Source organism: Peromyscus maniculatus, chromosome 9, assembly GCF_049852395.1.
Source record: "Peromyscus maniculatus bairdii isolate BWxNUB_F1_BW_parent chromosome 9, HU_Pman_BW_mat_3.1, whole genome shotgun sequence".
Lineage (NCBI taxonomy): Eukaryota > Metazoa > Chordata > Mammalia > Rodentia > Cricetidae > Peromyscus > Peromyscus maniculatus.
In genome coordinates this window covers 5,522,902-5,657,659 of record NC_134860.1, presented here as the reverse complement: position 1 = coordinate 5,657,659, position 134,758 = coordinate 5,522,902, and the positions used below count along the sequence as shown (strand labels likewise).

At 42.2% G+C, this 134,758-nt stretch overlaps 3 protein-coding genes across 7 annotated transcripts in view; all 3 read right to left on the bottom strand.

Moving 5' to 3' along the window:
* Nucleotides 1-17,101: 17,101 nt before the first annotated feature.
* On the bottom strand, nucleotides 17,102-79,711 carry LOC143267221 (disks large homolog 5-like). Of its 5 annotated transcripts, none has more exons than XM_076544223.1 (7): nucleotides 78,889-79,711; nucleotides 24,921-25,083; nucleotides 23,562-23,690; nucleotides 22,719-22,902; nucleotides 18,862-18,977; nucleotides 17,816-17,912; nucleotides 17,102-17,654 (listed from the first exon to the last, which is right to left on the bottom strand). In XM_076544223.1, the coding sequence occupies exons 2-6, from the start codon at nucleotides 25,025-25,027 to the stop codon at nucleotides 17,825-17,827; spliced, it is 624 nt and encodes a 207-aa protein (XP_076400338.1). In that variant the 5' UTR covers nucleotides 25,028-25,083; nucleotides 78,889-79,711; the 3' UTR covers nucleotides 17,102-17,654; nucleotides 17,816-17,824. The 5 variants fall into 5 exon arrangements, with proteins under 5 accessions (XP_076400338.1, XP_076400336.1, XP_076400339.1 ...); XM_076544221.1 differs by lacking the exon at nucleotides 78,889-79,711 and adding an exon at nucleotides 28,370-31,099; XM_076544224.1 differs by lacking the exon at nucleotides 78,889-79,711 and adding an exon at nucleotides 28,854-30,746.
* Nucleotides 72,525-91,023, bottom strand: LOC143267222 (disks large homolog 5-like). Its single transcript, XM_076544226.1, has 3 exons — nucleotides 89,002-91,023; nucleotides 79,705-79,836; nucleotides 72,525-79,072 (listed from the first exon to the last, which is right to left on the bottom strand). The coding sequence occupies exons 1-3, from the start codon at nucleotides 89,067-89,069 to the stop codon at nucleotides 78,934-78,936; spliced, it is 339 nt and encodes a 112-aa protein (XP_076400341.1). The 5' UTR covers nucleotides 89,070-91,023; the 3' UTR covers nucleotides 72,525-78,933.
* Nucleotides 91,024-121,231: 30,208 nt separating this feature from the next.
* Nucleotides 121,232-134,758, bottom strand: part of Eaf1 (ELL associated factor 1) — a 16,014-nt gene continuing 2,487 nt past the window's right edge. Inside the window, exons 2-6 of the mRNA XM_006981529.4 lie at nucleotides 134,078-134,172; nucleotides 131,689-131,825; nucleotides 129,027-129,217; nucleotides 126,650-126,886; nucleotides 121,232-124,427 (exon numbers count right to left, since the gene is read on the bottom strand). Coding sequence (XP_006981591.1) covers nucleotides 124,381-124,427; nucleotides 126,650-126,886; nucleotides 129,027-129,217; nucleotides 131,689-131,825; nucleotides 134,078-134,172 — 707 coding nt within the window. The 3' untranslated portion in view covers nucleotides 121,232-124,380. The remainder of the gene's footprint in view (nucleotides 124,428-126,649; nucleotides 126,887-129,026; nucleotides 129,218-131,688; nucleotides 131,826-134,077; nucleotides 134,173-134,758) is intronic.

The following is a 134,758-nucleotide window of genomic DNA, read 5'->3' as shown; positions in this document are numbered from 1 at the left end:
GGGCTGCTTACAACAGTAGGGTTGAGGGACAGGTTCTTTACTGAACCATGGGCACCTCACCAGTGTTTACACCATTGAAGAATATGTATGTTCTCACCCCCAACAACCACTACATGGCTATAAATCCTCAGGTGAGGCTTCACGAAGCCCTCCCTCATAAGCTAAGATATTGACAGTGGCGGTCCTGTGTGGATCTGTTGTATGTTTGACTCATTTCCTTGACCTGAATTAGCTAAACTGTTTCTAGTATCAGCTTAATGATCATAGTAGAGGAGAAGGGATTCCCTTTTAAAACTCAGATTTTTTTTAATTCTGTGTGGCACAGCATCTGGATACAATTGACAAGAGACAGGCTCCTTGTCCTTGGGATCATCAAGCCCCAATGGCTATGGAGCTGCACTAAAAACCACCTGCTTTTTGTGGTGCGATGAACAGCTGCTTGGCTGTTCCTATTGGTTCTAGTGTTGGGATAATGTCTCCTGCTTTCATTTTGAACTTCCTGGAGTGGCTTGAGACACAATTGATCATCTTCCCTTGCACAGGGTGAGCACCTGGGTATTACCAGGTTTAGCCTGGCCAACATGAAGGAGAGTGTGTTGGAGCTGGCCTCCTTTGAGAAGATAACTAACCATTTCTTTGATGCTGCTTTCTTTGGGAAGAAAGACTGAGTATGTGGTAGGTTTTCAGTGTAGACGACCTATAGCTTAAAGAATGAATGGATTATTTGTCTCCAGAGTCCAACTAAGGCATCCTGCCCTCGCTCTCTCCATTCTTTCAGCTCCTTTCAATGGAGACAGTTTTTGAGTTGCAAAAAGAAAATATGGACCCTGAGCCAGTGAAGTCCTTTTAGTCCTTGAAGCTGTACTTGGCCACATAGACTAACAGCCTGCATGTTGTCCAGGATTGACAGAAGGTAGACAGTGGAAGAGCCTCCAGGTGTAGCAGTGGGGTAATCTGTGGTCCTGCCTCCTTGTGAGGTACTGAACATCATTTTAAAAGCCACATAGCCCAGAAAATGGGGAGATAAAGTTGGAAGATGGAGAGAGAGAGAGAGAGCGAAGGTAAAGGAAAATCCAGGCCTTGTGATGGACACCTTTTATCCCAGAATTCAGGAGGCAGAGGCATGCAGATTTCCAGAAGCTCAGGGCAGCCTCCTCTACATAGCAAATTCCAGGTCAGACAAGTCTACGCAGTGAGACCCTGTCTTCAAAACTACAGCAAAATGAAGTGAAAGAAAAGTGAGGAGGGTTAGAATGGAAGAAGCCCATGCACAAGCTAGAGTATACATGTCAGACACCAGGACAGAATCCTAGCATCCACCAACACCTTTGCAGCCTGGGTACAGCCTCTGTCTGCCACGCTACTTAGAAAGGTCCCCTGTCTCTCTGTGTGGAGCATTCTAGCCCAATGTTACATCTCACTATGTGGGGGGTTAGTTTGTCACTTTGCCTCTCTGTTCTGGAGTTGTCCTTGGCATCAAACTAGAATGCATGTACATCCTGCTTCCTTCCTATAGGATCAGAGTCCTAGCATAGAGCCTTAGACTCTTGAACTGCACCTGGGGGTTGGTTGCCCACACCTTTAATCCCAGAACTCTTGAGGCATAGGCAGAAAGATCTCTAAGTTCTTGGCAAGCCTGGTTTTCAGAGGTAGTTGCAGGGCAGCCAGGACTACATAGAGAAATTCTGTCTCTCTAAACCAAAAATAACAAAAAAGAAATGAAGAAAAAAGTAGAAAGAAAGACAGAGAGACAGGCAGAAATAAAAAAGAAAGTGAAGAGACAGAGAAAGAAAAAATGAAAGAAGAAAGGAAGGAAGAAATGAAGGAAGGAAGGAAGAGAGAGAAAGAAAGAAAGAAAGGAAGGAAGGAAGAAAGAAAGAAAAAGGAAAAGAAAAAGAAAAAGAAAAAGAAAGAGTTGACTTCAGCCAGGAGTGGAGGACAACCCCAGCCCTTCTGGAAGTCAGTGGAAGCCTGCCTTCCAGTGTTCTGGTAAGGACACGGCTGCCCCTGGCCCTGAACTTCCAGCCCCATTGGCATCTTTTCTTCTGGGCACTAAGCTAAGGAGGCAGGTGGCAAAGTCACCATCTCCTGATCATGTGCAGAGATCCTGCTGCCTAAGCACACTCTCAAGGCCTGTCTATCTCCTGATCTTTACTCCTGTTGCAGAGAAGTGGCTTGACTACTGGTGACCTGCTGGTCTGAGGCAGGCACCGTCAATCCAGAGACAGTGCTCCTTGGCCATCCCCCTAAGGTATATACATGGGAAGGAAAATGATGAGCCAAGTTCAGCCAGGAGGTACATGGTAGGGCTGGACCTCAGATTCCAAATCTTCAATCCTGGTTCAGTCATGTTTCCTCTACTCTGTAAATCCAGCTCCCTGACCTCTGTTCAGGATGGTTGCAGGCATTTCCAAGTACACCATTATCATAAATCCAATGAATATAGGAACTGGGCTCTTCAAGCTATTGCATAACAATAACATAGACCCCAAACCACACAGAAGGCCCCTGATATTAATTCAGGTGAATTCTACATTATTTTTGTCACATATTTTATGGCAGGAGGTCACCATTCCTGTCCTTGGCTCCTTGTCCTGTCATCTGCTGAATGAAAGAACTTTGTATCCTTTGGACAGATGTATGCTTGACCTTTAAATGGTGCAGAAGGTCAGACAAAGGCCATGCCCTCCTCAGGAGCTCCTGGGAATGTTAACTAGGAGTCTGCTTGTAACCATACCTGCAGGAGCTCAGGAGGGTTGTTCAGCCTGGTCAGTATCCATTCCACCTCATTCTGTATCTGCAGAAGAGTCTAACCTGAGCCTGCTCCTCCCTCTGTCTAGGCCCAGAGAGGCCAGGACACAGTCCTGGTTTCCCACTCCTCAGTTAGGCTGGATTTGCCACTGATGAACTCATGTAAACATATTACTGTTATTTATTTGTTCTGTCTGAGAGACATACAGTGTTAGTTGATATTTTACTTTGAAACCAGAAACTTTAGAACCAAGAAAACCAGCTTCAAAGCATTCCTGGAAAAGCACCTAGGATGTGAGGTCCAGGGAGGGATGGCTAGTCCCTGCCTAGGCACTGTCTATTTGCCTTTAACTGCCTTAAAAGCAAAGGAAATAGAAACTTGTAGTTTCCTAGTAAACTGAGTCCCTTTTAAAGGGCTCTGTAGGCTGTGGCTCCCAGTTGAAGACTGTACACCATCTTTAGCACTCTTGAAGATGAAGAGGAGTGGTTCCTGTAAAGTCTTTTATGGTCAGAGGTCTTGGGCAGGATCTCTTACTTAGAGCAACACATTACTTGACTACTCCTAGTCCTATAACAAATCTGGGCATTGGAAAGTATACTAAGGTACTCCTCAGGAGTATAAGTGTCTGAACTCCATTCTAATTTGAACTCTAAATGAAAGGAGTTGGGGTATCATCTGTGGTTCAATAGTATTTAATTGCTCGTGTTGATGAATAGAGGGATACTGAGGAAGGAATGAGACATTCTTGGACACTGTTTGGATTGTATAGCTAAGTTCCCCACTTGGGATGTACTATGGCCCTTCTAATGAAACTAAGAGAACTCTGGCTTTGAAAAAAGGAGTTACTGAATAGATTCTGCTGTTTCAAGAGAGGCTTCTGGAAAGTGAACCTGGGCTTCTGATCAGTCAAGGGAAAACGAATTAGCAAAGTGGCAAAATCTATTCCTGATGACATCAGCAGTCCCTTCTCTGGACATACTATTGTATCCTGGAGAGCTCTTGGCATCCCCTGGGATCTCACAGCTGGCTTAGAGCATTCCTTCAGTGTCTATAGGGTACATCATTAGACATGCAGTCAAGACTGAGGAGTCTACTTGGGAGACAGAGTGGAGAATGTCTGGAGACCAGAGAAGGGGAGAAGGAAGCTGGCCTTCAGTCTCAGAGTAAAACAGGGAAAAATGGTTCTGTAGAAGGCACAGTGAGTGGTGGGCAGGAGATGGGGAGCTTCCTGGAGGAGGTGGGTTTTAGGTGACCCTTTCAGGGGGCAGAGGAGCTGGAGCACAATACCTGAGTGCTTATGCATTGTGCCATTTTTCTCCTGGCTACTGAAAAAACAGGCAGGCTCGGGGCTCTGGACCAAGTTGCATCCTGTGCCTCTGTGAATATGCCTGAAGTGGTGGTCTTTGTTCTCCTGAAGAATGTGTAGGGACACAGAGGAAATCCCTGACTGCTTACATAACCACATCTGTACAGAGTGACTGGAGAGCTAAGATCCAGAGTAGTGATCTCAGCCTGGCCCAATATGTTTGGGTTGTCACTTGGTTCCAGACATGATCTTTCTGTTTTGAGCCTCAGGGTGGTTTGTCCATCCTCTATGCCTTGTCACTATGCAAGTTCACTTGTGTTCATCTACCCACAGAGACTGCAATGGAGCCATCATCCCACCCAACCCTCCTCACCAAGAAACAGGTGAAAAAGGAAATGGAGAGGCTGATCAAAGTGGTCTATGCTAGAAGAATTTGGTTCTGATTCTTGTGTTGGGGGCCAGGTTTGTGGGCAGAAATGTGGGAAGAAGGGATGAAGTGTCACTACCTATTGTCCTGGATCTAGCTCTATGAAGCACCCTCTCTGGCATTATTGAGAAGGGGCCTTTATGAAAAGTTCAAGGATAAGAGGCTTCAGGTTTGTGTAGTCCTTGATTAGGGGGATTCTGCAGCAAAGTGGCCACCTGATCCTGGCTCCAGGTCAGATGAGGGACAATATAGAGACCTCGGACGATTAGGCAGGGATTCCAGTCAGGTCTTCTGGGCTCCAGGACCCTCACCTTGATGCTAAATTCAGGGGAATTGGAGCATGAATTCACTTTCTTCCACATTTTAGTGTGAATATTTTTGGTGCTGAGAATGAAAACAGGCCCTTCCATGTTCTCTATTACAGAGCCATACCTCCGATCTGATTTGACAGTTCTTTTCTGTTCCTTTTTGAAAATTTCTTTTCTCTTTCTTATTTTTACAAAATTTTATTCTGTATATCAGCACATGTGGAGGTCAGAAGACAACTTTGTTCAGTCTCATTTTTTTTCACTCCACATTTAAGAAAATTCTGGGGATTGAACTTATGTGTCCAGATGTGTGCAACAAGTCTTTACCTGCTGAGCCATTTCATTTTACCTGCTGAGCCATTTCATAAGCCCCTGTCATTCATTTGAATATTATTTTAATTTTTGTTTTTTCCTTTTTTTAATATTTTTTCATTTTTTATGTATTTGTGTGTTTTTCCTGCAGGTATGTTTGATCTATGCATGTGTTCCTGGTGCCTGAGGAGGCTGGAAGAGTGTGTTTGAACCACAGTATGGTGGCTGGGACTTAAACCCTCATCCTCTGCAGTAGAAGCCAGTGCTCTTAACTGTTGATCCAATCTCCAACTTACTTTTTCTTTGTTTGCTTGTTTGTTTTTGGAGATAGTGTCTTACTATGTAGCTGTGGCTGTCCTGGAACTCGCTGTATAGACCAAGTAAGCCTCAAACTCACAGACATCTACCTGCCTCTGCCTTCTGAGTGCTGGGATCAAAGGCATGGGCCACCATGTCCTCCTTCTGACTCGTCTATTTAAAGTGCTTACTGTACAGTGACTCTATGCTAGCATTGAGCATGAGCACTAGACAACAAATCAAACCTCACACTGCTTCCATCTCCCTGGAAGACAGACAGCAAGCAAAATGAAACACGCCCAGCTTATATAGATGCTCCCATTTCAGAAGGGCTAAAGATGCTCAGATCAGCTCCGGCCAACAATGACACCAGTGCTAGGATACTTCAGCATTGTCATAGCCGCAGTTATGGGGCTCAAGACAATTCTAGAATAAGAGAAGGTCTTGGGATGAGGTAAGAATTGACCAAGACTTTATACAGAGCAGTGATGACCAGAATGTGTTTTCCTAAAGCATGAATACAGACTTCCAGCTCTGGATGATTCCCAAGGCTAGATGAGTAGAACTTGAGACTTGGATATTCTGGTCTAGATCCATTTCTGCTGGGCCACTGGATTGAGTGTCAAACTTGAAAATTCATTTGTCTACCAAGTAGTATATTAAAGTTGTCTGAATGAGTTGTAAGACAGTGAAGGAGATCTGGGTAATTTTGTTAATTTTGTTGTGGTTTAAACTGTGGTGTGTGTGTGTGTGTGTGTGTGTGTGTGTGTGTGTGTGTGTGTGTGTGTGTTATTTGTGTGATATGTGTTTGTGTGTGATATGTGTGCATATGTGTTTTCGTGAGTGTGAGCATGGGTGTTGTGGTCAGTGGATGGCCTCAGGTGTTACTTCTTACCTTCTACCAAGAGACTGGGCCACCTTGGAATGTATTTTTAGTCTGTATAGGGAGAGGTGTGAGCATGCCATTGCTTGCATGTGGAGATCAAAGGAGAGCTTTGGGAGTCTATCCTCTCCTTCCAACATTATACAAGTTCCAAGGAACAAAGTTAGGTCATCAGGCTTCATGGCAAGTTCTTTTACCAGCTGAACCATCTAAGTTGGTTCTCTTTACTGTGTTTGCCACTGTGTGTGCCTGGAAAAGTGGGCTGTGTTTCTATTGGTTCTCTTGTCTCTGTCTCCCAGCTCACCATAGGAGCACTAGGATTAGAGATACAACAGCTTCCATGCTCAGCTTTACATGGGTTCTGGATTTCAAATGTAGGATTCATGCTTGTGTGGAAAGCACTTTAACCAGTGAGCCATTTACCCAGTCTGGCTTGTTTTCTCCTCTGCTCTTTCTCCTTCTCCTCCTCCTCCCCCTCCTCCTCCTCGACCTCCTACACCTCTTCCACCTCCTTCTCCTACACCTCCTCCTCCTCCTTCACCTACTCCTCCATCACCTCCTCCTCTATCACCTCTCCTCCTGCTTTTCCTTTACCTCCTCCTCTTCATTCTCATTCTCCTCATCTCCTTCCTCCTCCTCTTCCTCGTCCTCCTCCTCCTCCTCCTCTTGTACAGTTTTTCAAGACACAGTTTCTCTGTGTTGCCCTGGCTGTAATGGAAATTGCTCTATAGATTAAGATAGCCTCCAATTCACAGAGATCTTCCTGCCTCTGCCTCCTGAGTACCGAGATCAAAAGCGTGCACAACCACTGCACAGATAAACAAAATAAACAAAATTTATTTTGTTGTTTAAAAATTTTATTTTTATGTGTATTGGCTTTCTGCCTGCGGTATGGGATGGTCTGTATGTCAAATTACTCTGATTGGTCAATAAATAAAACACGGATTGGCCACTGGCTAGGCAGGAAGTATAGGCAGGACTAACAGAGGAGAAAAGAAGGAACAGGAAGGTAGAAGGTGTCACTGCCAGCCACTGCCATGACAAGCAGCATGTGAAGATGCTGGCAAGCCAATAGCCACTTGGCAAGGTATAGATTTATGGGAATGGATTAATTTAAGCTATAAGAACAGTTAGCAAGAAGCCTGCCATGGCCATACAGTTTGTATGCAATATAAGTCTCTGTGTTTACTTGGTTGGGTCTGAGCGGCTGTGGGACTGGCGGGTGACAAAGATTTGTCTTGTCTGTGGGCAAGGCAGGAAAACTCTAGCTACATGCCTGCTTATATATCTGTGTGGAAGTGTCAGATGTCCAGGAACTGGAATTAAAGACAGTATTGATCTCCAATGTGGGAGATGGGGATTGAATTAAATAAGCTGCATATTATCTTCCGGTAGTAATTTCTGTAGGCTCCATACTAGGAAGTTGTTTATTTTTTTATTAAATTTTCTATTCATTTTACATACCAACCACAGATTACGCCTATCCTCCATCCTCCTACGCCACAGCCTTACCCCAACAACTCACCTCCCATTCCCACCTCCTCCAAGGCAAAGTCTCCCATGGAGAGTCAGTAGAGCCAGGTACATTCAGTTGAGTCAGGTCTAAAACCCTCCTCCCTGCACCAAGGCTGCAAAATTGTCCCACCATAGGAACTGGGCTCCAAAGAGCCCATTTGTGCACCAGGGATGGATCCTGAGTGCACTGCCTGGGATCCCACCAGACAGTTCAAGCTAAACGACTGTCTCTCATATCCAGAGAGCCTAGTCCAGTAGCATGTGGGCTCCACAGTTATTGGGCCACAGTTCATGTGTCTCCACTAGTAATTCATATAAAAGTTGACATAGAGTTAAGTATTTGTTATGAGTACAGGTCAAGGTCATCTTTTAACTTTACTTGAAAACGCCAGTTCAGTGAGATCAGAGTCAGCCAGTTACCTAAGCAAAATACATCCATGGCAAAAACAGTCCCAGATGGCAAACGTAGCTTACAGCTTTCTATAAACAAGCCCAGTTCCTTATAGTATTCATTCCAAAAGCTATTATCAAATATTCATTCTTGAGTAGTCATGAAACTATTAAAAACAGTTTCAAATATTAGAGGAAGTAATTGCTCACTTTAGTGAAGAGACTTTCATGGCTTAGGGGCAATAATATGACAAGAGGTAGAATAAAGGATTCAGTTATATTCTGTGGCATATGGCATTATAAATATTGACTTAAGATCTTCCTTCCCTATCTAGACAAAGGCTGAATGGCAGTACCACCCCTTCAGTTCACAAAGCACTTGGACTACCATCTTCCTAACACTCCCCTGTAAGTCCTGTTTGAAGCAGCGTGGCCTCCTCTTGGATGCTGATTCTGATTTTAGTCAAGGATGAATCAAAGACATTCGTGTGTATACTAATTTCCACATATACAATTTTACATCACTTTACTGACACAATATTAATTTCATTAGATAGACAACACAGATTGTTTATACTCTGCCTTGTCTCAGTTACTATATGCATATCCTGTGCCTAAAAACTAAAAATATTAATATTATGATACTGTTAACACATTTATCCCTGAGAAATGAGAATTCAAAATTCAAAGCCATGGCTTTGAACCCCAAGTATCAATATGAACACATGAACTATTTTATCTTCTTTGTATATAGAAAAATCTCTAATGTAATAACATTGTAAGACTTTAAAATGTCCAAGTCCAAATGTCAGATGTCAATTATAGGTTTAAATATTTGAATAATTTTATTGTTGGTCTTGTGAATTTTGAATAAGTTCACCAACTACAATTACAGGACTTCTCATAAAACAGCAAAGCATCTACCCTATGGACTTGAGTTATACCAGCAATGTGATCCCTATCCCCATTCAGCTGCCAGTGCTCAGGACATATGACGGACATGTAAGACTTCATCGATAGAGTATGCAGTCACAAAACTTAAACCATGAGGAACTACATACCAAATAGTTTGAGTTCTCCCACATCTCAGATGAACTGTCATGGACAAAGGAGACAGAAGGGAAATGTGTGGGTTCTGAGTATTATGAAAACAAAAACAGTAACTTCAAGAACAGGAAAGTGACTCAGGATTTAGAGTTTGATGACAGAAGACAGTGATGTGTGGTGATACATTATGTACCCTAATAAAATTTGCCTGAAGGTCAGAGAACAGAACAAGCCATAGACTAAAAAGCAAGGCAATGGTGACACACACTTTCAATCCTAGCATTCAGGGTGCAGAGCTCCATCTGGATCCCTGAGAGTTCAAAGCCACGCTGGACTACATGAGATTGATTCAGTCTAGGAGAGAAACAGAGCTAGACAGTAGTGGCACACACCTTTAATGCCAGTACTTGAGAATCACACACCTTTAATCCCAGCGCTAGGAAGGAAGTAATATGGCTGGGCACAGAAGGTATATAAGGCATGAGGAGACAGGCACTAGACCCTTTTCAGCTAGAGGCTATTCAGCTGGAGAACCTTTCAAGCTAAGTACTCAAAGGCTTTCAGTCAGAGGATTCCTGGAGATAGGATCTCGCCTGCCATTTGGCCTGAGGATTCAGCAGTAGATTCGTGCAACAGATATTAAGTGAGTATAAGACTCAGCAAAGTGGTTGCTACTGATGAGAGACAGAACATTGCCATTGGATGGGGTACCTGAGGGGCTTCTGAGGAACCAGAAAGTCCTCTGTTAAATCTTCATTTTGATTGTGAGACATCCATACATCCTGAGTCCCAAAATCCTGCATTTGTTTGGGTGTTTTAGCTGTTTGCTTTTAAAATACAGTAGGGGCTGGGGCGGGGGAGAGGATATGGCTTAAGTAAGAAAGAAACTGGTTGTACAAGTCTGATGAGTTCAACCCTAGAATTCACCTAAAAGTCAGAACAGTGGCAGACATCTGTGATTGCTTCACTCCTGGCAGAGAACTGGAAATTGCCTGGAAGCTGGAAGATCAGCTGGACTAGAATACACAGTACATCCCAGAAACAAGAGAGACCTCTCTTAAAAGGTAGAAGGAGAGAGCCAACTCCTGAATGATGTCCTTTGACATGCACAGTGTCCTGGTTAGGGTTCTGTTGCTTCAATGAAGAACCATGACTAAAGCAAATTGAGAAAGAACGTGTTAATCTGACCTAGACTTCCACATCACTGTTTACAGCTGAAGGAAGTCAGGACCAGAACTCAAACAGGACAAGATCCTGGAGGCAGGAGCTGATGCAGAGCCCATGGAGGGTGCTGCTTGCTGGCTCACTCACAACAGCTTGTTCACCCTACTTTCTTAAACAGCCCAGGACCAACAGACCAGGGGTGACCCCACTCACAATGGGCTGGTCCGTCGCGTGTTAAACAATACTTAGGAAAATGCTCTACAGGCTTTCTTACACCCTGATCATATGGAAAATTTGAGAAATATGGCTACCTCCTCTTGGAATCCTAGCTTTTGTCATGTTGTCATAAAATTGGACCTCACAAAATATAAGCTGTGGGATGTAAGTGCCTACCTAACCCCCCCCCACAGACACAACCCAACACATACAGTGTTCTAATTTGCTTTTCTAAATCTTCTATTGGAAAATGTTAATACAAAAAATCACCCATTTCTGTGGAACTTAATAATCTGACATAAGTGTTCTATTGTGGGTCATAGGATACTAAAAGTGGAAAAAGAAGGAAAATCCAGAGATAATTTTAAAGAGGGAAAATTAGGGAAGCATGCCATATTAGAGAAACATGTTATATCACACTAACAAAATACCATAATAGAGTTACATAAGCAGTGAAGTGTGGTTGTCAGAATAGATATTGCAACAGATTGCAGTGTCCAGGAACTTTGTACAGTGGAGACAAAAAGAGGATACAGGCTGGCAGGAGAAGAATGGACCATCAGAGAATGTCCTGAGAATATGGCAAGTTCTAGACAGATTTTTATTGTTATAATAAAAGTAAAAATCCAATTTAAGAAAGTGATGAGTTTATTCACCTCACAAGTTACAGTCTATCATCAATGGAAACCTAGGCAAGATCTCAAGACAGGGGCTTGAAACCAGAAGAAAACTGCTTACTAGTCGGCTCAGCTACCTTTTCTCTATGGCCCAGGCTCACTTGCCTAAGGATGGCACTACCTACAGAGGGCTGAGCTCTCCTCCATCAATTAGCAATCAAGAAAATGCCCAGAAGCATGCCTGCAAGCCAGTCTGATTGTGTCAGTTCCTCAACTATGTCTCAAGTAGACAGCCGAGAAGAGTCATAACAGCAAGCCAGAAAACAAAAAATATAAACTTCAGATTATTGCAAAGAAAATTGACCCTCCATGAATAGGATTTTATGTCCAAAGTGAAATTTCAATTGTAGGGAGAATAATTTAATAGAATTTATGAAGAAACAATGAAACAATATTTAAAATAATGAGTCATAATAAGCCCAAGCCATAAAGGAAAAGTTAGTAAATTTGACTATTAGAGCCCCTTTTAGAAGCTCCAGGGTGGACATAGGGAGGGGCTGTTGGCTGACACTTACTAGAGTAACAGAGTTATAAACTGAAGCTCTCTATGTTAGAAAGGGGATTTATTTTAGAATGACTTTCAGGCCATGGTTCGGCCAACACAATGGTAGCTTGCTATGATGGAAAGTCCAATAATCCAGTAGATGCTTAGTTCACAAGACTGGATGACTATACTGGTATGCAGTGTATGCTGGAATCTTAAAGAAGTTTTGGTGGAGGAGTTCTTATCAGAAACCCTACCACTTACTACAGAGACCAGGTCCCAAATACAAGCCTGAATCATCAACTGCATGTCAGAGCTTATGTTCTAGAGAAATGGAGGAGTCCATTCTGCTTGATGATTTGGGGAGGCAGCATCCCATTTTCAGAGCCCTGGATGTTGAAAGCTTCTAAAGCAGCACCAGGCACATTGTCTATTGTCATTATTCTTGATGGCACACACTGCAGTGCCCACACTCAAGATGCTAGTGTCAGTGGTGAGCTCTGCAATATGATTTGGCTCTGGAGTACGATTTATTACCTGTTACTTCTGTCTTCAAACCCTGCCTCTTTGACCCTCAATAAACTTCAAATCCTAATAATCCATTTTTGCTTTGAAAACAATGGATTATTTGTACTTGTTGTATATAGTGAAGACCCCACAGAAGTCTTCGCTAGGCCGTATTGTTGAAGAGAGAGTTTTAGGCTTTTTTTTGTTTTTTGTTTTTCTCTTTTGTCTTTCCTTTTGCGGCTACATGGAGTGAGCAAGAAGTGGTCTGGAGGATTTCAAGTCCAAATTCATGTGGCCTGAGGAACCCCACTCTTTCTGACAGGTCCAGTATGTTTGCTGTGAGAGGCCTTTACCCGTTCTCTTCAAAGAGACCCATTTGTCCCTCTTGGACCCCTTTCCACCACAGTCACCACCACACATATCATACTTATTTCAATGTCTATTCTCCAATTGTATAGAAAGACCAGAGACTTGTCACTGGGTTTCTAGCTCATCCCCTACTACCCAGGAAACGACAGACAGGTATTTATTCCTATTTCAGCCATCCATGGCCATAAAAAGGCCAATAAAAATCATCATAACCATGGGATCTATAGCTGACTCAGATGTACCTTTTGATTATTGTCACTCCTTCCTTTCACTCTCTAAGGGATCCATTTGTTCATGAATATTAGTAAAGAGCAGAATACTACTCTGATGACTATTCTTAGTTGTCAACATGAATACATCTGATATTAACTAAAACCAAAACATACAGGGCACACCTTTGGGAGATTTCTGCTTAATTTCTGCTTAACCTACTAGAAGTAGGAAGATCTACTTCTAGTCTGGATCTTTGACATAGGAAATCACAACTTTAATTCTGACGTTTAATCAGATATAGTCTGGAACACTTTTCCTGTAAGCCTAAAGAAGGACATGGAGGAAGGAAGTTTTTACTCTTTCTCTACTTGTTCTCTCCTTGTTAGCACATCCATTCCTTCACTGGCATTAGAGCCTATTCCTTTAAGATTCCAGCACACACTGCATACCAGTAGAGACATCCAGTCTTGTGAACTAAGCATCTACTGGATTATTGGACTTTCCATTATAGCCAGCTATCATTGTATTGGCTGAACCATAGCCTGAAAGTCATTCTAAAATAAATTCCCTTTGTAATAGAGAGAGCTTCAGTTAGTAACTTCTTTTACTCTAGCGAGCCCTGACTAATACACCAGGCATGTAGAGAAGACATTCTAGAGTAGTTTGTGTCTCAGCTATGTCACAAATTCCCAGTGGCCACCTTCCCTTAACCATTCTTCAGGTGGTGCTTTGGTGTCAGCCTTCTTGGTTCTTAAAACATCTCAGCAACAAGAGTAAAATAGCAAATGTCCCAAATCTCTCAATTGGAATGCATAGTAATATAATAAAATGAGTGTATCAGATGGAAAGATTCTAGGGTAAGTGATAAATAGAAAGCCTTAGGAATAGAAAGTCTTAGCTTTATTGGTCCATGACCATGTACCTACACTTTTATTAAGATCATAGGACAATTTCTCAGAGGTTTGTTCTCTCCTTCAATCATGTGAGTCCTAGGAAAGGAACTCAGGTCTGTAGGCCTAGGAGCAGTTACCTTTGCCCACTGAGCCGTCTCTCCAGCTGATCACATCATCCATGGAATTGATGAGCTTTGCATCTGTATTGATGTTGTGTGTGTATATATGCCTTTTATTCATAAAGAATAGATCATTTCTATGCTTGATTGACAGCACCAGTTTGTTATCCCACAGGATTACTTCCTCCACACATTAACTCTCTGATTCTCTGTCAGTCTCAGAAGGTAGATCCGGTCCAGGGGAGCTTCCCAAAAATAAAGCTCTATCTGGAAGAAGCCCTTCCTCTGTACACAGTGCGATCATCTGTGGTTGAAGAGCACCATCAACCATCCCTCTCCTTTCCTAGCCTTGTACAGACATGCTCCACATGACAGGCATGTCACTCTGGCTGGTCTGAAGCTTACTCCCAACACTTACCTGGAGCATCCAGAGGCACCATTAACCACAACTCCACCACCAGGAATGTCTTATCAATTCTGCATTTCATCAGATGGCCCTAATATGCATTGTCATCCAGGATGAGATGTGAGAGGTCTGCTCTAACCCTGATAATATGTGATGCTCGAGCAGGATCTTGAACCCACCAATGCCTTGAATGAATGCCTAGCATCCTAAGACAATTACAATGCCTACATCATATGCTTGTCTCTACAGGTCTCCTGAAATGGTTGGAGCTGATTCATTCAAACTAACACAGCATACATAAGTAAATGGACAAAAGTCAAGTGCAGGGTCTGGTGAGATGGCTGGTGCATTTTGAGTATTTTCTCTCCCAAAGGACCAACAGAGCAGCTAAAAATCCTCTTTAACTCCAGGTCCACATGGAATCTGATGGCTTCTTCTGGCCACTGGTGGAATTGCATGAACATGGTGTACAGCCCTGTGGCAGGCAAAACAACCATAGATATAAATAAAAGAAATAAATCTTTTTAAAAAATTGCACCAATTCACAGTTAAGGACAAAAGCACCAAAAAAAATAATGTCCCAACATATCTTGTAATTCATTATGTTTGCAGTCTGGTTATCATTGATACTATATTCCAAGGAAACCATGGGCAGATAGCTCTGGTTTTCCTAATTTCTTTTTTTATTTTAAATATTTTATTATTCTCTGTTGGTTTCACATCATGCTTCCCAATCCAACTTTTCCCCTTATCCATTCTTTCACACCTGAGCTCTGCCTTTAAAACATCCCCCCCCCCCAAAAAAAAACAACTAAAAAGAAAACTGAAAACTCAAATTTTAAAAAGAAACAAAGTCTCAGCAAGGAAGATTTAGTGTGACCCTGTGAGTCACACAAAATACCCTTTAGTACATACATCTTTTCTTTAAGTGTTTCAGGCCTCTCTGGCTTCTCTACACTATAGATGATGGACCTTCACTTGTGGTCCTACTCTTGGATATCCTAATGATGTCTTGTGTCATAGAGATCCTGAAGCTTTAGATCTTCAGAAACTGGGCCCTTTACCTGCTTCAACAGTCCATGGATAAAGAAGAAGTTAGGGTGGGATAATTCATAGCCATGGTTCTGGGCTGGGGTTACCTGGAATGATCCGACTGCCAGGTTTCCTTCATCTTCCACACCCAGGCAAGCTCTCCAACACTGTCCCACCTAGCTCACCCCATGCAATGGGCAGAATGGAGAGAGGCGAATTGTCCTTTCCTCATGCACTCAACTCTGACTTACCCACACTCAGAACAAAGGAACAGCTCTAGTGTTTTGTGAGATGATGTGCCAAGTCCACAAACCCAATTGCTGCAGCTGCTGAGAGGCTGACCCAGCTCCTCTGTTCTCAAGCCCCAGATTCCCACTCTTCCACCAGCTGTAGGTGGCATTTGCTCAGGTGAGGCGGGCATCTTTCCCTTACCCTTGCCAACACAACACAGAAGAGGGTGGACTGAGTTCTTCTGCTCTCAGAGCCTCAGGGCCAGATCACTGACACCACAAACAACAGGGTCAGCTCTACTGTGCTGCTCAGTCCAGGTGCAGAACCCACTCTCCGCAGTTCTGCAGTGGGTGAGGGGCAGGTCCAGTTCTCATTAGCGCTAAGGCCAGCGATGAGTAGGGTTAACTCTTTGAATCCCTATCCTGTCTTCAGCAGTAAAAGGAGCCAGTCACATCAACATAGACCAAGTCTATGGCAGGGCAATGGACCAGACAAGGCCTTTGACAGCAGCCTACGCCTGGAGGACACCAGGGTCCCTGGTGGCAGCACAGGCCACTCAGATCTATATGGCCCCAAAGAGAACACAGGCCCTAGAAACTACCATGGTCCTAGGTGACAGCCCAGACCCCTCCCTACATCTGTGTTAGCCTTGGTGGCTGTACATGCCATAGATATGAACACAGATCCTGGTTGTGTTTTCAACATGCATACAGATATGTTCCCAAGTTGTAGCACAGGCCTGGATGCCACCATGGCTCTGCTTGGCAATGAAGGTCACACAGATTGGCAGGGACCCAGCAGTACCACATCCCATGGTGGTAGCTCAGATTCTAGGCACTGTCTTTGATGGCAACAGGGGCCTGAGATATCAACACCGACCCTGGCTACAGCAGGGCCATGGATCCAGACATGCCCCTCAGTTACAGCCCTGGTCCTGATGTCATTATGGTCCTAGGTGGCGGTACAGGCTTCTAAGACACATCTGTCCACTTGGGGGCATATCCCTTTGACAACAACATGGTCATAGGTGGTGGCCAAGACTGTAGGTGGCTGCCAGGCCCTCACTGGCAGAGGATGCATGGGTATCAACACAGACTCCAACAGTTTGTCAGGGCCATGGACAGGATATGGCCCTTGGCAGCAGACCAGGCATGGATATTATCATGGCCCCAGGTGGCAAGCAGGCTATGGATTTCTTTCATAATCCTTTAGTAAATGTTTTCATTTCCTGAGAGGCTTTACAGAAATACTGTTGTTTTTCTAATTCATGTGGTTCACATGATCACATCCTGAAATGGGTATACAAAATGCTATAGCTAGGGTGGATAAATATATGACAACAAGGATACAGTATGGATACTTTTTCCATTATGCAATGGGAATCCACGGAGTTGACAACACCATCTGCATCCAAAGACCTGTGTAGCCCTAGCTTCCTGAGAACCCACTATTGTAGCTTAAGCTGGGCACACAAGTGATCTGATGTTACAAGAGATTCTGGGGCTTACTAGAGTGAGACATCACACCTGACCAAAGAAATTGCTTCTAAGTCAGAAAAGTTCAAAATCACTTTATTATTAATAAAAACTCAGTAATATTACTCAATATGAGCTTAAAGAAATTAGTCAATAAACAGTGAATATCTTAGTAAAATACCTAAATAACAACAAGAACAAAAGTAAGAACAAATAAATAGCAAAAGCTCAAACCATAACAAAGAAAACCAAAAAAACCCAAAGCAAACAAAACCCAACCAAAACCAAACAAAAAAATTAAGGTCACAAGCATTCTTTTGGTGCACATTTTGCAGCAGAGACCTACAGTCTGTGGCTGGCCTTGGAAACATGGTAGGAAGGCAGACAGCGATTGTAAAAAGCGTTTTAAAAACTAGTATAGCCATGCCTCCTTTGGGTTTGTAGGTCAAGTTCTCACAGAGACTAAGAATGAGACCTTTCTAGAGCATTCGTTGTACCCCTTGGGAAGCTTTTGAGTTCACAGCTCTAAAGGAGTGTCTTCTGAGGAGGAGGCCTTGATCGGAGAGTATAGCAGGTCATAGGTTCAAGGCATCTGTGGTTTCTTTGGCCTCTTCAGTTCTCCCAAGATCTGCTATATGAGAAGGAAAGGCATTCAGACACAGAAGGAGTCTGACTGGGCCACAGGCTAGAAAAAAATCAAGACCTATTCACACTGGAAGCCAAGGTCAAGAGCCCCCAGTCTCCCACCAATGCCATGTTTGCTGAGGGTGGATGCATTGGTGGCTCACTTGCCTGTGAGACTTAGTGCTCCTGCTGCAGCAGCTCTGTCTGCAGGAGGCTCTCATCCTGGGCTGTGGCCTGTTCAAACTCATATTGGTGATGGTCTAACCTAGAGGAGGAAGGCAGTTAGGGATCAGGCCTGGTGGAGACCTGCTATGTCAGCTTTTCAGCCTGAACCAGCTCTAGTCAGCTGGAGAGTCCAGCATTACCTTTCATCTGAGGTCATTTCCTGCATTTCCTAAGGGAGGAGGGTCAGAATGGACCTCGACCAGGATTTGATTCTCAGCTTTTAAAATCTACCAGAAGATGAACTGAGAACTACACTGTGCTGGGCATGATAATCAGGACTTTTCTCCAGTTGTCTAGATAAATTATTTTGACAGAAAAAAAAATAAAGTAGCAATGTCTGAGTAAGAGTAGAGGGCATATCTACATGAATCTGATTAGATACAGGCAATGAATGTGAGCAACCTGAGAAACTGAATGTAGACACTCTAGGGGAGCCTACAAAAGAAAAGCAGTGAAGGATCTGATTATTGTTAAAGAACAGAAACTGGCCTCGGTTCAACTCCTCAAATCCTAAATCTTCTTATAATAGAAAAATCTTTTCACAGGAAACAGATTCACACTGCAGAGAGCCTGTAATCTGCAGGAGTGTGCTGCTTGTAGATCTACCCAAAGGCAGGAACTTCTCTCTAAAGGTGATGTTCTGGAAGGAAAATAAAGTGGCAGGAGCACACACTGTCCTCCACAACTAACCATCCTCCTGCTAGGTTGAGGACTACCATAGGGAGATTTGTGTGGAGAAACAGGGGACACTGAGAAGATTCCAGAGAGCTCAGATGGGAGTAAGGGGTAGACACTCCCCAGAAACACTAAGGATCAAACATAGTGTTTCCTGGAGAGGTTCTTGTTGGCCAGGCCAATACAATATCCTGAGGCATTCTTTCTCTTGCTGTGGCTTGGAGCTATTCAGATGGTGGAAATCCCAAAAAGACAGAGATCCAGGGACAGGTGACATACATGGTTTTAACTTCTCTCCCAGCTTGGGCTCTTACCTCATCTCAGAGACACTGAAGTGATGTTGCAGCTTTTCTGCCAAGTCCTCTTGCTGGGTGACCAGCTCCTTCTGCTTCAGCAGGTCCTTCGGTCTTTCATCCAGGCTCTCTTGCTCCTGTTCTTTAGAAGATTGTGTTCTCAGTGGAGGCTTGCTCATTCATATGCACACACATGATTTCATGAATACACACAAGTACATGTATGCACACATACAAGCACACTATAATGCAGTAACATGTTTAGCTTCACAGTTAATACTAACATAAGGAGCAACCACCAGGGATACTAATGAAAACAAGGTAAACCTGTTGGAAGAGAGAAGCCAGTGAACGTGGGAGAGAGGCAGTTCAGTCAGTGAAGAGCCTATTTGCAACCTAATGCAGAGACAGGTGGCCTCAGGGGTCCTCGTCCGTTAACTAACCCTGCTTAGGAAGTTCCCCAGGCTGTGCAGTATAGGAATGTTCCCCAGCAAAGGACTACTGGATGGTTGTGGACAACCCCACTGGTCTTATTCACTGTTTCCCAGTTCCCCCAATGTGAGCAACTTCCTTCAAAAAGGGCTCCCTGTGCTACAGGTTGCCTAACTTTGGACCAAAAGCAAAGAATCTCAGGAAACTAGAAAATGTCCATAACCAGCATCCAAAAGAAACAGTTCCTTCCTTTGAGGTGATTGTGCCAGGGATGTGTTTGAGTAACAAATGGCTGACTAAGTCAGTGCCAAATGATTTTATGTATTATTTTGTGCTGAACAATATTCCATGAAAGAGCCTGACCACATTGTACTGTTTCACTCTTTGAATGATGGGCATCATGAAGCTACACTCAGGAAAGCTGATAAATCCCTGAGATCCCCTAGTTTCTCTGTGGACACTGACTTCATGTTCTGGCATCACTGGGTCACCTGGGAATGCAGTTCAACTTTCTGAAGACTTGTGTGTAGCTTCTTACTGTGCTATACCATTTTACAGTACCAGCAATGTCTGAGGGTCCTCATTTCTCCAAACACTCCATGAGGCTGATTTTAACTCAGAATGAACAACTTTGGAGAAAAGCAGTTACTGAGTGCTGCAGACACAGCATATGGCGTGTCCAATACCCTCGGGAATCTAAGTGGGGTGCACTGAGACAGCCCCATTCTCATACCACATCCTGGCTAGCGAACTTCCGCTGGACTGAGATGCAGCTTGAAGCACACTGCAAGTCAGAATCTCTCAACGACTAACATCCAGCCTAAGTTCCAAGGCCAAGGTTAACTGAGCCAAAGTTAGGGAAAGGGGAAAAGCAAGTGGTAGCAGACAATGTGGATGAGGACAAAACAGGATACAGAGAAGACACAGCAAGCCACCTGACCATTGAGTGTGCAGTCACCATTCACCCAGAGCAGAGAAGAGACACAAACCCTCACCCAGCCTATCCTGCCTCTCAGATACCTTGATTTGCCACAGTGGTCTCCTCCTAACTTCCATGTACTACATTCCTTTGGTTTGCTCCAAGGATTTCTTTTCAGATATATATTTTTGTCTCTACAAATACCTGAAAATCGCTGAGTTATAGTAGCTTTTGTGTCCCTTTGTTCTAGTGAGCTAGGAGGACATGGAGAAAGATGGGCAGCAGCATACAATATTTGATGGATGCCAAGTGAAGGGTCACAGTACTTTTTCAGAAAAGTTGGTTCCATCATCATTAAAAATGTGTAAATGAACATACGAATATAGATAAACACACACACACACACGAAGTTACAAATCCACACATACAAACACACTTGCACATATAAGCAACTGAACTTGCAAACACACTCAAATATTTACCCCTATACATACAGGGAACATAGGCACATACACACATACACACTCAACCACACATGGTCACATATACACACCCAAAGGAGCACCTCTGTGCAAGCAATAGACAGTATTCACACACAAACACACATATAGAAGTTCACAAACACATAGAGAGATGCACATAAAATCACAACACACAATATACAACAACCCCAACACACACACACACACACACACACACACACACACACACACACACACTTCCTGAACCTAGAATGGTCAGTGAGAGATGACTGTTGCCTTGCAGCACCTTTTCTGATGTATATAGAGGTAGCGGGTCCTCTATGCTGTCTACAAGGCTCTTAGACTCAGCAAGGCACTGCTACCCCGGCCTGCACTTACTTTTCCTTGAATACATTTTATCCATCACAAAACCCCCTGACTCCACATTATCCAAGTTAACCCATCATAGTCTCTTCACTCCACTTATCCTGGCTCCTCCACAAACGACCTTGATAACCCAAGAAAAAGAAAGTGACACATGGTCAACACCAGGAAGTTTTCAACAGAAGACACTGCATATGATATGAATGCAGTGCAATGTCAGTCAGAAGGAGGCCAGTGACATCACCTGCAGGGCTTTTCAGGAACCCAGCACTCTGCACAACCATGAGAGGAAATCTGTTCTGAGACACAGCCATGCACATGATATAGTCAGCAACACAATGTCAGCAAGGAGATGCACTGTGGGAGTCTCGGTTGAGAAACCAGAGACAAACCAGACATTTCCTGTGGTCTTAGCTCTGTGCAGTGAAAGCAAAGAAGCCTGCTATTTATTGTTTAAAAAAAGCTGTAGTGTTTGATTTTGTTATTTATTAAAAAACACATTGGTATCAAAACAATAAAAGTAAATAAACAAAAGAGAAAGCAAATATATCTTTCCTCTTTCTGTGTATATTTAAACTTGTAACATTGGATAAGACAAAATAAGAGAGAAGTTCTACCTTGGAGGACAGGAGATCTAAAGAGAACTGGGAGCCAGATTAGCCCAAACAGAGAATTTCAGGTTCAATGAAAACCTGGGCTCTAAGGGAATAAGGGAGTGAGCAACAGATGACAACATGGGATTTCATTTTGTAGCCTCTGAACCTACAAACCGATTTACACATTTACACAGGCCTGCATAGATAACACACAGACCACAGAAATAGGAAGTGAGCAGAAAACAATGGTGAGGGCATCATGCTGTAGGAACAGTTGAATTAAAAATATGCACATCAGGTGTTTCAAGTGAGACCCACAACACTGCTATCCATCCTTTGGAGACTAAAAATTCCTAGGAGAGCACAAAAGTTCTTCATGCTATGTTGAGTTGATAGGAGAAAATGTTTTCTTGAAGCTTCAAATCTGTCACCCCAACCCTCAGCCTGTCAAAGGCCTTCCACATCTATGGTCAACCAGTCAGTTCCAGACTGGAAGCTCCAGGATGGGAGAACTGTCCAGCACCATGCCTAGAAAAAAGGGCTGAAAAGGGGTTACTCAGGCATCTGTCACTATGAACAAAGAGCTTGGCAAAAGGAAGAGAACACATTGGGATGCAGGAATTAAGGAGAAGACCACATGCCACACAAAACATTGACAATGAGAACCACTCACTTGGCACTGACAATGAGCTCTAGTCCTTGCAGGCTGCTTCCTATCTGTGATCTCACATGACCCTTGCAAAGCAAATGAGCCACAGGCCACTAACATCATCAATGAAAGCTTTGTGCTGTTCCCTAAGGAGCTCCCTGCATAGCAGACCTCTGATCATAATGACATGTAGGTGGATGATATGTGACTGAATCAGTTCTCAATGAACTGCAGCTTCTAGCACAGCAGGAGGTTTCCCTTGCCAATTATCCAGATTCTTGCAGGAGGCTAACTCTCTAGAACGACTCGGGAATGATCACAGAAATCAACAGTTGGATGGTATGTAGGTGGGGGTCTGGATGAGTGTGGATGGTATATGAGTGTCTCTATGTTTATGGTTGGACAGGTGGGCACCTGGCCCTGCTGCCTCAGCCTACCTGCTGCTGCTCAGCAGAAGGGTCACAGATGACCTCATGAGCCTCCTTCAAGAGCCTCTTCAGCTCCTCACAGGACTCTTGGATCTCAATCTGCTCCTCCCACAGCAATCTGTTCTTCAGTCTTAAAACATGTATATTTTCCTTCAGCTCAGTGCAATCTCGGAGGACCTGGCCATGGAGGTAACTGAACAAACACCAAAACATGGTGAGACCCAGCCAGCCTCCTTTGCCATTCCTACCCCCAAGTACTACCCATGCTGAAAAGTCCCAGACCCCCAGAAAGCCCAAGAATGGAGTTCTCAGTAGCCAAGCAGCATCACTCAGATGCAAGCCAAACCCAGAGAGTAACAAAATTGCAAAAAGATTCAAAATACTTCTGAAATTCCTGATGCCAAAAGGGATCCTATGCCTCTGAGAACAGGGTACAGCCCACACCTGTGCTTAACTGTTCATGACATTGGGAAAGCATCAGCAGGTTGAGGGCAAACACTGTCAGAAGGATAGAAAAAGCCCCAACCAGAATCAATTCTGTCCTTGTCTCCCATGGAAACAGGCTCTGGGAAGCCCTGGTCAGAGCCACAGAAGTACTAGGATACCTGACACTCCCTTCATGGTTCAAACCATTTGTTTTTTATCAAGGGTTTGCTGAAGCTGGCAGGACATAGCTTGGAGGAGAACAGTGTCTTTTCACACTTAGCAAAACTGAGTCCAAGAGGCACAAGGCCAAGGACCACATGTCAGGCTGCTTGCTAAGAGGCAGATAGGCAAGAACCAGAGCTATCACATTGAGTCAAAGAGAAACATGGCAGAATCAGTCTCTCCCAAGTTAAATCAGGCACATACCTGTAGGATACATTCTCTTCAATCAGATGTTTGATCTTGTTCACACCGTCACTTATTTCCATTGGCATTTTCTGTAAGTCCAGCATCACCTGCTTATGCTCCTTTTTCATGATTTCAAAAGAATTCAGCCTGTGGTAGGGCATGGCCCCAGGAGAAAAGGACCCCATGAACACAGGCCACAAGGATCATATGGAATCAGGCTATGCTCTGGACTCCTCAGTGCCATGGAAGACACAGCCTGGCACTTATACAATAGGTCCTCCTGGTGCTTATTAAACTTCCTATCATGTCCCCAGGCCAGAAGAAGAAGGAGTTATCCACGACTATATGAGCACCCTCAGTGGACTTGGAGCTATAGATGATCTCTCTAAGGAGACCCCAGGAGTCTCTGCCACATACTGGTGCCACCGGAAACCTATGGTGACATTTTCCTGTCTTTACAACAGGGACTCTCATGCCTAGCTGCCTATATGCTACACAGAGGACCAGAGCATACATTGAGCATTTCAAGGGAGGAGTCCCAACTTCAGGAAGGCATTATACACTTCACAAGGGATTCCAATGTTCCACCAAAGTAAGAAGAGTGGCCAAGACGTGAGCTTGTCAAAGTGAAGCTTCCTGGTGTCATCACTGGCATCCCCTGGAAAATGTGAAAATGGCAAATCCTCGGGCCCTGCCACAGACTCTAAACTCCCAGGAGTAACACACACACACACACACACACACACACACACACACACACACACCACATAAAAATAATAATTCTCATGAAATACAGAGAGTTTGCACTGTCTCAGAGTATAAGGAGGAGCCAAGAATAGTTTTAGGCCTTTACTTCCCACATACAAAAACATTCCACATATAGTCAGGATACCCAGGAAATGCAAAGAGTTAGAACAGCCTCAGAGTATAAGGAGGAGGACAAAAGAGAAGCAATGATAAGCACCAGGCCTTCCAGACACAAACTGAGATGGATGAATGGGACCAGGCCCCTCCAGGATTTTTAAGCACACAATCATCCGCTCATCAAGTACAAAGACTCATAACAAACTCACAGGACCTAGCATCTCCCACAAGCCAACACCTGCCAAGGCCTCTTGAAATGCATGTTGAGAGCTCACACACTACTGTCCCTATCCCAAAACTGTGATACAGGCCATAGGCTCTGCTTTTCATTTGAATGAATAAGAATAGCCTGTGTCCCAATCTCATACCTACCAAGGTTCCAAATTCTGTGCACTCAGGAAAATTTGTTAAGCACCAGGACACCCTGGAGCTTCAGCCTCCTGTTCCTCAGGAAAGCTTAGGTAGACACTGTGGGGTCAAGATGGTCAGCAGAGAACTGCACATAATGACTACCTGTTCTGCAAATCCTTGTCTATATAAGTGCCCAGGATTCCATGCAGTTCATTGTGCTCGTATGTTGTACTCTGTAGCTGAAGGGTTAGTTTCTCCAACTTTGTCATCTGCTTCTCCTGGTCTATGGAGGTGGAGCCTTGGGTTGGTGTCTTCCTGGTAGTCCCTGCAGGAAGACAAAGCAAAGTGATCTTGTATACTTGAATATACATAGGGCCAGGAGAATCCATGCTAGTTCCAAGAGGAAGTACGAGGAAGAGGAAATGTTAGGTACCCATTGAGCGCGCCAAAGAGTAGGCCACCTATCCTCAAATAGGTACCCATGAGCTAAGTATCTGTCCTCAACCATGATGGATAGGCATGTGCCTTTCTCTCTAATGCAGTTCCCTGGACCTGGAAGATATAAGATAGCCCAGCCATATAGATTTGGAGGACAGTGTCAGCTCATATATGATGTGGTGTAGGTAAGTCCTATTGTCCCTAGAGCTTAGCAGTACCAAGTCCTCATCCCATGTATCCAGGACAAAGTATGGGAATGACTGAAAGTTTTCTGCTTGGCCAGGGGAGTTTCCCTCCCTTCTTATTGGCATCAGATTCCCATGGAAACTGATGGAATCCACTAGGATGAAGTGCAGCAACACCCTACCCAGAGAAGGACACCTAATTAGTCACCACTTTGTTCCTGCTGGCCCTTCCTTTCCACTCAGAATGAGATTAAGTATGTCCCAGAAAAGTGCTGCAGGCTTGAAAATCCATGGCTCTTCCAAACTAACTACCAGAAATCGTTTAATCTGGGTCTGCTCTTAGGGAACCCAGGGAAGCAGGATAAGTCCATTGCTTCCCAGAAATACACAGATGCTAAGCCCCACTCCTGTAAGGCCCAGCTCAAGCTCTACCTCCTCCAGAAAGTTCCCAAGCCCTGCTCAGGACTCACAGTGCCCTCCCAGAACCATTTATTACTCCATGTTTTACACTGAGACTGAAGCCCAGCTTCCTTCTGCCTCTCTCTGGTCTTCCCATGTTCTCTATTCTCCCTCCCAAGCAGCCTTCTCAGTCTTGTTGACATGTCTATGGGCAGTGGAAGAATACCCCACAGTCACCTGGTGTTCCCACAACAATGGTGACATCAAGAGAATGCCAAGGACTCCCCAGAATTCAATAGGTAGTCATGAGAAGGAACTATTGGGTTCACCAGCAGTAGCCCTCACCTACCTACAAATTACATCATCTGCAATTCACTGGAAGCCATACTGCCCTTCACAGGAGACTTCAAAAAACCCAAGGGATGACCTTTATCACCTCCTCATTACAAACACAGGGATCTCTCTCTGTTTCATTAGAATATATTCACTAGTTTATGTACAGGAAGTTGAAGACTCTCTTCCAAACATATCCCAGGAAATGGGTCATCCAACTCATGAAAACTCTAGTCAATAACATAAGAAAAAAAGTTTTCTAGGTAATTAAGTAAGGATGGTAGGAAGGAAAATTCAGTCCCCTGAGGCCAACAAGCACATTGTGGAGGATCCACAAAGCTGTTAGTATGGTGGAAGATACTCAGTGTCTTGTCAGAACAAAGATAAGTCCTGTAGTTGATGAAAATTACTCTTGAACTTCAGCAAAATTCATTCCTTCCATCATAAGATACCAATAGTGTGGTAAACTAATGGCATTTCATTCTGGAGATACTAAGAACCAGAATTCCCTGTGGGAACACTCAACACAAGAGCAAAGGATGTGCCATTCCTACATTTAAGTTTAAAGAAAGATGAACGGCTAGTGAGAGGCCCCACAGATATGCAAAGGCATTTTCAGAAAATGAGTGATGTGAGGCAAACTATGTCTTTTCAGATGTTATTTCACATGGACAAATCATGCTAGACAATGTGAGTTATCTCAGTAATACCCAATTCTAGAAGTCAAAGCACAGCACCTTCCCTATACACTTCCTCTTATCAGTTAATCCTTACACACTGAAGAATGAACAGAAAGTGACTGACAGAAGAAACTTTTCCGAGACAGGTTCTGAAAACTCAGACTTGAGTCTCCTTCTCTGTGGGTATCAGTTTCCCATCTCTCTATCGGGAGGTGGCTGGATCAGAAATCAGCTGGTTTCCTCTGTCTCCCTGCACAAGAGAACCCAGTGGACAACCTCTTAAGTCTTACAGCGGTACAGGATGCTCTTTCGCTGCAGAGCCCTCAGCCATGTACTTTCAGAAGCCAGGAGGGAATTGCTACTGTTATAATCACTTTGGTAGTATAGGGATGCCCAAGTCCCTTGCTCTGTGATTCAGAGTTCATGTTAATGGAAAAGCCATGCAGGGGCAAAACATAGTCAACAGATTCACAAAGTCATCCTCACTAACAGTCCAGGACACCCAGGGCTGGCAGGAAAAGGACAGTCTCAGTCCAGGTCCACTGAATCTAACAGCTCTTAGGTTGAACTGGAGACCTGTGTGCCATCAACAGCTGGAAATTCAGAAACCTTAGAGGTCATTGGAAGACAGAACCACTTGGGGGCTCCTGCCATACTAGTGACTGTGATGTCAAGTATGAGAACCTCAGGGTTTTCCAGGGTACTCTCCTTTCCCTATTATCACTGGCACATAACTAAAGGACTCTCGTGGCTGTGAAACACAGTCATGGTACAGAAATCTCATTAATTCCTCTGTGCCCCCTTCCAAGAAGTTCCAAGTTGTTCAGTCCTCGCTCTGGAAAGCTGAGTCCCAACACATCCAGAAAGCTCCCCAGCCCCTTCCCAAAACTCACTGCCTCTTCCCCAGGACCATTTTCTCCATGTTTTCCAAGGAGACCCAGGGCCAGCTTCCTTCTGCCTCACTCTGGTCTCTACATGCTGTCCATTCCCTCTACCAAACAGACCTCTGAGTCTGGAAAGCATGTCTAGGGGCCAAGCTTGTGGCCAATGAACAAATGATCTCAAGGCAGTCAGTGTTGCTACAACACTAGTGACATCACTGGGATTCCAAGAGCTGTCCAGGATACAACAGAATGTCCAGCAAAGGGTCTGCTGATGTCATGGGGCACAGCCTTTGCCTCCTTGCTAATTAGTTCTCCATGAACTGACCAGAAGCTGTTGTTTCCTTTCCCAGAGTCTCTCATGTGACTCAGCACCTCCTCCTTGAAAACCTAGAGATTTCTCTCTCTGCTTCATAAGAATTTTTCCAGTAATTCACCCATGTGGAACTGAAGTCTCACTTTACAAACTCTGCCTAAAATTGGCACTTACCCTCCTCATATCCATACCCAATAATATCAAAAATAAATCATGCCAAGGAATTTGGTCATGATCATTGAGGAGGAGGGTTGTATTCTCTGAAGTGATTAAGCACCTGAGGAAGGCTATGGTTAAGGGAAGGTGACTATTGGGAATTTGTAAGTGAGCTGACACTGTAATGAGACCCTAGCTGCTCTAGAATGTCCTTTCTACATACCTGGTTTCTTAGCCAGCATTCTCCAGAAGTAATACAATGATTCTTTATGGAAATGGTATTTGTTAGAATGGCTTGCAGGCAGTGCTCTATCTTATCCAACAATATCTGGCTGTGAATGGAAAGGCCAAGAATCCAGGAGATGACCACTCCACAACACTGGATGTCTCAGCTGGTCTGCAGTATATGCTGTAATCTTAAAGAAGTAGGCTTTAATGCCAGTCAAGGAATGGATGTGCTAACAAGGCCAGTCAAGGAATGGTTGTGCTAACAAGGCAAGAGCAAGCAGAGAAAGAGTAAGAGCCTCATTCTTCCAAGTCCTTCCAACAAAATGAATTGCCCAAATTACTTCTGGATTAAAGATCTGAATTAAAGGTGTGTGTAGCAGGAATCTTCAAAGTTCTTATTCTTAAAATCAAACCTGGAGCCAGGTATTGGGGTGAACACTAGAAGATCAGAGAAGCAGAACAAGCCACAGCTACCTCACCTTGCCAGTTCCTCAGCTGATCCTGTTTCCTTCAGACTGGAAGCCTCTGTGTCCTCATCCAAATGGATTTCAGCTGAACTGCTGCTCAAAAGCCTAAAACTTAACAAGCCAAATGCTTCTATTTCCTTGTTTTCACGTCTTATATACCTTTCTGCTTTCTGCCATCACCCCCTGGGAATAAAGGCTCATTTTCTGGGATTAAAGGCATGAGTCACCATGCTTGGCTGTATCCTTGAGCACACAGAGATCCAGACGGATTTCTGTTTCTGGAATGCTAGAATTAAAGGTGTGTGCTACCACTGCCTATCCTCTATGTTTAATATTATGGCTGTTCCATTCTCTGACCCTCGACAAGTTTATTAGCATGCACAATATTTTGGGGTACACAATGCTAGCACATTTCCCTTTTTTGTCTAAAATTAAAAAAAGCTTATAACTAATACAAGAAAAATTATATCCAAAAAGGATATACGATATACACTGTCAAGATTACATTAACAATGTCTAGTCCATTAACATTTGACAAAAAAATTCCATTAATATATTAACAATGTCCAGTCCAGTAACATTTGATAAACTCAGACAAAAAATTCATTACTTATCCTATTTAAAACAAGGAAATTTTTTAAAATTAGATTCCATAATCTCACTTTTTAACTTATCATATCTATATTCTCTCTCTTTTTCTTTTCATAATAGATTCAGTAATCTACCTTTTGTCATTTTTATATCTTCCCCTTTTTTGTTTTAGTGCAGATTTAATGATCTACCCATTTATTCTATTATTTATTTATCATTTTTCTCAGAGTATATTCGATAATCTACCTCATATATCTATTCTCTTTTTTTATTTCTTTCTGTTTTCAAACAAAAACTCTGAATCTAATCTCCTTCTCCAGCTTTTTTCTTAACCATTAACAATTAACAACTTGTAACCAACCATTGTAAACAATAACAATATCCAAAACTCATTAAATGACCAAAAACCTCCCATCCCACCTCTTGAGAATGTGGGCATCGTTTTCTTAAAATTACTTCCTGCTTTCTGGGGATGAAGACATCTTTAGGGGATCCTGAAAAGATAATTTTTGGGTTAATTGTCAAGTCCTTTATCATTTGTCCAGTTGCTGCACATTGAGAAAGTGCAGGGCTTGTTTCAAGTCCTTGTTCAAGTAGTCTGTCAGGCTGGATCATCTCAGCTCGCCATCTCAAAATTGTCCTGAGTAGTCTGTAGTCCAAAGTCAATATTTTGGTGGTGTTAATCAGCTTAATGGCTTTACAATTTACAGTCCATGTGGAATCATCTTTGTGGGGTCCCGTCATCCTTTTGAAGATTTCAAATTTGCTCCTCCAGAACACATCTTGCTCACTCCATGCATTCTCAGAAAGGAAAAAAACCCTGTTTAAATTGGAAGACCCAGGTCATGGTTCCCTGCAGACATTTTATTGTGTGCCTCCTCTGTGGTTTGGAGCAATCACAGTCTCATAAATGTCTGTCTCTCGGGACCATGAACTTTCTTCCCTAGAAGAGAAAAATCTTCACAGCAATTTCTCCCCAACATTTGTCTTGCCAAACTTTTCCAAATTGACCTTTGTTGATGCTTTCTTGTAACACGATGTTTCAGGCAATTATCTCCGAACAAGCAGTAGTAAACCCTTTGTCCCAGGTAGTAGCATCACCAACACAAAGAGATGTAGCAACTTGGGGCAGAAGCAGCTGCCTCCATGGTCCCACTGCCACTGTTTGTGTCTGGGCCCTGGCCTTAGCTTCTCCTTAGCAAACCTCCTAGGCCGGCCCCAAACTCGGGATCCTCCTGCCTCTGCCTCCTTCTGTAAATCCAACCAGTGTGCCACCACAACTGGCAATGTGTAGCTTGTGCCTGACCTGGGGCTCACATGGCCACAGGTAAGTAGCTTTTTTGTGAATTTCTACCCATGAATGTTGGGTGCCAGATGTAGCAGGAATCTTCAAAGTTCTTCTTAATAAAATCAAACCTGGAGCTACGTATTGGGGTGAATGCTGGGAGACAGAGAAGCAGACCAAGCCACAGCCTCCAGTATGACCTCATCCCTCAAAGATCCAAATATAATTAGATATTCATACTTCAAAATAAGCACACATCTCCCACAGGTGTGCCCTCTATTCTTTGTTGTTTCTTAATCCAGAAACAGTCACGTTGACAACCAAAAATAGCCATCACAGTCTTATTCCCCTCTTCACTAATATTCATGAGAATAAGGCTCACTTCGAGTGTAAAAGGAAGGAGTGACAATAATTGTAGGGAGCCGCTATTCAAAGATGGCGCTGGCTTCCTGGTAGCCTAGCTGTAAACAACTCCATATTTGGCTATGATGCACGAGTATGGTAATTGGCCTTATGTCCTCAGCCTATCCCGTGGCTCCCCGTGTTCGCCTTCTGGCGGGACCCAATCACAGTACGGCACGTTTGCCTGATTCCCTATATAAGCAGCTGCATTTTAGTCCTGGGGCCCCTCACCTCCCGCTCTCCCTTAATCAAGAGGTGCTCCAATAAAGTGTGTTCTGAGAAGGATCCTCGCATGGTGGTCGTTCTTCCTCGCTGGCCGAGGAGCGTGCCGCAAATAATCATGATGACTTTTAGTGGCCTTTTTTCGGTCATGGATTGCTATAATAGAATGAAATACCAGTCTTTGCTTTTGTGGGTAGGAGGGGATTAGCTAGAAACCCAAAGCAATCTGGTCTCTCTCTATAATTGTAGATTTGAAATTCAAATAATTATGTTATGGGTGGTAGTAACTGTGGTGGAAAAGGGTCCAAGAGATAGAAAATGGGTTCTCTTTAAAGAAAGGAGAAGAAAGGAAACAGACTGTACCTGTCAAAAAGAATGTGGTGTCAGGAAGAGCCACATGAATTTGGAATTGAGCTCCTCCAGAACACATCTTGCTCATTCCATGCATTCTCAGAAAGGAAAAACGCCTGTTTAAATTGGAAGACCAAGGAAAGCCTTTTATGGGGTCTTCATTGTAAACAGCAGCTAGAAGCCTCCTTTTGCTTTAACAGCAAAAAATGGTTTATTAAGATTTGAAGTTTCCCAAACAGATCAAGCTAATCAACTGTCTCACTTATCCAGAGGGCCTGATCCAGCTGGGGGCTCCTCAGCTATTGGTTCATAGTTCATGTGTTTCCATTCGTTTGCCTATTTGTCCCCGTGCTTTTTCCAATCTTGGTCTCAACAATTTTCGCCTATACAAACCCTCCTCTTTCCACCAATTGAACTCCTGGAGCTCCACTTGTGGCCTGGCCGTGGATCTCTGCATTCGGTTCCCTCAGTCATTGGATGAGGTTTCCAGGACAACAATTAGGGTGTTTGGCCATCCTATCACCAGAGTAGGACAGTTCTGGCTTTCTCTCGACCATTGCCAATAGTCTATTGTGGAGGTATCTTTGTGGATTTTACCAGGACCTAGCCTCAGTGCATGAGCTGGCTGTTTGGAACCTGGGGCTTATACAGGGACACTTGGCTCACTCAGCCTGGGAGGAGGGGACTAGACCTGCCTGGACTGAATCTACCAGGTTGAACTCAATCCCCAGGGGAGTCTTTGCCCTGAAGGAGATGGGAATGGAGGGTGGGCTGGGGAGAAGGTGTGAGTGGGGAGAACAAGGGAATCTGTGCCTGATATGTAAAATTAAATTAAATTATAAAATAAAATTTAAAAAAAGATTTGAAGTTTCGGGGTTGGGGATTTAGCTCAGTGGTAGATTTAGCTCAGTGGTAGAGCACTTGGCTAGCAAGTGCAAGGCCCTCAGTTTGGTCTTCAGCTCTGAAAAAGAAAGACAAAAAAGGCTTGAAGTCTCTCTGATGGTCAAAGAGGCAGGATTGGAGACAGCAGCAATAGGAAACAAATCATAGTCCAGAGTTAAATAATTGTACAGAGCTCACCACTGACATTAGCTTGATGAGTGTGGGCACTGCAGTGTGTGTCACCAAGAATAATGACAATAGACAATGTGCCTGGTGCTGCTTTAGAAGCTTTCAACATCCATGGTTCTTGAAATGGGATACAGCCTTCCCCAAATCATCAAGCAGAATGGACTCCTCCATTTCTCGAGAACCTAAGCTCTGACAAGCAGTTGATGATTCAGGCTTGTATTTAGGACCTAGCTTCTGTAGTAAAGGGTAGGGTTTCTGATAAGAACTCCTCCACCAAAACACTGGAAGGATGGCCAAAGGTGCTATCAGTCAACAGCCCATCCCCATGTCCATCTGAAGCCTCCAGAAGAGGCTTCAATAGTCAAATTTACCAACTTTTGTTTTCTGGCTTGGGTTTATTGTCACTCATTATTTTACTGATTATTTCATTCTGACATAAATCCTTTAAAATTATTCTTCCTACAGATGAAATTTCACTATTGATATATAATCCTACTCATGGAGGGACATTTTTCTTTGCAGTAAGCTGAGGTTTATATTTTCTCCTCTGGCTTACTGTGATGGCTAATCTTGGCTGTCTACTTGACACATAGTTGAGGATTTGACTCCATCACACTGGCTTGCAGGCATGCTTCTTTGGCATTTTCTTGTTGTTAACCAATAGGGGATGGTTCAGCCCTCTGTATGTACTGCCATTCCTAGGCAGGTGACCCTGGGCCTCAGAAGAAAGTTAGCCAAGCAGAGCAGTAAACAGCATTCTCTGTGGTTTCAAGCCCCTCCCTTGGGATCTTGCCTTGGCTTCCCTTGATGAGGATCTGCAAACTGTGAGGTGAATAAATTCTTCACTTTCCCAGATTGGCTCTTTGGACTTTTATCACAACAATAGAAAGCTGACTAGAACACTTGCTGCATTCTCAGGGCATGCTGTCATAGCCATCCTTCTCCTTCCAGACTGTAGCCCCTTTTTTCAACAATTACAAACTTCTGGATGCTGCAATCTGTTGCAGTATTTACTCTAACAATCACACCCACTACTGACACATCTCAAAGTATTTTTTATTTTTATCTCATATGTCATGCTTCTCTCTAATATGACATGTTTCCCTACTTTACTCTTTACAATTATCTCTGGATGTCCCTGCCTGTTCCACTTTAAAAATTATCCTTTGCTCAATAATAGAACATTTACGGCCACCTTATTAAGTTCCACAGAAATGGGTGATATACTGTATTCACATTTTCTAATTCAATATCTATTGCATTAGTATTATTAATTTAGCAAAACTGATCGTATTTATTACCTACTTATCCCCAAAACCTTTAAAACCTCCATTCATTTAAGTCTTTAGGTTCTTTCAGATCATCAGCGATGAAGGTCTTGCATATATTTAGGATTGCTCTTGGGTACCTCATAGCACTTTTTATTAATAGCATGCTTTTAAAGTGTGCTTATATAAAATGTCTTGTTTTCATAGTGTCCCATAAGTTTGGGTATGTTGTATCTTCATTTTTGTTGACCTCTAGGAAGTCTTAAATTTCTTTATTTCTTCCTAAACCATTGGTGATTCCATTGAGCATTATTTATTTTCCAATAATTGTTGGTTTTCTGTACTTTTTGTTGTTGTTTCAATCTAACTTTAAACCATAGTGGTCTGATAGAACACAGGAGGCTATTCCAATTGTTTTGTATCTGTTCAGATTTGCTTTGTGGCCAAGTATGTGGTCAATTTTAGAGAAGGTTCCATGGGGTGCTGAGAAGAATGTATATTCTTTTTTGTTAGGATGGAATGTTCTGTAGATATCTATTAAATCCATTTGAGTCATGACTTCAGTTAAGTCCTTTATTTCTCTGTTAAGTTTTGATTTGGGAGATCTGTCCAGTGGTGAAATTGGGTTGTGGAGGTCTCCCACTATTAATATGTGGGGTTTTATATGTGGTTTAAGCTTTAGTAATGTTTCTTTTACGTATGTGGGTGCCCTTGTAATTGGGGAGTAAATGTTCAGAATTAAAACTTGATCTTGGTAGATCTTTCCTGTGATGAGGATGTAAAGCCCTTCTTGATCTCTTTTGATTGATATTAATTTGAAGTCTATTTTGCTGGATATCAGGATGGCTACACTTGCTTGTTTCTTAAGACTTTTTGACTGGAAAGTCTTTTCCCAGCCTTTTATTCTTAGGTAGTGTCTATCTTTGAATTTGAGATGTGTTTCTTGTATGCAACAGAAAGATGGGTCCTGCTTTTTTATCCATTCTGTAAGCCTATGTCTTTTTATAGGTGAATTAAGTCCGTTGATATTAAGGGATATTAACGACCAGTGATTGTTCATCCCTGTTATTTTTTGGTGGTAGTGTGTGTGTACTTCTATTGTTTGGGGTTTACTGCTGTGGCTTTATCTACTGCCTGTGTTTTTGAGTGTGTATCTGACTTCCTTAGGTTGGAATTTTCCCTGTAGTGCTTGCTGGAAGGCTGGATTTGTGGATAAGTATTGTTTAAATCTGGCTTTGTCTTGGGATGTCCAGTTCACTCCGTCCATGATGATTGAATGTTTTGCTGAGTATATTAGTCTGGGCTGACATCCATGGTCTCTTAGTGTCTGTATTACATCTGTCCAGGTCCTTTTGGCTTTCAAAGTCTCCATTGAGAAATCAGGTTTTATTCTGATGGTTTTGCCTTTATAAGTCACTTGGCCTTTTTCCTTAGCTGCTCTTAATATTCTTTATTCTGTATGTTTAGATGTTTAATTATTATGTGGTGAGGGGACTTTTGGGGTCTAGTCTGTTTGGTGTTATATAGGCTTCTTGTATCTTCATAGGCATTTCCTTCTTTAAGTTGGGAAAGGTTTCTTCTATGATCTTGTTGAATATATTTTCTGTGCCTTTGAGGTGGTATTCTTCTCCTTCTTCTTTCTCTATTATTCTTAGGTTTGGTGTTTTCATGGTGTCCCAAATTTCTTGGACATTTTGGTTCATGGCTTTGTTGGCTTTAGTGTTTTCTTTGACCCATGAATCTATTTCTTCTACCATATCTTCAATGCCATAGATACTCTCTTCCATCTCTTGCATTCTCTTGGTTATACTTGCATCTGATGTACCTGATCGTTTACTCAGATTTTCTATTTCGAGCATTCCCTCTGTTTGTGTCTTCTTCATTTTTTCTATTTCCCGTTTCAGGCCTTGGACTATTTCCTTCATCTGTTTCATTGCTTTTTCATGATTTTCTTCCAGGGCTTTATTGTTTTCTTCTACTTTATTTGTCCTTTCCTCTAGTTTTTTATAGCATTCTTCCCATTTTTTTTGTCTTTTCCTCTATATAAGCCTCTACCTTCTTCATGATGTTATTCATAAGGCTGTTTTCTTCTGCTTCTTCCAATTTTTTGATGTTCAGGTTTGGGTGTTGGAGGCGGGCTAGGTTCTGGTGATGCTGTATTGCTCTTCATTTTGGTGTATGTACTTCAGCCTTGATGTCTGCCCATCTCCTTGTGGTTCGTTCTTGGTCTTATCAGCGCACATGGTCCAGATAAAGCTGACAGATTCAGGAAGTCTCTCTTTCTTATCCAGATGGGAATTCTCTTGTCCAGATGGGAAGTCCAGGGCAGGATGGGAGCTCTTGTACAGATGGGAAGTCTGGGGCAGGATGGGAGGTAGGGGCCAGTCTCTAAGTCTCAGGAAGTGGCTGGAGTCTCGGGCAGATGGGCAAAGGGGCAGGGGGTGGATTGCAGTGTAGGCTGGGGGTCTTGGAGACGGGGAGCCTTCCTGGTAGGGCTAGAAGGGAACGTGCCCATGGCCAGAACCCAGAGCCAAGTTGGTAAGGTCTTTCCAGAACTTGGAAACAACCTAGTTGCCCTTCAACTGAATGGATAAATAAAATGTGTTACACATACACAATGGAATACTACTCGGCAGAGAAAAACAATGACATCATGAGGTTGGAAGGCAAATGGATGGATCTAGAAAAAATCATCCTGAATGAGGTGACCCAGACTCAGAAAGACAAACATGGTATGTACTCAGTCATAAGAGGATACTAGATGTGGAACAAGGATGACTGGATTGCTACTCACATCACCAGGGAGGCTACCTGGAAAACAGGACCCAAGTCAAGACATTGAGATCGCCCAATGATGGAGAAATGGATGAGATGTACATGAACAACCTGGACATGAGTGGGGGTAATGAAGGGTGAGTTTGGAGGGAAAGAGAGCATGGGGGAGCGGGAAATCCCAGCTAGATCAAGAACAGAGAGGGAGAACAAGGAATAGGAGACCATGGTAAATGAAGACCACATGAGAATAGGAAGAAGCAAAGTGATAGAGAGGCCAACAGGAATCCACAAAGATACCTACCCCCACAATAGACTGCTGGCAATGGTCGAGAGACAGCCCGAACTGACCTACTCTGGTGATGGGATGGCCAAACACCCTAATTGTCGTGCTAGAAACCCCATCCAGTGACTGAAGGATCTGGATGCATAGAGCCATGGCTAGGCCCCAGGTTGAGCTCTGGGAGTCTAATTAGCGAGAAAGAGGAGGTTTTATATGAGCAAGAATTGTTGAAACCAAGGTTGGATAAAGCACAGGGACAAATAGCCAAAGGAATGGAAACACATGAACTATGCACCAGTGGCTGAGGGACCCCCAACTGGATCAGGCCCTCTGAATGGGTGAGACAGTTGACTGGCTTGATCTGTTTGGGAGGCATCCAGGCAGTGGAACTGGGTCATGTGCTCGTTGCATGAGTTGGCTGTTTGACACCTGGGGCTTCTGCAGTGTCCCTTGGCTCAGCCTGGGAGGATGGGCCTGGACCTACCTGGACTGAGTCTACCAGGTTGATCTCAGTCCTTGGGGGAGGCTTTGACCTGCAGGAGGTGGGAATGGGGGAAAGCTGGGGGGAAGGAGAGAGGGGCAGGAGGGGAGAGAACAAGGGAATCCGTGGCTGATATGTATAACTGAATTGTATTGTAAAATAAAATAAAATAAAAAGTCTTGTTATACATTTTGAAGCCTGTTGTGAGTGGAACTGTTTCCCTGATTTCTTTGTCAGTATGGTTGTGATTAGTATACAGGAAGGCCACTGAATTTTGTGTATTAATTTTTCTATCTCTCACTTTTATGAATCTATCTATCAGGCATAACAGATTTCTGATAAATTTTTAGTTTTAATTTTTTAGAATCATATCATCTGCAAATAAGGACATTTTGACTTCTCCTTTTCCCATTGGATCACCTTTATCTCCTTCAGTTGTCTTATTGTTCTTGCTAAGAGTTAAAGTTCTATACTGAATAGGAGTAGAGGGCGGGAACATCATTTTCTTCTTCCTGCTTTTCTGGAATTGCTATGAGTTTTTTTTCTATTTAGCATCATGTTGCTGTGGGCTTGTGGTACAATGACTTTATTGTGTTGAATTATATCCTCTATATCCCCAGATTCTCCAGGATTTTATCGTTGATAAAAGTTGGATTTTTTTAAATGTTTTTTTCTTTTAGTACTCAGTAGAGAAAAACAATGACATCATGAGGTTTGCAGGTAAATGGATGGGTCTAGAAAAAGTCATCCTGAGTGAGGTAACCCAGACTCAGAAAGACAAATATGGTATGTACTCACTCATAGGAAGATGCTAGATGTGGAACAAGGATGACTGGACTGCTAATCACATCACCAGTGAGACTACCTGGAAAACGGGACCCCAAGAAAGACACAGAGAAATGGATGAGATCTACATGAACAGCCTGGACATGAGTGGAAGCAATGAAGGGCGAGGGTCGAGGGAAAGAGAGCGGGAGATCCTAGCTGGATCAAGAAAAGAGAGGGAGAACAAGGAATAGGAGACCATGGTAAATGAAGACCACATGAGAAAAGGAAGAAACAAAGAGCTAAAGAGGCCCACAGAAATCCACAAAGATACCCCCACAAAAGACTGCTGGCAATGGTCGAGAGACAGCCGGGACTGACCTACTCTGGTGATGGGATGGCCAAACACCCTAATAGCTATGCCATAAACTCCATCCAAGGACTGAGGAATCTGGATGCAGACATCCATGGCTAGGCCCCGGGTGGAGCATTGGGAGTCTAATTAGTGAAAAAGAGGAGGGTTTATGTGAGCGAGAATTGTTGAAACCAAGGATGGATAAAGCACAGGGACAAATAACCAAATGAATGGAAACACATGAACTGTGGACCAAATCCTGAGGGGCCCCCAACTGGATCAGGTCCTCTGAATGGATGGGACAGTTGATTGGCTTGATCTGTTTAGGAGGCATCTAGGTAGTGGTACCAGGTCCTGGGCTCATTGCATGGGTTAGCTGTTTGAAACCTGGGACTTATGCAGGGATGCTTGGCTCAATCTGGGAGGAGGGGACTGGACCTGCCTGGACTGAGTCTATCAGGTTGATCCCAGTCCTCAGGGGAGGCCTTGATCTGGAGGAGGTGGGAATGGGAGGTGTGCTGGGTGGAAGGGGAGGGGGGCTGGAGGGGAGAGAACGAGGGAATCTGTGGCTATTATGTAGAACCAAATAGTATTGTAAAATAAATAATAATAATAATAATAAATTTGTTATTTTATAATTTAATTTTACATATCAGCCACGGATTCCCCTGTCCTCCCCCACTCCTTGCCCCTGCCTTCCCCCCAGTCCACCCCCAACTCACATCTCCTCCAGGGCAATGAATCCCCTGGGGATTCAGCTCAACCTGGTAGATTGAGTCCAGGCAGGTCCATTCCCCTCTTCCCAGGCTAAGAGAAGTGTCCCTGCATAAGCCCCAGTTTCCAAGCAGCCAGCTCATGCACTAAGGACAGGTTCAGGTCCCACTGCCTAGATGCCTCCCAAACAGTTCAAGCTAATCAACTGTCTCACTTATCCAGAGGGCCTGATCCAGATGGGGACTCCTCAGCTATTGGTTCATAGTTCATGTGTTTCCATTCGTTTGGCTGTTTGTCCCTGTGCTTTTTCCAATCTTGGTCTCAACAATTCTTGCTCATACAATCCCTCCTCTTTCTCATGAAATGGACTCCTGGAGCTCCACCTAGGGCCTGGCCATGGATCTCTGCATCTGCTTCCATCAGTCATTGATTGAGATTTCTAGCATGACAGTTAGGGTATTTGGCCATCCTGTCACCAGACTAAGTCAGTTTGGGCTTTCTCTTGACCAATGCCAGTAGTCTATTGTGGAGGTATCTTTGTGGATTTCTGGGGACCTCTCTATCACTTTGCTTCTTCCTGTTCCCATGTGTTCTTCAAATATCACGGTTTTTTATTCCTTGTTCTCCCTCCCTGTTCTTGATCTAGCTGGGATCTCCTGCTCCCCCAAGCTCTCTTTCCCTTGACCCTTGCCCTTCATTACCCCCACTCACGTCCTGGTTCTCATGTAGATCTCATCCATTTCTCTGTCCTTTTTTAAAATTTATCTACACAGATGTTCATGTTGTTTTTGTCCTTTATTAATTTTATGTGGTGGGATAAATAGGTTGATTTGTGTATGTTGAATTATCCTTGTAGGTTTGAGGTGAAGGAACTTGACCATGTGGATAATTTTTTTGATGTGATTCTGAAATTGATTTGCAAATATTTTATTGAGAATTTGTGTGTATATGTTCATCAGGGTAATAGGCTTATAATTCTATCTATCTATCCATTTACTACCCATCTATCCATCTATCTATCTATCTATCTATCTATCTATCTATCTATCTATCTATCTATCTACCTACCTATCTGTTTCCTCCTCTCAATACCAGGATTTCCCTGGCTTAAAAATGAATTTGGATGAGCTCCTTCTTTTTCCATTTTATGGAATAATTTCTGGAGTGTTAGTTTTTCTTTAAATGTCTCTTCAAATTTGACACTGAATTTGTCCTTCTCTGGGCTTCTTTTAGTTGGGAGATGTTTAATTACAGCTTCTAGACCACTAATTTTTATAGGGTTAAAATGTTCATGTAATCTTGATATAATTTGGGTGGATTACAGACATCTAAAAATTTATCAGTTCTTTGAAAAGATTTTTTTTCCAGTTTGGTGAAGAATAATTTTTTAAATAATTAAATTCCTTTCATGTCTCCTTTTGCCTCCTTTGTTTTATTATTTTCATCCTCCTCTTCCTTTTGCTTAATTTGGCTAAAGGTGTGCCCATCTTGTTAATGTCTTCAAAGAACTGAATCTTTGTTTCACTGTATCTTTATGTTTTTGTTTTTATTTCATTGATTTCAGTCATATTTAATGGGACATCTGTATCACACCCTTTCCACAAGGCTCAAAGACCATCATGGAAGATGAGGCAGAAAGAACATAGGAGCCAGAGGTCAGGGAGGTTTAGAGCAAACAGTGTCTTCTGACCATGACAGGACCACTGCACTCATGACTCAGAGCTGCTGTAGTCATTGTCCAATGCCTGTCAACATTCAAGCATAGAGTGAGAAAGGTCCTTGAGCCCCTACTCCTAACTGATGAACTTTGGACAAATAATGGCTTCCAGCAAATTGGGTCAGTTTTCTTTAAGAGTCTGGGTCTGGCCAGGCAGTGGTGGCACACGCCTTTAATCCCAGCACTAGGGTGGCAGAAGCAGGTGGATCTCTGTTAGTTCATGGACACCCTGGGCTACAGAGTGAGTTCCAGTAAAGGCACAAAGCTACACAGAAAAACCCTGTCTCAAAACAAACAAACAAACAAACTATGCTGATATTTTATTTGTACTGAATTGTGATTTTATTTGTATGTTAATAAAGTTCCCTGGGGGTCAGAGGTAATAGTAAGCCATAGCAGAGCTGGGTATTCATGGTGCATGCCTTTATCCCAGCACTTGGTAGGCAGAGCTAGGTAGATCTCTGTGTGGCCAAGGATACAGCCAGCATTGGAGACACATGCCTTTAATCTCACTACAAGCCATAGAAGACCTGGAGGTCTGTACAGACAGGCAGTGACGAGGCAGTCATGTGGTTGGGTTTACAAACAATGAAAAGGCAGAACAGAAAGTCTATATAATGACAAACACACAGGAAGTAGGTCTCCCTTGGCTGAAGAGGACCCCTAAAACAGGAAGGGTAAGGATCTTAGCTCTGATCTCTTGTGCTTTTATCTTTACATTGGCTCTGTGTTTCTTATTTAATAAGATGGTTGGTTACATCTACAACAAGCACACAAAAACTAACAAAAAAGAGTCTGCCCCTAGGTTTGATAAACAGTAACATAATGAAGATGTAAATTGGACATCATAGATATAGAGGCAGACTTGGGATGACAACAAAATGGGTGGAATTGGGTGGTGAATGTTTTCAAAATGCATCCTATGCATCTCTCAAAGATTAAGTAAAATTATAATGAAGAATATTCATTAAATTATTACAGTAAAATGTATTATTATATAGGGAGATTTTATTGTATAACTTTAGTGAATTTTGATAACCACAATGTGTCTGTCAACTTGGGGTTCACTCACAGAGCATTATCTGTTCTGCCACTAATAGTGTTTTGTTTTAAATGGCAGCCTATAACATGGGAAAAGGTTTTTTTTAACAACTACATATCCAATAGAAGGCTAATATAAAAATTATATATAAAACAAAAAAACCGTGTATATCAAGAAAATAAATAACACAGTTAAAAACTAGGTATAGATCTAAACAGAAGTTTCACTAGTAGAAATTATAGTTTCTTGGAAACACTTTAAAATGTGCAGTATCCTTAGTCTTTAGGGCCATGTAAATCAAAACTATTTTGAGATTTCATGTTACATGAATCAGAATAGATAAGATTAATAAAACAAATGAGAGGTAATGTTGGCAAGAATGGGGAGTAATGGAAACACTCATCCATTGCTGGTGGAAATGCAAACTTGTATGGCCACTATGAAAAGAGTTGTGGCTGTTCCTTGGGAAGCTGGGAATTGGTCAAGACCCAGCTATACCTCTCTTGCCATACACCCAAATGATGCTTCTCCTAAAACAAAGACACTCACTTGCTCGACCATGTTCATTGTTGCTCTAGTTATAATAGCCAGAAATTGGAGATATACTAGGTATTCATGAACAGATGAATGCTCAAAGAAAATGAGGTACAGTTACAGAAATGGGCTATTACTCGGCAGTTAAAAAAGAAAAAGGGGCCAGGTGGTGGTGGCACACACCTTTAATCCCAGACTTGGAGGCAGAAGCAGGCGGATATCTGTGAGTTCAAGGTCAGCCTGGTCTACAAAGTGAGCTCCAGGTAAAAGTTCCAAAGCTACACAGAGAAACCCTGTCTTGAAGAAAAAAAAAAGACAAAGGTTTGGCCTAGAGAGGTGGTTCAGAGGTTAAGAGCACTGACTGCTCTTCCAGAGGTCCAGAGTTCAATTCCCAGCAACCACATGGTGGCTCACAACCATCTATAATGAGATCTGGTGCTCTCTTCTGGTATGCAGACATACATACAAACAGAACGATGTATACATAATAAATAAATACACAAATCTTTTTTTAAAAAAAAAAGAAAAAGGAAATCATGAAATTTACAGGTAAATGGATGGAGCTAAAAAAATCATCCTGATTGAGATACCTCAGAACTAGAAAGACAAATATGGTATGTTTAAATTTATATACAGATATTAGCTATTGAGTCAAAGATAAGTAAGCTACAATTTGTATAACCACAGGTTAGGTATAGAGTAAGGGACTAGGGGGGAGGTACAGATCTCCATATAGAGGGAATAGAATAGATTGTTGTGGATGGATGAGGGATCGATGAGGAACAGATGGTCAAATGAGGAGGGAGAGAGAAGGGGCAAATAAATATAGGTAGGGAGAGGTAAAAGTAAGGGCAATTTGAGGGATCTTATGGAAACCTAATAGAGTAGAAACACTCTAAAACATATACATATATGAAGGGGATCTAGTTGAAATACCTCTCCCCCAAAAAAAGAAAGCTGGGTGGTGGTGGTGCATGCCTTTAATGCCAGCACTCAGGTGGCAGTGGCAGGTGGATCTCTGAGATCAAGGCCAGCCTAAGCCACAGAGTGAGTTCCATGAGAGACTCCAAAGCTATTTTTTGGAAATAGGAGATATCCTATTTCCAAAAAAAGGAAGGAGGGAAGGAATGGAGGGAGGAAGGAAGGAAGGAAGGAAGGAAGGAAGGAAGGAAGGAAGGAAGGAAGGATGAAAGAAAGAAAGAAAGAAAGAAAGAAAGAAAGAAAGAAAGAAAGAAAGAAAGAAAGAAAGAAAGAAAGAAAGAAAGAAAGAAAGAAAGAAAGAAAGAAAGAAAGAAAGAAAGACTCCCCCCCAAAAAAAAACCACAAATAAACAAAATCAAAACAAACAGAAACCAGAGTGTAGGATACAGAGCCCCAAATGGATATCTCTTGTTACCAAATGAAGCTTGCAGTACTGGCAATGGGTTACATCTAGTCAAGTTGTAGGTGAAAGGTGTCCAAGGGTGATCCCAAACAACCCAAGGTATTGCAAGGCTATTGGTTGCTCTCCATAAACTGACAGCAAGGTGCTGTTCCTGAAGATGATAATGACACAACTCTTTGACCATGGAGAAGTCAAGCTGGTGTCTCCCTAGAGCCCTCACCACTTATGGACTAGATTTCATGGTGCTGGAAGGTACTCAGCTCACTAAAACAGGAGAAAGGTAAACACCAACCCAGCTGCAATACCAAGATATGCTGAGGCAGTAGTGGAATAAAGTGTGTGGGAGAAACCAACCAATATCTGACTTGATTAAAGGCCATTCCATGAGATGGAACCCATACCCAGCACTGTGTGGGTGGACAAGACCTGAGACTAGACAGGCCAGGGACCACAGTGAAAACCAAATACTACTGTTGTGCTTAAGGAGCCTAGCAATAAAATGACTCCTAACAATATTCTGCAGTACTCAGAGATAATGCCTTTCTCAGCCCTCATCAGAGCAGCTTCCTCCTGCAGCAGATGGGAACAAATACAGAGACCCTCAGTAGATTATAGGCAGAGAATAAGAGATCTTGGAACAATCAACCCTAAACAGAACATATCCACTCCAATTCCTCCCCTCAGGACTTAGGGAACCCTGTGTAAGAGGAAGTAAATATAGTGCCACAGAATACCGCAGATGGCAAGACCATGGTCCATCTACTGAGGGGAAGCACAGATATGGAGTGGGGCCAGACTAACCCCGAGAAAACCTGCACTGCATGTGTTGCATGCAGCGGAGCTGGAGAGGGAGAAATGCCCCATCTATTTGGAGCACAGAATATCACCTGAGTATCAGATGCTGGGCATTGGGCTGTAGGAATTTGATATTTAAAACTGGGTTTTGGTAATGTTCCCATCTGAATATTTCTGTGCTCCATTCTTCTATCATGGAATAAGAAAATACCTAATTTTTTTTTTTGTTTATTTGACCAGACCCAATTAAGATACTTTTTTTCCTAAGGGACCTTGGACTTTAGAAATGTTTTAAGTTTTAAAGTGTGTGGAGTTTTAAAAGTGTACACTGCATTTTATATTATGATATTAACACAAAAATTTGGATAACAAGAAATAAATGATTATGGCATTCAGGTGATGTGTGTGTGTGTGTGTGTGTGTGTGTGTGTGTGTGTCATGCTGACAAGGAATGTCGAGTCCTAGTTAACTTCATCTGCCCACTTGAAACAGCCCAGCAACAATGGCGATGAGAATCTCAATCTAGAGCCTACATGGATCAGACTGCCCTTTGGCATGTCTGTGTGGGACGTCTTGATTTCCACTGACTTAGGGTAGCCTAGTCCATTGTGGGCTGTGTAAGGAAGCTAGCTGAGCAAGCCACCAAACAGCATTCCTCCATGGTTCCTGCTTCAGTCCATGCTTTTGTTCCTGCCCTGACTTCTCTCAATGATGGACTGTAAACTGAAATAAACTCATTTCCTAAAAACAAACAAACAAAAAACAAAACAGTGTTTTGTTTTCATGTGCCTTTCTCATTCATATATATTTCATTTATTCGTCAACTGAATGCGTCATTGAGTGCATTATTACAGTAGCAGGACCTCTGTTATTTGCTAAGACCCTTTTTTTTTAAATGGTGTATTTACCACAACTGGGAAACACACTACCTGATTTTCACTCAGAGCCCATAGCTTACTAAGAATCCAATCTGGGTGAAGTTTGTGGATCTGATAAATCTTTTCTTTTAATATTTTAAAATTTTTCTTTATTAAGAAATTTTCTACTCATACTACATACCACCCACAGATCCCATCTCCTCCCTCCTCCCATGCCCCCAAACCTCCCACCAAATCCACCCCACAGCCCCACAGCCCCCAAATCAAGGTCTCCGAAGGGAGTCAGCAGAGCCAGGCACACTGAGCCTAGGCAGGTCCAAGCCCCTCCCCACTGCACTAATGCTGCACAAGGCATTACACCACAGGCACCGGGCTCCCAAAAGCCTGCCCATGCACCAGGGACAGATTCCGAACCCCTGCCTTGGTGACCCCAAACAGTTCGAGCCAAACAACCATCTTCCATATCCAGAGGGCCTACTCCAGTCCTATGGGAGCTCAACAGCCACTAGTCTACAGTTTAGGGGCTTACACTAGTGTGGCTGGTCATCTCTGCATGTCCTCCTATCATGTCCTCGAAGTCCCATGCCAGCAAAAAAAATCCCTCCCCTCTCTCATCAACTGGATTCCTGGAGCTCAGCCTGGCACTTGGCCATGGATCTCTGCATCTGCCTCCATCAGTCACTGGACACAGGCTCTATGATGGCGGTTAGGGTATTCACTGGACCGGTCACCAGAGTAGCCCAGTCCAGGCACCCTCTAGATCGCTGCCAGCTCTCCCAGGTGGGGTCATCCTTGTGGATTCCTGAGAGCCTCCCCAGCACCTTGCCTCTTCCTATTCCCAGGATGTCCTCATCTATCATGCCATACTAGTGATTGTGATGTCAAGTATGAGAACCTCAGGGTTTCCAGGGTACTTTCCTTTCCCTATTATCACTGGCACATAACTAAAGGACTCCAGTGGCTGGGAAACACAGTCATGGTACAGAAATCTCATTAATTCCTCTGTGCCTCCTTCCAAGAAGTTCCAAGCTTTGTAGCCCTCTCTCTTGAAAGCTGAATCCCACCACATCCAGAAAGCTCCCAAGCCCCTTCCCAAAACTCACTGCCTCTTCCCCAGGACCATTTTCTCCATGTCTTCCAGGGAGACCTAGGACCAGCTTCCTTCTGCCTCACTCTGTTCTCTCCATGCTGTCCATTCCCTTTGCCAAACAGACCTCTGAGTCTGGAAAGCATGTCTAGAGGCCAAGCTTGTGGTCACTGAACAATTGACCTCAAGGCAGTCAGTGTTGCTACAACACTACTGACATCACTGGGGATTCCAAGAGCTGTCCAGGATACAATAGAATGCACAGTAAAGGGTCTGCTGATGTCGTGGGGCACAGCCTTTGCCTCCTTGCTAATTAGTTCTCCATGAACTGACCAGAAGCTGTGGTTTAATCTCCAGGAGTCTCTCTTGTGACACAGGGGAAGTCATTCAGTACCTCTTGGATCCAAACATAGTGATTTCTCTCTGCTTCATAAGAATGTTTTCAGGAATTCACCCATATGGAATTGAAGCCTCACTTTATAAACACTGCCTAAAATTGGCACTTACACTCTTCACATCCAAACCCAATAACATGAAAAATAAAGCATGACAAAGAATTTGGTCATGATTATTGAGGAGGAGGGTAGAGTTCTCTTAAGTGAGCAAGCACCTGGGGAAGGCTATGATTAAGGGAAGTTTACTATTGGGAATTTGTAAGTGAGCTGGGACTGTTATGAGACCCTAACTGCTCTAGAATATCCTCTCTACAAGCCTGGTGTCTTAGCCAGCATTCTCCAGAAGTAATACAATTATTCTCTATGGAAAGGGTATTTGTTAGAATGGTTTACAGGCTGTGCTCTATCTAATCCAACAATATCTGGCTATGAATGGAAAGTCCAAGAATCCAGTAGATGTGCACTCCACAAGTCTGGATGTCTCAGCTGGTCTGCAGTATGTGCAGAATCTTAAAGAAGTAGGCTTTAATGCCAGTTAAGGAATGGTTGTGCTAACAAGGCCAGAGCAAGCAGAGAAAGAGTAAGAGCTTCATTCTTCCAAGGCCTTCCAACAAAAGGAGTTGTCCAGATTTCATCTGGATTAAATATCTGAATTAAAGCTGTAACTTCCTCCTTCAAAGATCCAAACTAGAATTAGGTCTTCATACTTCAAATAAAGCAGAGATTGCCCACAGGTGTGCCCTCTGGTTTTTGTTTTTTGTTAATCCAGATACATTTGCGTTGACAACCAAGAATAGCCATCACAGTCTTATCCCCCACTTCACTAATACTCATAAGAAAAAGGCTCACTTAGAGTGTGAAAGGAAGGAGTAACAATAATCAAAATCACATGTGAGTCATCTGTAGAACTCATAGTCATGATGACTTTTAGTGGCCTTTTTTTGGACATGGATGGCTATTATAGGATGAGATACCAGTCTTTGCTTTCATGGGTAGGAGGGGATTAGATAGAAACACAAATAAAAAACAATCTGGATACAGACCCAGTGGCAGCTGACAGGGACATACAGGCCGAGCAGTGGAGACAAGCAGACGCAGGTAGGCCTTTGGCAGCAGGCCGAAGAGGTAGACAGGCCCAGGGACGGAGACAAGCAGATGCAGCTTGGAACAGGGACGCCCCGAACCCCAACACCAGGGGAAGAAGCTATCTCTGTGGGTCGGAACCAGAACAAATCTGAACACTCCGTCTGAGGACAACCCAGGGCCCAACTGCTGATCCTGTGAAACCCAACAACTTGGAGGTGTTGGTGAGACTACCCTGCTCAGCTGAAACCCATCTGGGAGAGGATTCAGATGCCTACAGTTTGAAGTCTGAAGAAACAAGATCAGCTGAGGAGTTGACAAATGAACAAAACGTGACCTGGGAACACAGAAGAAGGCGCTACCCAGCCACCAAACCAGATCACCAGAATCATAAGTATATAATTCACCGACTGAAATCAGCTGTCCCTGAAGAAACAGCCCAATAGCACCAATTTAACCAAGAACCCCTACTAAACAAAGACTAAAAATTAGAACAAGAGAGGCACTCTCAGACACAGACACCACCTGCACCGCACAGAGGAAGAGATGAGTAGACGCCAGTGCAAAAATACAGGCAACAACATAAAGACCTATATGGCAACATCAGAACCTAGTGATTCTACACCTGCAAGACCTAAATATACCATGACAGAAGAAACAGAAGAAATCAACCCTAAAAATGACTTTAAGAAGATGATAGAGGCCCTTAAAGAAGAAATAAAACATTCCCTCAAAGAGGAAATAAAAACTTTCCTTAAAGAGGAAATGAAAAACTCCCTTAAAGAGGAAATAAAAACTTCCCTTAAAGAGGAAAGAAAAACTCCATTAAAGAGGAAATAAAAAACTCCCTTAAAGAAATGGAAGAAAAAACAAACAAAAAATGGGAAGAAATCAAATCAAGCCAAGAAAAAGCAATTAAACAGATGAAATAAACATTCCAAGATCTGAAAAATGAATTTGAGACAATAAAGAAAACACATGCTGAGGGAATGCTGGAAATAGACATCCTGACTAAACGAACAGGAACTACAGAAACAAGCATAACCAACCGATTGCAAGAGATGGAACAGAGAATCTCTGACACTGAAGACACGATAGAGAAAATAGATTCGTCAGTCAAAGAAAACAATAAAGACAAAAAAGTCCTAACACAAAACGTCCAGGAAATTTGGGACACCATGAAAAAACCAAACCTATGAATAATAGGGATAGAAGAAGGAGAAGAATACCAACTCAAAGGCACAGAAAATATATTCAACAAAATCATAGAAGAAAACTTTCCTAACCTAAAGAAAGAAATACCTATGAAGATACAAGAAGCTTACAGAACACCGTATAGGCTGGATCCAAAAAAAAAGTCCCCTCACCACATAATAATCAAAACACTAAACACACGGAACAAAGAAAAAATATTAAGAGCCACAAAGGAAAAAGACCAAGTAACATATAAAGGCAAACCCATCAGAATAACACCAGACTACTCAATAGAGACTATGAAAGGTAGAAGATCATGGACAAATCTCATGCAGACACTAAGAGACCACGGATGCCAACCCACACTATTATACCCAGCAAAACTCTCAATCACCATAGGCGGAGTAAACAAAATATTCCAGGATAAAACCAGATTTAATCAATACCTGTCCACAAACCCAGCCCTACAGAAAGCACTAGAAGGGAAAATTCACCCCAAAGAAGCTAAACACATCCATGAAAAATCAAGCAATAGATAATCCCACACCAACATACACCACAGAAGGACAACACAACACAACCACAAAAAATAACAGGAATTAACAATCACTGGTCATTAATATCCATCACTATCAATGGTCTCAACTCACCTATAAAAAGACACAGGCTAACAGAATGGATAAGAAAACAGAACCCATCTATCTGCTATATACAAGAAATACACCTTAACTTCAAAGACAGACACTACCTCCGAGTAAAGGGCTGGGAAAAGGCTTTCCAAGCAAATGGACCTAAGAAACAAGCTGGTGTAGCCATCCTAATATCTAGAGAAAAAGGAAGTTTCAAAAGAGAAGAAGTCTTGTGGCAATGCCTCAGTGGCCCAGGTAACTAACAGAACTCGGAAATCCACAACGGAGACTAAGGCAGCAGAAATGAAACACATAGATGTACATACAGGAAATAATAAAGAAAAAGTCAGTAAAGCCAAGAAGAACAAAAGAAAGGTGGATGCTGAAGCCCATTCGTCAGATGAGCCTGTGAACAAGGAACCAGTGACAAAAAAGAAAAAGAAGATGGAAAGCAAATCCAAAAATAGTACCGAGGTGCCAAAGGATGACAGCAAGATGAAGGAGACTAAGGGGGACAAAAAAAAGCAAATACTTCCATTAAAAAACGTGCAAAGAAGAAACCTCAAAAAGGTAAATCAAGTAAGAAAGGCAGCAGACCTGCTCAGGAGACGCAGAAGGAGATGGCTCCGGCAGAGCCTCCTTCCATGGAGCTGGCTCAGGAGGAGGTCTCTTCCGGTCCTGCGCTCACTCAGGTGGTGGTCACCCCTACAGGCGCTACTCAGCCCGGGCTTCCTTCTCCCATGGATATTGCTCAGACTGGGCCTGCTCAGATGGAGCTGCCTTCTCCCCTGGAGCCTCCTCAGAGGGAGCCGCCTCCTCCCCTGGAGCCTGCTCAGAGGGAGCTGCCTTCTCCCCTGGAGCTTCCTCAGAGGGAGCTGCCTCCTCCCACGGAGCCTCCAAAGACAGAGCAGCCTCCTCCCATGGAGCCTGATCAGATGGAGCCTCCTCCTCCCATGGAGCCTGATCAGATGGAGCCCACTCCTCCCATGGAGCCTGATCAGATGGAGCCCACTCCTCCCATGGAGCCTGATCAGATGGAGCCGCCTCCTCCCATGGAGTCTCAGCGGGGACATTGTCAGAAGAAGCTGCTTTGTCTTTTGGACCATGCTCAGGTGGAGGTTGCTCAGACAGGGCCTCCTCACATGGGATCTGTTCAGAAGGAGCCTCCTGCTGTCATGGAGCCACCTCTTCAAGTGAAACCAGTCACCAAAAGGTCTTCTCCCCGAAAAGAGAGTACCAAGGAGAAGTCAGGCATGTGGAATGAGGTGATGCGGCAGGAGCAAGTCCTTATTGAAGTTGGCTTAGTGCCTGTTAGAGATAGCCAGCTTCTGAAGGGAAGCAGGCGCGCACAGGATCTTCCAAAGGGAAACTCTAGAAGAGACGAGACACCCAAAGGACCAAGAAATTGGCTGTGATGGGGAAGGAAATAAAATGGCCCCTCTCAAGAAAGTGGGAACAGAGGAAGCTGGCAAGAGTCTAGCTACGCTTGCTGCTCCCAAGGAATCTACCAGTGTCTTATCCTCGGAACAAAACTCAAATGGGTCAGGTGGTGAAACGTTACATGCTAAGTGTCAGACTGGTTCAGCTGGACTTTGTGAAATGGAAGTGAACACTGAGCAGAACCCAGACAGTGTCCCTGTGAAAGCCTCAGCACCCGAACCGGCGTCACCATCGCCTCCTGTCCCATCACCAACCGTAACGGCCTCGCCTCCTATCACTTTGGCTGAAAACGAGTCACCGGACATTGATGAAGACGAAGGCATCCACAGCCATGATGGAAGTGACCTGAGTGATAATATGTCCAAGGGAAGTGATGATTCTGGGCTGCATGGGGCTCGGCCAGTGCCACAAGAAGCAAGTTCAAAAAGTGGGAAGGAGGGGTTGGCAGTTAAAATAACCGAGGGAGAGTTTGTTTGTATTTTCTGTGATCGGTCTTTCAGAAAGGAAAAGGATTACAGCAAGCACCTCAATCGCCATCTGGTTAATGTATACTTCCTTGAAAAAGCAGCCGAGGGGCAGGAGTAGTGAACCAGCCGGTGGAGGGCGGCTCGTCACAGTTTGTAAGCAATGCCTCACTTTTAGTTTAAGGCAGTAGACACACACAAGCTCACTTTAATTAGTGTCCAGTGCTGATTTTTTTTTCTTTTTTTTTTTTTTTCCCAAGACAGGGTTTCTCTGTGTAGCTTTGCGCCTTTCCTGGAACTCACTTGGTAGCCCAGGCTGGCCTCGAACTCACAGAGATCCGCCTGGCTCTGCCTCCCGAGTGCTGGGATTAAAGGTGTGCGCCACCACCAGCCGGCAACCAGTGCTGATTTTTAAGTGACATTATTTCCTTAGGACTGTATGTGTTACCTAGTGACTTGCAAAAGCTTAGCAAATCCTAGGGAGTTAATGTAAGAAAACAGATACTTAATCTGTTAGCTTGTGCAGTGCAGTGAAGAAAGGCGGGATGGTAGGTGACGTTCTCCGGGGTGTCTACCTGTGTGGAACCGGTTGGGTGTTCTGCGCTTTTCACTTCACTTGCTATTTTTAGTTCCTTGTTTAGGCTGATAAAAATTGGCGTAGCAAATTACTTGAAGAATTTGCCTGCTTTAAATAAGTAAAGTTAGCACTTTAAGGTTTCTTTAGAGATGAGAAAAGACATTTAAATTGAAGAAAAATTCTTTCAACAGTGGACATTGTATCTGTCCAGGTAATTGCTTCCTGACTTATGGTCCATATTTTGTGCTTTTTTGTTAATCATTATGAAAAGTGATTTTTGGTGGGTTTTTAATTTTTTTTTTATTTTGGTGCTTTACTGGCTTAAGATGTCGCACATGGTTTTTTGTTTTTCTTTTTTAACCTATGCAGTTAATTCCCCCCCCCTAGAGATAGCATTGTGTTTAACAGTAATACTTTATACATATATGCATGTTATTTTTTTTTCTTTTTGGGGGTTACTTTTAGGCTTGTTTGCAAAAGGGCCATTTTTCTTTGCTGCAGTTGTCTTTTTTGCAGAACAATAGTGTGTGCAAGTTTATGAGCAATGGAACATGCAGGTTCAATCCATTGTTTTTATTTTTTTAATCTTAACCCCTTGATCTATGCCAGAAGCAGTTTCATGTAAGTTATTTTGATGGTGGGCATATGTGTAATTCTATAGCTCTCCGGGTCTGGTTTTTGCAGTAAGCCACTAGATCCCATATTGAACACAATTTAATCTCAGTATCAGCCATTAGAGTTTTTTTACTTTGCTGTTTCTAGCTTATTTCTTACAGAGTGAGGAGTCATTCTTTGAAGAGTTTCTTTTTTCAATAGATGGTTGATATTGGGATGGTTACTCAAATCAAGTGATGAGTGATGAACTCCAAGTCATCCTTGGAAATAGCAAATCTGTAGCCCAACATAATTATCCTTTAAACTAGAGAATATCACTTGTGAGAAAGCCATCATGGTCACATGGCTGATCTAGAGTGGAGTGCTGAGTTCTGGCAAACAGCTGCATCTTTCTTCCAGTGAGTACCTGAACAGGGCTGATGTGAATTATGTACAGTCCAGATTTTAAGAATCATACTTTCTCAGGGATCTCCACAAACTAGTGGGTGTCCTCGTTGCCCCTGTGAGACAGCCTCTGTATGGGAGAGGCCTCACGTGACTTTGTCCCTGGTGTTCCTCTGGGGACACCTGTGTGAGAAACTGCATGCTCCAGAACCAGCTCTCGTGTCCTTTGGCCAATGCCGGAGTGTGAAATAGTCCAATGTGGGATTTTTCTTACTGGTAGTAAACAAAGGATGATCCCAAACGGGAATCGTGACATTTTTTTTTTTTTTGATGGTCATGTTCTGTTTTGAAATAACCTCTGTGTATTTCATTTATTTTCTTTTACCTGGCGATCTCTGAGCAGGCTTCAGATTTTGACAGTTGATGAAAGATACGACAAGCATTAATGTGTGGGTGAAAAGTTTGGTGAAATTCTGAGTGAAGTTTTAGTTAAAGTTTGTTGAACTTGGCATTGACTGGGAGGCCAAAGATTTAAAAAGCAGATTCTCTCAAGACACAAGTTGTGTGATAATAGTGTGTTTTGTGTGTGTGAATGAGAATTTGTAAACGTTGAATTCTAGGCTCCGACGATCATTGTCAGTGCAGATCAAGCTGCAAGTATTTATGTTTTAAAACTTAAATTATAAAGCTAATTACGTCTTTCTAACAACTAGTTTTAATGTTTATGAGCATATTTTACCTACATTACCTTTTCAGGATGTTGAGAAAGATGCATCACAAGCACAGGCTGGAGGCTGGGGGCCAGATGGTTTTGAGGAAGAGGTCTTGGTGGACTCTTTCATAGAGCAAAGGGAAGCAATGCCTTCTGGGAATTGAGCTAAGTTTTAAGCTAGTCTTTAAGATTAGAAGTCAAAAACAAAAATATTAAGGAAATGAAAACCTAATTGATCTTTGAAGCATTGTTATGTGGAATTGAGTGGGACTTTTGAGGCCTTTCTTCCAGAAAACAAGGACTTGGTTGTCAGGCCTATATTAGGCCTAAACCTTGGTGCCATGTATTTGTACTTAAATCATTTCAATGGAAAGTGTCTTAGTGATTGGAACTTCTAGTGCAGTTTGGAGTTCTTCCATTTGAAAAATGTGATATTTGCATGGGATTGTTTGAATCTTGTTTTCTAGTCCCTCCCCATCACCACCCTCAGAGTCTGAAGGTAGATTTTTCTCTTGATAAAGGAACAAAAAAAGTGAACATCTTGTTTATAAATTGGTATCTAGTAACTAGTGGTAAACTTGAAATGGTAGAATTCTTTAAAGCCTAATTCTAGGTAGCCTTAGGAAAATGTATCTTAATTATTTTTGAACCTGTATTCACCTTGTTTTTTTTTCAAATATCTTAAGTTATATTTTCTTTTTCAGAGCTGCTTCTTATTTGGGGCTACTTTTTTTTTTAAATTGAGGTGTAATTCATAAAAGGGTACATTGTTTTGATGAGACTTTTTACAACTGTGGCTGGATATCTTTCTTTAGTCTTCCAAGAAGGGCCATTTTACTTTTTTAGAGTTACTTTTTAAAGTCATGAGGTCAACAACTTGGACTATTATGCATGTAAGTGCTAATGCAAATTAAAGCCCAAGTTGACCTCCAGCAGCAGTTCGTTCTATGTTGACAGTGAGAGAACACTTTGCCTGTTAGGATACTGTTACTCGTGGACTGAAATTCTGAAGAAACCTCTCCCCCTATTTTGTTTTTTGCAAAAATCAAGGTATATTCTAGGGTTTCCTGGTTGACCTCAACAGATAAACTGAGCTGATAGTCTTAGTTCAGAAATGATCTGAATGTAGATTTACAGTCTACGCGTACAGCTGGCTAAGTGAGATCACTTTTACAGTTCTGCATGTATCCCATCGGCTCCCCATTAGTTACTGAACTCTTAAAACTGGCATTGTAACATTACCACCATGTTTTGCGCCAATTTTATAAACTTTACAGTGCAATATGTGTTCCTTTTCTGAGGCAAACCAAAGGTATATTTCTCAAGGTTCTGCTGCTATCAGCAGCGTTGATGGAGGATCTTTTATACATTTGTAATAGATAGAAATAAACCAGATTGCAGTTTTTGTTTTTCTTTTTTTGAAAATTTACCCTATTTTTAGGGTAAATGTTCTTTGCAATAAGCTGAGGTTTATATTTTCCCCTTCTGGCTTGATGAGATGGCTAATCTTGGCTGTCTATTTGTCACATAAATGAGGATTGGATTCCATCAAACTGGCTTGCAACCATGATTCCTTGGCATTTTCTTGTTGCTAACCAGTGGGGGATGGCTCAGCCCTCTGTGGGTAGTGACATTCCTAGGCAGGTGATCCTGGGCCTCATGGGAAAGCTAGCAGAGCAGAGCAGTAAACAGCATTCTTTGGGGTTTCACACCCCTGTCTTGGGATCTTGCCTTGGCTTCCTTTGATGATAGACTGCAAACTGTGAGGTGAATAAACTCCTCATTTTCCCAGATTGGCGTTTTAGACTTTCATCACAATATAAACTTAACTAGAACACTTGCCATATTCTCAAGGCAGGCTCTCATATCCATCCTTATCCTTCCAGCCTGTATCTCTTTTTTCAACAATTACAATATTTCTTGACACTGTTGCAATATCTACTCTATCATACACCCACTGCTTAAATATCTCTATTAAAGTATTTTTTATTTTTATCTCATATGTCATGTTTCTCTCTAATATGACATGCTTCCCTAGTTTACTCTTTTTTTGCAATTATATCTGGATGTTCCTGCCTGTTCCACTTAAAAAATATCCTTTTCCCAATAATAGAACATCTATGGTCACATTATTAAGTTCCACAAAAATGGGTGATGTATTGTATTTACATTTCAGTATCTATTGCATTAGTATTATTAATTTAGCAAAATTGACCTTTTATATTATCTACTTATCCACAAAACTTTTAAAACTTCCATTCATTTAAGTCTTTAGCTTCTTTTACAACATCAGCTTTGAAGGTCTTGCATGTATTTAGGATTGCTTTTGAGTACTTCATAGCAATTTTATTAATAGCATTCTTTTAAAGTGTGCTTATATAAAATGTCTTGTCATACATTTTTAAGCCTTTTGTGAGTGGAACTGTTTCCCTGATTTCTTTGTCAGGATGTTTGTGATATACAGGAAGGACACTGAATTTTGTGTGTTAATTTTAGAATCTTTCACTTTTATGAATCTATTTGTCAGGCTTAAGGGACTTCTGATAAATTTTTAGTTTTATTTGTTTAGAGTCATATCATCTGTAAATAAGGACATTTTGACTTCTCCCTTTCCCATTTGTATCCCCTTTATCTCCTTCACTTTTCTTATTGCTCTTGTTAGGAGTTAAATTCTATATTGAATAGGAGTGGAAGAAGTAAGCATCCTTTCCTCTTTCTGCTTTTTTGGAATTGCTCTGAGTTTTTCTTTATTTAGCAAGAAGTTGCTATGGGTTTGTTGGATGATGACTTTATTGGGTTGAATTATATCCTCCATATCCCTAGATTCTCCAGGACTTTTTTTTATGATATATATTTTTTATTTTACAATACCATTCAGTTCTACATATCAGCCATGGGTTCCCCTATTCTCCCCCCTCCCACGCCCTCCCCTTACCCTCAGCCCACCCTCCATTCCGACCTCCTCCGGGACAAGTCCTCCCCCGAGGACTGTGATCAACTTGGTAGACTCCGTCCAGGGAGGTCCAGTCCCTTCCTCCCAGACTAAGCCAAGTGTCCCTGCATAAGTTCCAGGTTTCAAACAGCTAACTCATGCAATGAGCACAGGACTTGGTCCCACTGCCTAGGTGCCTCCCAAACTGATCAAGCCAATCAACTGTCTCACCTATTCAGAGGGTCTGATCCAGCTGGGAGCCCCTCAGCCTTTGGTTCATAGTTCATGTGTTTCCATTCATTTGGCTATTTTTTTTAATAATTGAGTAAAACTGAAATTTATTATATGCCACAGTCGTCCTAGGGACCTCCATGCTATATATATAGCCTCTATGGTTCTACGGGTTGTGGTCTGATTGTTCTTTATTTTATATATAGAATTCACCAATGAGTGAGTACATACCATAACTGTCTTTCTGGGTTTGGGTTACCTCACTCAGGATGATTTTTTCTAGTTCCATCCATTTGCCTGCAAATTTCATGCTTTCATTGTTTTTCTCTGCTGAGTAGTATTCCATTGTGTATATGTACCATATTTTTTTCATCCATTCTTCCGTTGATGGGCATCTAGGTTGTTTCCAGGTTCTGGCTATTACAAATAGTGCTGCTATGAACATAGCTGAGCATGTATCTTTATGGTATGAATCAGCATTCCTTGGGTATATGCCCAAGAGTGGGATGGCTGGGTCTTGAGGTAGTTCGATTCCTAATTTTCTGAGAAACCGCCATACTGATTTCCACAGTGGCTGTACAAGTTTACATTCCCACCAACAGTGGAGGAGTGTTCCCTTTGCCCCACATCCTCTCCAACATTGGTTGTCATTGGTGTTTTTGATCGTAGCCATTCTAACAGGTGTAAGGTGGTATCTCAGAGTCGTTTTGATTTGCATTTCTCTGATGATTAAGGATGTTGAACATTTCTTTAAATGTCTTTCAGCCATTTGTAGTTCTTGTTTTGTGAATTCTCTGTTTAGCTCTTTAGCCCATTTTTTAATTGGACTGTTCAGTGCTTTGCTGTCTAGTTTCTTGAGTTCTTTATATATTGTGGAGATCAATCCTCTGTCAGATGTGGGGTTGGTGAAGATCTTTTCCCAATCTGTTGGCTGTCTTTTTGTCTTATTGACTGTGTCTTTTGCCCTGCAAAAGCTTCTCAGTTTCGAGAGGTCCCATTTATTAATGGTTGTGCTCAGGGTCTGTGCTGTCGGTGTTTTATTTAGGAAATGGTCTCCGGTGCCAATGCGTTCAAGAGTGCTTCCTATTTTCTTTTCTATTAAGTTTAGTGTAACTGGATTTATGTTTAGGTCTTTGATCCACTTGGACTTGAGTTTTGTGCATGGTGACAGGTATGGATCTATTTGTAATCTTTTACATATTGACATCCAGTTATGCCAGCACCATTTGTTGAAGATACTTTCTTTGTTCCATTGTATAGTTTTGGCTCCTTTGTCAAAAACCAGGTGTTCATATGTGCATGGATTAATGTCAGGGTCTTCAATTTGATTCCATTGGTCCGTATGTCTGTTTTTATACCAGTACCAAGCTGTTTTTATTACTATAGCTCTATAGTAGAGTTTGAGGTCCGGGATGGTGATGCCTCCAAGGGTTGCTTTATCGTATAGGATTCTTTTAGCTATCCTGGGTCTTTTGTTTTTCCATATAAAGTTGAGTATTTTTCTCTCCAAGTCTGTGAAGAATTGTGTTGGGATTTTGATGGGGATTGCATTGAATCTGTAGATTGCTTTTGGTAAGATTGCCATTTTTACTATGTTAATCCTACCTATCCATGAGCATGGGAGATCCTTCCATTTTCTGATATCTTCTTCAATTTCTTTCTTTAGAGATTTAAAGTTCTTATCAAAAAGGTCTTTCACTTGTTTAGTTAGTGTTATCCCAAGGTATTTTATATTATTTGTGGCTATTGTAAAGGGTGATGTTTCTCTGACTTCTTTCTCAGCCCTTTTATCATTTGTGTATAGGAGGGCTACTGATTTTTTTGAGTTGATCTTGTATCCTGCCACTTTACTGAAGGAGTTTCTCAGCTGTAGAAGTTCCCTGGTAGAGTTTTTGGGGTCACTTATGTATACTATCATATCATCTGCAAATAGTGAAAGTTTGACTTCTTCCTTTCCAATTTGTATCCCTTTGATCTCCTTTTGTTGTCTTATTGCTCTAGCTAGAACTTCTAGTACTATATTGAATAAATATGGGGAGAGTGGACAGCCTTGTCTTGTTCCTGAATTTAGTGGTATCGCTTTGAGTTTCTCTCCATTTAATTTGATGTTTGCTGTTGGCTTGCTATAAATTGCCTTTATTATGTTTAGAAATGTTCCCTGTATTCCTAATCTTTCTAAGACCTTTATCATGAAGGGGTGTTGGATTTTGTCAAAGGCTTTTTCAGCATCTAAGGAGATGATCATGTGTTTTTTTTTCTTTCAGATTGTTTATATGGTGTATTACATTGACTGATTTCCGTATGTTGAACCATCCTTGCATCCCTAGGATGAATCCTACTTGGTCGTGATGGATGATTGTTTTGATGTATTCTTGGATTCGGTTTGCCAATATTTTGTTGAGTATTTTTGCATCAATGTTCATGAGGGAGATTGGTCTGTAGTTCTCTTTCTTTGTTGCATCTTTGTGTGGTTTGGGTATCAGGGTAATTGTAGCCTCATAAAAAGAGTTTGGTAGTGTTCCTTCTGTTTCTATTGTGTGGAACACTTTGAAGAGGATTGGTATTAGTTCTTCTTTGAAAGTCTGGTAGAATTCTGCACTGAAACCATCTGGTCCTGGGCTTTTTTTGGTTGGGAGACTTTTGATGACTGTTTCTATTTCTTTAGGGGTTATTGGTCTATTTAAATGGTTTATCTGGTCTTGATTTAATTTTGGTATGTGGTATTTGTCCAGAAAATTGTCCATTTCTTCCTGGTTTTCCATTTTTGTGGAGTACAGGTTTTTGAAGTATGATCTGATGATTCTCTGGATTTCCTCATTGTCTGTTATGTCTCCCTTTTCATTTCTGATTTTGTGAATTTGCGTGCTCTCTCTTTGCCTTTTGGTTAATTTGGCTAGTGGTTTGTCTATCTTGTTGATTTTTTCAAAGAACCAACTCTTTGTTTCATTGATTTTTTGTATTCTCTTGTTTTCTATTTCATTGATTTCTGCCCTCAATTTGATTATTTCCTGGCGTCTGTTTCTCCTGGGTGAGTTTGTTTCTTTTTGTTCTAGAGCTTTCAGTTGTGCTGTTAATTCATTGGTATGGGATTGCTCCATCTTCTTTATGTATGCATTTAGAGCTATGAATTTTCCTCTTAGCACTGCTTTCATAGTGTCCCATAAGTTTGGGTATGTTGTACTTTCATTTTCATTGAATTCTAGGAACTCTTTAATTTCTGTCTTTATTTCTTCCTTGACCCATTGATGTTTCAGGTGGGCATTATTCAGTTTCCATGAGTTTGTGGGTTTTCTATAATTTTTGTTGTTATTGAGTTCTAACTTTAAGGCATGGTGGTCTGATAAGATACAGGAGGTTATTCCAATTTTTTTGTATCTGTTGAGATTTGTTTTGTGTCCAAGCATGTGGTCAATTTTTGAGAAGGTTCCATGGGGTGCTGAGAAGAAGGTATATTCTTTTGTGTTAGGATGGAATATTCTGTAGATATCTATTAGGTCCATTTGAGTCATAACATCTGTTAGGTCCTTTATTTCTTTGTTAAGTTTCAGTCTGGTAGATCTATCTTGTGGTGAGAGTGGTGTGTTAAAATCTCCCACTACTAATGTGTGGGGTTTGATGTGCATTTTAAACTTTAGTAGTGTTTCTTTTATGAATGTGGGTGCTTTTGTATTTGGAGCATAAATGTTTAGAATCGAGACTTCATCTTGGTAGATTTTTCCCGTGATGAATATGTAATGTCCATCCTGGTCTCTTTTGATTGATTTTAGTTTGAAGTCTATTTTATTAGATATTAGGATAGCTACACCAGCTTGTTTCTTAGGTCCATTTGCTTGGAAAACCTTTTCCCAGCCCTTTACTTGGAGGTAGTGCCTGTCTTTGGAGTTAAGGTGTGTTTCTTGTATGCAGCATATGGATGGGTCCTGTTTTCTTATCCATTCTGTTAGCCTGTGTCTTTTTATAGGTGAGTTGAGACCATTGATATTGATGGATATTAATGACCAGTGATTGTTAATTCCTGTTATTTTTTTTTTGGTTGTGTTGTGTTGTCCTTCTGTGGTGTATGTTGGTGTAGGATTATCTATTGCTTGATTTTTCATGGATGTGTTTAACTTCTTTGGGTTGAATTTTCCCTTCTAGTGCTTTCTGTACAGCTGGGTTTGTGGACAGGTATTGATTAAATCTGGTTTTATCCTGGAATATTTTGTTTACTCCGCCTATGGTGATTGAGAGTTTTGCTGGGTATAATAGTCTGGGTTGGCATCCGTGGTCTCTTACTGTCTGCATGAGGTTTGTCCATGATCTTCTACCTTTCATAGTCTCTATTGAGTAGTCTGGTGTTATTCTGATGGGTTTGCCTTTATATGTTACTTGGTCCTTTTCCTTTGCGGCTCTTAATATTTTTTCTTTATTCTGTGTGTTTAGTGTTTTGATTATTATGTGGTGAGGGGACTTTTTTTTGGATCCAACCTATTCGGTGTTCTGTAAGCTTCTTGTATCTTCATAGGTATTTCTTTCTTTAGGTTAGGAAAGTTTTCTTCTATGATTTTGTTGAATATATTTTCTGTGCCTTTGAGTTGGTATTCTTCTCCTTCTTCTATCCCTATTATTCTTAGGTTTGGTCTTTTCATGGTGTCCCAAATTTCCTGGACGTTTTGTGTTAAGACTTTTTTGTCTTTATTGTTTTCTTTGACTGACGAATCTATTTTCTCTATCGTGTCTTCAGTGTCAGAGATTCTCTGTTCCATCTCTTGCAATCGGTTGGTTATGCTTGTTTCTGTAGTTCCTGTTCGTTTAGTCAGGATGTCTATTTCCAGCATTCCCTCAGCATGTGTTTTCTTTATTGTCTCAAATTCATTTTTCAGATCTTGGAATGTTTATTTCATCTGTTTAATTGCTTTTTCTTGGCTTGATTTGATTTCTTCCCATTTTTTTGTTCGTTTTTTCTTCCATTTCTTTAAGGGAGTTTTTTATTTCCTCTTTAATGGAGTTTTTCATTTCCTCTTTAAGGGAAGTTTTTATTTCCTCTTTAAGGGAGTTTTTTATTTCCCCTTTAAGGAAAGTTTTTATTTCCTCTTTAAGGTAGTTTTTCATTTCCTCTTTAAGGAAAGTTTTTATTTCCTCATTGAGGGAATGTTTTATTTCTTCTTTAAGGGCCTCTATCATCTTCTTAAAGTCATTTTTAGGGTTGATTTCTTCTGTTTCTTCTGTCATGGTATGTTTAGGTCTTGCAGGTGTAGAATCACTAGGTTCTGATGTTGCCATATAGGTCTTTATGTTGTTGCCTGTATTTTTGCACTGGCGCCTACTCATCTCTTCCTCTGTGCGGTGCAGGTGGTGTCTGTGTCTGAGAGTGCCTCTCTTGTTCTAATTTTTAGTCTTTGTTTAGTAGGGGTTCTTGGTTAAATTGGTGCTATTGGGCTATTTCTTCAGGGGCAGCTGATTTCGATCGGTGAATTATATACTTATGATTCTGGTGATCTGGTTTGGTGTCTGGGTAGCGCCTTCTTCTGTGTTCCCAGGTCACGTTTTGTTCATTTGTCAACTCCTCAGCTGATCTTGTTTCTTCAGACTTTAAACTGTAGGCATCTGAATCCTCTCCCAGATGGGTTTCAGCTGAGCAGGGTAGTCTCACCAACACCTCCAAGTTGTTGGGTTTCACAGGATCAGTAGCTGGGCCCTGGGTTGTCCTCAGACGGAGTGTTCAGAATCGTTCTGGTTCTGACCCACAGAGATAGCTTCTTCCCCAGATGTTGGGGTTAGGGGCGTCCCTGTTCCAAGCTGCGTCTGCTTGTCTCCGTCCCTGGACCTGTCTACCTCTGCGGTCCACCGCCGGGCCTGTATGTCCCTGTCAGCTGCCGCTGGGTCTGTCTGCCTCTGGGGGCCGCCACCGGGCCTGAATGTCTCTGCCGGCTGCCGCCGGGCCTGAATATCCCTGTGGGCTGCCACCGCTGGGCCCGTCTACCTCTGTGGGCTGCCGCTGGGCCTGAATGTCTCTGCCAGCTGCCACAGGGCCTGAATATCCCTGTCAGCTGCCACCGCTGGGCCCGTCTACCTCCACGGGCCACCGCCACAGGCCTACCTGCGTCTGCTTGTCTCTGCCGCCGGGCCTGTCTACCTCTGTGGGCCGCCGCTGGGCCTGAATGTCTCTGCCAGCTGCGGCCGGGCCTGAATATCCCTGTCGGCTGCCACCGCTGGGCACGTCTACCTCAGCGGGCTGCTGCTGGGCCCCTCCAGGACTTTTATGATTGGTGAAAGTTGAATTTTAACACAGGCCTTTTTTTTTCATATACAAAGATGGTCATGTTGTTTTTGTCCTTTATTCATTTTATGTGGTGGAATAAATATGTTGATTTGTGTATGTTGAATTATCCTTGCATGTTTGAGGTGAAGACAAATTGACCATCGTGGACGATATTTTTGGATGTGATCCTATACTTGATATACAAGTATTTTATTGAAAATTTGTGTGTATATGTTCATCAGGGTAATAGGCCAATAATTCTATCTATCTATACATCTATGTATCTATGTATTTATCTATCTATCTATCTATCTATCTATTTCCCTATCTACTTATATATTTTCCTCTTTTAACACCAAGGTATCCCTGGCTTAAAAAGAATTTGAATGAGCTCATTCTTTTTCTATTTCATGGAATAGTCTCTGGATTATTAGTTGTTCTTTAAAAGTCTGTTCAAATTTGACATTGAATTTGTCCTTCTCTGGGCTTCTATTAGTTGGGAGGTCTTTTAATTGTGGCTTCTATACTATTTATTAGTATTAGATTATTTAAAACATTCAATGTAATCTTGATATAATTTTGGTGGATTACAAACATCTAAAAATTCATCAGTTCTTTAAAAAGATTTTTCGAGTTTGGTGGAGTGTAAATTTTTAAAAGAATAAATACCCTCCATGTCTCCTTTTTCCTCCTTTGTTTCATTATATTCATCCTCCTGTTCCTTTTATTTAATTTGGCTAAAGGTGTGCCCATCTTGTTGATGTCTTCAAAGAACTGACTCTTTGTTTCACTGTATCTTCATATTTTTGTTTTTATTTCATTGATTTCAGTCATAATTAATGGAAGATCTGTATCACAACCTTCCACAAGGCTCAAAGACCATCATGCAAGATGAGGCAAGAAAGACTGTAGGAGCCAGAGGTCAGGGAGGATTAGAGTAAACAGTGTTTTCTGGCCATGACAGGACCCCTGCACTCATGACCCATAGCTGCTGTGGTCACTTGTCCAATATCAAGCCAGTCAATATTCAAGCACTGAGTGGGTAGGGTCCTTGAGTCCATACTCGTTCCTAACTGATGAGCTTTCGACAAATAATGGCTTCCAGAAAATTGGGTCAGTTTTCTTTAAGAGTCTGCCCCTGGGGTTATTAAAACGTAATGTAATGAAGAAAATATGAATTGGGCATCACAGATATAGAGGCAGAATTGGGGAGACAAAATGGGAGGAATTGGGTAGTGAATATTTTCAAAATGCATTCTATGCATTTCTCAAAGTACAAGTAGAAACAAATTAAAGTATATTCATTAAATTATTATTGTAAAAATGTATTATTTTATAGGGATATTATATTATATAACTTTAATGAACTTTGATAACCCCAATATGTCTGTCAACTTGTGGGTTCACTCACATAGCATTATCTGTTCTGCCACTAATAGTGTTTTTTTTTCCAATGGCAGCCTACAACATGGGAAAAGATTTTGTTTTTGTTTTTTTTTCTCATCAAGTACATGTCCAAGAGAAGGCTAATATACAAAGTATATATGGAACTAAAAAACTGTATATCAAGAAAATAAATAACATAATTAAAAACTAGCTATAGATCTAAACAGAGAAGTTTCACCATTGGAAATTCTAGAGTATGGGAAACACATAAAATGTGCAGTATCCTTAGTCTTTAGGGCAATGTAAACCAACTATATTGAGATTTCATGCTACATGAGTCAGAATAGATAAGATTAATAAAACAAATGACAGCTAATTTTGGCAAGAATGGGGAGCAAGGGACAACAATCATCCATTGCTGGTGGGAATGCAAACTTGTATGGCCACTATGGAAATAGGTGTGGGTATTTCTTAGTAAGCTGGGAATTGATCAAGACCTAGTATACTGCTCTTGGAATATACCCAAAGGATGCTTGACTTATAACAGAAACACTTGCTTGACCATGTTTATTGTTGCTCTATTTATAATAGCCAGAAATTGGAGACACCCTAGGTATTCGTCAACAGATGAATGCATTAAAAAAATGAGGTGGATTTATTTAAAAAGGAGTTAAAAAAAAAAAAAAGGAAAGCTTGAAATTTGGAGGTAAATGGATGGAAGTAGAAAAAAAGTCAACTTTAGTGAACTAACCCAGACCCAAAAAGACAAATACGCTATGTTTTCACTTAAATATGGATGTTAGCTGTTGTGTCAAAGATAAGTAAGCTACAATCTGTATAATCACAGGTTAGGTGTAGAGTAAGGGACTAGGGGGGTGGGACAAATGTCCATAAAGGGGGAATAGAATAGATTGTTATGGATGGATGAGGATTAGAGTTTGGAACAGGATGGTCAAATGAGGAGGAAGAGAGAAGAAGGGGCAAATAAATATAGGAAGGGAGAGGTAAAATTAAGAGCATTTTGAGGGATTATGGAAACCTAATAGCATAGAACCACTCTAAAGTATATACATATATGAAGGGGATCTAGATGAAACAGCCCCCCCCCAAAAAAATATCCAAAAAAACAAAAACTAAACAACAGGAACCAGAGTGTAGGATACAGAGCCCCAATTGGATATCTCTTGTTATCAAATGAATCTTGAAGTACTGGAAATGGGTTACATCTAGTCAAGTTGTAGTTGAAAGGTGTCCAAGGGTGATCCCAAACAACCCAAGGTATTGCAAGGGTATTGGTTGCTCTCCATTTACTGACAGGAAGGTGCTGTTCCTGAACATGATGATGACACAACTCACTGAACATGGAGAAGTCAAGCTGGTGTCTCCCTAGAGCCCTCACCACTTATGGACTAGATTTTATGGCACTGAAGAGTACTCTGCTCACTATCAAAGAGAAAGGTAAACACCAACCCAGCTACAAAACCTCCATCTAGAATGGTGACTGCATCCAAGATATGGGGGTACAAGAGTGGAACAAAGGAGTAATCAACCAGTACCTGACTTGATTAAAGACCTGACAGGGAAGGCATACCCAGCACTGTTTGGCTGGCCAAGAACATAAGACTAGATAGGTTAGGGTCCATAGGGAAAACCAAATACTACTGTTCTGCTTAAGGAACATAGCAATAAAATGATTCCTGAAAACATCATGCTATACTCATAGACAATGCATTTCTCAGCCACCACAGTAGCAGCTTCCTCCTGCAGCAGATGGGAACAAATACAGAGACCCTCAGCTAGACAATACACAGAGAGTAAGAGAACTTGAACACTCAACCCTAAACTGGACCTCTAAAATCAGACTCCTCTCCTCAGGACATAGGGAACCCTGTGTAAGAGGAGGTAAAAAAGAGTGCCACAGAATACTGCAGATGGCAAGACCATGGTCCATCTACTGAGAGGAAGCACAGATATGGAGGGGAGCCAGACTAATCCTGAGAAAAGTTGCACTGCATGTGTTGCAAGCAGTGGAACTGGAGAGGGAGGAATGCCTCATCCATCTGGAGCCCAGAAGATCACAAGAGTGCTGTGGGGTGTCTTTCTGCATACTGTGAATATGTGTTGCTCTCATTGGTTGATAGATAGAGCTGCATTGACCGATGGCAGAGCAGGATGGAGCCAGGTGGGAAAATCTAAAAGAGACAGGGAAAAGAGAAAACTTAGCAGGAGAGACATGAGCCAGACATGAGATTGATAGTTATGGGTTGAGTTAAGTTATAAGAGCTAGCTAGTAAGAAGCCTGAGCCATAGGCCATATAATTTACAATTAATATCAAGCCTCTGAGTCATTATTTTATAAGCAGCTGCAGGACCTGAGGCCTCAGTGGGACTGGAGAAACTTCCAGCTACACATTTGTATCAGATGCTGAATATTGGGCTGTAGGGATTTAATAAATAAAGCTGGATTTTGGTAATGCTCCCATCTGAATATTTCTGTGCTGCATTCTTCCTTTGTGGTATAAGAAAATATGTAAGGTTTTTGGTTTGTTTTTACCAGACCCAATTAAGAAACTTTTTTTTCTAAGGGACCTTGGACTTTCAAAATATTTTAAGTTTTAAAAGCAAGGGCTTTTGGAATACTGGGGGAAACTAGTACACACATTGACTGTACAAGTGTGGTTAGTTCAATCCTTAGAAATCACCTAAAATACAGAACAGTGGCACACATCTGTGATTCCTTAATCATGGCAGAGTTATGTGGGGATGAGACTGCAAAATGCCTAGAAGCTAGAAGGCCAGCTGGACTAGAGTACACAGTATGGATATGATAAGATAAAAAGGGAGATTATGGAAATTACTTTTAAAAAGGAACTTGTTTTCAATAAGATAAGTAATGAAAATTTTTTTCCAATAAGTATATACAATATATACCAATATATACAGCCACAAATTACATTAATGATGTCTAGTCCATTAACATTTGACAGCTTCAGATAAAAACTCCATGATATATATTAACAATGTCCAGTCCAGTAACATCTGATAAACTCAGACCAAAAAATTTTCATTACTTATCTTATTGAAAACAAGTTCCTTTTTAAAAGTAATTTCCATAATCTCCCTTTTTATCTTATCATTAATGTAATTTTTGGCTGTATATATTGTATATACTTATTGGATAGTTTTTCTTGTATTAGTTATAAGCTTTCTTTAATTTTAGACAAAAAGAGAGGAAATGTGGTGGTATTGTGTTCCCCAAAATATTGTGTACTCTAATAAATTTATCTGGGGTCAGAGAACAGACAGCCACTAAATACAAAGGCTAGAAAATGGTGGCACTCACACCTTTAACCCTAGCATTTCAGAGATAGAAATCCCTCTGGATCTCTGTGAGTTCAAGGCCACATTGGAAATAGCCAAGCATGGTGACACGCCTTTAATCCCAGAAAGCCAGGCTTTAATCCCAGGGAATGGTGGTAGAAAGCAAAAAGATATAGAAGGCGTGAGGACCAGAAACTAGAAGATTTTAGCTGGTTAAGATTCAGGCTTTTGAGCAGTAATTCAGCTGAGACACATTCCGGATGAGGACTCAGAGGCCTCCAGTCTGAGGAGACAAGACCAGCTGAGGATCCGGTGAGGTGAGATAGCTGTGGCTTGTTCTGTCTCTCTGATCTACCAGCATGGACCCCAATAATTCGCCTCGGGTTTGATTTTATTAATAAGAACTTTTAAGATTCCTGCTACAACACAGTACATCCTAGAAACAAGAGAGACCTGCCTCAACATGGTAGAAGGGGAGAGCCAACTCCTGAACGATGTCCTCTGATATGCACAGTGTCCTAGTCAGGGTTCTGTTGCTTCAATGAAGAACCATGACTAAAAGCAAGTTGAGAAAGAATGTGTTTATCTGACTTACACTTTCACATCACTGTTCAGCACTGAAGGAAGTCAGGACCAGAACTCAAACAGGACAGGATCCTGGAGGCAAGAGCTGATGCAGAGCCCATGGATGGTCCTGTTTCTGGCTCACTCACTGCAGCTTGTTCAGCCTTTTTTCTTGTAGAAACCAGAACCACCAGCCAGGGAATGGCCCCACCCACAATGGTCTAGGCCCTCCCATGTCAATCAATACTTAGAAAAATACCCCACAGGCTTACCTACACTCAGATCATATGGAGAAACCTTTTAGATGTTGCTCCCTCCTCTTTGAACCCTAGCTTTTGTCATAAAATTGATTCTCACAATATGTAAGCTGTGGGATGTGAATGCCTGCCTTCACACACACACACACACACACACACACACACACACACACACACACACACATACACACACACACACACACACACACACACACACACACACTTCCATTCACCCAACACATACAGTGTTCTAATTTGCTTCTCTAAATCTTAAATTTGATAATTTTAATATAATAAATCACCCATTTCTGTGCAATTCATATTCTGACATACGTGTTCTATTGTGCAGCAAAGGATAACATTTAAAGTGCAAAAAGCAGGAAAATCCAGAGATAATTTTAAACAGGAAAAATTAGTGAATCATGCCATATTAGAGAAACATGTCATATCAGAGTAACAAAATACCATCATAGAGTTACATAAGCAGTGGTGTTTGGTTGTCAGAGTAGATATTGCAACAGATTTCAGTGTTCAGAAATTTTGTACAGTGGAGGAAAAAAAAGAGGATACAGGCAGGTAGGAGAAAGATGAACCATCAGAGCATGTCCTGAGACTATGGCAAGTTCTAGTTAGCTTTCTATTGTTATAATAAAAGTTAAAAAAATCCAATTTGAGAAAGTGATGAGTTTATTCACCTAGAGGTTACAGTCCATCATCATGTAAGCCAAGGCAAGATCTCAAGGAAGGGACTGGAAACCATAGAGCAATGCTGCTCACTGGTTTGCTAAACTACCTTTGCTCTATGGCCCAATCTTACTTGTTAGGGATGGTGCTGCCCAGGGAGGGAAGAGTGCTCCTATATCAATTAGCACCAAGAAAATGCTGAAGAAGCATGCCTGCAAGCCAGTCTGACAGTGTCAGTGCCTCAACTATGTGTCAGGTAGACAGCCAAGAACAGCCATAACAGCTGGCCAGAAAGGGGAAAACATAAACCTCAGCCTACTGCAAAAAATTTGACCCTCCATGAATAGGATTCTATGTCCATACTGAAATTTCAATTGTAGGAAGAATAATCTCAAAGGCTTTATGTAGGAAAAATGAAAAAATATTTAAAATAATGGCTGACAATGAGCACAAGCCACAAAGGAAAAGTTGGTAAATTTGACTATTGCAGCTCATTCTGGAGGCTGCATGGTAGACATGGGGAATGGATGTAGTTGAAAGCCCCTTTGATTATCCTGCATTGTTTGGTAAACCTTTGAGGTAGGAGATCACACCTTTAATTCTGATCTTTAATCCAGATGGAATCTGGACCACACGTGCTGGAAGCATATTGAAGGACATGGAGGAAGGAAGCTTTTACACTTTCTCTGCTTGCTCTCTCCTTGTAAGCACATCCATTCCTTCACTGGCATTAAAGCCTACTTCTTTCAGATTCCAGCACATAATGAAGAACAGCTGAGACATCCAGTCTTGTGGAGAGAGCATCTGCTGGATTCTTGGACGTTCCATTCACAGCCAGATATTGTTGGATCAGCTAGAGAACAGCCTGTAAGCCATTCTCTCAAATTCCGTTTCCATAGAGAGGTCATTTTATAACTTCTGTTACTCTAGAGAGCCCTGATTAATACACCAGGCATGTAGAGAAGACATTCTAGAGTAGTTTGTGTCTCAGCTATGTCACAAATTCCCAGTGGCCACCTTCCCTTTACCATTCTTCAAGAGAAGCTTTGGTGTCGGCCTTCTTGGTTCTTATAACATCTCAACAACAAAATAGCAAATAACCCAAATCTCTCAAAGGGAATGCAGAGTAATATAATGAAAAGAGTGCCTCAGATGGAGAAAATCTAGGGATAGTGAAAAATAGAAAGCTAACTTAGGAATAGAAAGTATTAGATTTTGTGGACCATGCCCATGCACCCCCACCCGATGAAGATCAGAGGACAATTTCTCAGAGGTTTGTTCTCTCCTTCAATCATGTGAGTCCTAGGAAGGAACTCAGGTCTGTAGGCCTAGCAGCAGTTACCTTTGCCCCCTGAGCCGTCTCTCCAGTATGGCAGTGGGTGAGGGGCAGGTCCAGTTCTCACTAGTGCTAAGGCCAGCGATGAGTAGGGTTAACTCTTTGAATCCCTATCCTGTCTTCAGCAGTAAAAGGAGCCACTCACATCAACGTAGACCAAGTCTGTGGCAGGGCAATGGACCAGACAAGGCCTTTGACAGCAGCCTACGCCTGGAGGACACCAAGATCCCTGGAGGCAGCACAGGCCAGTCAGATCTATATGGCCCCAAAGAGAACACAGGCCTTAGAAACTACCATGGTCCTAGGTGACAGCCCAGACCCCTACCTCTGTGTGACACTAGGAGGCCATACAGGTCATGGATATGAACAATGATCCTGGCTGTGATTGCAATACAGACCCAGACAAGTTCTAAAGTTGTAGCTCAGGCCTGGATGTCACAATGGCTCTCACTGGCAGTGAAGGTCACACAGACTGGCAGGAACCCACCAGCACCATGTTCCATAGTGGTAGTCCAGATTCCAAGCATCTTTGATGGCAACAGAGGCTTGAGATATCAACACAGATCCTGGCTGCAGCAGGACCATGGACCCAGACATGTCCCTCAGTAACAACTCTAGCCCTGATGTCATTATGGTCCTAGTTGGGAGCACAGGCTTCTAAGACACATATGCCCCTTTGGGGGTATATCCCTTTGACAACAACATGGTCACAGCTGGTGGCCAAAACTGAAGGTGGCTGCCAGGCCTTCACTGGCCGAGGATACATGGGTATCAACACATACTCCAACAGCTGTGTCAGGGTCATGGATAAAACATGGCCCTTGGCAGCAGATCAGGCAGGGACATCATCATGGCTCCAGGTGACAAACAGGCCATGGATTTCTTTCATACTCCTTTAGTAAATGTTTTCATTTCCTGAGAGGCTTACAGCAATACTGTTGTGTTTCTCATTAATGTGCTGCACATGATCACATCCTGAAATGGGTATACAGAATGCTATATTTAGAGATAGCTAAATATATACCACAAGGATACAGCATGGATACTTTTTCCACCATGCAATGGGAATCTACAGAGTTAACAAGACCATCCACATCCAAAGCCCTGTGTAGCCCTGGCTGCCTGGGATCTCACTCTGTAGCCCAAACTGGGCACATAAGACTTCTGGTGTTACAGGAGGTTCTGGGGTTAGTGGAATGAGACACCACCACACCTGACCAAAGAAATTGGTTCTAAGAAACAACAGTTCAAAATCACTTTATTATTAATAAAAATACAGTAATATTACTCAACAGGGGCTTAAAGGGAGCAGTCAATATAAACAATAAACACCATTATCAAAATATGCAAACAGCAACAAGAACAGAAGAACGAACATATAAAAAGCAAAAGCTCAGTCTATAATGGAAAAAAAAAAAAAAAAGCAAACAAAACCAAACCAAAAAAAAAAGAAAAACCAAGGAAGGTCAGCAGCATTCTCTTGCTGCAGAGTTAGAGTTAGCAGCACAGACCTACAGCCTGTGGCTGGCCTTGCAAACATGGTAGGAAGGCAGTCAGCTATTGTGAAAAGCCTCTCAAAGCTAGTACAGCCATGCCTCCTTTCGGCTTTGTACGTCAAGGCTTCTCCGAGACTAACAATGAGACATTTCCTAGAGCAAACTTTGTGCCCCTTGGGAAGCTTTTGATAAATTATCACACACTGATGATCCTGTAATGTCTTGGTCACTATTTGATTCTGTCAGCATACAGACACTTGTGTGCTTACTAGAGACCCCACAAATATGTGGGCAGCATCTGAGTATCAAGGAACAACAAAGATGACTCAGATACCTCCTATAAACACTTTCTCCGGACCTGGCACTTCAGTTCAAGTTGAGAACTGAAGAAATATCTATTGATTTTAAATATGGAGGGGAAAATGACTAACAGGAGGAATGAGGGACTGTGGCGATGTCTGTGGTGCATTATCTTCAGCAACACTTGTGCACGACATGGTGTCAGCTTCAACACTGGACTGGAGAATGAAAAATGATTTTTGGTGTAGTCTGTCAAGAACAGCTTGACATCAACAATCTTTGATGACAGATTTTTCTCCATATAGGGAGGGCTAAGGACTCAGTCAGCTTGCCATTAATAAAATTGCTATAAAGTACCCAAAAGCAATCCTAAATACATGCAAGACCTTCAAAGCTGATGTTCTGAAAGATGCTAAAGACTTAAATGAATGGAAGTTTTAAAAGTATTGTGGATAAGTAGGTAATATAAAAGGTCAATTTTGCTAAATTAATAATACTAATGCAATAGATACTGAAATGTAAATACAATACATCACCCATTTCTGTGGAACTTAATAATGTGACCAAAGATGTTCTTTTATTGGGAAAAGGATAGTTTCTTAAGTGGAACAGGCAGGAACATCCAGAGATAATTGTAAAAGAGTAAAGTAGGGAAGCATGTCATATTAGAGAGAAACATGACATATGAGATAAAAAATAAAAAATACTTTAATAGAGTTATTTAAGCAGTGGGTGTATGATAGTGTAGATATTACAACAGTGTCCAGAAATTTTATAATTGTTGAAAAAAAGAGATACAGGCTGGAAGGATAAGGATGGATATGAGAGCATACCTTGAGAATATGGCAAGTGTTCTAGTTAAGTTTATATTGTGATGAAAGTCTAAAAAGCCAATCTGAGAAAGTGAAGGGTTTATTCACCTCACAGTTTGCAGTCTATCATCAAAGGAAGCCAAGGCAAGATCCCAAGACAGGGGTTTGAAACCACAAAGAATGCTGTTTACTGCTCTGCTCTGCTAGCTTTCCCAAGAGGCCCAGGATCACCTGCCTAGGAATGGAACTACCCACAGAGGGCTGAGTCATCCCCCACTGGTTAGCAACAAGAAAATGCCAAGGAATCATGGTTGCAAGCCAGTTTGATGGAATCCAGTCCTCATCTATGTGTCAAGTAGACAGCCAAGATTAGCCATCACATCGAGCCAGAAGGGGAACATATAAACCTCAGGTTATTGCAAAGAGCATTTACCCTCCATGAATAGGATTCTATGTCCATAGTGAAATTTCACCTGTAAGAAGGATAATTTAAATGGATTTATGTCAGAAATGAAATAATAAATCAAATAATGAGTGACAATAAACACAAGTCAGAAAGGAAAATTTGGTAAATTTGACTATTGAAGCCTCTTCTGGAGGCTGCATTGTGGACATGGGGAGGGGCTGCTGGCTGACAGTAACTTTGACCACCCTTCCAGTGTTTTGGTGGAGGAGTTCTTATCAAAAACCCAACCTCTTACTACAGAAGCTAGGTCCCAAATACAAGCCTGAATTGTCAGCTGCATGCCAGAGCTTATGTTCTAGAGAAATGGAGAAGTCCATTCTGCTTGATGATTTGGGGAAGGCTAGATCCTATTTTGAGAGCCATGGATGTTGAAAGCTTCTAAAGCAGCACCAGGCACATTGTCTGTTATCATTATTCTTGGAGACACACACTGCAATGCCCACACTTATCATGCTAGTATCAGTGGTGAGCTCTATAACATGATTTCACTCTGGAGCATGATTTGGGTCCTATTGCTGCTGTCTCCAAAGCCTTTCACATTAAACTGTCAGAAAATGACTTGCTCACCAATATCTCTACCCTCCATGTTGTTGTCCCCCTATCAGGGTCGATTTGCTGTTGAATGTCAGGGTTTCCAAAATTCTTGTCTCATGTTTTTCTGTCTTAAGTTCATTTTTGATGCTTTCTTTTCTTCAGGAGTACTGATTTAACAGACCTATTGACTGGGGCTGGATCAACTGGAGGTCAATGGTATTTGCCTCAGCGGTGAGATCACAGCTATAAGGGATGTCTTCTGAGGAGGCCTTGATATGAGGGTGGAGGACTTCATGGGTTCAAAGCATCTATGGGTTCTTTGGCCTCCTCAGTTCTTAAAAGACCTGCTATGTGAGAAGGAAAGGCAATCAGAGCCTGCACACATAAAAGCACACTCTAATGCAGTACCATGTTTAATTTCCCAGCTAATGTTAATATATGAGCCATCACCAGGAATACTAGTAGAAAATATTAACTTTTTTAGGATGAGAGAAGAATACAGTGGCCATGAGAAACAGGCAACTCAATCACTGAACTGCCTCTCCTGTAACACTAATGCACAGACATGTGGACCTCTGGGGTACTGCTTGGTTAGCCAACCCTGCTTAGGAAGTTCCCCAGGCTGTGCAGTATAGGAATGTTCCCCAGCACAGGACAACTGGACCAGCTCACTGGTCTTATTCACTAATTCCCCGTTGACCCTTAGGTGATAAACTTCCTCCAAAAGGAGCTCCCTTTACCACAGGCTGCCTCACGTCAGAGCAAATGAGCTCAGGAAACTAGAAACCCGACAAGCCCAGGAACCTGGAAAATCTCAACAACCAGAAGTCAAAATCAACAATTCCTCCCTTTAAGGTGATCGTGTCAATGATTTCTTTGAGTGACAAAAACCTGACTATATCAGGGCCAAATGATTACCTGTATTATTTCATGCTGAACAATAATTCATGGAGGGGCTCAATCAATTTATACCTTTTCTCTCAGCAAATGATAGACATCTAGATAGTTTCTACTTTGAGGCTACTCTGACGAATGCTGCTACAACACTAATGTCCCCTAGCTTCTCCTTGGACACCTACTTCATGTTCTGGAATCACTGGTTCACCTGAGAACTGCAGTTTAACGTTCTGAAGAAGAGTCTGTGGCTTCTCAATGTGCTATATCATGTTATACCACCAGCAATGTCTGAGAATCCTCATTGCTCCCAACCCTCCAAGAGGCTGATTTTAACTTAGAGTGAAGAACTTTGAAGAAAGGCAGTTACTGAGTGCTACAGACACAGCATGTAGTGAGTGATTTAGACCCTCATGAGCATATGGTGTACATTGCGACAACCCCATTCTCACACCACAGCATGGCTAGGGAAGTTCTGATGAACTTAGATGCATCTAGAACCACAGTGTAAGTCAAAATCCCTCAACATGTAAAATGCAGTCCTACCTTCAAGGAAAAGATAACTGAGAAAAGTTAGGCAAAGGTGGAAAGAAAGTGGTAGCAGGCAATGTGTATGAGGACAAGACAGGGCATCAGAAGACACAGTGAGCCAATGACCATTGAGTATGCAGTCACCACTCACCCAGAGCAGAGAAGGGACACAAATCTTCAGTCAGCCTATCTTGCCTCTCAGACACCTTGACTTGCCACAGAGGCCTCCTCCTCCTCTTCCTGTACCATATTTCTTTGGTATGCTCCAAAGACTTTTCTTGTAGATAAATATTATTCCCTCTACAATTACCTGAAAACCATTGACTTAGAGTAGTTTTGTATCCTTTTGTCCTAGAGAGCAAGGTGGAAATGTAGAAAGATGGGCAGCAGCATGCAATATTAGATGGATGCAAAGTGAGTGTGCACAGTACTTTTTCAACAATGTTGGACTCCATCATCATCAAAGATGTTTCACTGACAAAAAAGTGAACATATTGATGCATCCAAACACATACTTGCACATATAAGCATCCATACTCACAGACATACACACACAAGCACTTAAATCTATACATACTGGAACCATAGACACACACAACCACACATGAGCACATACACACACACAAAGTGACACTATCATGCACACAAGATGCAGTAGACACAGAGACACACAAAAACACACATATAGGTCCACACACACAGATGTACAGAAATGCATCACACAGCATACACACACACACACACACACACACACACACACACACACACACACACACACACTGATCCCAGAATTGCCAGGGATAGAAGAATGCCTTTCAGAAGTCTTCTGCTGCAGGGGGAGGGAGTGGGTTGTCCCTGCTGTCTACAAGGCACTTAGTCTCAGCCAGGCTCTACTACTCTGCTTTGCACTTACTTTTACTTTCATGAGCTTTATCTATCCCAAGACTCACTGATCCCATGGGTTCCAAGTTGATCCATCACAGTCTCTTTACTAAACCTACCCTGGCTCCTCCACAGAAGACCCTGCCTAGCTCAAGAGAAAGAAAATGACCCATGGTCAAAACCCAGGAAGTTTATAACAGGTTGCAGTGCATGTGATATGAAAATAGCGCCAATGTCAGTCAGAAGGATGCCAGTGAAGTGACCTATACTGCTTTTCAGGAATGCAGCACTCTACACAGGTATGAGAGGGAAATGTTCTAAGATACAGCCATGCATGTGATGTAGTCAGAGCAACACAATGTCAGCAAGAAGATGCACTGTGTGATTCTGTGTTGTGAAGTCAATGAGACAAACCAGACATTTCCTGTGGTACTAGCTTTGTGCCTACTATTTTTTAAAAACATCTGTATTGTTTGATTTTTGTTATTTTTTAGAAATTACATTAACACCAAAACAATAAAAGTAAATGAAGAAATAGAAAGCTACTACAGCCTTCCTCTTTCTGAACAATTGAAACTTGTAGAAATTGGATGAGAATAAACAAGACACAAGATCTACCTTGGAGGACAGGAGATTCAAAGAGTGCTGGCCAGCCAGATTAGCCAAAAAAGAAAATTTCAGGTTCAGAGAAAGGCCTGAGCTCCAGGGAATAAGAGAGTGGGCAACGGATGACAACACGGGATTTCATTATGTAGCCTCTGAACACACCCACCAATGTACACATTTACCCATGCCTGCATAGACAACACATAGACCACAGAAATCAGAAGTGAGCAGGAAACAATGAAGAGGACATCATGCTGAATGAACAGTTGAATTTAGACTATGCACATCAGGTGTTTCAACTGAGACCCACAATATAGCAATCCATCTCTTGGGGCCTAAAACTTCCTAGGGCAGCACACAACTACGTCAGACTATGTTGAGGGGATTGGAGAAAATGTTTTCTTGCAGCTTCAAATCTGTCACCCCAACCCTCACCCTGTCAAAGTCCTCCCACATGTATGGTCATCCAGGCAGCTCCAGACTGGAAAGTCCAGGACGCTCCCAGGGGACTGTCCAGCCCCATGCCCAGAAAAAGGACTGAGAAGGTGGTACTCAGGCATCTGTCACTATGAACCAAGAGCTTGGCAAAAGGAAGAGAACTCATTGGGATGCAGGAAGAAAGGAGAAGTCCGCATGTCACCCAAAACATTGACAATGAAAACCACTCACTTGGCACTGGGGCTGGAAGCCAGCCCTGGCAGGCTGCTTCCTACCTGTGATCTCACATGACCCTTGCAAAACAAATGAGCCACAGGCCACTGGCATCATCAATGGAAGCTATGTGCTGTTCCCTAAGTAGATCCCTGCATAGCAAACCTCTGATCATAATGACATATAGGTGTGTGATATGTGACTGACCCAGTTCTCAATGTACTGCAGCTTCTGGCAGAGCAGGAGGGTTTGCTTGACAATTATCAGTTTCTTGAAAGAGGCTAACTCTCTAGAAAGACTCGGGAATGATCATAGAAATCAACACTTGGATGGTATGTAGGTGGGAGTCTGGATGGATGGGTGGATGGTTATATGGGTGTCTCTATGTTTATGCTTGGACAGGTGGGCACCTGCCCCCACTGTCTCAGCCTACCTGCTGATGCTCAGCAGAAGGGTCACAGACCATCTCATGAGCCTCCTACAAGAGCCTCTTCAGCTCCTCACAGGACTCTTGCAGTTCAGTCTGCTCCTTCCATGGCAGTCTGTTCTTCAGTCTCAACACATATAGATTCTTCTTTAGCTGAGTACACTCTAATAGGACCTGGACATTGATATAACTGAACAACCACCAAAATATGGTGAGCCCCAGAGAGCCTTCATTTACCATCCCTACCCCCAAGTACAACCAGCCTCAAAGACAGCCCAGGAATGGAGCTCTCAGTAGCCAAGTCAGCATCACTAAGAGACAGGCCAAATCCAGGGAATAACCAAATTCTAGAGAGAATAAAGCTACTTCTGAAAACTCTGATGCCAAAATGGAACCTGTGCCTCTGAGAACAGAGTACAGTGCACACCTCTTCTTAACTGTTCGTTGTATTGGGAAATCATCAACAGGTAGAGAGCAAATACTCTTGGAAGGAGGGCAGAAGTCCCAACAGGAATAAATTCGGTCTACTGGTCCCATGGAAACCAGGTCTGTGAAGCCCCTGCCAGTGCCCAGAGGACCTGAGATGCCAGACATCCCCTTCTTGCTGCAAACCAGTTTTCTGTCTCAGCGCTCCCAAGGCTGGCAGGACAATGATGGGAGGGCCTCAGTGTTTTTCCACACTGAGTCCAAGAGGCACAAATCCAAGGGCCACTAGGCAGGCTGCTTGCTAAGAGACAGACATGCTGGAACCAGAGCCCTCACTTTGGGTCAAGAACAAAGAACGGCAGAGACAGTTCCTCTCATGATAAAACACGCTCTTACCTGAAGGATTCAGTCTCCTCAATCAGACCCGTGCACTTGTCCAAGGCATCAATGATCTCTATGGGCGATTTCTGCAGGTCAGACATCACCTGCTTATGCTCCATTTTGAGCATCTCAAGCTCAAAATTCAGCCTGTAATTGGACATGGCCCAAGGAGAAAAGAACCTCATGAACACAGGCCACAAGGATCACATGAATGAGGCTAGGTCATGGACTACCCCAGCCCAATGGATGCCATAGCCTGGCACTCATTGGGACCTCCTGGTGCTTATTAAATTTCCCATCCTGTCCCCAAGCCAGAAGATGCAGCTGGTCCAAAGAGGTGTGCCAGGGATACATGAGCTCTCTCAGTGGCCTAGAGCTATAGATTAGCTCTCTAAGAACTTCCCAGGAGTCTGTGCCTCATATCTGGGCCCACCAGAAACCTATGATGACATTTCTCCTGTCTTCACAACAGGGATTCACATATCTTGGTGTCTATTGCTGCATAGAGGACCAGAGCACACAATGAGAATTTGCAGGGAGGATTCCCAATTTCAGGATGGCTTTATAAACTCCACAGGGAATTCCAGTGTTCCACCAAGATGAGCACAGTGCCCAAGAGGCATGCTGTTCAACGTGGGCTTCCCTGGCCTCAGCAGTGCCATCTGCTGGAAACTGTAAAATCCTCAGACCATGCCACAGAGTCTGGACACTCAGGAGCACATAGACCCACAGAGACATACACACACAGACACACAGACAGACACACACACACACAAAAAAAAAATAAATATATACATATACACAGAAATAGACACACAGACACAGACACACGTGGGGCGTTTACCTACCAACCCCACAGCTCCGTAGAGTTTTCTTCGGTGCAAGCAGCAGGAAATATTAGATAGAAGGATTTATAGCGGAGAATCTTGCAGAGATAAACAGACAGAAAATAAAGAATAGCCCCAAGAGGGCCTGAAACCTATTCCAATGGGCCCTGAGTGTTTCTGCCCCAGGGTTTTTATAGAGATGCCAAGGGGTGGAGCAAAAGACCTCCTCCCCCAGCACAGCCAAATGCAGACCATCTCAGATACCTGCACTCAGGCCTGTGGTCCTGATCATCCTCTATTTAGACCTGCTGGGTAAAGCCACGAGGAACGCCAGAACGGGCTCCCACAGGTCCCCCCTTCTTAATATATATAAAAAAACTATTAATGGCTTACAGCAATCTCCATAGCTGTTACACCTCCCAGTATGGGAGTAGAGGATGTTATAGATGGCATTTCTCTTTTGAATTAGGTCCAAGGTGACTACAGCAGTCTTAGCTGCCTCACGCCCTTTCTAAACCAAAGACTCTTAAGGCGACTACAAACTTAAAGAATCCCTTAGCTTCATCATTACCATTAACAGGTTAACATAAATATTGCTATACATAGTCACAATTCTCTCTATCTTACAACTCAAAGCAAACTCTTAACAGAACCATTTGAATTAGAATATATGGTACCATATATAGTTAACAATTTTCTCCATCTTACAGCTTTAACTCAATCATTTGAATTTTCTTGTTAACAGAACATAGGAAAAACTTTGATGTATTCACATTGAATTTAAATATTTCCTTAACTCCACAAAACCCATCTCCATTAATATCAATAGGTTTCTGTGAAAATAATTCAATCTCATAACTCCTCCTTTTCTTTATAATCTTTTAAACAAAATCTCAAATCTAGTTAGAGGAACCCCAACTTATACAATTCCTACAAACCAATATTGAAAAGCAATATTTTCAATCTAACCATTATCACTTTGAAAACTTTTAGCAAAACATCCAAAAGAGTTTTACACTTTAAATTTAGTATACCCACTTGCATTTCTTACTAACATAACATTAATCCACTCAAATACGAAAATGTTTTTAAATTACATAGACTAAGGAATATTAACTCTCCCTTTTCTTTATAATTTAAGCAAAGTCTCAAGCCTAGTTAAAAAACCCAAACTTTTCCATTTAAACAGTTCCACTTGTAACACAAAACCAGTTTCTTAAGTAATTCCACTTTTACATAAACAGTTCCACAAAACAATTCATGAATCACCAGTTAATAAAGCATATATGCATACACAAAACTGCATTTTGATTCTAGGTAGAAATAAATTTCTTCATTTAAACAGTTCCATTTTTAACCCAATTCCAGAAAACCATTCCTAGGTCATTACTCAAAATTGTTCCATTGCAATGGAATCTCTATTGTTTATTCCATTTCTTAAGTCTTAAAATTCAAATGAAAAATTCTGGTACTAGCCTTCCAAATATGAGAAATCCATAACCAAAATCTTTTTGTAATTTTATCTCATTTTAAGTTCAAAAAGTTCAAACAAGAAAAATTCTGGTATCAGGCTTTCACTTCCAAATATGAAGAGACGTTTTTCAACCAAAACTTTTTGCAGTTAATAATTTTTGTTCAATCAAACGTCTCTGAACTTTTATTCTCAAGCTAGAGACCTTTTTAGGTACAATAGTATTCTAAACCGCACCGTTTTTGATGTTAGCTCAGGTTTTTCTGTGCTGTGTTGATATTCCACGGATCTCAGCTGCGGATGCTTTATGCTGGTTCTGGCGTCCACCATTCTTAGCTTCTTAGCAGCTTCTGGAGCTTTTGAAACCATTCAGACTGCCTACTTTGCAGTCTACTAGGACACTACCTGTGTCTCAGGTGTTTTCACCATATACATTAAGAATAGACTCACACTTAACATTTACACTTTACAAACTCACATATAATATTTTTTTGCCTTGCAAAACATTTAGACTCATATTCAACATTTACATTTTACAAACTCATATATAACATATTAACATCTACTTATTTATACTCCTTAAGGAAACTATAGAACTACTTTAGCAAATATATTTCTTATTATTTATATACTTATATTCGTTCCATCTTATTTAAAGTTACATTTACAACTAGCATCTTTACTTCTTTCAAGCTTATTACTACATGTCTTAAGACTACCTTAGATACTTCTTACACCTTATATTCTTAAAGGAACTCTATAGATCTATTTTACAAGCTTATATAGGGCTACCATTAGCATATGTCTAACTTAGCAAACACCTAAAGATTTCTTAACACAGATCTAACAAGACAGAATTTTTACAAACTCACATCTTATTTTCATTTTTCTATTTCTTACTCTTAATTATTATCACTATCTCCATTAGAAAGATTCTCTTAACTAGACAGGAAGGACGTACATCATTTCTAAAGTTTAGAGTTTATAGTCAGCTTTATTATAAAGCACTGGGATTTAGTGAGTGTTGTCATTATAGAGTTGTAATACTTGTTGCTAGGGGACTGTAACATTCTCTGGACAAAGACACATGCCAAAGTTGCTGAGTTCTCTTGGCCTTTCCGAACCAGCAGAGATGCACTGTCAGCGGTAAACGATTTTTAACTAGAGGCTGTCCCTTCACCCAAATTCATAATAGCTCCCCTAAGTGCTTCAATTCAGACAAACATTTCTATTACATCAGTATTTTTGGTTTGTTCTACCGAAAAACTTCACGCTGAGGGTGAAATTACCATATTTTGCTTCTGTAAAGCTCTTTGCCAAATACTGCACAGCCATTAGGTGATATAAAGTATTTTTCTAAAGGAGCTAGTAAAACCAAAAGTGGCACAGCTCCGAATTCTATTTCCTCACTGTTTGCATTCTGAGATACCTCAGTAAACGCCCCCCCCCATCCCCTACAGACAAAGAGAAGCTTAAACCAGGATTCCTAAGTGTAGATAAGAACTTAGAACCCTTTTCCCCAGGTGGCTGTATCTGCTACAGGGACTTTGGAAAACACAGTCAGGATATTCGACCAAAAGACTAAAAAGGGAGGCGGGTTAAAATAAATTATATGGTCTGTGCCTTTAAGAACTAGGCTCACAAAGAAAGGGGAATGCTCCTTCCAACCTCCCTGCTGTGAGTGAGAGATTTGGAAGAGCCTCCCTGGAGGCTTGTAAACTTAGAGAACACCTTACTTTTGCATTCTGTACCTAAAGTCTCCAGTGGTGGCTTTGGGGACACGATCTAGGCACAACAAGACCCTCACTCTGTTGTCTCAAAAAGGGGGCCTTAGACCAAGATATATCAATATAGATAGACCCAGGCCAGTTTCAAGTCCCCAGAAATGATGGCGCCAGCCCCAGGAACTTAAAAGAACAGAGTCAGGATGTCTGATGGTAACCAATTAACCATGAGATGCCCCTGTCTGGAGATAACATGACCAGACCCTGGAGAGGAGTTGTAAAACTCCTGACAGGGCAAACAGATAAGCTAGAATAAAATGAAGTCCAGGCCCGGGAAAAAATGGACCAATCAAGGATGGACCCGTACTAACTCCCTCCCCTCTAAGAAATGTTATGGGTTTTGCCTATAAAAACTAACTTCCCCAAGAAAGAGTAACTCTTCCCTGCCTCACTTGAGATGGCTTGAGATGAGTTCCCTGTCATGACTTGTAACAGATAAACCTTGCTTTTGCATTCTGGTATGCCTGTCCTTGGTGGTCTCTCTGGGGGTTATGATCTGGGCAGAACACATTCACCAGTGACAAAACCTCAGAAATACTAATCGAGCCACTTTCATTTTGGTTCCTTTATAGGAAATGTCATTGGAGCTGACTTTTCTTAGTTCCAAGCTCCTTACCAGACGCTCCTGTAACCACTGAGCTTCGTTCTCCTCTTGTGAAAAAACACAAACATGTCCTTGATCCCATATTAACACAGGATCAGGACCCTTCCATAATCCCGAGCAGGGATCTTTCCATCTTAAACTTTTGCTATTTTGATGAAGATCATGTGACTGTTGAGCCATTTCCACTGGGGATAATGCTCAGCCATTGCATTACCCTCAGCTAAAGGACCAGGAAGATTGGAGTGAGCTCTAATATGGCCCACAAAGCGTGGCAGCTTTCTTTTGTGGAATAGCGTCTTGACTTTGTTGAAACATTTTGACTTGATTATTAGTTCCAATATTTTCACCAAAACTGTTACTATTCAAAGGAGTCAAGAACATAGATGTTCTTTCATGAAACATATCCTTCATTAGTTTACATTGAGAAAAAGCATTTTCAGGATTTAGTATTTTCATTTCATTAGCTTTAACTCCTGATGTTATTAGCAGCTGTGATATTTAGCATTGATTTCTTATAAGGAACTTTCAGGTAAAGCAACTCTTTTGTAAGACAGCTAGATTTTCTGAAGTTTGTTTCCCATCTATAAAGCAGTCATTTCTTTTTTGAATGCCTGTTTCCTTGTCTCCTTATTAGACTTGCAAAGGAATTACTCATTGCAGGCAGTTTGTTCAAAAGGCAAAGAACTTTTTAATTTCAACATAAGTTTCTTCATATCTAAGACAACGTTCAGTGTATAAACTGCTTTCCCTTGTTTTAAGGATTTTAAAGTGGCTTGTCTGCTCTTAAAGGTAGCATTTTGTCATCCAGCTACCTTAAAAACTTTGCACAGCTATTACGGTAAATAAGGCATTTTACCCACCCCCAAAGCGTGAAGCACCTAGTTCCATATGCTTTCAATTTTTCATTGGAACTGACACTTAAACTTACATGATTTTCTTCCTTATTCTTTTAAAAGCTATACTTTAATTTTACTATGAACCTATTTTTGAGCTGACCAAAGTGTTTCAGGGCAATGTCACCATGTTTAGCAGAAAAACTACCTTTCCCAGAATGCATTTCCCTTATATCAGTCCATAATAATATCAGTCCCATATCAGTCCCTTATATCATTTTCCTTATATCATTGATTTCCCATAGTTCTTTTCGGGTTTGAGAGTCAACTGGTTCTCTTTCACTAGACTTGCCTGGGAGGTTAGAACAAAGTCGCTTGCCTTTGCAATGGGAGATTTGAACAAGCACTTCACATTTTCAGCTATGGCACATTGGGAGATTCCTATTCTCTCCTCAGCTGGCTTCAACAGGTGTCTCTCCTTCATTTGACAATGGCCCAGGATCAGAACCAACCACACCTGCGTCATTAGCCCGCATTGAGGCTGGCATTTCTGATAGCAACTTTCCTCAGGGCTTGTGTTTGTTTTAGCCAGTCAGTGAAAAACAAGATCATGTGCAACAGCTTTCCCATAGCTCTTTCAGAGAGATTTTCTCCCACTGATCTTATTCTCATTTTGCTTGCTCCTTCCTTCCCCAGATGCAGAGCTTCAGGTACCTGTCTGTGGCTCTCTACCTCTGCTAGCTGCCTTTGGAGGTGGGGCTTTTTTTTCTCCCCCCGAATCTGCCTCAAATTCTAGCAGCTTTTTCAGGTCATATATTTGCTGGGGAGGATTATGTCCCTTCTCTGTTTCTTCAGAGTCTTTCTCCCAGACAGTTCCCAGTTTGGTCTCAATTTATCCCCTCTCCCCCAGAAACAGTTTCTGACACTACAGTGGTGGCTTTCTCTGCTACTGTAGGTAGGAGCTTTTGTCCATTTCTGCTTTTGGGGTCTGTGTGGTTTGCATACAGACTGAAAATCTAACAAGGGAGGTTTTCGCCTTTTCTAAACTCCCATTAGGACAGGTGTTTTGCCTCATCAGGCCTTCACCTGGCCCAGTCCCCCAGTGGGTTCCCTTTGTTTGTCTGGGTGCTCCAGGACAGAGCTTATGCCAGAGGCAATCGCCCCTCAGGGCTACACTTCCTCATCTCATAGGGAGTCAGTTGAAACAAAGCTTTTCTCAAAGAGGTGCTTTCTCTGACAGAAAAGAAAGCTTTCCTCCTGGATAGTTCTGTTCTGCCCTGGCTGGGCTCTTTCCCCAGACAGCATTCTGACTCGGCAGCACAACTGCTTCAGACACAGTTCAGCTTTACTGTTTTCCCAGAAAGGTCCTTTCTCTGATTGGAAAGCTTTTCTCAGATTTCTTTTTGCAGCTGTGGACCTAACAACCCGGGACTTGTAGGAAAGTGGACAACTGTGCTGTTCCCACCAGCTTTAGTTTTGTTTGTTCATTAGCAATCTTCCCCTGGGTGCTGCACCTTCCTGCCTCAGCTCTGTGCTCCAGGAAGTTTACAACTGCAGGAATCCTAGTATCCCCGAAATGCACTCCAACTCAGAGACACTGGCCAGTTGCCTCTGGGTTTTTGGTCAGAAGCGAGGATACAGTGCAAACAGTTTGCATTGCTTCAGGGGATTCTTTGCATTAGGACAGTTAGGAGCACCTTTTCATTCTCAAAGGCTCACTCAGAAACAAAACCCTTGATGCCTCAGCTCTGCTGTAACTGAAAAGCTTGGTTTTTCTGCTTTTCTTAGGCAAAGTTTCCTGCCTTTTGGGCTCTATGTAGCTCTTCACCCACACTCTCCCAAGTGCTTCCCTCAGGTACTCTGACCCACTGTCTTTTACTAGCTTGAAGAGACAGAGCTTAGGAGAGGTTTTTAGGAACTTGTCCCTGCCTCCTGCATTGCAGGGAGGATTTTTAAAGGCTGAAAGAACTTTGGTTTTGCTGTCTTAAGAGGTTTGTAGTTTTCCCTTAGAACTAATCACAGGTGGTTCCCATACTAATATCTTCAAGTGATTCTAATTTTTGTCCTTCTGAGAGAGAAAGTTAAAGGCTTTAGTTTTTAAGTTTAAGAGAGCTTTTGAGAAAGATTAAGGCTTTAGAGAGATTTTTCCCCCAAATTTTCCAAGAAAAGCTTTTTGGTTTAAGAAAAAGATTTGTTTCCCCCAAGAGAGAAAGACCAACTTTTCCCAAAAACTTCAACTTTAAACTTTGACTTCTTACACCCCCATTTTTGCCTCAGGGAGAAAACACTTTCTCCTGCCACTTGGACTTAGCATTTCAGCTGTCCCCAGGTCAAAAGCTTCCATAGGAAACTTTTCCTTCCCCATAAGCTCAAAGAAGAGCTTTTTTACTACCCGTAAAGCCCAAAGATTTTTCCCAGTTTGTGTTTATAGCCCCCAAAGTTAGAAAATTGAAGAGTTTTTCTGTCTAGTTGCCTAGCTTATTTTTTCCTACACGATCTTACACCTCTAAGTTTTTCCTATACTATATTACTACCCTATACCTTATACTTATTTTTCAGATAGAAACTCAGAAAAGGATAGAAGATAGAAAATTTTGAAGGAAGAGAATTTTGCTACAGCATCGTACATCCTTCCAGTCTGCTTTCCTTTTCTCTAGAGGATAAAACCCCTGCCTCTCAATAATATATATAAAATATATATATATTCCATAACACCGGCATGCCTTCCTACTGGCAGGGCTGACTCAGTACTTTCACCAAAAACTCTGTAATAAAACTATTATTTTCCTTTATCTTTAGTCCCTATTTCTTTGTCTTTAGTTCCTGTTCATTTGTCTTTAGTCCCCCCTTTTTTTAGTCCCCCCTTTTATTCTTTAGTCCCTCTTCTTTTTTCTTTAGTCCCTGTTCATGGCACCATTCTGTGGGGTGTTTACCCCCCAACCCCACAGCTCCCTAGAGTTTTCTTGAGTGTGATCAGCAGGAAATATTAGATAGAAGGATTCATAGCAGAGGATCTTGTGGAGATAAACACACAGAAAAATAAAGGATAGCCTCGAGAGGGCCTGGAACCTATTCCAACAGGCCCTGACTGTCTCTGCCCCAGGGTTTTTATAGAGGTGCCAAGGGGTGGAGCAAAAGACCTCCTCCCCCAGCACAGCCAAGTGCAGACCATCTCAGACACCTGCACTCAGGCCTGTGGTCCTGATCATCCTCTATTCAGACCTGCTGGGTAAAGCCATAAGGAACCCCAGAATGGGATCCCCCCTCCACACACACCATATGAAATCAAGATCCCCAATAACTACAGGGAGGTGGCATTGTCTCAGAGTATATGTAAGACCAGAGAGGAGCAGTAATGACCTCCAGACATTCCAGCCACAAACTGAGATGGATGAATGGGATGAGGCACCCCAGCTGCTGCTAGGTGCTTTCAGACACAATCATCTGCTGGTCAATTACAAAGACTCACAACAAACTAACAGGACCTAGCATCTCCCACAAGCCAACATTTGTCAAGGCATCTTGATATGCATGTTGAGATCTCACACACTACTGTCCCTATCCTCAGACTCTGGTTCAGGCCACGGGCTCTGCTTTTCATTTGGAGGAAGCAGAACAGTTTGTGTCCCTATTTCACTCCTACCCAGGTTCCAAGTTCTGCATCTTGAATGCACTCAGGAAGTTTAGTTTAGGCATCAGGACACCCTGGATTTACAGTCTCCTGTTCCTCACGAAAACTGGGCTTGATACTGTGGTGCCAAGATGTCAGCAGAGAACAGGGCATAATGACTACCTGTGGTTCAAATCCTTGTTGATGTAATTGGTGAGGATTCCATGCAGCTCATTTCTATCGCATGTCATATTATGTAGCCAGATGTTGAGTTTCTCTATTTATTTCATCTGATGCTACTTCAGTGAAGTTGCAGATTTGGGATGGTGCCTCCTCTGTAGTCTCTGAAGATAGATAAAGAAAATGGAACTTGTATACTTGAATAGCTTAAGGTTAATAGAGTCCATGATGAGTCCCAAGAAGCCTGAGGAAGAGGAAATCCTAGGGACCCAGGGAAACTCCCAAAGAGCAGGGCAGCTATCCTCAAACTGGTGCCCATAATCTATGTCTCTGCCCTCAACTAACATGTCTAGGTTTGTGCCTCACTCCCTAGTACACTCCTCTGGCTCTGGAAGGCATAATGTATCCCAGCCATGTAGATTTGGAGGACAGTGTCAGCTCATATCTGATGTGATGCAAGGCTCAATGTCCCTAAAGCTTAGCGACACCAAGTCCTGATCACACATGCCCAGGTCCAAAGCATCTGAATGTCTGAGGCCCTGGTAGATGGTCAGGGGAGTTTCCCTCCCTTCTTATTAGCATCAGATTCCCATGGAAACTGTAGGAATCCACTGGGATGAAGTACAGCAACACCCTACCCAGAGAGGGACAGCTCATTAGTCCATCTGTTCCTCCTGCCCCTCTTTGCCAGTCTGAATGAAATGAAGGAGTTCCCAGAAAGGCAGCTGCAGCCTGAATAATTCATGGCTTTCCTAAACTGACCATCAGAGACTCTTGACTCTGGGTCTGTTCTTAAGAAGCTCAGAGAAACAGGATAGGCCCATTGCTTCCCAGAAGCTCACAGATGCTGAGCCAAAGCTCAAGTTCACCTCCAGGAAGCTCACTATCCCCTGCTCAGGATTCATTTCCTTCACCAGAACCATTTATTTTTCCAGGTTTGACACTAAGACCAAAGGCAAGCTTCATTTGCTCTCTCTGGTCATTCCATGTTCTGTATTCTCTCTCCTAAGCAAACTGCTCAGTCTTACAAACATGTCTATGGGCACTGAACAAATACCCTACAGGCATTTGGTGTTGCCACAACACTGGTAACATCACAGAAAATACCAAGGGCTCTCCAAGATACAACACAAATTCTATAAAAAGGACTATTAGGGTCATCTACATGTGGCCTCACCTATCTACTAACTAGTACTTATGCAATGCACAAAAAAACATGTTGTCTTTCTCAGGAGCCTTTCCAGAAACAGAAAGAAAGACCTCCAACACATCCTCTTTACAAAGCCAGGGATATCTCTCTCTCTCTCTCTCTCTCTCTCTCTCTCTCTCTCTCTCTCTCTCTCTCCTCTCTCTGCCTCATTAGAATATTTTTACTACTTCACATATGGGAAGTTCAAGTCTCTATTCCAAACACATCTGATGAAATGGCTCATCACTTCTTCCGACCTCTAATCAATAACATGAGAAATAAAGGTTGCTAGGGTATGAGGTCAGAATGATGGGGAGGAATGATCGGTCCCCTGATGTGAACAAGCACATTGTGGAGAACCCCCAAGGCTGTTATAGTATTTCGGAGTGTTGGAGGTTGTGGGTGCCCTGTCAGAACAAATGTAAGTCCTATAGTTAATGAGGAAAATTACCCCTAATCATCAGCAGAATACATTCCAGCCCTTATGATGTTAGCAAATGTGTGATAAACTAGTGACATGTTAGGCTGGAGATGATAAGGACTGGGGCTCTCCAGGTGAGTCCTGAGACACAGGAGCAAACATTCCCACAAGTGTAAGGCTCCTTTCCTGCCTGAGTGCTTGTGGAATTTGAAGAAAGACAAATGGCTAGTGAGAAGCTACACACAGACATGCAAAGGCATTTATAGAAAATCAAATGTGTCATAGTCATGGGAATAGTATGTAGTGTGTCACTGCTGTGGTGCTACCCCTAGAGCTACACAAAGCCAAATTCCTTGACTGGAGACACCTGTGACAATGTGCATGCACTTAGGAAAGGTGACACAGCCAGCTTAAATTACAACATCCATTCGAGAATGAGAGAGGCAGGCAAACTGCACAAGAGGACAGATTGTTAGGGGTCCTTTACCATAGACCTTTCCCAGAGCCCCACTTCACACTTTTGAATTTACTGACATCCCTAAAAGGAAGAACTAGCACCATGTTTAGTCCAGATGAAATTCACCAGAAGTCTATACAGTGGATTCAGAATTGTACTTGGTGGATCCCAGAACAAAGGAGTGATGTGAGGCAAACTGTGTCTTTTCAAATGTTATATCACACTGACAAGTCATGCTAGACAAGGTGAGCTTTTTCAGTAATACCCAATTCTAGAATTCAAGGGACACTGCCTGCTCTACACACTGCCTCATCTCAGTTAATCCTTACACAGTGAAGGATGCACAGAAAGTGACTGACAGATGAGACTTTGCCCAGATAGGTTCTCAAAGCCCACGTTGAGTCTCCACTTCTGTGGATGTCACTTCTCTCATCTCTCTATAGGGAGGTCTCAGAATTCAGCTGGTTGCCTCTGTCTCCCGAGACAATCTGACACAGTGGACACCCTCTTTAGAACTTACTCACAGTTGCAGCGGATGCACATTGGCTTCAGAGCCCTCAACCATGTGCTTTCAGAGCCTGGAGAAAATTGCTACTGTCCACAAGCACTCAGGCAGTATAGGGATGCCCAAGTCACTTGCTCTATGCTTCAGAGTCTCATGTTAATGGAGAAGCCAGGCAGGGGCAGAACATAGTCCCCACATTCACAAAGCCATCCTCACTGACATTCCAGGACATTCAGAGCTACCAGGAAGAGGACAGTCTCATTCCAGGTCCACTGAATCTAACAGTTGAACTGATCTGTGTACCACGCACAACAGGGAACTCAAAAGTTTAGGGATCCTTGAAAGTCAGTAGCACTTGGTGGATCCTGCCCTGCTAGTGGTTATGATGTAAAGTATCAGAACCTATGGCTTTGCCAGGGTACTCTCCTTTCCCTATTATTACTGGCACACAACTAAAGGACTCCAGTGAATGTGAAACACAGTTATGGTACAGAAATCTCATTAGTTCTCTGTGCCTCCTTTCCCTCTCAGAGTGAAAGAAGAGGGTACCCAACAAAGCAGCTTCAGCCTTGTCAATTCCTGACTCTGCCAAACTAATCATCATGGATCCTTGATCTGGGTCTGCTCTTTAGGAACCCAGAGAAGCAGGATAGGACTATTGCTTCCCAGAAGCTCCCAGTTCCTGAGTCCTAGCCCTGGAAGGCTCAAGCCCAAAAACATCCAGAAACCTCCCAAACCCTTTCCCAGAACTCACTGCCACTTCCCCAGGACCACTTATTTCTCCAAGTTTTTCTAAGAGACCTAGGACTAGCTTCCTTCTGCCTCACTCTGGTGTCTCCATGCTGTCCATTCCCTCTCCCAAATAGACCTCTCAATCTTGACATGTCTACAGGCAAAGCATGTGGTCACAGAACAAATTTCCTAAAGAATGTTGTCGTTGTTACAACACTAGTGACATCACTGGGGATTCCAAGAGCTGTCCAGGATACAATAGAATGTCCAGAAAAGGGTCTCCTGATGTCATGGGGCACAGCCTTTGCCTCCTTGCTAATTAGTTCTCCATGAACAGACCAGAAGATGCGGTTTCCTATCCAGTGACACAGGGGAAGCCATTCGGTATCTCCTCCTTCCAAAGCTAGAGATTTCTGTCGGCCTCATTACAATCTTTTCAATACTTTACCCATGGGGAGTTGAACACTCACTTTATAAGCACTGCCTAAAAATGGCTCTTCCCCTCCTTAACATCCATAACCAATAATATGAAAAATAAAGCATGTCAAGGAATTAGATCAGCATGATGTGGAGAAGGAGGGTTGAGTTCTCTGAAGTGGGCAAGCACCTTGAAAGGCTAAGGTTAAGGGAAGGTGAGTATTGGGAATTTGTAAGTGAGCTGAGACTGTTATGAGGCCCTAACTGCTCTAGAATATCCTCTCTATGTGTCCTGTGTATTGGCCAGGGTTCTCTAGAGAACAGAAGTTATAAAATGAATCTCTGTATGGAAAGGGTATTTGTTAGAATGGTTTCTAAGCTGTGCTCTAGCTAATCCAACAATATCTGGCTATGAATTGTAAGTCCAAGAATCCAGTAGATGCTCATTCCACTTGACTGGATGTCTCAACTTGTCCATTATATGCTAGAATCTTAAAGAAATAGGCTCTAATGCCAGTGAAGGAATGGATGTGATAACAAGAAGAGAGCAAGCAAAGAAAGGGTAAAAGCTTCCTTCTTCCATGTCCTGTTGGATTCCAACAGAAGGAGTAGTCCAGATTACATCTGGATTAAAGATCTGAATTAAAGGTGTGACTTCTTACCTCAAAGGTCCAGACTAGAAATAGATCTTCCTACTTCAAAATAAGCAAAAATCTCCCACAGGTGTGCCCTCTATTTTTGGTTGTTGGTTAATCCCAGATATAGTCAAGTTGACATCCACGAATAGTCGTCATAGTCTTATTCCCCTCTTCAGTAATATTCATGAGAAAATGGCTCCCTTCTTCTTGATAAGAAGTGAAGATAATTAAAAATCATATCTAAATCACCTGTAGATCTCATGGTCATGATGACTTTTACTGGCCTCTTTTTGGTCATGGGTGGCTAAAATAGGATGAAATACCAGTATTTGCTTTCTAGGGTAGAAGGGGATAGCCTAATACCCAGACACAAAAAAATGGGGTCATTCTCTATAATTGTACCTTTGAAATTCAAATAATTCGTCTATGTCTGGTAATAACTGTGGTGGAAAGGGTCTAAGAGGTAGAAAATGGGTTCTCTTCAAAGAAAAGAGAAGAAAGCAAGCACACTGTACTTGTCAGAAAGAGCCACATGAATTTGGACTTGAATTCCTCCAGACCAGATCTTGCTCACTTCATACATTCTGAGAAAGAATAATTTATTTAAATTGGAAGACCCAGGAAAAATTTATGTGGGGTCTTCCTTGCAAGCAACAGTCATAAATCTTCTGTTGCTTTAAGAGCAAAATGGTTTATTAAGATTTGAAGTTTCTCTGATGGTCAAAGAGGCAGAATTGGAGACAGCAGCAATAAAAAACAAATCAAACTCCAGAATGTAATCATGTTGCAGAGCTCACCACTGACACTAGCATGATAAGTGTGGGCACTGCAGTGTGTGTCTCCAAGAATAATGACAATAGGCAATGTGCCTGGTGCTGCTTTAGAAGCTTTCAACATCCATGGCTCTCAAAATGGGATCTAGCATTCCCCAAATTATCAAGCAGAATGGACTACTCCATTTCTCTAGAACATGAGCTCTGGCATGCAGTTGATGACTCAGGGTTGTATTTGGGTCTCTGTAGTAAGGGGTAGGTCTTCTGATAGGAACCTCTCCATCAAAACACTGGAAGGATGGTCAAAGGTGCTGTCAGCCAACAGCTCCTTCCCATGTTACACTGCAGCCTTTAGAAGGGGCTTCAGTAGTCTAATTTACCAATTTTTCCTTTGTGGCTTGTTTAAGCTAACTGCAAAAACTCTAGGTTTGGTGTCCTGAGTTTCAGCACCAAAATGTTAGTAAATTGAAGGCTGAAATTGCAACGAGACAGTTCAGCCCTTGAAGGGGAGGTATCCCTGACACTTCAAACTACTCAGAAAAAAAGCTCTGCCCTGAAGTAGTTTAGCCCAGCTATGATGGCTGAACTGGAGACAGTTCATCCCTAGAGGGCAAGGTATCCTGGACACCTCAAGCTACTTAGAACAACAGCTGTGCCCTGTAGGTGTCCTGGACACCTGGAGCTGTTTAGCAGAGTTCTGATGGCTTCGACTGCAAAGAAACAGCCCAACCTTGGAAAGGAAGGTTTTCTGACTTCTCAGGATAGTCAGGACTGGAACTGCTTCAGCAAGGAAGGGTATTCTTACTCTTCGGGAATGTCAGGGTGTCCTGACTCTTCAGGAAAGTCAGGATATACCTGGTGTGATAGGGGATGGTCTCTCTGCAGGATACAGCAGTCCTGCTCCTCTCCTGGAGAGCCACAAACTCAGGCTCAGTGTTACCAGCTCTCTCTCACTCAGTCCACTATGGGACGTCTTAGCAAGGTTCTTCTGTTCAGCTGCCCCCTTGCTCAGTCCACTATGGGAGGTCCCAGCAAAGTTCTTCTGTTCAGCTCCCCCTTGCTCAGTCCACTATGGGATGTCTTAGCAAGGTTCTTCTGTTCAGCAGTCAATGAAGGACTTTACCCAACACTCTTTTGATAAGGAGTTTTATTTGGGAAGGAGGAGTCCAGGAGAGTAGCTGCCTCTACCACGGTGGAGAGAACAGCTCACAACTGATCTGGCAGGGTGGTTTATATAGGATGTCTAGTGGGCAGAGTCAACTGTGATTGGTTAGTATATATCTTCTGCCCAGGGATTGGTCAGTTTTGTGAGCAAGGGGCAGAGATGGCCCTGATTTCAGGGTCAAATTTCATTTCTTTCACTGGCCTTTCTTGGCTTTTTGATACTACCTCTAAGGTCAGGGTACATTTCGTTCCCTCACTCATTCTAGGGCCCAAGAGTGTTATTTTGCTACTAGTTTCAGAGTCGAGGCATGTTTCCTGGGTTCTAGGTTTGGGGATAAAGTGTTCATTTCTCTGGCCCAGGTCCCAAACACAGGCTATGTTTCTTTTCCTGATCCTGGGCCCTAGGGCCAGGATTCTGCTGTCCTGCTCTGTGATTGGTTGATTTCACAAGACAGTTGGACAAGGGCAGAGATGGCTCTGGTCTGAGCTAAACAGTGTTTCTCTCACTCACCTTATCTGAACCGTCCTTCCCTAATTCTGGACTCCAGGGTCAGGATGGGTTTCTCTAGCCAGCCCCTCTGCCCTACAGCTTGGGCTTATAATCACTCATCATTTTACTGATTATTTCACTTCTGACATAAACCATATTGAATCATTCTTCCTACAATGGAAATTTCACTTTGGACATAGAATCCTATTCATGCAGGGTCAATTTTCTTTGCAGTAAGCTGAAGTTTATGATTTCCCCTTCTGGCTTGCTGTGATGGCTAGCTAATCTTGGCTGTCTACTTGACACACAGTTGAAGTCTTGACTCCATCAAACTGGCTTGCAGGCATGCTTCCTTGGCATTTTCTTGTTGCTAAATGATGGAGGATGGCTTAGCCCTCTGTGGGCAGTGCCATCCCTAGGCCGGTGATCCTGGGCCTCAGAGGAAAGCTAGCTGAGCAGAGCAGTAAACAGTATTTTGTGTGTTTTCTAGCACCTACTTTGGGATCTTGCCTTGGCTTCATTTGATGATGGACTGCAACCTGTGAGGTCAATAAATCGTTCACTTTTCCAGATTGGCTTTTTAGACTTTCATCACAATATAAACTTAACTAGAACACTTGCCATATTCTCAAGGCAAACTCTCATATCCATCCCTATCCTTCCAGCCTGTATCTCTTTTTTCACCAATTACAATATTTCTTGACACTGTTGCAATATCTACTCTATCATGCACCCACTGTTTAAATATCTCTATTAAAGTATTTTTTATTTTTATCTCATATGTCATGTTTCTCTCTAATATGACATGCTTCCCTACTTTACTCTTTTACAATTATCTCTGGATGTTCCTGCCTGTTCCACTTTAAAAATTATCCTTTGCTCAATAATAGAACATTTACGGCCACCTTATTAAGTTCCACAGAAATGGGTGATATACTGTATTCACATTTTCTAATTCAATATCTATTGCATTAGTATTATTAATTTAGCAAAATTGACCTTATTTATTCCCTACTTATCCCAAAAACCCTTAAATCCTCCATTCTTTTAAGTCTTTAGGGTCTTTCAGAATATCAGCTTTGAAGGTCTTGCATGTATTTAGGATTGCTCTTGGGTACCTCATAGCATTTTTTATTAATAGCATGCTTTTAAAGTGTGCTTATATAAAATGTCTTGTTTTCATAGTGTCCCATATGTTTGGGTATGTGGTGTCTTCATTTTCGTTGATCTCTAGGAAGTCTTTAATTTCTTTCTTTATTTCTTCCTTAACCCATTGGTGATTCAGTTGAGCATTATTCAGTTTTCATGAAATTGTAGGTTTTCTGTAGTTTTTTTTGTTGTTGTTGTTGCAATCTAACTTTAAACCATGGTGGTCTGATAGAACACAGGAGGTTATTCCAATTGTTTTGTATCTGTTGAGATTTGCTTTGTGGCCAAGTATGTGGTCGATTTTAGAGAAAGTTCCATGGGGTGCTGAGAAGAAGGTATATTCTTTTTTGTTAGGATGGAATGTTCTGTAGATATCTATTAAGTCCATTTCAGTCATGACATCAGTTAAGTCCTTTATTTCTCTGCTAAGTTTTGATATGGGAGATCTGTCCAGTGGTGAAAGTGGGGTGTTAAGGTCTCCCACTATTAATGTGTAGGGTTTTATCTGTGGTTTGAGCTTTAGTAATGTTTCTTTTACATATGTGGGTGCCCTTGTATTGGGAGAGTGAATGTTCAGAATTGAAACTTGATCTTGGTGGATCTTTCCTGTGATGAGGATTTAATGCCCTTCTTGATCTCTTTTGATTGATTTTAGTTTGAAGTCTAGTTTGCTGGATATCAGGATGGCTACACCCACTTGTTTCTTAAGACCGTTTGATTGGAAAGTCTTTTCCCAGCCTTTTATTCTTAGGTAGTGTCTATCTTTGAATTTGAGATGTGTTTCTTATATGCAGCAGAAAGATGGGTCCTGCTTTCGTATCCATTCTGTAAGCCTATGTCTTTTTATAGGTGATTTAAGTCCTTTGATATTAAGGGATATTAATGACCAGTGATTGTTCATTTCTGTTATTTTTTGGTGGTAGTGTGTGTGTACTTCTCTTCTTTGGAGTTTACTGCTGTGGCTTTATTTATTGCCTGTGTTTTCGAGGGTGTATCTGACTTCCTTAGGTTGGAATTTTTCTTCTAGAGCTTTCTGTAAGGCTGGGTTTGTGGATAAGTATTGTTTAAATCTGGCTTTGTCTTGGGATGTCTTGTTCACTCCATCTATGATGATTGAAAGTTTTGCTGGGTATATTAGTCTGGGCTGACATCCATGGTCTCTTAGTGTCTGTATTACATCTGTCCAGGTCCTTCTGGCTTTCAAAGTCTCCATTGAGAAATAGGTTTTTATTCTGATGGGTTTGCCTTTATAAGTCACTTGGCCTTTTTCCTTAGCTACTCTTAATATTCTTTCTTTATTCTGTATGTTTAGATGTTTAATTATTATGTGGTGAGGGGCCTTTTTTGGGGTCTAGTCTGTTTGGTGTTCTATAGGCTTCTTGTATCTTCATAGGCATTTCCTTCTTTAAGTTGGGAAAGGTTTCTTCTATGATCTTGTTGAATATATTTTCTGTCCCTTTGAGTTGGAATTCTTCTCCTTCTTCTATCCCTATTCTTCTTAGGTTTAGTCTTTTCATGGTGTCCCAAATTTCTTGGACATTTTGGGTCATGTTGGCTTTAGTGTTTTCTTTGACTGATGAATCTATTTCTTCTACCATATCTTCAATGCCAGAGATCCTCTCTTCCATCTCTTGCATTCTGTTGGTGATACTTGCATCTGAAGTGACCGATCGTTTACTCAGATTTTCTATTTCCAGCATTCCCTTTGTTTGTGTCTTCTTCATTTTTTCTATTTACCTTTTCAGGTCTTGGGCTGTTTCCTTCATCTTTTTCATGATTAAAAGCAAGTTGAAAAAGAATGCATGGTCCAGTTTCTGCCTCACTCACTGCAGCTTGCTCAGCCAGCTTTCTTGTAGAAACCAGGACCAGTCCAGTGTGACCCCACCCACAATGTGCTGGGCCCTTCCACATCAATAGATAATTAGAAAAATTCCCTAAAGGCTTTCCTCATCCTGATCTTTTTTTTTTTTTCAGTTAAGATATTTTTTTCATTTGAGGCTATTTTCTCTTGGATGACTCTAGCTTGTGTCAAGTGGACTTAAAATTAGGGAGCATAAGTAAACTATGGGATGTGCATACAGAGAGAGAGAGAGAGAGAGAGAGAGAGACTGACTCTCATTGCCCCAACATATACAGTGATCTAATTTGTTTTTATGTTGCTGTGATTAAACACTCTGGTCAAAAGCAAATTAGAGAAGAAAGGATTTATTTCATCTTACAATTCCCAGGTCACAATCCAGGAGGAAACTCAGGGCAGGAACTCAAGGCAGGAACAGAAACAGAGCCCATGGAGGAGTGCTTTTTCCTGACGGGTTCATGTTCTTACTCAGCTACCTTTCTTATACAGCCAGCCCAGGCTTACCTGCTTAGGGATGGCACACCCACAGTGGACTGGGCCCTCCTATATCAATCATTAGTCAAGAAAATTCCCCATAGACAGGTCTATATGCCAATATGATGGAGGTAATTCTTCAGTCAAGGCTCCTCTCCAGCTTGTCAAGTTGACAGAGAAGGTGGCCTCACATTCCCACAAATAAATATCAAAATACAAAGAAAGAGAATTTGTGTTTTTTTACATAAAAAAAAACAGGTTTTAATTCAAAAGTCCAGGGTTATTTGAAACAGGAAAATATTTTCTCTGTAGAAAATAGTAAAAATGATAACATTTCTCAGTAAGCCCTTTTAAGCCAAATAATAGCTGAATTATACATAGAAATGTTGATTAGATTCTGGGATACAGAAGAAACCTATCTTCAACTGTTCAGAAAGCTATGTTTTACTTAAGTTGTGTAAGTGAGATTCCTGTTCATCTTCCCCTTCACTGTTTGATTTATGGCAGACATTTTTCTATAGGCTAATATATATTCTAAAAAGATTTTAGCTTCATGTTCTTGAGATTAGAAATATATAAACTGAAAGTTTTAGACCCAAACTACAAATCTCTTTTTATATTTAGTTTTATTATCCTATATACAATGATTCACATTCCATCCCCTCAAATAGTTTATATAATGTTAGTTTTTCCAGGCAATTTCCTCCCACTTTGGTCATTCAATTGGTGTTCTCAATTAGCTACATATCATTCAGCAAAAATGAGAATTCGTTTTTTTGTTTTTTAATTTCTTTATTCGTTCTATCTGCATGTATGCCTGCAGGCCAGAAGAGGGAGCTATTACAGATGGTTGTGAGCCACCATGTGGGTGGTGGGAACTGAACTCAGGACCTCTGGAAGAGTAGTCAGTGCTCTTAACCTCTGAGCCATCTCTCCAGAGCAAGCATTTGTTTTAAAACAATAAAAAACCCATGTTTTCTGCCTTATATTTTGCATTTTTTAAAACATGGAAGCTTATCGTGCTGGGCAAGATTTCTACCAGTGTTTTATATCCCCCAGTACCTGTAACTTCACAAGTGTGTTCATGTTGGAATGGACACGTGCATGGAAGCCAGAGGACAGCTTCCAATGCTGTTCAACTTTCTTTCTTTCTTTTTTTTTTTTAAACAAATGGAGTCTTTAGTTGTCTGGAGCTCTCCATTACGCTAGGCTGGCTCACCAATGAGGCCCAGGGATTGCGTTGGCCCTCCCTTTCCAATGACCAGCATGCACCACCATCCCCAGCATCCCTCCACCCCACACACACACACACACACATAGGTCCTGTGGATCGAACTCAGGAGCTTGTGCTCACGCAGCAAGCACTTCCTGACTGAGCTCTCTCCCAAGCCCTAACCTAACTTAACACACCTTTAATTCTGTTTCCCCCACCCCCTCACCAGTTCCCGGTTTTTGCTTGGTAAACTTACACAGAGTCAAATTTACTTTTTTCAGTTTAGAGTTCTGAGTTTGGACATAGATTAGTATTTTGCAACCATGACCAGAACCAAGAGAGAAGACACCTCTGTCCTCCCAGAATTCTCTCTGCTACTATACTTTATATATACTATACTTTTATATATACTATAATATACTATTCTATACTATACTATACTATTTTATACGATATGATACAATACTATACTATACAATACTATACTATACAATACTATTCTATACTATACTATACTATTCTATACTATACTATTCTATACTATACTATACTATTCTATACTATTCTATACTATACTATACTATTCTATACTATACTATACTATTCTATACTATACTATTCTATACTATACTATACTATTCTATACTATACTATTCTATTCTATACTATACTATACTATACTATACTATACAGCCCCCACCCTGCCCTTCTACTTACAGTGTTAAACTTTCCAGTGTACAGTCAGGAACTGTCTAAAGGCTGGGGTTTCCTTACAGTGACTCGGTGGAACACCATGTGTTGGCGTTTATAAATCTCTGTACAAGAATGATTTTTCATGTCAAATTTTAGAAATGAATATTCTATAAGCTCCATATTTCATTTACACAGCTATAAGGAGAAAATATGTAGAAATTTTACATGGAAAATCCTGGAAACTTCAATGATAACACATATTGTGATAATCAGCTTAATTATAACAAAACAGGAGAGAAAATTCAATAATGAATAAAATTTATAACTTAAGCAAACAATTAACTCTAGCAAACAGAATTTACTATGGTATACAAACTTTCAGGATTATGCCTTATGATAGAACTATTATATTTCTGAGTTTAAACATTCTGGAGACTGTCTGTCCTTAGAAAGCAAATATTTAAGAGGAGGTATAATTCTGCTTTCAGTTAAGTGTGTGTAAACTCAAAAACCCACTAGAAGACAGGAGGACTTGGACCTTCTAGTTCAGAATCTTGTTGTGTTCTTGATACCATGAAATGTAAAGTCCTCTGTTATTCATCTGTCGCTTATGTGAGGAAAATAACACTACACTGAATCTGAAATATTTACTCTAATTAAGCTCTAATTTCCTACAAATACATTTTTTGTCTTTTAAACTACTGCCTCTTTATCATTTTAACTACATGTAATTTAATTGTTTGCAAGGTAATAAATTTTCACAGATTTGCCATCTTTTGCTTCCTGTGGGGACATGAGGATGTGAGGGCTAGAGGTGACAATTTCAGCTGCCATCTTTCCTGAGATAAGAAAAGGAGAGTAGTAGGAAGGGACTCGCTGTTCAGTGTGTCGTCTTTCCTTCATGTCATCCAGATTTCCTGAGAGTAATGCAGTCCCATCTGCCTTATATTGTATTCCACAGCATCTTAGTGGAGTTCTGGGTGGAAGAAACCGTAGCAAAGACTAAATGTGCACAGTGGGGCATATTCAATTGGAAGTTCTGATGAGAGTCTTTGAATGTGAGAAGTGCCTTCACGGGATCATTCAGGGAAAAAATAAGAACAGATGTTATTTTATTTATTTATTTTTGCCAGCTGCTCATACTGCCAAGAAAATAAAAGACCCAGCTGTTGAATTGTTCCCCTGTCTACGTCAGAGACTCCTATCTCAATGCACACGCCTTTCTTCTCTTAGCAGCTCAGTTTCAGAGTACCTTGCTCTTTGTTTTGTTTTTATGAAGAGATTTTCTATTCATTTTACATATCAACCAAGATTCTCCTGTCTTCCCTCCTCCTGGCCCCCAGCCTCACCCGCAACCCACCACCCATTTCCACATCCTCCAGGGCAAGGTCTCCCACGGGGAGTCAGCAGAGCCTGGTACATTCAGTTGAGGCAGGTCCAAGCCCCTCCTCCCTGCACAAAGGCTGCGCAGTGTCTCAGCATAGGCACTAGGGTCCAAAAAGCCAGCTCATGCACTAGGGATGGGTTCTGATCCCACTGCCTGGGACGCCCCTAAACAGTTTAAGCTAAACAACTATCTCTCCTATCCAGATTTCCTAGTCCAGTACCATGAGGGCTCCTCAGCTATTGGTCCACAGTTCATGTGTTTCCACTAGTTTGTCTAGTTGTCTCTGTACTTTTTCCAGTTATGGTCTCGATATCCCTTGCTCATAGAATCCCTCCTCTCTCTCATCGACTCGACTCCTAGAGCTCCTCCTGGACCCAGCCATGGATCTCTGCATCTGCTTCCATCAGTCACTGGAAGAGGGTTCTTGATGACAGTTAGGGTATTCAGCCATCTGATCACCAGAGTAGGTCAGCTTAGGCACCCTCTCGACTATTGCCAGTAGTCCATGGTGGAGTCATCCCTGTGGATTCCTGGGAAACTCCTTAGCACTCTGTTTCTCTCTATTCCCATGCTGTCTTCATTTATCATGTTGCCTCTTTCCTTGTCCTCCCATTCTGTTCCCGTTCCAGCTTGAACCTCCCACTCCTCTAAGCTCTCATCATGTTATTTTATTTATTTATTTTTGCCAGCTGCTCATACTGCCAAGAAAATGAAAGACCCAGCTGAAAGACCCCCGCTTACCCCCCAGTTTGCTCATGTAGCACTCACTCATTTCTCCATTGCTGGGTGATCCACATTTCCTTCCTAGGGTCCTCCTTATTAGCTAGCCTCCCTGTGGGTTGCAGTCTGGTTATCCTGTGCTTTATATCTATATTCACTTATGAGTGAGTACATACCATGTTTGTCTTTCAGAGTCTGGGTTACCTTACTCAGGATGGTATTTTCTAGTTCCGTCCATTTGCCTGCGAACCTTATGTCATTGTTTTTCTCTGCTAAGTAGTACTCCATTGTGTATATGTACCACATTTCCTTTTCTTTTTTTTTATTTTCTTCAGTTGATGGGCATCTAGGTTGTTCCCAGGTTCTGGCTATTACAAATAGTGCTGCTATGAACATAGTTGAGCATGTGTCCTTGTGGTGTGATTGAGCATTCCTTGGGTATATGCCCAAGAGTGGTATAGCTGGGTCTTGAGGGAGATTGATTCCCAATTTTCTGAAAACCTTGCTCTTTGTGGTGGTTACTCTGCATCATCAGCCTAATTTGATTGACAAGTGCCAAGACTAGCAAATCTCACTTCTAGGTGTGTCTGTGAGTGTTCTCTAGAGATGACCAACTAAAGGGGACTCTCCCTGAATGTGAGCCATGCTATCTCAAGGATGGGGGTCCGGATGGAATAGAAGAGGAATCAGGAAAGCCGCTGGTGTGTGGTTCTCTGTACATACTTCCTATCTGTCATGAGGTGAGCTGCTTTGCTCCACCACACGCTGTTGCTGTCGTCACCTCCTGCCTGACCACAGGCCCTGGGAGCATGCTAACCATCCACTGAAGAGTGCTGAAACTGTTAGCCAAACACCAGTCTTTCCTCCCTTTGAGTTGGCTTCCTGGGGTGCATGTCACAGGATGGAAAACTAGCACACCATCTGCCCAAAAGACAGAAACTCGAAGCTCCCCATCAGGATGGCAACTCCCAGCCTCTGCTGCAGCCACATGTGGCCATGTGTTTTCCAGTCTCTGAAAAAGTGTACAAACATGGTATATGGAACTTCTGGAAGGTTTCCTGAAGATGAAAACAGCTTGCTTTCTTCTTTACCTCTGTCCTCTTTCCTTATAATCAGGTGAAATTTGGGTTAACTAACAGCCATTTTGAATCTTGAAGACTTTGCCATACCCTGTCAGACTGATGACTCTGACATCATGAAGAAGGCTAGGCCGTGGCATCTTCTTACTAAAACATGTATCATTGAGTTCCCTAACCCATTTGGGGGCCCATATAAATAAAACTGTCCTATTCTGTGTCTTCTAGACTTCCAGGATTCTGAGGGCCTGTGCACCAGTATGCCTCTTACAGAATTTCCCTCTTCAGTCCTACTTTACAGTGGTCCTGCTACCCAGGATGCTTTTCTAGAATTATCTGCTTCTGCAGACATTTTGATCAGATAAACTTAGATCTCAAGTACAACTCAGCAATATTATTCTTGGACATGGAGTTCAAATGAATTAGACCTACCAAACACTATCCAATACTTTCGTTAAACATAAACTCTAGACCAGGTCCAATCTTTTGGCTTCTCTGGGCTACACTTGATAAGGAAGAATTGTTTGGGACCAAATGTTAAATCTAGTGGTGTCTAAACTGTGACCAAAATGTTGTGAGAGCATACATATATTTAATTTTTAAAGCATTGTGACAGGATACTGTCATCTACAGAGAAACATGCAATCAAATTATCAATAGAAAGAAAGAAAATCACAAAACATTATATTTTAAGATTTTGTGTTGGGCCACACATACTTAACCTGGGTCACGTGTGGCCTGCAGGCTGTGGGTTAGATATCTCTGCTTTAGAATCACCAACCCCTGAGTGTCTTCTGTAGTACAGGATATCTTTATACTTACCAACCCCTAAGGGATTGGAGGAAGAGCCCCTATAGCCAGTCAGCAGGTTAGACTCCTGTGGGAAGGCTGCTCCATCACCCCATCACGCCATCACGCACTGGACTCTGTAACCTATAAGACCCATTCCACATCCTAATCCCATGGAACCCATGGGTCCCCAACACCCCCCCATCCCCACCCCCACAGTCCCTGGAGGCACAGGCACCACCTGCACCGATTGGACGAAGAATCAACACCTGTACCTAGAATTACCCCAATCCAGATGTGTAGATGGCAGTGTAAGAATACATTCAACAACATAAAGAGCAAATATGGCACCACCAGCACCTAGTGGGTCTACAACAGCAGGACCTGAACATCCCAACGCAGATGAAGCAGAAGAAAACCACCTTAAAAATAACTGTATGAAGGTGATAGAGGCCCTTAAAGAGGAAAGGAAAATTCCCTTAAAGAAATCAAGAAAAAGACAAACAAAAAAATTGGAAGAAATCAATAAATCCCTTAAATAAGGTAAAGAAAAAAAATCACACAGGGGAAGGAGGCAGTTCAAGACTTGAAAATTGAAATAGAGGCAATAAAGGAAACACAAACCGAGGGAATTCTGGAAATGGAAAATCTGGGTAAATGAACAGGAACTACAGCTGCAAGCATAACCAACAGAATGCAAGAAATGGAAGAGAGAATCTCAGACATTAAAGATATGATAGAGGAAATAGATTCATTGGTCAAAGAAAACATTAAATCCAACAAAGTCATAACACAAAATATCCAGGAAATCTGGAACACCATGGAAAGACCAAACCTAAGAATAATAGGGATAGAAGAATGAGAAGAATACCAGCTCAAAGGCACAGAAAATATATTCAACAAAATCATAGAAGAAAACTTTCCCAACCAAAAGAAGGACATGACTATGAAGATACAAGAAGCTTACAAAATACCAAATAGACTGGGACAAAAAATTAATGTGGTGTCTCCTCACCACATTAATAATAAAAACACTAAACATATAGAATAAAGAAAAATTTAGGGCTGCAAAGGAAAAAGTCCAAGTAATATATAATGGAAGACCTATCAGAATTACACTGACTTCTCAATGGAGACTCTGAAAGCCAGAAGGTCCCAGACAGATGTTATGCAGACACTAGAGACCACAGATGCCAACCCTGACTACTACTATAACGAGCAAAATTTTGAATCACCATAGATGGAGAAAACAAGATATTCCACGACAAAACCAGATTTAAACAATACCTATCCACAAATCCAACTCTACAGAAAGTACTAGAAGGAAAACTCAAACCAATGGAAGTTAACTGTACCCACAAGAACACAGGCAATAGATAATCCCACACCAGCAAATCCCAAAGAAGGGAAACACACACATTATTAATAACAACAAAACCAAAAGTAACAGGAATTAACAACCACTGGCCGTTAATATTCCTTAATATCAATGGACTCAATTCACCTATAAAAAGACAGAGATTAACAGAATGGATACAAAAACAGGATCCATCCTTCTGCTGCATACAAGAAATACACATCAACTTCAAAGACAAATACTACCTCAGAGTACAGGACTGGGAAAGGATTTTCCAGTCAAATGGACCTAAGAAGAAAGCTGGTGTAGCTATCATAATATCTAACAAAATAGATTTTAAACTAAAATTAATCAAGAGGCAGAGGCAGATAGGCCCGGCGGTGGCCGGCAGAGACATACAGGCCTGGCGGCGGCGGCTAGTAGAGACATACAGACCCGGCGGCGGCCGGCAGAGGCAGACAAGCCCGGTGCAGAGGCAGGCAGGCCCAGCAGGCGGTGGCCGAAACACAGTTGCAATAAAGACCAAAAACTGAGCTATAACCCACTGAAGAGCTAGTGAAAACAAGCTCTTAATCAAGAACTTGGAACAGGGATGCCTTTAATCCCAATACCTGGGGAAGAAGCTATCTCCGTGGGATGGAACCAGAACGAATCTGAACACTCCATCTGAGGCCAACCCAGGGCCCAGCTGCTGATCCTGCGAAACCCAACAACTTGGAGGTGTTGGTGAGACTACCCTGCTCAGCTGAAACCCATCTGGGAGAGGATTCAGATGCCTACAGTTTGAAGTCTGAAGAAACAAGATCAGCTGAGGAGTTGACGAATGAACAAAACGTGACCTGGGAACACAGAAGAAGGCGCTACCCAGCCACCAAACCAGATCACCAGAATCATAAGTATATAATTCACCGACTGAAATCAGCTGTCCCTGAAGAAACAGCCCAATAGCACCAATTTAACCAAGAACCCCTACTAAACCAAGACTAAAAATTAGAACAAGAGAGGCACTCTCAGACACAGACACCGCCTGCACCGAGCAGAGGAAGAGATGAGTAGACACCAGTGCAAAAATACAGGCAACAACATAAAGACCTATATGGCAACATCAGAACCTAGTGATTCTACACCTGCAAGACCTGAACATACAAAGACAGAAGAAACAGAAGAAATCAATGCTAAAAATGACTTTAAGAAGATGATAGAGGCCCTTTATTTTTAAGAAATAAAAAATTCTGTTAAAGAGGGAATAAAAAAAATTCCCTTAAAGAGGAAATGAAAAACTCCATTAAAGAGAAAATAAAAACTTCCCTTAAAGAGGAAATGAAAAACTCCATTAAAGAGGAAATAAAAATCTCCCTTAAAGAAATGGAAGAAAAAAAAACCGAGAAAAAAAAATGGGAAGAAATCAAAGAAAGCCAAGAAAAAGCAATTAAACAGATGAAAGAAACATTCCAAGATCTGAAAAATGATTTTGAGACAATAAAGAAAACACATGCTGAGGGAATGCTGGAAATAGACATCCTGACTAAACGGAACAGGAACTACAGAAACAAGCATAACCAACCGATTGCAAGAGATGGAACAGAGAATCTCTGACACTGAAGACACAATAGAGAAAATAGATTCATCAGTCAAAGAAAACACTAAAGACAAAAAAGTCGTAACAAAAAACGTCCAAGAAATTTGGGACACCATGACAAGACCAAACCTAAGAATAATAGGAATAGAAGAAGGAGAATACCAACTCAAAGGCACAGAAAATATATTCAACAAAATCATGGAAGAAAACTTTCCTAACCTAAAGAAAGAAATACCTATGAAGATACAAGAAGCTTACAGAACACTGAATAGGCTGGATCCAAAAAAAAGTCCCCTCGCCACATAATAATCAAAACACTAAACACACAGAACAAAGAAAAAATATTAAGAGCCGCAAAGGAAAAAGAACAAGTAACATATAAAGGCAAACCCATCAGAATAACACCAGACTTCTCAATAGAGACTATGAAAGCTAGAAGGTCATGGATAAATCTTATGCAGACACTAAGAGACCACAGATGCTAACCCAGACTATTATACCCAGCAAAACTCTCAATCACCATAGGCAGAGTAAACAAAATATTCCAGCATAAAACCAGATATAATCAATACTTGTCCACAAACCCAGCCCTACAGAAAGCACTAGAAGGAAAAATCCAACCCAAAGAAGCTGAACACATCCATGAAAAATCAAGCAATAGATAATCCCACACCAACATACACCAAAGAAGGACAACACAACACAACCACAAAAAATAACAGGAATTAACAATCACTGGTCATTAATATCCATCAATATCAATGGCCTCAACTCACCTATAAAAAGACACAGGCTAACAGAATGGATAAGAAAAGAGGATCCATCCATCTGCTGCATACAAGAAACACACCTTAACTTCACAGACAGACACTACCTCCGAATAAAGGGCTGGGAAAAGGCCCTAAGAAACAAGCTGGTGTAGCTATCCTAATATCTAATGAAACAGACTTCAAAACTAAAATCAATCAAAAGAGATCAGGGCCGGGTGGTGGTGGCCCACGCCTTTAATCCCAGCACTTGGGAGGTAGAGGCAGGCGGATCTCTGTGAGTTCGAGGCCAGCCTGGGCTACCAAGTGAGTTCAAGGAAAGGCGCAAAGCTACACAGAGAAACCGTGTCTCGAAAAACCAAAGAGAGAGAGAGAGAGAGAGAGAGAGAGAGAGAGAGAGAGAGAGAGAGAGAGAGAGAGAGAGAGAGATCAGGATGGACATTCCATATTTATCACAGGAAAAATCCACAAAGATGAAGTCTTGATTCTAAACATTTGTGCTCCAAATACAAAAGCACCCACATTCATAAAAGAAACACTACTAAAGTTTAAAACGCACATCAAACCCCACACGTTAGTAGTGGGAGATTTTAACACACCACTCTCACCAAAAGACAGATCTACCAGACTGAAACTTAACAAAGAAATAAAGAACCTAACAGATGTTATGACTCAAATGGACTTAATAGACATCTACAGAACATTCCATCCTAACACAAAAGAATATACCTTCTTCTCAGCACACCATAGAACTTTCTCAAAAATTGACCACATGCTTGGCCACAAAACAAATCTCAACAGATACAAAAAAATTGGAATAACCTCATGTATCTTATCAGACCACCATGCCTTAAAGTTTGACCTCAACAACAACAAAAATTATAGAAAACCCACAAACTCATGGAAACTGAATAATGCCCACCTGAAACATCAATGGGTCAAGGAAGAAATAAAGAAATTAAAGATTTCCTAGAATTCAATGAAAATGAAAGTACAACATACCCAAACTTATGGGACACTATGAAAGCAGTGCTAAGAGGAAAATTCATAGCTCTAAATGCATACATAAAGAAGATGGAGCAATCTCATACCAATGAATTAACAGCACAACTGAAAGCTCTAGAACAAAAAAACAAACTCACCCAGGAGAAATAGACGCCAGGAAATAATCAAATTGAGGGCTGAAATCAACGAAATAGAAAACAAGAGAACAATACAAAAAAAAAAAAAATCAATGAAACAAAGAGTTGGTTCTTTGAAAAAATCAACAAGATAGACAAACCCCTAGCCAAATTAACCAAAAGGCAAAGAGAGAGCACTCAAATTAACAAAATCAGAAATGAAAAGGAAGACATAACAACAGACGACGACGAGGAAATCCAGAGAATCATCAGATCATACTTCAAAAACCTGTTCTCCACAAAAATGGAAAACCAGGAAGAAATGGACAATTTTCTCGATAAATACCACATACCAAAATTAAATCAAGACAAGATAAACCATTTAAATAGACCAATAACCCCTAAAGAAATAGAAACAGTCATCAACAGTCTCCCAACCAAAAAAAGCCCAGGACCAGATGGTTTCAGTGCAGAATTCTACCAGACTTTCAAAGAACTACTACCAATACTCTTCAAAGTGTTCCACACAATAGAAACAGAAGGAACACTACCAAACTCTTTTTATGAGGCTACAATTACCCTGATACCCAAACCACACAAAGATGCAACAAAGAGAGAGAACTACAGACCAATCTCCCTCTTGAACATTGATGCAAAAATACTCAACAAAATATTGGCAAACCGAATCCAAGAATACATCAAAACAATTATCCATCACGACCACGTAGGATTCATCCTAGGGATGCAAGGATGGTTCAACATATGAAAATCTGTCAATGTAATACACCATATAAACAATCTGAAAGAAAAAAAAACACATGATCATCACATTAGATGCTGAAAAAGCCTTTGACAAAATACAACACCCCTTCATGATAAAGGTCTTAGAAAGATCAGGAATACAAGGAACATTTCTAAACATAATAAAGGCAATTTATAGCAAGCCAACAGCAAACATCAAATTAAACGGAGAGAAACTCAAAGCGATACCACTAAATTCAGGAACAAGACAAGGCTGTCCACTCTCCCCATATTTATTCAATATAGTACTAGAAGTTCTAGCTAGAGCAATAAGACAACAAAAGGAGATCAAAGGGATACAAATTGGAAAGGAAGAAGGCAAACTTTCACTATTTGCAGGTGATATGATAGTATACGTAAGTGACCCCAAAAACTCTACCAGGGAACTCCTACAGCTGAGAAACTCCTTCAATAAAGTGGCAGGATACAAGATCAACTCAAAAAAATTAGTAGCCCTTCTATACACAAATGATGAAAGGGCTGAGAAAGAAGTCAGAGAAACATCACCCTTTACAATAGCCACAAATAATATAAAATACCTTGGGATAACACTAACTAAACAAGTGAAGGACCTTTTTGACAAGAACTTTAAATCTCTAAAGAAAGAAATTGAAGAAGATATCAGAAAATGGAAGGATCTCCCATGCTCATGGATAGGTAGGATTAACATAGTAAAAATGCCAATCTTACCAAAAGCAATCTGCGGCACGCTCCTCGGCCAGCGAGGAAGAACGACCACCATGCGAGGATCCTTCTCAGAACACACTTTATTGGAGCGCCTCTTGATTAAGGGAGAGCGGGAGGTGAGGGGCCCCGAGGGACTAAACTACAGCTGCTTATAAAGGAAATCAGGTAGACGTGCCGTACTGTGATTGGGTCCCGCCAGAATGCTAGCACGGGGAGCCACGGGATAGGCTGAGGACATAAGGCCAATTACCATACTCGTGCATCATAGCCAAATATGGAGTTGTTTACAGCTAGGCTACCAGGAAGCCAGCGCCATCTTAGAATAGCGGCTCCCTACATCTCCCCCCTCTTTATTAATTAAGCAGCAGGAGAGAGTATAGGTCTGATTTCTGCAACACAAGTATTTCATCCGATCAGGTCCCCACCTCATGATGTGTTGACCGATCGAGGATGAGTTAACTGTGCATAATTGCCTGCATACCTTCCCGAGTGCAATGGACCAACCAGTCCCTGGGGTGCAAAGGCTATGCATGTAACAATTGTCCACATACCTTCCCATGTGCAATGGACTAACTAGTCCTAAGGGTGCAAAGGCTATGTGACTCCATATGCAGTTAGACTTGCTCTCCTTGAAGGAAGGAAAATGTCCTACACTTCAAGTGCAGTGCACAAGCCTGGCATCCTGTGCTTAATTGTCCACACACCTTCCGGAGTGCAATGGACTAACCAGTCCTGGGGGTGCAAAGGCTGTGTGGATATTAGGTATCTGGGGGGAGGCGCCACACTCCAAAGCGGCCAATGCTTGAGTGATAATGCCCTTGTCCTTTTTGTATGTGCTCGCAAACGGCAGACCAACCACAGACAAAACACGCATCCTCCAAGGCAGCATGCCAAAATTAAATTCTATCTCCCTTAAACCATCCATACCCAGCCTTAGTCAGGGGGATACAATCCCCAGACTGATCTAACTGGAAACATAAAGATCCTCTCTCGGGAAAGATATGGTTTTCTCCTAAGGTCGCTTGGACCATATCCAAATTCAACAAAAAGGAAGATTAATTGCACTATTGGGAGTAAAGTATCTGGGAAAGACTTTTGCATTATGTTGTATCGGCATCGGCTTCGGGAACACAGACAGTATCCCCCATCTCTGTTCCATCATCCCTGGCTGCAGGCTCAGCAGAAGCATCAGCAGGCCCAACCACGGAGGCATCCTTGATGATTCGCGTCAATCGACTCGGTACCCAAATTGGATCCTCCTTGTCCTGTGGAAGAACACAAACAGCTCCCCTGGATCTCGATATTACGGGATCCGGTCCATGCCATTTGTTATTTAATACATCTTTCCACATCACTTTTTCCTCCTGACAGGGAGGTGCCACAGTGTGTCTGTCAGCCGCTGAATCGCCAGCATCATTCAAGATTAAAAAATTAAGAGTAAATAGCGCGAGAGATATTTTCTCTCTGGGAGAAGCATGCTCTGCTATCCCCCGTTTTTGTTTTTGAATCAGTTCTTTAATACTTCTGTTGGCTCTTTCAACAACGCCTTGGCCCTGAGGATTATAGGGCAGGCCTAACGTGTGCACTACTTGAAGTTGTGCACAGAAGGCACGGAATCCGCGAGATGTATACGCGGGGCCATTGTCTGTTTTCATACGCTGAGGCTTTCCCCAGGCTGCCCATGCTTCTAGGCAATGAGTCTTGACATGAGTTACCTTTTCTCCCGTTAAGGGTGTGGCATGAATGACTCCAGAATAAGTGTCAACGGATACATGAAGATATTTTAACCTTCCGAACTCAGGAATATGAGTAACATCCATTTGCCATAACGCATTCGGTTTGAGTCCTTTAGGATTCACACCCACATGAGGTGGATGGAGGAAAGTAACACAGGAAGAACAGGATTTTACAATATCTCTTGCCAGATGTCTGGGAATGGAAAATTTCTGTCTTAACGTGTTTGCTGGCACATGATAAAGTTTATGGAATTCTCTAGCAGACTCTACGGGATCCGTCACCACCAAGGCCAAGGATCGAGTAGCACGATCAACCAGATCATTAGCCTGGGACATAGGCCCTGGGAGCAAGGTATGAGCTCGAATATGCCCAATGAAGAATGGATGCTCCCTATGCAATATACAAGTCTGTATCTGGTGAAGGATGTTAGACACCGTGCTAGTATGCTTAATAGACGCTGCTACCTCAAGGGAAGCAACTACATTCACCACATACTGAGAGTCTGAAAACAAATTAAAAGGTTCTGGAAATCTATTAAAGACTTCCAAGACAGTCTGACACTCAGTAATTTGCGGGGCATCAGGCCGAAAATGAAAAATAACAGGTTTTTGTCCTTGAACAACAAAAGCACCTTTACCAGTCTTAGATCCATCAGTAAATATTGTTAATGCAGAAATTATTGGCACCTTGGAGGTGATCTTTGGAAAATAAACTACATTATTATTAACAAAAGTAATCAACTCATGTTTTGGGAGATGGTTATCAATAACATTAGGGAAGGCACAAGTAAGTATTGCCCAATCATCTACCGTACCAGTCAAAATTTCTACTTGATCCTTTGTATAAGGAATAACTAATTTATCAGGCATTTTGGAAAAATGTGCTAAGCTATATTTCAGACCAGTCAATGCCTGAGTAGCAACCAAGGTAGGATAATGTTGGATAGTTTTTGCATCTAGGACACAGGCCAGGCTGCCTCTGAGGTGTGGATAGGCGTTCCCTAGTCTTAGGGCATTGCCTCTTAAAGTGTCCCTTCTGCCCGCAGTGAAAACATCCTTCATTCTCTCTTCCTTGTGCGGCTCGTGTGGCTGCAAAGACTGCTGCCGCTAGGCCAGCATTACTTAGTGGTCCCCCAATTTCTCGGCAGGCTTTTAGCCAAGCTTCTAATCCCTTTCCTTTCCACGGGGTAATAGCTCTACGACATTCTTTAGTGCTTTGCTCATACACTAGTTGTTGAACCAGAGGCATAGCTGTTTCTACATCTCCAAATATCTTTCCTGCTGCCTCCATCATTCTAGCTACGAAATCTGAAAAAGGTTCATTAGGTCCCTGAATGATCTTAGTCAAATTCCCTGATACTTCTCCTTTATTTGGTAATGATTTCCAAGCTTTAGAATAAATCTCATTTATCTGCTGATAAACTTCAATAGGATATGCCGTCTGATTTACGGTCCATGGTCCTTGACCCAGTAGCATGTCAACCGTCCACTGTGGTTGATTATTCTGAAGATTAATTCTAGCTTGTACCTGGGCTCTATCTGTAACTATAGATTTGAAGTCCAGATACTGTCCTGTAGTTAAACATGCTCTAGCTATTTCAAACCAATCTGTTGGAGTCATAGCCTGAGTAGTGAGCCTAGTCAATAATGTTAAGGTATAACTGGCCGTTACTCCGTAGGCTCGAGCAGCCTCTACCAGGTCTCTTAATTGTTTATAAGGTACAGGTTCATGATATCTGTTGTTTGTTTGCGGATCTTCAAAGACTGGAAACGCGGACGCTAGCTGCGTCCAGGTGTCTCTCCTGATAAAACGACAACCTCCACCTGTTTGCAGATACGAAGGTGTTGCCGAGGGTGGATGTGGTCCCGAAGGCGCCGTTGGTTCCACATTCACCCCAGCAGAAACATTATAAGGAGGAGGTCGCTGCCGCCCATGTCTCTCTTCCTCATATTCAGCGGCAGCTTCCTCTAAATCCTCCTCCTCATCAGGGTCTAACTCACCGTCTAATACTGGATATCCTTCCTTTTTAGGCCTACTTAAGTTCTCCCCTTTAACGTCTGATTCTGATAGACTATCCTGGTGCTTAATTAATGCCTTGCGTCCCTTTCTAATGATTTCCACATTGCGTTCTTCCTTGAGACATGCATATACAAAACAGCAAAGAAGAACAATTGTCATAGGAATGAACACAAGAGCAAGCACAAACGGATTTATCCCAGTAATCAGCATACCTGGAGAACTTACCGACGTCATCGCCGTTCCTGGCGAACTTACCGACGTCACCGTTCCTGGAGAACTTACCAACGTCACCGCCGTTCCTGGCGAACCCACCGACGTCACCGTTCCTGAAGAACTCACCGACGTCACCGCTCCGTGTGCTGAGTTCTGAATCCTCCTCGACCCCTCACCTGGTGTCCAAAGTTTCCGTCCCGTCCCAGGTTTCTTTCCCGGGTTTCCGTCCCGGGTTTCGGCACCAGTTGCGGCACGCTCCTCGGCCAGCGAGGAAGAACGACCACCATGCGAGGACCCTTCTCAGAACACACTTTATTGGAGCGCCTCTTGATTAAGGGAGAGCGGGAGGTGAGGGGCCCCGAGGACTAAACTACAGCTGCTTATAAAGGAAATCAGGTAGACGTGCCGTACTGTGATTGGGTCCCGCCAGAATGCTAGCACGGGGAGCCACGGGATAGGCTGAGGACATAAGGCCAATTACCATACTCGTGCATCATAGCCAAATATGGAGTTGTTTACAGCTAGGCTACCAGGAAGCCAGCGCCATCTTAGAATAGCGGCTCCCTACAGCAATCTACAGATTCAATGCAATCCCCATCAAAATCCCAACACAATTCTTCACAGACTTGGAAAGAAAAATACTCAACTTCATATGGAAAAACAAAAAACCCAGGATAGCTAAAAGAATCCTATACGATAAAGCAACTTTTGGAGGCATCACCATCCCTGACCTCAAACTCTATTATAGAGCTATAGTAATAAAAACAGCTTGGTACTGGTATAAAAACCGACATATGGACCAATGGAATCAAATTGAAGACCCTGACATTAATCCATGCACATATGAACACCTGGTTTTTGACAAAGGAGCCAAAACTATACAATGGAAAAAAGAAAGTATCTTCCTCAAATGGTGCTGGCATAACTGGATCTCAATATGTAAAAGATTACAAATAGATCCATATCTGTCACCATGCACAAAACTCAAGTCCAAGTGATCAAAGACCTGAACATAAATCCACTTACACTAAACTTAATAGAAAAGAAAGTAGGAAGCACTCTTGAACGCATTGGCACCAGAGAACATTTCCTCAATATAACACCAACAGCACAAACCCTGAGCACAACAATTAATAAATGGAACCTCACGAAATTGAGAAGCTTTTGCAAGGCAAAAGACACAGTCAATAAGACAAAAAGACAGCCAACAGAATGGGAAAAGATCTTCACCAACCCCACATCTAACAGAGGATTGATCTCCACCGTATATAAAGAACTCAAGAAACTAGACATCAAAATACTAAACAGTCCAATTAAAAAATGGGCTAAAGAGCTAAACAGAGAATTTACAAAACAAGAATCACAAATGGCTGAAAGACATTTAAAGAAATGCTCAACATCCTTAATCATCAGAGAAATGCAAATCAAAACGACTCTGAGATACCACCTTACACCTGTCAGAATGGCTATGATCAAAAACACCAATGACAGCCAATGTTGGAGAGGATGTGGAGCAAAGGGAACACTCCTCCACTGTTGGTGGGAATGTAAACTTGTACAGTCACTGTGGAAATCAGTATGGCGGTTTCTCAGAAAATTAGGAATCGAACTACCTCAAGACCCAGCCATCCCACTCTTGGGCATATACCCAAGGAATACTGACTCATACCATGAAGATACATGCTCAGCTATGTTCATAGCAGCACTATTTGTAATAGCCAGAACCTGAAAACAACCTAGATGCCCGTCAATGGAAGAATGGATGAAAAAAATGTGGTACATATACACAATGGAGTATTACTCAGCAGAGAAAAACAATGAAAGCATGAAATTTGCAGGCAAATGGATAGAACTAGAAAAAATCATCCTGAGTGGTGAGGTAACCCAAAACCAGAAAGACAGTCATGGTATGTACTTACTCATAAGTGGATTCTAGATATAAAATAAAGAACAATCAGACTACAACCCACAGAACCATGGAGGCTATATATAGCATGGAGGTCCCTAGGACAACTGTGGCTTATAATAAATTTCGGTTTTACTCAATTACTGAGCAAGCCTCAATGAAACATCTCACTATTAAGATAAGAATACATACTCTATCAAGATGATAATAAAAAAAATAGATAATTAATTTTAAACAATAAAAAATAAAAATAGAAAAATTTGAAATATTAAACAAACAAACATTTTACTAAAGTTAAAAAAAGGGAGAACTAGGGACTCATCATTCCTCTCCACATTCTATTCTTTCCATTGTTTTATATATTTTAAATTTTTTTATCGGTGGATTCTGCTGGAGTTTATCAGTGGATTCTGCTGGAGGATCCGATGCAGATAAGCACTGGAGGGCTCCTGTTGCAAATCACCCTCTGGAGCGATGGAAGGATCTTTCTACTAGCATGTGGAGGAGACCTGATCTAGTGTTGGTGTGGCCCCGGAGTTTGTTTTATATCTTTTCTCAGGACAATGAGGTTCCTCTTTGGATTCCTGAGCACTGAACCTGCCCTGTGGCTGCTGCTGAAGCCCAACATGACAGAGACCTAATGGGTCATCATGAAAAAATCTACCCTTCTGATGCCAATGGAGATTGAGAGCCCAATATGTCCAGCTTTGGCAAGTATTAATGTAAGCCTAGGAACTGTAGCCATGAGATTGGATTCTCCAGAAGAGCTGCCAGCCAAAGTTATGCTGGGATCAAGAAAAACGGGCCTTGGCGGTTTGTGTTCCTGGAGTTGTATCCATGCCAGTGGATGTCCACACAATCCAAAAGAGAATTTGACATTGCTGCTGCCAATGTTGCTGGTATAACAATGGCACACACCACTGCTACTGTTTCTGGGATTACCATTTCATAATTGCTTACTACAGCTAGCACAGTGAAAACCCTGGCAACAAAAGTAGCTACCACAGTTAGTTAATCTTTCATTCTATTGGGCATGATAAATTTAATTTAGTAGTTATATACATCTCGATTGGCTTTGAAAATTATAAATTTATAAACTCAAGCTCCAGTTGCTTTTGGGATACTATCTTACAAGGACTCCAACGTACAGTATGGCTCGATAAGGAAGAAAATGGCTCAGTTGCCTTTAGCCTACTGGCTATGGGTGGGTTAGGACCACTGTTGGTCTTTTCTGTATCGAACACACAGATTGCAAGCCCAGCGCCACTTTGAGATCTTTGGCAGCAATTAACCATGCAGCTCACACACAATTGAGCTGGTATGATAATGAGTATTCAGAGACCAGTAATGCCTGGGGGGCACTCACCAACCTAAGACAGAGCACCTGTGTGGCCTGGGCAGGCGTCTCCATGACGGGTAAGGGGATCTGCTGAAGTCCCACGCAACCCAAGTCAGAAGCTCATTTTTTAATAAAAGGGGGACCTGCAGGGCCCTGGCCCCCGTTTTGGGTAACTGTTGCCTTGCTTGCGGACCTTGACCTTGATATCCTCCCAATGCTAATTCCCTGGCAGGTTCCACCCTCCTGAATGCTTAAGGGAAGTTCCTTGTCTGTGTATCCTGAATAATGGGCGTTAACAGCTTAGATGCAAGATTGTAAAACATCAGTAGTGAACTTCTGCCCTCCGGGTCCTCCCATTATGCTGTAAGCCTGTATTTAAGACCTCCTACCCCCTTCAAGAAATGACATTCGATATTTAAAATTAAATATATATAATATATATATACATATATATATTATATATATATAATTGAATGAATACTGCAAATGTAATCTATGAATACCACAAATGTGATTAATATCATGAGCATAATTTTAAAAATTAATTAATTAAAAAAAATTAATCAAAAGAGATGGAGGACACTTCATATTAATCACAGGAAAAATCCATCAAGATAAAGTCTCAATTCTGAACATTTATGCACCAAATACAAGGGCACCACCCCTAAAAGAAAAATTACTAAAGCTTAAATCACACATCAAACCCCACACACAAATAGTCGGGAGACTTCAACACCCATGTCTCACCAAATAGACAGGTTTGCCAGACAGGAACTTAACAGAGAAATAAGGGAACTAACAGATATTATAACTCAAATGGGCTTAATAGATATCTATAGAACATTCCACCCAAACACAAAAACACCTTCTTCTCAGCACCTCATGTACCCTTCTCTAAAATTGACCACATACTCTGTCACAAAGCAAATCTCAACAGATACAAAAAAAATTAGAATGACCTCCTGTATCTTATCAGATCACCATGGCTTAAAGTTAAAATATAACAACACAAATCACAGAAAGTGTACGCACTTATAGACATTGAATAATATTCAACTGAATCACTACTGGGTCAACGAAGAAATAAAGAAGGAAATTAAAGACTTCCTAGAATTCAACGAAAATGAATGCACAACATACTCAAACTTATGGGACACTATGAAAGTAGTACTAAGAGGAAAGTTCAAAACACTAAATGCCTACATAAAGAAGTTGGAGAACTCTCACACTAGCAACTTAACAGCAAACCTGAAAGCTCTAGAACAAAAAGAAGCAAACTCACCCAGGAACAGTAGAGGACAGGAAATAATCAAATTGAGGGCTGGAATCAATAAAACAGACACACTGAGGAAATCTAGAGAATCATACTTCAAACATCTGTACTCCACAAAATTGAAAAATCTAAAAGAAATGGACAATTTTCTGGATAGGTACCACACACCTAAGTTAAATCAAGACCAGATAAACTATTTAAATAGGCCAATAACCCCTAAGGAAATAGAAATAGAAATTAAAAGTCTGCCAACCAAAAAAAGCCCAGGGACAGATGGGTTCAGTGCAGAATTCCACCAGAATTTCAAGAAGAGCTAATACCAATACTCTTCAAATTGTTCCACACAATAGAAAAAGAAGGAACATTGCCAAACTCTTTTTATGAGGCCACAGTTACCCTGGTACCCAAACAACACAAAGATGCAACAAAGAAAGAAAATTATAGACCAACTGAACCCTCATGAACATTGATGTAAAAATACTCAAAACACCCCTTCATGATAAAAGTCTTGGAGAGATCAGGGATACCAGGAACATACCTAAACATAATAAATGCAATATACAGCAAGCCAACAGCCAACATCAAATTAAATGGAGAGAAACTCAAAGCGATTCCACTAAAATCAGGAACAGGACAAGGCTGTCCACTCTCTGCACATCTATTAAATATAGTACTCCCAGCCAGCTCTCTTAATGGTAGAGCCTTCTCTCTAGCCTCTTGACCTCCATACCTTTTTAACACCAAAATTTGTTTTATAGTTTTGAATGTACAACCTTTTAAAAGCTGAAGTGAACTTCATGATCCAAAATTGAATAGGAATCATGTTAATCCATTAGACTTAATCATAAAGAATTCTTTTTTTGGGGGGGGGGGGGAGAGAGCGTTCAAGACAGGGTTTCTCTGTGTAACCTGGGCTACCCTGGAACTCACTCTGTAGACCAAGCTGTTCTTGAACTCACAGAGATGCCTCTGTCTCCTGAGTGCTGGAACTAAAGGTGTGTGCCACTACTGCCCAGCCTAAATGATTCTTCTTTTTTTTTTTTTTTTTTTTTTTTTTTTGGTTTTTCGAGACAGGGTTTCTCTTGTGTAGCCTTGCGCCTTTCCTGGAACTCACTTGGTAGCCCAGGCTGGCCTTGAACTCACAGAGATCCGCCTGGCTCTGCCTCCCGAGTGCTGGGATTAAAGGCGTGTGCCGCTACCACCGCCCGGCCTAAATGGTTCTTAAAAAGTCCTATTTTACACAAATTTTCAGTTAAAAAAAAAAAAACAAAACAATCCAAGACATTAAATATATTGCTGACCTTCATTTTTATTTAAATATATTCCTCTTGAAGAGACTACACAGCAAATATAAATGTAAACATGCATGTCTACATCAGAATTAAGCAAAATGAATTTGTAGGCACAAGATTTTAAATATTATTAAAGGAGACAAGGAATCTAAGACAGAAATAACAGAGGCAACAAAAACATACATTTCCTAACACTTGAGTTGGTCTTCCAAGCTACTGGTTAAGGCCTGAGTCTTAGAAAGTCTATGTTCCTTGCCAAGTGGAAAGATCCACTTTGGCTGTTCTTAATACATATCTACAAAACAGACAAATAATTCTCTTCCAAAATAATGTAATAAATATGCCATTCACACACACACACACACACACACACACACACACACACACACACACACACACACACACACACGAAACTAAACCAGACTCTCAAAAAAGGGAAGGAAGGACTTTGGAATTTTCAAGTTTCCTTATTACTGCAGCACACCACCCATACAGAAAATTATTCTGCTACAGAAATAAATTAACCAGTGGCATTATTACAAATCTTTAGTTTATTTGTATTGCATTTCCCCAACATTTTTCCAAGGATTGCCATGGCTTCTTTGTAGAATTAGTTTTCCCACCTCACCCAAGTGGCCAACGTTGCATAGAGCAAAGAAAAGGTAATTTAAGAAAGAATTCAGCAGGGACTTGCAGGGGTAGTCAAAGCATTAGCTTTGTCTCAATGCCTGGAAAGTTTCCCCCTATATTTATCCTCAGTCCTTAACTAGTTAGTTGTCTCAGCCTCCTCCCCACCAAGGTAGGAGCATGTGTATGTCTAGCTCTGTGATGACAGTCCCTACTTTTGAGGTGCTCCTGCCAACCAGAGACCAGGTATGCACACCACAGCATAGCCCAAGGGTTGAAAGAAATGAAGAGTTGGTGACAATGGTGCCTGAGGAGCTCTGGAGAAGGCTGAGTGGGTGAAGATGAGGGGACAGCAAAGGCACAGAGACAGGAAGGAAGTCATTTGGTTGGCACAAGGATACCCCTGAGAGGTCATCATTGTCATCATCAATGTAGAGGCTACATTCTGGATGTTCAAAAATGGCTTTCTTACTGTGGTGGGGAAAGGAGATAGGACCACTGAAGGATTTGTGCAGACAGAAAAACTGGAGCCAACAAAGGAATGTGGTGCTGGGTAGGCCAGACTCAGTGGAGTCTGAGGCTCAGAAAGCTCGACTAATCAAGCCCAGGGCCACATGCAAGTACTTTCTATACAAACAGTCACTGACCAGCATCCTAACACCACAGTTCTGTCTCCACAAACCAGGGCTTTTGGAGAAAAGCAGGGCAAGGGGATACTTAAATAGGTATGTTTAGTTCAAGTTCCTGAAACCTGCCCCAATGTAAACAGGTTAAGAGCAGTAAGACAATTCAATTCTCAGATCCAGTGACAATTCAAGTCACCCAATCATAACCTTCACCTTCCCTGAGCTGTCATTACCAAAGAATTATAAAGCAATGATCAGTTTACTATAAAGAGGTTCCCATCTGCGACTGGAAATCCACCGAGCATCCCCCAATGGGCTGAAACCCAGCCCAACGTACCAGTGCACACATCCTCTGCACCTGTACTTGGACAGAGTGGTGTAGATGTGCTGCTAGGCAATGGCTTCTGCCCCATCTCAGATCACTTCAATCTCTGTATGGATCAAACAGTTGATCTACACGGTATGACTCTAACCTAAGCCCCCACCACGGACCAGCCATTTCCTTTCTAGGTCCAGACCACCTCCCTCCACTACTCAGAAGAAAGGGGTATATGAGTAGAGGAACCCAGGGAAAGCAAATGTAAAGCAAAGACAGGAATTTCCTACGATATATTCATTCTAACTAGAATGGGCAGTGACATATAAGTCACCACACACTTCCTCAATATGGAACATTGACTAGTGACCAGTTTCCAGCAAGAACAGTCATTTGGAAGTGGCACACTGCAATCTTGTGATTCTCTTCTATAAAAATACCAGGCACAAAAGCATAAACAGAGCTCCTGAAGACTGTCCTATCTGCAGAACTCCTGACTGGAGTCCTGTCCGTGGAGACTTGCTGCTGGTTCATCTGCTCAGAGGTCTCTTCACTCCATCCCTCTTTGATTCCTAACCTCTGCTAACATCTGTGGAATGAAGAACACCTAAGGGATGGATCCACATGAACCCACAGGCCTCAGATGAGCTGAGGATGTGTGTCAGCATGGCAGCTGCTGATTTAACCTCGCATACACAGGAACTGCCTGAGTCTGAATCCAAGATAAACGTCAGCAACGCTTTTGTCTTTTGGAATCTGACAGAGTTCTGTGCAGAAAAATCTGACAGCAGCAAGTGTAATTCAGAGGAGAAGTAGTGAGCAAAGCTTGTACCGGGACAGGTGACTGGCCATTCCCTGCTGTGTGCTTCCTTTCCTAGCTGTGCTGGACTGAGCTACTGGATTTCCAGCGTGCGCGCACACGCGCGCGCACACACACACACACACACGTGCGCGCGCGCGCACACACACACACACACACACACACACACACACACACACACACACAGTACTGGATTTCCAGTACACACAGGCACATACACATACACACACACCAACTGACCCAAAGACTCTGTCAAGGTCCACCTCTATGGTCTTGTCAAACTGGGTCACATAAAACTTCCTTACCACCTCATGTCAAAGATGTAAAGTGGTCTTAATGTATTTCTATGACACAGTTTGAGGAACTCCTTTCTTTCTATAACCCTTTACTGGTACAGACCGCCTGGCCAAACTGATGGCTGCTGAATTACTGGCCTGGTGAAGACATGAGTTTTGAATAATCTAGACCAGGGTGCATTGTTCAATTTTTCATTAATAATGTTAACCACAGGGAAACAGAATTCCGTTAGTTCTCCTATAGATCTACTTAAACTCTGAAACAAGAGATTGTTCAAGAATTACATGAGAAAATCACCCACCACCACCAAGTTAAAGACTGAGTATCTGAATGCTTCCAGGCCTTAACTCCTCCTACAGGCTCTGCTTCGCAACATCCTCCTGTGGCGTAGAGTCCCGGCAGAAGTAGCTGGGTCTTGCAGCATGTCTGCGTACCAGAAAGCAGATTTCAAAAGCCAGTGCTAGTCATCACTGTCACTGCCAGACTCACTTAACTGCAAGTCATTTCCTACGGGAGAAAACAAAATCAAGCTGAGAGCACAGCAGTTAATGACATCCTGCCTCCTTTGCCTTCTCCACTTCCCTCTGCTCTACCTACAGTCGGCTCTCTGCACTTCAATATGCTTGTATTTTGCCTTCACTTAAAACATCAAGACGTCCTTAAAATTCTTTGGATGTGATAGCTTAAAATTCAGCTATCACATCACATTTAAAGCTTCCTAATAAGGGCTGGAGATAGTTCAGTTGCTCTTGCAGAGGACCCAGGTTCGATTCCTGGCACCCACATGGTGGCTCACAACCACCTATAACTCCAGTTCAATGCCCTCTCTGACCTCCTTAGGCATCAAACGTGCACATGGCATAATACATAGAGGCAGGAAAAATATGCACACAAAATAAAAAGAATTAATCAAATTTAAAAATTTAAAAACAAAACAAAAAACTTTGTTAATCCAACTTAATAGACAACAAAACCATCTGGTTTGCTGAGAAGGCTGGTACAGTTGACATTCTGAAAGAAACACTATTTTTAGCATGCGCAAAGCACAATTTGGTACGGCTTATTAGCACTGAGGAGTAGTGAGACAGTTTTTTTTTTTTTTTTTGGGTTTTTCGAGACAGGGTTTCTCTGTGTAGCTTTGCGCCTTTCCTGGGACTCACTTGGTAGCCCAGGCTGGCCTCAAACTCACAGAGATCCACCTGCCTCTGCCTCCCGAGTGCTGGGATTAAAGGCGTGCGCCACCACCGCCGGGCTCAATGAGACAGTTTTAAATGTGCTAAGAAAATATAGATAACATACAGCATCTGGCAGACTCGCTCACATTAAGTTGCTTTATAATTAGATTTATTTAATATATATATATATTATTATATATGAGTGTTTGGCCTGCATGCATGTCTATCCCTTGGAGGTCAGAAGAGAGCACTGGATCCCCTGGAACTGGAGTTAATGGGTGGTTGTGAGTTGCCATGTCTATGCTAAGAATCAAACCCAGGTCATCTGCAAGAACAAGTGCTCTTAACTAACCCCTAAGCCATCTCTGCAGCTTCATTAAGTTGCTTTAGAAAAAAACTAAATAGATCCAGGACTGGTGGTTCATGCCTATAACCCCAGTACCAAGGAGGCTGAGACAAGGATCACAAATTCAATCCCCCCAACCCCGCCCCCACTTCCAAAAAAGCCAAGGAAACAAAAAGTTCCCATTATAGAAGCTGAGTGCTGTTTCCACCTGTGCTATGTTAATCCACGGTCTCCTCTGCCCACCTCTGTCCAGGATATTTATATTGCTTTAATAGAAAGTTCCAGATTCTTAGATGGTATGTAGGTACCAAGAATTTAAGCGGACTCAACACTTCAAGTTCACCTAACAAAACTGTGTATAAAAGAACCTCAGCTGATAGTGGTTGGATGAAAGTGAACATCCATGTCAGAGGACCCAGGCCCACCCCTGAGGACTACCTTTTCTGACTGTATGAGGACAGACTTCTTACCTGGACCTCATCTTACACAGGTGACAGGACACACCAGGCAAATGCTGAGGAGGTTTAGGTTGGCAGGTGGAGGGGATAGCACAGTGGGTGGAGTTCAGACATGCTGCGTCCCCAATAAGGACTGCACAGCCCTGTGAAAGGAACTACCCAGCCTGGACCGTCCACAGCACTGAGACTAATAATGTCTGCCTGGCCACACTGCAGGGTTAACCAGGTCTGCATCCCACCTCTGCTGCCAGGCCTTCCAACTTCCTCAGAGGAAGATGACTAGGAGAGAGACCGTTCACCATGCAAGGTTGCGGGGACTGGGGGCAGAATCGCTTCATTCTGAAACAAAGCCAATTTTATTCTGGCTTTCCTCTGTGTTACCTTATCAACTGCAGGAAAACTACTCAAACATGACAACATCCTGTCTTTTCTCTTGCCAAAGGCTAGGTGTCCAAATAGAGGTAAGAGGTAACTTTTGAAGGCCAGCTGTAGGCAGGCCATGTCTTAAACCTGGTGTATGGAAAACCAAAGAGCCTACAACAATCAGGTTTAAGCATTTTGCAGACATCACAGCCACAAGTAAAGGGGGAAAATGAAGGAAAAGATTGTGAGTTTGGGGGTCGCCCCAATCTGTCCTTGTCAAGACACTCTCCTGGGCCCTAACTGCCTGTAGTTCATAGGTTCTGGCACGAGGCCACAAAGATGCATATGGCCGGCGCTGTCTCAGCCACTAAAGGAGGACACACGTACTGAGCGTATTCATGAGCTGAGCGCTTCCTTGGGGCCGGCTGGTTCCATTGGCCACTGCAGGCCTGCTGCTGTAGGCCTGCTGGTGTGAAGGCTGCGGAGGAGAGGCCGGGCCATGGTCCTCTGCTCCGCTGCTGGAGCTGTCGTCGTCGCTGGCAGCCGAGGAGCTCTCGGAGTCGGAGGAACTGCTCCCACTGCTGCTGCTCATCTGCTCAATAATGTCGACCTCAGCCCGCAGCTCTGTAACGACACCACGACGACAGGGAAAAGCAGCAGTCAGCACTGAGGAGGGGGGAGTCCATCAACAGCTGGCTGACAAAACCAACTGCAGCAACACACCATGAACCCTCAACCTGACAAAACACCTACTCCATCTTGGGCTGATGGGAACAATGAAATCACCAAAATAACGACTCTTCTGTGGGAGATACATCAGAGTTATTAATTATTTCCTTAAATAAAGACTCTGATTTGGGTGTGGTATGTGCCCATAACCTCAGTCGTTAGGGGCAGTGGAGTTAGGAAGATCTTAGTTCAGGACCAGCCTGGGCTACAAAGTGAGACCTTGACATATTCAAGCAAGCAAATGGGAGTTATTGCCCCATATATAAACCTCAAATAAAAGAACAGGAAAACATCTATGGAGCAATTGCAATTCTGAGGGCTTACGGCAGATCCTCCTGTCTCAGGTTCTCTTGGTCAATGTGACGTAAGCAAGGGTTTCTCCCAGCTCCCAGGACCATGTACAGCCCCTCAGTGAGGTCAGAGTGCAGGAGCTCTGGGCACAGTCACTCCTCATCCAGCCACAAGCAGAGAGCATCAGAAGCCTGTGCTCTCACTTCCCCCTCCTTATGTTCAGTGACCCAACCCCAGGGCGCTGCATACTCGTGTGGGTCTTCCTACCTCAACCTAAGCTAAACAGTCCCTCAGAGCCATGCCCAGAGGCTAGACAACCCCTGCAGGAGGGCCTGGAAGCTTTTTCCTAGGCGATTTCAGATCCTGTTAAGTTGACAAGTGACATTAAACATCACAACTGCTGACCAGCAGTGAAGTCGACGTCAATGATTTCCTAAGCCACCAAGGAAAAACCACGGCTAGACAACCCGTGTTGGCCTGACTCCTTTCTGACTCCCATGGAAGACTGTAAGAAAGACCCTGGCAAGGGAGGGCAAATGGTAAAATGCCATCCATCCCCTCTTGACTCTTACACATTTGATCACGGCTGTGCCTGTCAGGTTCTGCATTCTTTGTGGATTTAAAGCAGAGGTGGAAGAAACATGTTTTCCCTAACCAATCCACTGTCCCTGGATTTATGAAGGAAACATCAAGACAGCTGACAGATTTCTCTCTGTCTAAACATCACCATGGCCTCACATGGCTATGGCTCCTTTCAGTGCAACTGGCATCAACTGGCTACTCTTGGCCTAATTCCTATTACAGTACAGTAGAAACTTCCACAACAGCGTTCCAGAATCCAAGAGGGGAAATAATCAAGAGGTGTAGCAGCTGTGTGAAACTTGGGGTGACTGTGCTTGTGAGAAGGCAACATTTCTTTTTCTTTTTTTTAAATTTTGTGTGGATTGGTGTTTTGCCTGCATGTATGTCTGTGAGGGTGTCAAGGTCTTGGAGTTACAGACAGTTGTAAGCTGCCATGTGGGTGTTGGGAACTGAACCTGGGTCCTTTGGAAGAACAGCCAGTGCTCTTAACCACTGAGCCATCTCTCCAGCCCCAAGGAGGCAATATTTCTACAGGTTGAAAAAGGCCAATTCCCAGAAAGCCTTCAACACCTCCCATTTTCTACTATTAGAGATTGCATTTGTTCCACAAAACATAAATGTGAAATATGATACTCAGCCCCATAACACCCAAGAGTCTAGAGACCAGCACCTTCTACTGTGTGGGACAAAAGCCAAGGTAAGCTTGTCTCATGTCTGTAAAGGAAAGGCCCAAGCCAGAACAGAGTCCTTCTGGGCCAGATTCCATCCCCAGTGGCCTCAGGGCCTTTCAGAATTGCATGCTTTGAAACAGCAAAGAGCATCTAACCCTGGCGTTTTAAGAGTTCCCTTAATAAAGCACTTATATTTGCACACATTAATTAGTAAGTGAGCTCAGAATCTACACACTGAGAATACTCTTTCTGGGAGTCTAAAGCCCTGAAAAGCTTTGGCTGATAGTAATGCTTATTTAAACCCTAAGCCTAGAATGCTGCCAAGACAATAGCACTTAAGTAACTGCTCTGGACTCATTCTTGTCAAACAATGTACGTGATAAGTGTCAGCCCCCAGCAGCTCTAGAGTCTGGTGACACAACTGTATAGGGAGCTTTGTGAGCTCCCTGAGGACCCTGTGCCTGACCCCACGGGCTGGCCCAGCTCGGTACCTCTTTTGATGTCATCCAGCTGGGGCTCAGGTGAGGGGTTATCCTTCAAGGGAGAAGTTTTGGGTCCAGCTGGAGGCTTCGTTGGGGCTCGGAACGGCATGGGTGGTGGAGGAGGGGGTGGCTGTGATGGCTGTGGGGGACGAGCAGGCTGCTGTTCCATTCGGGCTTGGATTTTACTGCTCCCCTCGGCTCTGAAATAGACATTAGATCAAGAGGCAAATAGTATCTCTCAAGATGACCAGGCACACGGGCAGTGTCTGCAGACCCAGTGTTCTTTCCAGGGGACTGCAAAATCTGATCTTTGTAATTTCACCATGAGAACACACTCAACATCCATGTGTCTACTGCATCCCAGAACTGTACTATGCATCAGCAATACAGAAACAATAAAATGCTTCTTCTGCTTCCAAGGAGTGCACTTTTTTTTTCCCCTTTCTGAGTCAGGGTCTAGCTCTGTACCCTTGGGACAGCCTCAGCCTCCCAAGAGCTGAGATTACAGATGTGCCACACCCAGTACAAGCTCAGCAAGGAGATAAACACATTCACAATGTGATTAAATGTGTTTATAAGAAAATATCACAATATGACAAATTTAATATATAGTTGTAATAGTAAATATAGAAGTTTCTGAATAAACTAGATTTTGAAATGCTGGCAGCTCGCAAATTTTCCATTATTTACTGAGTTCTACTTCCAAATGAGAAAATTTTACTCATTAATAATTTCTTTTGCTCCTCTGTATACATGCTGTGGTTGTTTGTGGGAACATGGGGTGTATGTGGGGTATATAGTGGGAGTGGGTACATCTCTGACTCTTTTGCCTGTTCTTGGGACTTTTTTCCTCCTATTGGATTGCCTTGCCCAGCCTTAATATGAAGGTTTGTGCCTAATCTTATTGCATCTTGTTATGCTGAGTCCTATAGATATCACCGGGAGGCCTGCTCTTTTCTGCAGGGAAATGGAGGAGCAGTGGATCTGGTGGGGGGAGAGGCGGATCTGGGAGGAGTAAAGGGAGAAGAGGCTGCAGTTGGGATGTATTATATGAGAGAAGAATTTTTTTAAAAAGGAATAAAATGCCCAAAAATGACAAGATGGAAAAAGATATACTGTTCAATAACCAATAAAAGGTGTCTGTATACTAAAAAATCATAATGTTTTTTCTGCAAATGGATTAGCCTCTGCACAAATCCCCTGGAGTTTCTGCAGGTTCTGGCCTAGCAGGTCTTGATAATCTGGAGTGTAACAAGTACCCAAGAGGTATGCTGCTGGTCCCCAAACCACAGAGTGGAAAGGGGACAGAGCACCACTGCTGTCACAGGAGCAGCAGGTTTACCATAGGCCTTGATACAAAACAAAGGGGCAGGGCAGAAGCTGGCACTACGGGAGCTTCGCCTAGGGTGGGCTCTCAGCTCTAGCGGTCTAATTAGGTAAATCACAACTTCGGTAATCCCCAGCTTCATCCCCTGCCTCAAAGAGAACAGCATTCTAAAAATTACTGGTGAAGATTAGGTACCACACCTAAAACATCCAGCATACTGACCCGTGATAATCTCAATGAACAGAAGCTTTTCCTTTTCCAGGGAAATGAGTGAAAGAAGAAAAATGGCTCAAGGAAGCATAAACAGACATCAGGTTGTAACAGTCTCTTAAAACTTAATTAGTGGACTTGTGATTTAGCTCAGTGGTAAGAGCACTTGCCTACCATGTGCAAAGCTCTGGATCTGATGCCTAGTAACCTCCACCCTGACCCCAAGAACCCTAATCAGTATCTTACAATGAATACTAGATTGCAGTGTATTTATACAATGAATTGACTTTCAGATAAACTCTAATGTTGAATGAACTATGAAGAAAGTTCACTCTTTAAAAAATTAGGAAACATCCTATTTTTTTTATTTTTAAGTTTTTTTTAATTATTATTTTTATTTATGCTATGTCTTCTACCATGTGGGTCCTGTGAACTGAACTCAGGTAATCAGAGTTGGTGGCTAACATCTTTACCCACTGAGCAATCTTGCCAGACCATTTTTGTTGCTGTTGTTGTTGTTGTTTTGAGACGGGGTCTCATGTTAACTAAGACTAGCCTCAAACTCACTATGTAGCTGCAGATGGCCTTGCATTCTTGATCCTGCTGCCTCCAACTCTCAAATGCTTGGCTTAGAGGTATGACCCACCATACTCAGTTAGCAAGGTTTGATTTTAATAGTACAGTCACCTCAAGTATATCCTAATTTACAAGCAATAATGTACTCTAACAAAGTTATGTACTCGTTATTTTGTAATTTTAAGTCTATACATATAAATCGAATTTCCTACTTGACAGTATAAGAGTATAAGATAGTATAATTATGAGATTGACAAAACTGGTCAATTATAAGTACTTTGTTTTCCCCAATGACTTCATGTTTTAGCTCTTAAAAGCATTATTGTCTGCATTTGAGGGAAACGTACATTTCTGTCTGAGACAGAAGTGGCTAACGTTACTGATGGGACACTAGCTATGAACAAGCAGATGTTCACACCTTTGTAATATTGGACTAAATGCCACAAAGTTTTAGAAACATTTAAGGCACTCCTTCAGAAGAGCATCTGCCAGCACACGAGACCCTAGCTTTGATCCCCACAGTGCATGAGGAAGGGAGGACACGGTCAGCAGCCATACCTCGTCTTCTTGACCTGAATGCTGCTGCTGAGCTTCTCCAGCACATACTCTCCAGTGTCATGATTGATAATGAGCACACAGTCTTTCTGATAAGGCCGTTTGTTCCCTTTGAACACGGTCATTGGTGGTGTGGACCCCTGTTTGTATAAACACACCAGTTATGAACAGCCCACCTTTACAAAGGACACTGCCTCATCCATCCTTCATCAGAGCTACCAAAAAGAACAAACAACCCATTCCTGGCTTAACTCCTCTGGCATTCAAGGCAAGAGGAAAAGAACAGTCAGAACATAGCAAGCATCTGGTTTTAGGTAATCATGGATGTAGCATAAGATTTTTAAATTACTAGGCACATTTTTAAGGGTGTGGGGAAATGTTTCAAAGAACAGTGATCCATGAACTGAGAACAATGAACTTTCCCCGGCACTACACAGAGTCATGTTTGACACTATGACTGGTGAGTGATCTCTGTATTTCTTTGCAATTCAAGAGTCCAGGACTTCCCACCATGCAAATGACCAACACAGCATTTTCTGAGGGTAGTCCACCAACCTGATGAACGGAAACTACCCCATGCTAATTACCTACCCAAGTCTTTCAACTGTTCCCATGTTTCACTGGGGCCAAAGGAGAACATCTTTAAGGTGGCCCCCTGGCTCCACCACCCACCCGCTGCTCTGTGGTCTTCGGAAAACAAGCTCTTGTTCCTGCCTCAGGGCTATAACTGGGCTTCTACCTGCTATATTTGGACACTCCTGTCTAAATTCTTCAACCTTCTGCTAAGTCCAAAGATGAGTTAGGAAACTCTTCTCTGGCTTTCCACAAGTATTTGTTTTGGTTTGATTTTGAGAGACAGTCTCATGTAGCCCAGGCCAGCCTTGTACTCTCAAACATCTTGTTTCCGCCTCTCAAATGCTGCGATTACAGGAAAGCATCACATCCAGTAATGACTATATGTTCCCATATTTAAATTCCAGACCCTAAGCTGCATAAAGGCAAGAAATGTACTTGTTGAAGGTTAAATTCTTGGAGCCTAGTAATGGGCTAGTACATTGAACATTCATTTAATATTTGTCAAATATAAATTTTAATTTCTTGCTTAGGAAAAAAAATTGCTTGGCTCATCAGCCTCTTATTTTCGCAGTGAAAATTTAGGTTTGAAAGGGAGCTTAGGGACCATTTATCTAACCCCTTCATTTTTCATTTGGGAAACTGAAGTCCAATGGGAGATGATGTAACCCACCATAAGTAACATGTAACAAAAGAGGAGTTTGCATGAACAGGCTGTTTCCCTCAGCTCAGGGGCTTCTGGGCCCAGACTCTTCATTCCGTCACCAGTTACACAGAGCTTATTGAATCTGAGGACAGAGCTGTGAAATGTGCTAAGAACCGCCTCTATTTTAATGTTTTTGTTTGCTTGTTGGTTTTGCATGTGTGTGTGTGGTGTGCTTGCATGTATGTGGGCAGATGTGTGTGCGGGTGCGGGTGTGCATATATGCACCTGGAGCCTCGAAGTTGACTACAGGAACCTTCCTCAACCGCTCTCCATTTTTCTTTGTTGAGACGGGGTGTCTTGCTGAACTCAGCTAAGTTCTAGCTGGCCAGCTTGCCTCAGGGCTCCTATGTCCCTGCTTCTGTAAATGTGGGAGCACAAGCAGCTGCCAGGCCTGCCCTGCTTTTTACACGGGTTCTGAGGAACAAAGCTTTGTACACTTTATTCACCAGCCATCTTGCCGGGCCAAAGTATTATTAACGCAAACCTGAGTTAATGTTTTCTTCCTGTTTTTCCTTTGGCTGGACTGGGGATTGAACCAAGGGCCTCACGCATGCAAGGCAAGCCCTCTACCATTGAGCTAAAGCCTCAGACCCAAAGTGCTGCCCTGAAGAGAGCTCTACAAAGTCTTTTCTTCCAAGTTCTTGGTGCGGCTTTTAACTGAGTCCTTCATCCTTAAATTAGCAATGTTTCAACCCTTTATTCCTGCTTGGGACCATCAGCCTGCACTGGACCCCTTACCATACTAAAGATGTCCCTCTGGCTCCTACCTGCCTTCTGGTGTTCAGGAGCTGCTGTGGCTACACATGGCACACAGGGCCTTTCTCTCCAGAACTGCTTGGGAGAAACTCTAGGTATGTAGCAGAAGGGCAGCTGTCCCGAAGGAAACATGCCTACTGTACTGCACACCGAGGAGAGGGGAGCTCAGCAACAAGCACCAAGAACTACCTTAAACCAACCCCATGGCACGAGTTACCACCCACCCAACCCCTAACTTCCTACTTTACTCATGTTGGCTCTTTAAACATCTAGAAAAGAAATAAACAGAATGGAACTCCAACTCTAACTTAAACACAGGAATTTGTGGCATTAAAACCAACAATGGAAACAACTTACAGGGATATGTGGCAGTGTAATTGTGACTTCATCTCCTTTGCCAACCTGGAGCTCTCCTTCACAGGAGGTATCTATCGATGCTGGCTTAAAATCATCTAAAAAGAAAGAAAGAATATTTCCCAATGGGTGACTAAAAAGGCCTTCCTGGGCACTTATTTTCAGAATTAAAAATTGTATTACATAAATAAAAATGGATGAGGATTCTTTCATGTATGTGTATTCCTGTATGTACATGGGTACATGTGTACATGTGTGCATATATTTGCAGCACCTTAGATAGTCTCTCAGATACTGTTAGTCTTGCTTTGTTGTTGTTGTTGTTTTTCAAGACAGGGTTTCACTGTGTAACAGTCCTGGCTGTCCTGGAACTCACTTTGTAGACCAGGCTGGCCTCAAACTCATAGAGATCCACTTGCCTCTGCCTCTCAAGTGCTGGAATTAAAGGCCTGAGCCGCCACCACCCAGCTCATCTTGTTTTTTGAGACAGGGTCTCTCATTAGCCTGAAGCTCACTGACCAGTGAAGCCAGCTTGGTCAGTGAGTTCCCAGTGATCCTTCTGTATCAGTATCCCCAGCACTGGGATTACAACAGTTTACTACCACACTGTGGCACTTTTATGTGGGTTCTAGAAATTCAGATCAGATAATCATGTTTTCATGGCAACAATTTCACAAACGGAGC

Excerpts from the sequence above, each read along its gene's own strand:
- LOC143267221 (XM_076544220.1), bottom strand. The coding sequence starts at position 25,147 with ATGGATTCTCCTGGCCCTATGTATATTCAAGTATACAAGATCACTTTG. Across the intron at positions 18,978-22,718 it reads CTTCTGCTGAGCAGCAGCAG|GAGCAAGAGAGCCTGGATGA; the intron begins GTAGGCTGAGGC and ends TCTAAAGAACAG. Across the intron at positions 17,913-18,861 it reads TTCAGTGTCTCTGAGATGAG|GTTAGACCATCACCAATATG; the intron begins GTAAGAGCCCAA and ends TTCCTCCTCTAG.
- LOC143267222 (XM_076544226.1), bottom strand. The coding sequence starts at position 89,069 with ATGACATGCGATAGAAATGAGCTGCATGGAATCCTCACCAATTACATC. Across the intron at positions 79,837-89,001 it reads AACAAGGATTTGAACCACAG|GCTGAATTTTGAGCTTGAGA; the intron begins GTAGTCATTATG and ends GTCCAATTACAG. Across the intron at positions 79,073-79,704 it reads GAGGAGACTGAATCCTTCAG|TTATATCAATGTCCAGGTCC; the intron begins GTAAGAGCGTGT and ends GTGGTTGTTCAG.